We start from the raw sequence: 144,179 nt of genomic DNA on the forward strand, positions 1-144,179 counted from the left end.
TGCCTTTACTAGCACTTGAACGCTGGATCTTTCGACTTCCAAATCAGCTGATTTGGGAAGACGCGTTCACCACAAGACCAACCCGGTGGGTTAACCGAAGTTAAGAAATCTGCCGTTTGCGAATTGGGCACACTAGCCTTATTCATTGATATCTGATGACACAAACAGAAGCACCTGTTTGTGCTCGCTGCGACTGGCAACTGACAGTGCACCACATCCTTGGTATAACAGTCCTTGCCGCATAACAGTACCTGTTATGCGGCATTGCGCCGCAAGTTTAAACTAGGGGCTGACATGCAAACAATTCCAGGGGATAATGCTATATTGTGATCTTATCTTTTACGATTTTTTGGGGTCGGCAATTTATATTCAAATACATAAACTAATGTAATGTATTCCAACTATTCATGCTATTTGCTATAAAGCAGATGTTAATTTTTATTATTTTTAACATGCGTTACAGGCTTTTTACGTTGATGATTTATTTTTGCATTTCTCGGTTTTTAGTTATTAATTGTCCATTTTTTAACATTTACTTATTACAACAGATATATCGTGTCCGGGCGATAACACCAAAGTGTTTTTCGCCCAGAAAAACCAAGAAAATGATGAGATATTTTATGTAATGGATGATAATTTACATGAGATCTTCTTATGGAATATCTTTTCGTGTGTTATTGTATGACCACGGTGTAAATAAAATGACATTAAATAAATTTAAAAAAATGACACCAAGTTGTTATACTTAATTGACGTTTGTAATTTATTAAACTAAAAAAAATTTAAAAATTCAAAAAATCTATATTTTTAAACGTTGATCGTCTCCCCTACCACGAAAATATTGCCCACAATTTTTTTTTTGGGGGGGGCGCACTTGCATTAATATTATACTCAGGAAGAAGTAAAAAACAATTTTGTTAAAAAATAAGCAATAAATAAAAAAGAGGTTAGTTTATCGGTTTTTGTGGACAAGGGAGAATTTGGAGGCAATATTTTTTTGCCTCCAAAAATAAGTAATAGTTTATTTTTACAGAATTTTGAGAAAATTAACTTCAAAGAAACTATCTGCTCCAATCCTTGGAAAGACTGACCCCAAATCTTTACCAGCAAATTGCTCCATATCAACAAGATCTTTGTCAAATTTCAGTCAAAAGTTATTTACCTTCAAACACACCATTAGGCTTAAATAATAGTAGTTTTAAGGTAAATTTCATAGACAAAACTTCTTGAAACTTCAGGAAACTCTTCAGATAGCGAAGAAATCGTAAAGCGTCTGTTTTCTCACTTTTTTGTCAACTTTCTACACCAAATCCTCATTAATGACAGAAGGTCGTCCATTCCGTTCCTCATCATGAACATTCTGGCGTCCATATTTAAAAGCTTTAACCCATTTTCGTACCATTCCATCGCTCATAATGTTTTCTTCATATACTTCACTGATCTGAGGATGAATTTCAGCCGCTTTCATGCCTATAGCACTAAGAAAACGAATCAAAACACGCATTTCACAGTCGGCGAAATTCTCGATCAGCGGAGGCATTTTAAATACTTACAAAGAAACGTAAACACAGTCGCACATTTCTGTATGTGGCTTACCAACAAATGCGGGTACACAGTACGCATGTGTGGAATGCCGACCGTAGCGTAGCACCGGTATAATTTCAAAACTGTACTTACTTTAAAAATATGCCTCGTATATACTTTTCTTTATTTACTTTTATAAACTGATGAAAACTGTTTATGAATCAAAATGCGTATTAGTTTAAGATATGTTTTTTTTTTGTAAGGTTTGTCAACATTTTTTTTCCATTTACCACAATTCAACAGAACATTCTTTGTATTACAAAGCTACATTTCGAAATAATGTAGCTACAAAGCTTTGTATTTTGAGCTACAATTTGTAGCTCGAAAATCTCCAAAACTACTTCATCAATTTCTTTGAAATTTAGATATGCCTTATTCTGAAGTTGTGCATGTGAAAATTTGATGAATATTGGTTACGTCCTTGAGTTACGTTCAATTTAAAATTAAAAAAAAATTGAAGTTACGTTGATTATGTAATGGTGTGTGTATTTTCCATACGTACTTATGCAGTGAATTACATAGGTGAGAGAGTTGAAACTTGATGCTCGTATGTAGTATCTGCTAGTTAATCAAATGTATGTAAGCGTTGTACTCTTAAAATCAGTACGTTCCTTACTTTGAAGTACAGTAGTGAGAGCGTCCGAAACAATAGATCTTGCGCAGAACTGCGCAAGAGGTTAGAACACAGATTAAATTATAATACAAAATAATAAAGAAAATATACATTAAAATTAAAAAGCTCTTCCGCAGGCAAAAAAAAATCCCTCTTTTCATAACTATTTTTTATTTTGAAAACGTAATTTATATAACAGTACACATGAAATAGCTTTTTTTAAGTGGTTAAAAAAAATAATATTTCATAAAACATTGTTTTGTTGTTTCTTTATTATAAAAAAAAACACGGAAGAGTTTGGTTATTTCATACGTATTAAATAAAAAAAAAAATTATAGGTCATACATGAGTATTGTTTACGAATATTTATACATTGTAATCGTATTTACATAAACATCGTCTATCGATGTTTCGATACAATATGAAAATAATCTCTAGATAGAAAAAAAGTAGCAAAAATAATAAAAAAATCTGAGTGAACATAATATTAGAATTATTTACGTGGGTAATTAGTTAGCAGTGAAATATTATCCGTATTCTGTATTGAAAATAACATTGTTTTCAATCCAAAACTCATGTACGGTTGCATATTCATACATCTGCGTTTGTATCTATGACTGGTAATGATATAATATGTGTTGTCCTGTATGTTTGTGTATAAAATTTTGTTAAAATTATTGTTAGAGAGAGGAAAAAATCATTAATTTAGGTGAGATTATTCTGAAATGAAAGATTGCGGTAAATTATACAATAATATATTAAACCAGACTGTACTTATATATAGCTCCGAGTCTACTCTTAATACAGATGTACTAATAATTTTGTATTATTTTTTTTTAAAAAATAGAAATAAAAATGGAATACTTCTGCTGTAGTTCATCTTTAAAGGCATTTCTGTTTTTTTTTTTATAAAGTTAAAATAAATTATAAAACGCAACATTCAATCTTAATATTGATATTGGATTGTTTAGATAGTAATAAAAGTAATCTTCCTGTATTGGCAATATTAAATCTGTACTGGCAGGAATTAATCTACCACAAAAGATTTTAAAGCTGGCAAATGGAAATAGGAAAATGGCAATATTGTAGCATATGAAAAATGCACACTAGACCAAGATTTGAACCCCCTGAATCAAATTATGAGATGCTACCACACCACGGAGATTAGAATTTCTTTTTATATACTTTTTGTACATCTGTATTAATCAATCTTTTTTTTTTTTTTTTATTAATATATTACGCTAAGGTAAAATGTTAAGAAGACGAGGTAGTAAGTAACTTGAATTTCCATGATCGATGGTAGTATCATTCTTTTAGGATGAGGGTCCAGTTTTAACTTACTTGAAAATAAAGAGTGGAATAGAAAGAGATAAATGTTTTGGATAATCGATTCGAATATGTTACTCATGGATGAAAGACCTAGACGCTACCATTTTACCAAGAAAATCGGAAAATTTATTAGATCCCCATCGCGGCTTGTCTCGCGGTATGGTTACTTGCGTTTCACATTGCGGTCAGGGGATATTTAGCTGGTCATGGCTTGCTTTACCTGCCTTTCCAGATGGTTTTACCCCTTGGACAGCGCTGTGTTCATTACACTCATGTTTTTAAGAATAATAGTGATAAATAAAAATTAAACCTTGTTCAATTAATATAAAAATATCAGTGTATTGTATTGTATAATGTGTATTATATATATAAGTACAGGGTTATCATAAAAGAATGATGCGGTTTCAGTAATTCATAGGAAGACTGTAGGGAAATTTCTAGATGTTATATTGGTATCCCTGAAAGCCTCCAACCCAAAAGTTTGTTTATCAGCAGTTGTAACCACAACGTCAGTTCTTGTATTGTTGTTGCGGTGAGTTTAGTGAGTTACTATGTTCTCGGATAAATTTCTCGTAATTTTAGTTCAACAATTCGGAAGAGATCCACCACACAAAAATAACATAACACATCGGTTGAAACGAATTGAAGAAACAAAATCGGTTAAGAAACAGAAATCAACCGGCAGACCAAGTGTACCAGACGATACGGTTGAACTAATTAGACGATCGGCAATTAGAAGTCTTGGGAAGTCCATCCCCCATCGAAGCGTCGAATAAGGTATTCCAAAATCAACAGTTCACTAAGTATTACATAGAAAACTGAAATTACACGCTTATAAAATCCAGATACTGCAGGAATTGAAACACGATGATGGTGTAAAACGTTACAATTTCACTGTTGAAATGTTGGACAGAATAAGTGAAAACAAATCATTTTTAGACGATATAATTTTTAATTTTAATAATTTTTAGAGTTTAGTGAGTTACTATGTTCTCGGATAAAGACAAAGCAAAGTGTGTTTTATTGATGGCCGAATTAAAATCCGTAATTTTAGTTCAACGTGCTTTTCGACGTGAATTCGGAAGAGATCCGCCACACAAAAATAACATAACACGTTGGTTCAAACGATTCGAAGAAACCGGATCGGTTAAGAAACAGAAATCAACCGGCAGACCAAGTGTACCAGACGAAACGGTTGAACTAATTAGACGATCGGCAATTAGAAGTCCTGAGAAGTCCATCCCCCGTCGAAGCATCGAATTAGGTATTCCAAAATCAACAGTTCACAAAGTTTTACGTAAAAGACTGAAATTACACCCTTATAATATCCGGATACTGCAGGAATTGAAACCCGATGATGGTGTAAAACGTTACAATTTCGCTGTTGAAATGTCGGACAGAATAAGTTAAAACAAATCATTTTTAGACGATATAATTTTTACAGACGAAGCTACATTCCATGTGAATGGATGTGTTAACAGACACAATTCACGAATACGAGGCTCTGAAAACCCACACGCAATTATTGAGAAACAACGCGATCCGTCTAAAGTTAAGGTTTGGTGTGGTGCGATGAAAAATCGTGTAATAGGGCCTTTCTTCTATGCTGAAAAAACAATTAATGGAGTTGTTTATCTTGACATGTTAACCGATTATTGCTTTCCTCAGCCGGATGAACTCGAAAACATTCATCGACTTCATTTCCAACAAGATGGTGCTCTCCCGCACTTCAATGCATCCGTCACGGACACGTTGAACGAAAAATTTGGAAATCGATGGATAGGCCGGCAAGAACCCGTACTTTGGCCTCCAAGGTGTCCAGACCTGACACCTTGCGATTTTTTCTTGTGGGGGTACATCAAAAGCGTTGTTTATACACAAAAAATTAGCGACCTAAACCGCTTAAAAAACAGGATTAATAAAGCAATGACAACCATTAACGAAGAAATGTTAACTAATGTCAGGAGGGAAGTTGAGTATCGTTTGGACATTTGTCGAGCGACTAAGGGCGCACATATTGAAATTTATTAATTATGTTAAAAAATGTTTGAGACGACAAATTTAAAAAATAAAAAACATAAACTGTAAGTAATTCTGTTTTAATTTAAACCATGTTCAAAATCGCATCATTCTTTTATGATAACTCTGTATTGTACACTTACTATAACAATGTATATCAATGTATAATATCTTCAGAGCAACAGTTTGGCAGCACAGAACCCGAAACATTGAGTGATCTAAGAATGAAATCAGTCGGCCTCCATCTTAAAAATATCAGTTATAACTGATTACCCGTACGGATAAAAATGTATTTTTCCTTTTGTTAGTTTAGCCGCCACGCCGCACCCCTTAAAAAATCTTTTTTTTTAAAAAAAAGACGAAAATGGTTTTTATATATTTATCTGAAGCCCAAATCGTGTGAATATCTCGTTTAGTATAGTCCGAAACGGGGAAAATTTGCAATCATTGTTAAAATTTTTTTTTAATTTTCTTCATCCCTTTCAAGACCGAATTTTGTAAACTTCAGAAATTACTTTTTAGATTTTTACTTTATAGTTACACACCCACACACCAAAAATCAGGTTTATATCATAATTTGTTACCGATAAATTAAAGAAATAGATAGGTTTCAACAAAAAAAAATTAAAATCCATTTTAACCCATTAAACTCAGAAATTCAAAATATCGTTTCTTAGTGTGTACTTACACCATAAGACGAACACGTATACAAATTTTCATCAATTTATCTTTTGTAGTTTTTGATCGGCACTGATGAATCAGTTAGTCAGGATAATTTGCATTATAGGTACATAAAAAAATAGTAATGAAATCAATTCTATGTTAAGATATTTGTTTAAGGTATAAAATTAATCAAACAATATAAAATTAGTTTAAAAATAACAGATTATACTAAAATGATCATTTTTTTTGTTACATTTTAATTCTAAGTCTAAGCAGCCACAATTTAAGTTTAAGGAAGAAAAATTTAAGTACAATTAAGTAAAAAAAAGAAGATAAATAATGTTTCTTGACCATAGATATCTAAAATAAAAGTAACCTCCCAAAAAGGGCCAAACTCAGGCATTTTTACACCTTACCGGTATGTAATCATTAAAGAAGTTAGAATGAAAAACACTGAGAACAATTCTAGGCCCAAAGAAAACAATAGAAGGTACAAATTAAAATCCAACCAAGAACTGTATGATGAAATAGGAAATATCGAAAACGCGATAAGAAAGAACTGAGATTCCTTGGTCATGCGTACAAATACAAATATCCATTAAACTCTGGGAACAAAAATACTTACAACAAATGAAGAAAGAATTACAGAACCTAGGTATCCAAGTATAGGAAATAAAAGATAGAAAGCTATTCAAGATAAAAAATACAGGAAGTTAAATTTGAAACGGTGAAGAAGAAAAGAATCACACCAAAGAAAAATGGTCGGAAATGAGAATGACCAAACATTTAAGTATTTTTTCAAAAAAATACTGGGAGAAAAGAAAACGAAAACAAAAGAAATAAAATTTGTTTTGCCCATACTTGGCCTAACAGTAAATAAATAAATAAATGCAGAGTAACGATGTAGTCAAAATTAAGAAAAAAAATCATTTTTTGACTAATCGTATGACCTCTTAAAATAAAATATTTTAACATAGAATTGGTTTCATGGTTATTTTTACTTTTCCGTCTAGCGCTATGGTGATACTTTCCCGTCTATGAAAAGTAAGGTGATCGATCCAAATTGAGCATTTGCGGTTTTGACCGGATCTTTACGTTTTGACACCTAAGGAACCCAAAATACCAGATGGAAATTTTCCGGATATTCGTATGTATGTGTATATTCAGTTTTCAGTGTTGGCCTATAAATTACCTTATATCTCCAGAACTACTGGACCGATTTTGACAGAATTTGGTCAGATTACTTCTATATATGGGGCATTGATACCATTTAATTTTCAACTTAAATGGTCAAGGGGATGGGGCTGTATAGCAAGGTCATTTTCAGTATCTCGAGTTACGCTTAATTAAGGTCATATTTTTTTTAGGTACATTTGTTAACAATTAAAAAAGATATTTCAAAAAAAAAAATTGAAAAATTGCCTCTTCACCCCAAAAAATGCTCTAAATAAAGTAGTGGCTAAACGGGTGCAATGTATTATTAGTACCTTCTCTTACCATAAGGAGGTTAGTATAGCACTGACGTACAGTTGCTGTAGTCATCGTGGCCGTCGACTACAGCAACCTGCATTACCGGAGGCTAAACAGCCTCCGGTAATAGCCTGCATTTCCGGAGGCTAAACAGTTTTCTGTTTAGCCTCCGGTAATCACCGTCAAGTATTAGTTAAGGTTGATATGTATGAATATAAATGAAGTGTAGTCTTGTACAGTCTCAGGTCGACAATTTCTGGATGTGTAGTTAATTGAAACCCAACCACCAAAGAACACCGGTATTTACAATCTAGTATTCAAATCCGTAATTGCCTTTACTAAGAATTTTCCTGTTTAGCCTCCGGCAGCAGTTTTGTAATAATCACAGGTGAGCGGTAGAATTAAATAAATGAATAATATTTAAAGTAGCCGCTGGTACCTCCACACCTGCGTGAATGAAATACGGTGTGCACGAACTCTGTAGTTAGGATCAGTGAATTAAACAAAAAATATTTTATTTAAATAAAATTATAAATATAAGTTACGTGTAAGCGTACATCAGAAAAAAGCCGCGTGACGGAAAAATCCTGTAACTGCGTTGTTATAAGTTTATATATATTACGATATCTTTGGTAGAATGGTAGCTTCACATCTATCATCAGGGAGTATCGAGTTCGAATCCTCCGGATCAGTATGGCATTTTTCATACTCTATAAAAATTCCCTTTCCATATTCCCCCGTACGAACTTCTCTCTAAGTTTCTGTTGTAAATTAATTCATTAAGCAAAAAACCGTTTTAAAACATTTATTATATATATTTTTTTATTTACATAGAAAAAAAAATTCCATAAACAAAATAAGTGTACTCGCGAGATTATTAACTCTTATTTTCAGTGGAGAATGAATTGTTAAATTTTATATTCAACATATTGTTAACGTTTAAAAATATGGGGATGAGATACTTTTGAAAAATGAATTTAAAAAGATTATATATATTATAACCCTTACTTTAATTTATTACCATTTATATATAAGATGGATAATTTTTATTATCAGTTTAAAAAAAAAGAAAGAAAACTACTATAAAGGAATTATATCCTTTATATTTGGTGGCTTTTTAGGAAATTGGAAATGAAACCGAGTACTTGGTAGTAGTTTATCCAGCTGTACGTCTGTCTTTACTTTACATCCCATCCGACAGAGAAATATAACTCCCAATCAATAACCATAAAAAAAATACAATGACACATTCAAAAACAGAGACAGATTTGTGTGTGTGTGTGTGTTGTGTGTTGTATTTGAAAGTGAGAGATGGATTGATAATTTTTTTTTATAAAAGTTGATGTTTATCATGGTGTACCCATCCTCTTCCATCTGACAGCTTCATACTACCACACCGTACTATAAAAAGAATTGCTTTGCTTTTTTATATCTAATATTAAATTTCACTACCTGTATGCTCGTCTGTACGTATGTTTCTGTGTATATATGTTTGTAAACCCGTGTGCATCCACACTGACTTCCGTAATAAATATATATATGTATATATATATATATATGTATTTGTGCCAACTACTATGTTTAGTGTTACATAAAAGTTTACTGTAACATTAATATGAGTGTGCGCGCGTGTGTGTTTAGTATTTTGTCAGCGGAATGGTGCGACGTAAGAGCCAATTCCTTCCTATTGCAGTGTCGGTATATACTTTTCAATTTCCTTTTCGACAAATATTTTTCATTTGTCAAACTGCTATATTACCGTTTGTGAATTATTACTTTTTTACTATTATTATTACTACTACAAAAAAAATTGCATTTTATTACTACGAGTACAATCAACTTCTTTATTTCACTGTTCGTTCATAAATCACAACAATTTGTCAATCTATAATAAGCCTGGTTGTTTTATCGCCGAAGTTTATTTTAATTTTGATTTGTTGATTACTTCATGTAAGGAAAACAATCTGTCAATAATGTCACTAAAAGTTTATTGCATTTATATCGAGTTTTTTTTCTCTACAGATTTGTTAAAGTAATTATTTGTCCAAAAAATGCTCTAAATTACTGCTATGTTGTGACGTCACAGGTGAGCGGTAGCTTTAAATAAATTGATAATATTTAAAGTGTAAAAAGGTAACTCGGTCTGGCCGGGTCTCAAACTCGTTCGTCCAGTTGACTCGGTTCATGGTGCGTTAAGCCTCGCGGCTACACCAGTTTCTGACTGTACAAGCGTAATTTGTTATATGTAAGTTGTGAAATTACATTAGTTTATTTAGTGACCGTCGACGCCGCTAGTACCGCCACATCCGTGCGAATTAAATACGGTATGCGCGCGCGCTTTAATTACAATCATTTAATTAAATAAACGAATAAATATTGTATTGTAATAAAATAATAAATAACTTAAATTAAGTTGTGTGTGTTAGCCGTGCATCAAAAACAACCCACAGTATTAGAGAGTATTCGAAGGCGTGTATAGTTCATCGGTCCCCAAATGATGACACTTCAACTTCAATTTCAACTTAGAGAAAAGGTAGAAATCGCACGGAAGGTAACAGTAGATTTGGGCTGTAGTGAGGCTGTGGAAGTAAGGGAATGTTTTTTTTCTTCGCCAAAGATTCTCGAAAGCGAAGTGTGAACTGGCGCGTTGTCGTGGTGCAGCACCCAATCATGTGTAATGTCCGTTTGGACTCGCTGGACCCGTTTTCGAAGTCTTTACAAGACATCTTTGTAAAAGGCGCTATTAACAGTTTGTGCTGGTGGTACAAATTCTTTGTGTACAAACCATAGCTCGTACCGCTTCCACATTTTCATATTTTGTTAACAATTTTGGTGTTCCAGAACGATGGTCGTTTTCGACATTTTCTCGGCCCTCTTTGAAAGCTTTGTGGTACTTAAAAAAACCATAGTTCTCGATAGAGTGGCATCTCCATAAGCTTTGGTTAAAGCAGAGGTTCCCAAACTTATTTTTCTCATAGACCACTTTCAAAATTTTGCTGGTTCCGGTGGACCCCCTGCAGCTAGTGTACTAGCTCCGGTGGACCCCCTGCAGTTAAGTACTTACTACTTTTTCCGACACTGGCAAACGCTAACATCTATTCACTTTACTTTTCTTTTCGAAATTCCGAAACAAATGAGTAACGTTTATCCTTGGCAATCGTATTTATATTAGTGAAGAATCAAACAAGTTCATGCAAGATTGCTAGCACACACACCACAAGTCGTATTTCGTCCCTTTGCACGTCTGAACAAGCGTTGCGGACGGCGGCAGCGGCAGCGGCGGCGCTTTGCAAGTTTCTACACGTTCGTTGTACCGAATATGGAATATGCAAGTTTTTACAAGTAACAGTCGCTGAGCTTCTCAAAACATTATCTGCCTAGATTGATACGCAAAGTCAAGCCAACATTTTAGTTCTTCACTATCGAAACCAGATGAATTTTCGTGGACCCCGCTTACGAATTGTGAACCCCCATTTTTTTGTCACGCCAACGTAGACCCCCATCGAGTCTCCCGTGGACCCCTGGGGGTCCACCTGGACCACTTTGGGAATAAATGGGTTAAAGAATCAAATGTTTCTGTTGCAGACTTGTTCACACAAAATTTGGTAGCGTAACGTTGTTCAATATTTTCCTCCATCGTAGACGTAATGAGGATAACCTCATTACGTCTTGTTCGTATTTTATAAAAAAAGTCTTGTTCCTGTTTTATAAACAGGAACGTGTTACATAAAACACACGAACAGCAGCAGAGCAGCAGAACTCAACCTTTTGAAACAAGTACGCACGTACAGCCTAGGTTATTAGGTGACGTTTTACATTACATGTTTGTCCGTAGGAAAATCAGTTCACTTACTTCTGGGAAAAACCTGGTATATCAACAATGATTTCAAAATTGCAAGTATGACATACAGTAAATGTCTCTAGTTTCATATTCAGAAGGAAAGTACAAGATTATCAAGTGATCCAGAAAGGAAATTGAATAACAAGAAATGGTCAGAAGAGAGAAAAGCAACAGAACTTGAAAATAAAGGAAAATTGGAAGCTTGGCAGACCAATCATAAAATGACGATTAAAAAAAAAACATAACAAATGAAAAGTATTCAACCGGTTAAAAATATGATCTCCCCGAATTTTTATATTTTTCATCATCCAAGAACAAAAATGTTATTAATATTCGCAGATGTTAAAATCAATTTGGTATTCTAACTTAAGGACTGTTTAACTTGTAATCATGAAATGTAGGACAATAACGTATAAAAAATCGTTTGTATTAAAGTTTTTAAAAAATCCGGTGGAAACAGAGATGTCAGCGAGAGGAGGGTCAATTTGTTGGTATTAAATCTTTGCGCATAAAATTATAGGATTAACCTCTCCAGTAATTTATTTATAACGTTTTCAATTAATTAATTTTCTTTAAAAATATGTCTCGTTGGTCATAATATTTTACGCAGGAAATTTCATAATGTATTCTTCTCTCTGTCAAAATATTAGTACTTAAAAATTTTATTATTACTGTTAAAATCACACTTCAATTAAACATACGTCACGCATAATAATAAATGTATATGTTAAACTTTATGACACACACCTACCGAATCTGTATGATCAATTCACTTTAGTATGTAAAATAGATTATATTTAAAGTGCTGCAGTTAACATAGAATGACACTGATGCGAGTGGTCAAATAACAGCAGACGTTGCTGTATTTGGAAACTTCAAGTGGTACAACAGACTATAATATACTGTATTTGCCGTTAAAAGTGGTGAGCTGGATGACGGGTGATAAAGAGGAATAAAAGGGGTGTCGGATGGACAGGAATGATAAAAGGGGAATGGACAACAGGGAATGGTAAATGAAATAGAATTTGTATGTTTTGTGTATTCAAGGGAAGAGAGTAAGGCGCGAAACATCGAATAGTAACTGAATTTCAGTGAACATTTTCAACATAGATGCACACTATTGGAACAAATGGTGAATCTCTCATGTATCATTCATTACATTTATCATTCTTTCTCGTACTGTTTTTCCCTTTCATAGTGTTTCTCTCTACACTTCACAGCTTTCTTTTATTCTCGTTTTTTTTTTATCCTATATCAGTTAGTCGTTCTTATAAAAAAAAAGATATACCATGCTCGTTTTTTGTAATCTTATTTCTACTTAGATATTTGACTTCAATTTCCTTTAGAGAAATTAAAATTAATTACAATCGCAGTATTGTATAAATGTAATAAGCTATTTATTCTATTGATTTCTACTTTCTTGAAATCATATATCCAGAGCTATGCTGCAAGAAGAAAAATATGGTAAACCAGTAAAAAATGGGATATGGGTTTTATCATTTCTCAACGTTTCATGTCTCAGGAACACAAAAAAAAAACAGGGGTAATGTATGTACTTGTTTAATGCTGTTTATTGTTTAGTGCCTGAATTATTAAGTAATCAGTCCATTTTTGCCTTTATATATATATATATAGAACTCGACGGGTTAGTCTAGTGGTTAAACTCATCATCGTAAAATCAGTGGATTTTCGAATTCCAGAGTCCTAATTCCAGAGTGGATTTTCGAGTTGGCCATATTTACAAAGACAGTTTATTTTATATGGATTTGAATACTAGACTGTGGATACCGGTTTTCTTTAGTGGTTAGGTTTCAATTAACCACATTGGGAAAACAATGGCAAACCAACCCGTCAAACTTGCCAGAAAAATTCCACGGAATTAGTACAGTCAATTTGTATTTTTATTTTAAAATCCTTACCTACCGATTGATGTTTTTTCCATATGTTAGGGGTGATGAGGGAAGCTTAACTCCAGATTTTTAACATCCCCCGTCCCCGTAAATTTTTGAAAAACTCAAAATACTCAAAAAGTTTTTGAAATGCGTTTTTCTCTGAATCTATGCATTTTAGAGAAACGTTTTTCAAACAAAAAATGTAGAGGATATTCTCCTCTACAATTAAGGTCTTTAGAGTTATGCCGTATAATTTGAAATTGAGTTACTAGGTGGCGCGGAAGTTGTAAAAAACGTGTTTTTTCGTGTTTTTTTTTCACCGGAATAAATTGTTTTTCGTCTGTATTGCATTTGGAAAAGTTGTTAATCTCAACAAAAAAAACAGGCAACTTTTATTTAAACAATTTTCTTGTATGACTTACAGTTTTAGAGCTCTAGCTTGTGAAAGTGTGAAAATGTTGTGAATGGGCACGTGTTCGAAACCGGTCTAGTCGTTTACAACGTTTTTTATAACTTCAGCGCCACCTAATATTTCAATTTGAAATTATACGGCATAACTTTAAAGACATTAATTATAGAGGAGAATGTCCTCTACATTTTTTGTTTGAAAAACTTTTTCCTAAAGATTCAGAGAAAAACGCATTTCAAAAACTTTTGAGTATTTCGAGTTTTTCAAAAATTTATGGGAGGGGATGTTAAAAATCTGGTGTTAAGCTTCCCTCATCACCCCTAACGCATACACAAAAGATCAATCGTTAGGTAAGAACTTTCAAATACAGCCTATTTTGATGACAAATTGCCTGTACTAAATTGGAATCGCCAAGTGTCGAACACAACTGTAGCAAACGTTTATGTGTATATATATCTGGAAGAACGACTGTTTTATAGTGCCGAATATCTAAGCGTCGAATTAGGTATTCCATAATCAACAGTTCACAAAGTTTTCTATAAAAAACTGAAATTACACGCTTATAAAATCCAGATACTGCAGGAATTGAAACCGGATGATAGTGTAAAACGTTACAATTTCGCTGTTGAAATATTGGACAGAATAAGTGAAAACGAATCATTTTTAGACGATATAATTTTTACAGACGAAGCTACATTCCATGTGAATGGATGTGTTAACTGACAAAATTCAGGAATATGAGGCTCTGAAAACCCACACGCAATTATTGAGAAACAACGCGATTCGCCTAAAGTTAATGTTTGGTGTGGTGTGATGAAAAATCTTGTTAATAGGGCTTTTCTTCTTTGCTGAAAAAAACAATTAATGGAGTTGTGTATCTTGACGTGTTAAACGAAAATATTCATCGATTTCATTTCCAACAAGATGGTGCTCCCCCGCACTTCAATGCATTGGGTCACTGACGCTTTGAACGAAAAATTTGGAGATCTATGGATAGGCCGGCAAGGACCCGTACTTTAGCCTCCAAGGAGTTCAGACCTGACACCTTGCGATTTTTTCTTGTGGGGATATATCAAAAGCGGTGTTTATACACAAAAAATTTGCCACCTAAACCGCTTAAAAACAGAATTAATGAAGCAATGACAACCGTTAACGAAGAAATGTTAACTAATGTTTGGAGAGAAGTTGAGTATCGTTTGGACATTTGTCGAGCGACTAAAGGCGCACATATTGGAATTTATTAAATTTGCAATTCTGTTTTAATTTAAACCATGTTCAAAATCGCACCATTCTTTTATGATAACCCTGTATAATATTAGTTTATAAAAATATTATTTCATAACATAATAAGAAAATAAAATTTCATCATAAATTCACCCCCCTCCCAAAAAAAAACTAACAAAAAGAAGTGTCAGGTAATTATTTATTGGTTGTGTATTTTTTAATATTTTTTTTTTTTTTTAGTTTCTTCTATTTAACATAGTAAACGTTGAAAAATCAAAAATATTTCTTGGAAGATGGTTTTGAACGGTGAGGGGCAGAAAAGAATTTAAAAAAACGACTTTAACAAATTTTTGTTGGTATATTTAAACATTTAATGATAATTTTCCTAATAGAACTACAGTATGAATAATCTCCTACTCCAAAAAATAAAACTTTGTAAACTTTTTCATACATACTCGTAATTAATTTTTCTTTAAATAAGAATAAATAACCAGGAATTATTACAACTTTGTTCACCTTTTTTTTGTAATTTTTATAGTTTCATATCTTTTTCTTTTATTTCGGAAAGTACAAACTGTTGAACCGATTTTAAGAAAATTAATGAGTTCCTAACATTTAAAATAGGTAAGGTCGAGTTCCTTTTTTATTTACTAATTCCTTTTAAGCAAATATTTGTATCTGAAAACTGAACTCTTTCTTCTGTTATAATTTTTATAATCCTTACACGTATAACAATTAAGCTTGCGATTTACCGACTGAGTCGATCTACATTTACCTACACATGATCACATGTTTAAATGAAGTTTGTCGGATCATGTTCATTTCCATTTCTTCTAATCCTAGTTTAATTTTTTGAGTATGTTAGGGGTTCTCATTTCCTTTAAATGTCTCTGTTTTCCTATTTTTTTTTTTTTTTTTTTAATGTTCAATATTTCTTTTTTTTGCAAAGTTATTTTTTAGCTGATATTTATCCATTGTTTAATGAACAAAATATGTAATATCTCTATTACAGTAAATTTGCACGAAGCTGTTTTTTTTTTTTGTTTGTTTTTATCATGAAAATACATGTTCATATTCATTTAAAGTATATTGTATTCATAAATATATAATTATTTTACTTAATACATAATTATGCAAAAGAAAGTCAATAAATTGTAATAAAGAGAATATAAATAGAAAAGTTCCGTTATTTACAATTATATTGAAAAATATTCTTGGTTATAGTTTCGAATTAAACTTAGTATTTTTCTCATTAATCACAATGAATGAAGGAAAAAATTTCAATTTATTATAAAGCAATAATATTCAGAAATGTGTATTTTTTATTAACAACCTTTATTTATTAATGTGAACCTCTTTTCTCATATCTAACTAATCCTCCAATGCTTTTTGCTTATACACATAATAATATGGAATAAAATATATATTAAAACAATAATAATAACAACACCAAACAATTCTGTATAGAATAGAAGTGATAATTATTATAAAAAGTAAAGTGGAAATTTTATCTTGCAATGAATTATAAATGTTAGATGTATCTCCTATTTTTTTATTTATTTTTTATTCGTACGTATATATATATATATATATAAATACAAAGGAAAAATAATAAATATAAATTTATGTGAAAAGCTGTTAAAACATTCATAAATAAGTGTATAAAAAAAAGTTACAAATACGTAAAATTGCGAAGAATATTTGTACAAACACATATGAAAGTATTATTTATTTTCATGTCATTCTATTTTTTCCTTGTTTCATAAAATATGGCATTTTATTGATAAAAATATCTCATTTTTAAATAGAAACAACTTATGTATAAAATAAGAAAAAAAAGTCTCAAGCGTTTTACAGGTCTGACACTAACATTACTTTTATATATATATATATATATATATATATATATATATATATATATATATATGAGTGTGTGTGTGTGTGTGTGTGTGTGTTTTGTGATGGTTGTTTACATATTTTTATTTTTGAATAAAACATAAATTTGTATGTGTTTGTTTGGAAAAAATATCCATTTGTAAAGTGCCTTGTAAATTTCAGTAATGAAATATAACAATGATATATTGTTTGAACAAATATATATATAAAACTTTAGTACATGCAATCTGAAAATGGTTTTATATATAATAATTTCCTTCCATATTATTACTAAGTAGAAGAAATTAATAAAAAAAAGTGTGTGTGTGTACATTTGTATCATCGCCCCCCCTAATACACACATATATATATACACACACACACACACACACACACACACACACACACACACACACACACACGTTTTAGGTATTATCTAAATCACAGTACTTCATAATCTTTAAAAAGAAATTAAACGAAATTAAAATAAATCGCACTGTAATTTTTTCAAATTTTTATAATTTCCTCATTGTAACAATTTTTAATTATTATTCTCCTTCCATTAAAACATTTGAATTCCCGCCAATTTTTTTCCGCATTTACGGAGAAATTTGTATAATTATTATTATCAATAATCTAATTGTAGATTATTATTCATTAAGTTTGATGTTCTTGTAACGATTTATTTAGTGGCTAACGTACTAGTCCAAATTCGAGTATAATAATTACACAATTATAATTTTATGGAAGAGACTGGACAAAATAATTACGTGAGAACAGAAAGTAATTTTTTAAAATATTTTTCCAGTATTAATTTGGTATACCGTTTTAAAGATCTTATTGATTAGTAAGATGTTATGGTTTGATGTAAGATGTTTTTTTAGATGTTATCAAAGCGTCAACTGCATTCTCATTAGATGAAAAAAAAGACTTTATTTTAATTTCAGATGATTTTAAAGCTTTACTCGATATTTAGTTAGTTCAGCCGTTATAACCATCTTGTAGAAGATGTAGTTCCCTGATCAAACCTCTCAAACAGCCCCTTCTCTCAGATATCTCCTAGAATGCGCTGGTTCTAGACATCTCCGTACTCTGAGCAAAAAGGTTTTCAGCAAAATTATTACCTAAATTATTAACAATATTGGTGAAGAAGGAATCAAATATAAAGAAAACGGGAGGATGATGGAAAAAGAAGAATCTGCCTGCCTTCAGAAGAACTGCGATAAGAGATAAACAACCTCACCTAAAAAAATGCTTTACAATATTACATTGACCAATTAAAAAAGCTGAAATCACAGTTCCCGGCCACACGACTATTTCTGATGTATGGCTTACAAACATAACTTAATTTAAATGAATTATCATTTTATTTAAATACAATTATTTTTTGTTTGTTTAATTCAATGATTCTAACTAAAGCGCCCGCGCATGCTGTATTTCATTCGCGCGGGTGTAGTGGTAGTAGTGGCCACTTTAAATATTATTCATTTATTTAATTTTGTCGCTCACCTGTGACGTTACAACGTAGCAGACAATTACAACACACATTTCAGGAATGGTCGATCTGAGACTATACAAGGCTGCATTTCATTTACATTCATACATATCATCCTCACTCACCCGCTGAAGTAATACCTTACGGTAGTTCCGGAGGCTAAACAGAAAAAGAGAGAGAAAGACGACTACAACAGCTGTACGTCAGTGCTACCCTAGCGCTCCTTATGGTGGGAGGAGATACTAATGATGCAGTATGCCCACTTAGCTACTAGTTTATTTAGAGCATTTTTGGCGGTGGGGGTGCGATTTTGCAAAAATGTTTTTGTAGAAATATTTTTTAATTATTAACAAGTGTTCCTAAGCAAAATAAAACCTTACTTACGCGAAATCTCAAGATACTGAGGGTGACCTTGCTTTACAGCCTCATCACCATTGACCTTGTAAGTTGAAAATTTAATGGCATCCATGCCACTTATGTAGAAATAATCTGACAAAGTTTGATCAAAATCGGTCTAGTAATTCTGGAGATAAAGGTTGAAATACCAAACACACACACACACACACACACACACACACACACACACACACACCCGCACACACACACACACACACACACACACACACACACACACACACACACACACACACACATATGTACATGTGGACATTTCCATCTGGTTTTTGTGTTTTTGGGGTTCCTTAACGTAACGATCCAGTGAAAAGAGGATATGCGAAATTAGACCGAATACAATACTTTCCCTTCTAAAGCTGCACAGCTCTGCTCCAGTGCTAGGCGAAAAAGTAATATAAGCTGCAACAATATTTGACAGATTTTGAAATGAAAATGATACTTTAAAATGCTGAAGTAATTAAGGTAAGTGACAATAACCCCCCGGCTTCCGTGGCGCGAATAGTAGCGTCTTGGCTTTTCATTGGGAGGTTCCAGGTTCGAATTCCGGTCAGGCATGGCATTTTCACACACGCTACAAATCATTCATCTTATTCTCTGAAGTAATAGATAACGGGGTCCCCGAGATTAAAAATAAAAATAAATAAAAAACTGACAACCCAATTACTGTCCGTATAAAAGGAAAGTTAATTATATATGTACTTAAAGACGTATAAATTTAAAATAGAAAAAAATTAGTAGCAAATTTGTTGTACTTTCTTGCATTGGTTATTTTTTATATATAGTGAAAACAAATAAGTGGAAAAATTTTTTTAAATTCATAAAATGTAAACGTTCTTAACTTTTTCTGCTCTCCCACCCCCAAAATCATCTCCCAAGAAAGCGTTATAATTTTTCTGCGAATATTACGTTAAATGGAAGAAACTAAAAAAATTCACTGAAAAATATACAATCATCGTAAAATGTTACCTAAGATTTTTTTTGCGGGAATGGGGGTGAATTATCTTTAAATTTTACAGTACTATTGTTATTAAAAGTATAATAAATCAAAAAAGTTTTATAAAATTATAAAAATCTATATTATTAAATTTGGTCGCCTTCCGTACCTTCAATGTTGCCCCTAAAATGTTTTTTTTGGGTCATTTGCAATACCAAGGAAGGCATAAAAATAGTTCGTTTAAAACAAAATTCAATAAATAAAAAAGAAACTTTCCTAATTTTGGGGTAGGAAGAATTTGGGGGCAAATCTTTTTTACAAAATAGTAAGATAAGCATGTATGGATGTACTGAGCTTGATATAAAGTTGAAATATTTTTATGAAATTTTAAGAAAATTGATCCCCAAAAAAGCTGTCTATCCCAACCCCTGGAGATATTGACCCAACTGGAGATTTGACCCATATACACGAGTATATGGGTCAAATTTCATCAAAATCGGTTTATCCAGTTAAAAGTTATTCAGTTTCAAACACGTCAACTTACGGGCATTAACTCTCTCACCTTTTTTGTTTTTTGGGATCCCTAGGTCATGAAAGGTTGAGAAATGCAAAAAACCATATCCCATTTTTTGACCGATTACCATTTTATCTTGCAGCATAGCTCTAGAGCTTTGATAACAGGGGAAAGTAACAATTAAAACGAAATAAAGGTAAGAATAGACTTCAGCAAAATGAAAAAACTGATTAGAACAGTCAATTTGTATTTTTATTTGCGTATATTGAAATGCGCTTTTCTCTGAATCTATGCATTTTAGAGAAAAGCTTTTCAAACAAAAAATGTAGAGGACATTCTTCTCTACAATTAATGTCTTTTAAGTTATGTCGTATAATTTTAAATTGAAATACTAGGTAGCGCTGAATTTGTAAAAAAAACGTGTTTTTTTCGGTTTTTTTCACCGGAAAAAATTGTTTTTCGTCTGTATTGCATTTGGAAAAGTTGTTAATCTCAAAAAAAAACAGACAACTTTTATTTTTTACAATTTTCTTGTACGACTTACCGTTTTGGAGCTGTAGCTTGTGAAAGTGTGAAAATGTTGTGAATTGGGCACGTGTTCGAAACCGGTCTAGTCGTTTACAACGTCCAGAGACCCATCTCTAATCTAGTCCACCTCTCTTGCCAGCGCTCTATCGTCTCCTTCTTGGCCATGCTCTTTGTCACCCCTTCTCTTAAATTCCCTGACACCGGTTTTACGTAAACTCTTTGGCCTAGCGATTAAATACTGTTAATGAGATATACGATATAGGATGGTTATTGAATTTTATCGTCCTTTTTTAAAAATAAAACGAATAATTAAAACTGAAAAAAAATAAATTTATAAGACATTAACAAATGCCAAAAGCGTTTCTATATCAAAGAATATTTATCCAGTACTATGAAACTAATTCTGCAGTTTAAAAGTAATTCTCTTAAAAAGTGTTTCTAAACAGAAAAAAAGAATGATTACAGTAAACTTCATTCTAAAACTTTCTTTTGAAAGCGATTGATCCAATCAGAGAATGGATTTTCCCTTTTCTGTTGCATTTTAACCATTCCATTTGATATTTTCTCGTATTACTTAAGATCTTAAATAAAATTCCTGCGCTAAACATTCAACGTTCTGAAACAAAGATTATTACGGCTGCATGTTCATCAAACATTTATCTTTTTTTTGTAGTTATTGATATTTTTGGGGTTCCCTAAATAGTATTGCTGCAATGGAATTATTCGTAAAAAATTTTAATAATTTAGTTGGTAATCTCTATTATTAATTTTCAATGAAATATTGAACAGTTGAGCTGTGTTAGCCTGAACAAAAAATTACTAATGAAACACCAGATTCAAAGGAAAGTCTGACTGTACTAATGGATTTCGTAACACAAATAGTGACCGCTACTCAGTGCCTCCTATCATAAATGGAGCTTCCTAATTTGTTTGTTTGTGTGTGAATTATTTTTCGGTGTAATTGCGACCTTTTATTTGAAATTATTGACTTTAAATTTATCGTCATTAAATGTAAGAATATATTATTATTTTATACATTTATTCGGTCAGATTTTATTTAGTTAACACAGAATTCCTTTTAAAATTGACCTAATTTTTAAATGAAACATAAATACTGAACTAAAAATTTGTAGAAACATAGGGAAATATATAATTTTAAAATAAATTGCTTTTTTCCTTGTCTTCTAATGTGGTAATGAATTCCATAAAAAAAAAAGAGTAGTTAGATATAAACTAATGAGAATAATTGCCAGTAGACGTAAGAATTAAGGATATAAAGAAATATAAGTTATTTATTCTTTGTAAATAATTTCTATAATTTTTTTTAATTATAAAATTTCTTATTAAGAAGGGTATTGTTTTAAAAAAAGTAAAATGCAATTAAAAAAAAGATTCTAATGAAACTTTTAGACCCGTAAAACCTTCAAATTTAACCAGGAAAGTTCATAGTAAGAACTCTAAAATTTTCAAAAAGCTCTCAGATGCTTTATTGGGGAGGGATTTAAGAACTCACTTAGAAGCAAATGTTTGAAAAAATAACTCCTCTGTAGAGTTTCAATCCACAGTATCTCGTGATTGAATTGTCCGATTGTAATAGAATTTGATTTTTTCTATAAATTTCATTTGATTACACTATGTATCGTTCTGTGACAGATTTCGATATGAATCGATGTGAAAAATTTAAATTCCCAAAACATCGGAATATAAATTCCGATTGATATTTGATTTAAAATTCATTGGTTCATAGTGTTCTGCCATTAGCGCAGGTCCTGTCACGGTTACTGCTCTCCACCTCGTTCTATCCTTTGCTAATCTCTTTTTTCAGCATATTTTCCCTTTCCTGTAATCCCACCTATCATTTGAAATCTCTACCTTTCCTTCAATTCACCAAGTCTTCTATCGCAACCACTAATAAATACCTACTTGTCATACAATGTTATAGCCAGTTCCTTTTCTTATATTTAATCACATTTAGCATTTTCTTGTTCTCTTTGAATCTTCTTAAAATTCATTTTTTGCACGGTCTTACAATCTAACTTTTATCATTCTGCGCCACACCCGCATCTCGTAAGCCTCAATTCGTTCTCTGCCTTTCTCATCCCCCATGTTTCAGCTCCGTACAGCATCATTCTCCAAATAAAACATTTCTCTTCCTTAACGCTAAGTTTAACTTTCCATAGCAGTCTTCTCTTCATATTAAATGCCTGCTTACTTCTTCGTATTCTTATTTTAATTTCAATTGTGCAGGTCAGGTCATCGGTTATAAAGATCCGTAAGTACTGAAATTTCTTCACCAGCTCTAAAACTTCTTTTTCTATCTTAACATCAGTTCTCTCCTCTTTTTCATTTAATACCATAAATTTTGTTTACGCTCGTACAACTTAAGCTTCATTTAATTTACTTGAACTCTCCGCCATTACCGCTACGTAAAAAAAGACGTATACATGATATTCTTCTTCCCCCGATCTTTATTCCTCTTTTTCTCATTCAGACAGTTAATTATTTCTTCCAGATATATACTAAACAGTGTTGGTGACATGCACATGAGCATCCCTGCCTCACTTCCCTTACAATCCCTATTCTTCTCTTTTATTAGGTGCCTCTCTTTCCAGTCAATTCCCTTCTTTTCCAAAATTAGCAGTAATTTATCCCGTCTAACTCTGTCAAACGTTTTTTCTACTTCGATATATGCAACATAGATTCTCCAATTTCTTTCCTTGTATTTCTCATTTAAAATTACAGTGTAAATAAAAAGACTGGACTAAAATTGTGAAAAAGTTATTACTTAATTTGATACTAATTTACAATACTAGTATTAACAATAAATAAAAACAATCGAATTAAACGTAAAGTGGAGGACATGAAAACAGACACAAAATTGCAACATCTATTTTCTGTCATAATTCGACTATTTGTTAACCGATTTAAAAAAATAATATGTCATTTTGCTCAAAATAAAAGACTTAATATTTAGAAAATAACATACATTTTGATAAAACTAATATTTACGGAGATATAACCGATTGAAAAATAAACATGACCGCCAATTTGTAATTTGGAAAGGTATTTAATTTCTGATTTTTTGCTAATTTTCAAACTTTATTACTAAGATGCTTACCAAATATTAATATGATTCCTCTATCCAAACATGAGATATAAATTTTTATAAAAAAATAACAAAATGGCGGACAAGGAAAGAACAAAGAAGAAATTGGCATTTTTCCAAAGGATATTTTTTGTTTAGTTTTACAAGTAGAATCCGAAAAAAATATAACCAGCCTACTAGCTGTGGAAAAATAATGATACAAAAAAAATTTTTTTAATTCAAAAAATAATTTATTTTTTACTTTGTTCTGCACCTCTATTTCCAAAATCACCATTTATCTAAGTTTTTGTTATGTTAAATGAAAGAGACTAAAAACACTTCCACTGAAAAACTTACAACTAATAAAATGTTACTTAAGATTTCTTTTTCTTGGGTAGGGCGTGAATTTGATGAAATTTTATGGTAATATTATTATACAAATATTTAAATAAACTAAAAAGAGTTTTAAAAAATTCAGAAATGGATATTTTTAAGCTTTAATGGGCTCTTCCGCCCCTCTAATATTGTCCCCAAAGTATTTTATTTTTAAACCACATGCACTGTTACTATGCTTAGGAAGACGTAAAAAAAGCCAATTAAAAATATGAAATAAATAAAAAGATAACTTTTCGATTTTTGGTGAAGGGGGAAATTTTGAGGGAAGATTTTTAAAAAATTAAGATAAGCTTGCTCGTTTATGTAAATAAGGGTCATGTTTGAAAAATTTTGTGGAAATTTACCTCAAAATACAAGGTTATCATTAAAAAATGGTGCGGTTTTGAACATGGTTTAAATTAAAACAGAATTACTTACAGTCTATGTTTTTTATTTTTCAAATTTGTCATCTCAAACATTTTTTTTACATAATTAATAAATTTCAATATATGCGCCCTTAGTCGCTCGACAAATATCCAAACTATACTCAGCTTCTCTCCAAAACATTAGTTAACATTTCTTCGTTAACGGTTGTCATTGCTTCATTAATCCTGTTTTTTAAGCGGTTTTTTTGCGTATAAACAACGCTTTTGATGTACCCCCACAAGAAAAAATCGCAAGGTGTCAGGTCTGGACTCCTTGGAGGTCAAAGTACGGGTCCTTGCCGGCCTATCCATCGATCTCCAAATTTTTCGTTCAAAGCGTCCGTGACCGATGCATTGAAACGCGGGGGAGCACCATCTTGTTGGAAATGAAGTCGATGAATACTTTCGAGTTCATCCGGCTGAGGAAAGCAATAATCGGTTAACATGTCAAGATACACGACTCCATTAATTGTTTTTTCAGCAAAACGAAAGGCCCTATTACACGATTTTTCATCGCACCACACCAAACATTAACTTCAGGCGAATCGCGTTGTTTCTCAATAATTGTGTATGGGTTTTCAGAGCCCCATATTCCAGAATTGTGTCTGTTAACGCATCCAGTCACATGGAATGTAGCTTTGTCTGTAAAAAATATATCGTCTAAAAATGATTCGTTTTCACTTATTCTGTCCGACATTTCAACAGCGAAATTGTAACGTTTACGCCATCATCGGGTTTCAATTCCTGCAGTATCTGGATTTTATAAGCGTGTAATTTCAGTTTTTTATAGAAAACTTTGTGAACTGTTGATTTTGAAATACCTAATTCGACGCTTCGTCGGGGGATGGACTTCCCAGGACTTGTAATTGCCGACTGCCTAATTAGTTCAACGGTTTCGTCTGGTACACTTGGTCTGCCGATTGTTTCTGTTTCTTAACCGATCCGGTTTCTTTGAATCGTTTGAACCGACGTGTTATGCTATTTTTGTGTGGTGGATCTCTTCCGAATTCACGTCGAAACGCATATTGAACTAAAATTACGTATTTTAATTCGGCCATCAATAAAACACACTTTGCTTTGTCTTTATCCGAGAATATAGTAACTCACTAATCTCACCGCAACAACAATATAAGAACTGACGTTGTGGTTACAACTGCTGATAAACAAACTATTGAGTTGGAGGCTTTCAGGGATACGAATATAACATCTAGAAATTTCCCTACAATCTTGCTATGAATTACTGAAACAGCACCATTCTTTTATGATAATCCTGTATATATCCCCCACTTCCTGGAGATATTGATTGCAAAATTTTACCAAAGAATTTCTCCATATATATTTCTCTTTGTACAAAATGTCATCAAAATCGGTTTATCAAGTCGAAATTTATTCAAACACCCCCAATACACGTACATACGAACATTATCCCACGATTTATTTTTTTGTGGGGGGTCCCACGGTCATGAAACGTCGAGAAATGAAAATAAAATCTATATTCCATATTTTGATTGATTATCTTACTTTCCATCTTGCAACATAGCTGTAGAGTTACGGTACCAGGAATATAAAAATTAGTAAATTGGCTTTAAGTAAACATCAAAATAAAAAATACACGCATACCAACATTCTGATTTATATACAAAAATAATATAAAATAATTTTAAATAAAAGAAAAAAGATAAAAAAATCCCCACAGTTAAAAATACATACGCATTTTATTTTATCACAGTTTAAATACGAGTGATGAGTATGATTAAAAAAATATTTGAGAAAGGAACGCTGGCGAATAATTTTTTCCCTTTTTTCAGCTTACAGAGATATGATATATGTTTGTAATCTTAGTTAAATATGTTGCCTTTTATCTTTGTATAATAACATTTATATACCAAATTTATTTAGATTTATGTTTTAATTTCCTACCTCTATCAGATTTTGTTATTTAAAAAAATTCTTGTTATTTATTACGCTTTTAAAAAGTAATTAAAAATAAATATTGGGAGGGTTTTCTCATAAACATTTTTTTAACCAAAAGCTAATCTTGTTTTACATATATATAATTTATTTATTTATTTAAGGATTGGTTAAATGAGATATTAAATTTTGCATTTTATTTTACAATTCCTTTATACAGTCGTATTATACTTTATTTTTAAAATATTTGTACAGGATTACCACAAAATTTTAAGATTCGTTTTTCCTGACCAATTTAGAAAAACTTTCCTAACACTCATAATGTCGTGCTATTGCCGTTTACTTCGCAAAATATAAAGATGGCTTATTTTTTTGCAGCCTCTACCATCCTCATAGCTGCCTTTTTACTTCCTTGTACGAAGTAAAGGAAGTATCGTGAATGTGAAAAATTTCGGTTTTCATATTTCAACGAAAATATCCATTTTGATCATCCCTGAATCCATTTTAACTAGTTTCGGCGTGACATCTGTACGTACATATGTATATATATCTCGCGTAACTCAAAAATTATTAGCCGTAAGATGTTGAAATCTTGGATTTAGGACTGTTGTTACATCTAGTTGTGCACCTTCCCTTTTGATTGCAATCGACTGGACCAAATATGTCCAAAAAAGCCCAAAATTAAAAAAAAATTGGATTTTGGACTTTTTCTTAATTGCAGTACTAAACCCTCATTGACAGCCTTTCAACGATATATCATAAATAGTACTTATTTTCATTGGTTCTAGAGTTATAGCCAAATAAAATTTTAATTAATAAAACATTTGGATCTTACAAGGGTAAGGCACATCGGTTAAAATCCGACTTCATCTCCATTTGTTTTAACTTTTTTTTATTTTTTTTTTTTAATATATTAATTAAAAATTGATTTAATCAATTAAAAAATTGATTCAATATGGTGGATCCAAGATGGCGGACAAAAATTAAAAAAAACACTATAATACAGATTTTTTTTTAACTATATAGAACCGAATTTCTTTCTGCCTCCAAATACCTCCCAAACATGCAGTGTAAAGCCGTTTTCACACTTAAATATCACCCGGTATACATTTACTCTAAATATACAACGTAGAAATTTTTTTTTTCAAACTGTATGTATGCCTGACCGGGTTCGAATCCCGGACAGGCATGGCATTTTCACACGCTACAAATCATTCATCTCATCCTCTAAAGCAATGCAATACCTAACGGCGGTCCCGGAGGTTAAAAAAAAACTGTATTTATAAATTATATAATAAATCAATAAATAAACTTTGTTAACTGTAATATGATGAAATAATAATGAAGATAAAATGTATTATGTGGGAAGAGAAGGTATTTTTTTGACAGTTTATTACTAAATAAACTATTTCGTATTGTACAATAAACAAAGCATTTTTCCAAACAGTTTGGAAATTTAATTTGTTAATCTTTTGAAAGTATAACGAGAAATATGAGTATTATTAAAAAAGTAACATTGATAATAGAATTTATGTAATTAAATAATAGTAATCTAATATAGATTTAAGCTCTCATTGTGTTTCAGGATATATAAAAATTTAATTCATTTTGTTCTTTATCAATATACTCGTACGTTGTTTATTGCTAAAGAAGGAATACCTCTGTCTGCGTTGTATTTCTAATAAAATTTAATTATGTATGTATTTAAGTAAAACAAATTGATGTTTTTAGTTTTAATACTGTGTTAAAACTTTCACACTTTATCTCTCTCAGTAAATAAAAATAATTATTTGTTATGCGCAATTTAAAAAAAATTTATTCCATCAAATCATAGGCATTCCAATATACAAACCGATAGCTCGGTAATAAAAATATTATATATTTAAAAAGATTTTATTACTAGCGTATATTTTATAAGAATGGACGAATTTAGCGACTGGAAATTTTTTTTTTTAAATATTCAAGCAAAATCTCTCGTTATTATTCTGTTTTTTTTTTAAAGTTTATTTTATTATCATACAATTTAATTTTATATTTTACTTCATAAAATCTTGCTTTTATGCTGTATAATATAGTAAATAATAGATTCATATAATATAAGTAAGAAGAGTTGAAAACAAAAAACAAGAAAATATATTTTTTTTTAGAGGTGGGGAATACATTTTAAGAAAAACCTTTCTAAAAATATTCATACGTATATAATAGATAAACTTATATATATATACGAGGTGGGACAATAAAGTAATGAGACTGATTTTTCATTGCAAGATGTGGTAACCCTGCAGCTTGCGTAGGCACACCATCTTTTTACCTTGGTCTATAAGGTACTTCTAGTCCAAGCGGCACATCGATGCAACTGCTCAGTCGTGAGTTGTGCTGTAATAAATGAACACGTGTTTGTGTCTCTCGTCACAGAAATGAAACCGCAAAATATTGCGCAACAGTATGCCATTTCTTTTTGCGTTAAATCGGATGAAAACGCGACGACAAGTTTTGGAGAGGAGGTTATGTCAAGAACTCAAGTTTTTCGGTGCCATAAAATTTTTTGTGAAAGCAGAACAAATGTTGAAGATGAAGACCGCAGTGAAGGACCATCAGTCTCACGGACAGATGTCAACTTGACCAGGGCAAGTGAAATCGTACGATCTGATCGAAGATTATCCGTGAAAATGATTACAGAAGAACTCAACATCAATCGAGAAACGGTTCGTCTAATATTAACTGAAGATCTCGGTATGAGAAAGATTTGTGCAAAAATGCTCCACTAAAATCTCACACAGCAACAGCAAGAAACACGGAAAAATGTGGCAGCCGATCTGTTAGAGCAAACGAAAATCAATCCAGATTTGTTGAGGCGTGTTCTCACTGGTGATAAAGGTTAGTTTTTTCAATAATATCCAGAGACAAAATGCCAAAGTTCGCAACGGTGCTCAAAGAGATCACCCAGACCAAAAAAAGCTCGCATGTCAAAGTCAAAAGTGAAATGCATGCTTGTGTGCTTGTTCGATTCCAAGGAAATTGTTCATAAAGAGCGGATGCCTCCTGGATAAACAGTTAACCGATATTTCTACAAAGAAATTTTAGAAAGACTTCGTAAACGAGTTCTTCGTCTTGCTGATAATTGGATTCTGCATCACGATAATGCGCCATCCCATACTGCTCTATCAATACAGCAATTTTTAACCTCAAAACAAATTTTAGTACTACCACAGCCACCTTATTCACCAGATATCGCTCCGTGCGACTTTTTTCTATTTCCAAGAGTCAAAATGGCGGTCAAGGGACACCATTTTCAAACAACACAAGATGTTCAAAAAGCTGTGACGAGGGTCTTGGAGGATATTACAGAAGATGAGTTCCAGAAATGTTACCATCAATGGCAGAAGCGCTGGAATAAGTGTGTTCAATCAGAGGGGAACTACTTTGAAGGAGACAACACTAAACATGACTAAAACGGTAAGCTACATTTTTTCACATCAGTATCATTACTTTATTGTCGCACCTCGTATATATATATATACAGAGTGTTTCTAAAATGGTGGGCTGGCTATACTTTTTCGGATTCTACTTGTAAAACTAAACAAAGAGTATCCGTAGGAAAAATGCCAATTTCTCCTTTGTTTTCCCACTTTCCGCTTTTAATTATTATTTTTTTTTTAATACGTAAAATCAATTGTTAATAACATAACAAAAATTAAAATAAACTAAACTTATATTTTTTATTTATCTTACTCAATTGAATAATCAGTTTTCATCTACTCACCAGTTGAAGCCCTCACGTAATTTCTGAAGTATATACAAAAATATGATGCCTGAAAAATAGAAAGCATTATAATATTATTTTATAGCATTATTATATTTTATAGATTTTTTTTAACCGTTAAGATTCATATTTTCTTAAATTTAGAATTTTTACCTTTATTGCAATTTCTCTTTTATTTTAAAGTACTCTATTTAACGATAATTTATATTTTTTTGAAAAAAATAATATTATTGATATACAAATAAATCTGAATTGCAAAATTATTAAGCAAAAACTGTTCGAGCGATTTTGTTGAAATTTAGCGTGTTGTTTTATCGTATTAAAAGGTTTTTTAAGGCATAATCTGTAGGTCCTACGTATAAGTACTCGAAAAAAAATGCAAAAAACCTTTTTCGTTTTGTAAGGATTATTTAAAAATTAATGAAACCTACGTCCGAACACACACTAAGAAAGAAGTTTTTGAAATTCCGAGTTTAAAAATTTTAAATGTAGTATAAATGAAATTTACTTTTTTTTTAATTTCTGGGTAAAAATTTAAGATATCAACTCGATTTCTGGTATGTGTAACCTTCATGAGAATATCTAAAAACTAATTTTTTGATTTTTTTTTTTTTTAAATTACAAGTTTAAAGATGGACGAAGCAGGAGCGATATAGAATGCCTAATAGCACAAGCTAAACGAGCCTTCAGTAAGAAATATAATTTGTTTACATCAAAAATTAATTTAAATGTCAGGAAAAGATTTTTGAAAGTATATGTTTGGAGTGTCGCTTTACATGGAAGTGAAACTTGGACAATCGGAGTATCTGAGAAGAAAAGATTAGAAGCTTTTGAAATGCGGTGCTATATGCGGAGAATGTTAAAAATCAGATGGGTGGATAAAGTGACAAATGAAGAGGTATTGCGGCAAATAGATGAAGAAAGAAGCATTTGGAAAAATATAGTTAAAAGAAGAGACAGACTTATAGGCCACATACTAAGGCATCCTGGAATAGTCGCTTTAATATTGGAAGGACAGGTAGAAGGAAAAAATTGTGTAGGCAGGCCACGTTTGGAATATGTAAAACAAATTGTTAGGGATGTAGGATGTAGAGGGTATACTGAAATGAAACGACTAGCACTAGATAGGGAATCTTGGAGAGCTGCATCAAACCAGTCAAGTGACTGAAGACAAAAAAAAAAAAAATTTAAAGAGTTAAAATGGATTTTGAATTTTTTTTGAAACCGGTTATTTATTTGAATTTCTCTGTAACCAGTGAATATACCAACTTAATTATTGGTGTGTATAATCTTCATGCGAATATCTAAATAAAACCGTTTAATTTTTTTTTTAATTGAACCCTTGAAAGGGATAAGGAAAGAATTTTTCCCCATTTTCGACTATACCAAACGAAATATTCACTAGATTTAGGCTTGAAAATACTGTTCAAATAAATATCTAAAAACTATTCATTGTTTTTTTTTTTTGTTTTTTTTACCGTCTGTGCTACCGTTATTGAATCGATTTTTATAAGATTTTGTAATATCGTCATGGTAACTTATGTTTGTAATTCTGATTATGTATTTCGCGAGCGAAGCCGTGAAGGAAGACCTAAAAACCAGGGGTTAAATATCCCCTGAACGCAATAGAAAACGAAGGATGACAATATAACGCGGACAAATCTGCGAAGGGGATGCACATACATACATACAAATGAGTAATGCGTAGAAGTAAAACGTTGTGGCTCAAAAATCTCCAAAACTACTTAATCAATTTCATTGAAAGTTAGATATGTTGTAGTAGTTTAGATGTAATTGTGCATGTAACAATTTGATGGATATTAGTTGATTTGTTCTTGAGTTAAGGTCAATTTAAGAATGAAAAATTTTTGAGCGCGGTAAGTGAGAAGCGTGGTTCGTTATGATGCTGCAAATTGGAACATTAAAGTTTCTTTATCTGCAGTATCGATTTTTAGTATTATCAAATCAAATTTTAAAAAAATATTGAAACTTTAAAACCAAATTAAATTAACAAATAATCGGTCTTCTTACACATAACTGCGGCAGATTTTTTTTTTTTACTGTTTTATCAATTATCTGTGATATTATATTAATTATGAAAACTTCCTGCTTCATTCCCCGGATAATCGAAAAAATAACATTTTAAATAAATAAAATTAAATATTTTTCAACAAATTACGAAATAAATACTCCTGGCGTACTTAAATATAATTTAAATTTCACATCTTTCATTAAAATTTTGTGAATTTTAGTCAGGTTAGATTCTGTGTATGTTTTAGTTAAGGTTTCAAAAACGTGACTTGGTAGAAAATTCGGTCACACAAACAGAATTTCAGATTTAGTGTTGCACTACAATCTTCTACAATTATAGATTAAAAGGAAAAAATTACGATTCAACAAAACGTTGCAGTTATATTAAGTATTCCGTTTAATTGTTTTACCTTTTGATTAATTTTTTTTTTTTAAGAAATACAATTTTAATACTGCTGTATTATTTCTACTTCATCTACAATGCTTTATATCTTACTTTTCCTTTCTAATGTTTCTATTAATTCTCAGAATACCTGTAACAGCACGTAAACTAAGGGAAAGATTTTATTAATTTTCCCAAAATTAATCGTATTTACTCCGAGAGTATATCTACAAAAATAATTTCACTTTTAAGTAAAATTCATTCAGTAAAAACAACGATATTATAATTTTTTTACAAACTGAAAATCGATTGTATTTGTGGGGTTTTCATAATAAATGTTCACTTGTTATCACTGAATCAATCTATATAAATAAAAATGTAAATATCGGTTTGTTCAAAATCATCAATCTCCGAAATTTCTTTACCGATTACTTTAAAATTTTGACACAACGTTGCATTCGAATATGCACACATGTTTGTATATGCCTACTATTATATAGATGTCATACTAGTGGCAGGTAAAAACATGCTTTTTTTTTAAATCTGTCTGACGAAAAAGTTATATTAACAAACGTTATATTAAATATTTTACGATTCTATTTCTGTTTCCAATTTGTCCACTATAGACTAAAAAACTACTGAACCGATTTACGCGGGGGGGGAAAGGGAAAAATCGGAAAAGGGAAATAGGGAAAAATTGAAAAAGGTAAAAGAGGAGAAGGGGGAATGGGAAACAGGGGAAAACTAGGAAAAGGAAACGGAAAGAGGAAATGAGAAAAAAGAAAACGGGAACGAGAAAGGGGAAAGGGAACTAATGGAAAAATAAAGGAGGAAGGAAAGGAAAGGGGGGAGGAAAGTAAAAGGGGGAAAATGGGCGAAAGGGACAGGAAATACGGTAAAAATAAAATGGTGTGACGGAAAAGGGGAAAGGGGTAGGGGAAAAAGGGAATGGATAAATTTAAATTCCGTAATGTTTATTTTGTTAATGTTTTATCAAACATTCAGTTGGATTCATATAATCTATATACAGGTTATCATAAAAGAATGGTGCGGATTCAGTAATTCATAGGAAGATTGTAGGGAAATTTCTAGATGTTATACTGGTATCCCTGAAAGCCTCCAACCCAAAAGTTTGTTTATCAGCAGTTGTAACCACAACGTCAGTACTTGTATTGTTGTTGCGGTGAGTTTAGCGAGTTACTATGTTCTCGGATAAAGACAAAGCAAAGTGTGTTTTATTGATGGCCGAATTAAAATCCGTAATTTTAGTTCAACGTGCGTTTCGACGTTAATTCGGAAGAGATCCACCACACAAAAATAAGATAACACGTTGATTCAAATGATTCGAAGAAACCGGATCGGTTAAGAAACAGAAATCAACCGGCAGACCAAGTGTACCGGACGAAGGGGTTGAACTAATTAGACGATCGGCAATTAGAAATCCTGGGAAGTCCATCGCCCGTCGAAGCGTCGAATTAGGTATTCCAAAATCACCAGTTCACAAAGTTTTACATAAAAAACTGAAATTACACGCTAATAAAATCCAGATACTGCAGGAATTGATACCCGATGATGGTGTAAAACGTTATAATTTCGCTGTTGAAATGTCGGACAGAATAAGTGAAAACGAATCATTTTTAGACGATATAATTTTTACAGACGAAGCTAAATTCCATGTGAATGGATGTGTTAACAGACACAATTCAGGAATATGAAGCTCTGAAAACCCACACGCAATTATTGAGAAACAACGCGATTCGCCTACAGTTAATGTTTGGTGTGGTGTGATGAAAAATCGTGTAATAGGGACTTTCTTCTTTGTTGAAAAAATAATTAATGGAGTTGTGTATCTTGACGTGTTAACCGATTATTGCTTTCCTCAGCCGGATGAACTCGAAAACATTCATCGACTTCATTTCCAACAAGATGGTGCTACCCCTCACTTCAATGCGTCGGTCACGGACGCTTTGAACGAAAAATTTGGAGATCGATGGATAGGCCGGCAAGGACCCGTACTTTGCCCTCCAAGGAGTCCAAACTTGACATCTTACGGTTTTTTCTTGTGGGGGTACATCAAAAGCGTTGTTGATACACAAAATTTTCGCGACCTAAACCGCTTAAAAAACAGGATTAATGAAGCGATGACAACCATTAACGAAGAAATGTTAACTAATGTTTGGAGCGAAGTTGAGTATCGTTTGGACATTTGTCGAGCGACTAAGGGTGCACATATTGAAATTGATTAATTATGTAATAACATGTTTGAGACGACAAATTTGAAAAATAAAAAAAACATAAACTGTAAGTAATTCTGTTTTAATTTAAACCATGTTCAAACCCCACCATTTTTTTATGATAATCCTGTATTTATATATATACTCAAATATAGCAATAAAGAAGCATTGCTGAGTCTGCTAGTAAAAAATAAAAACGTAAAACTTCGAACTCCTTGTTGGAATGGTAGCGTCTCGGCCTTTCATTCGGAAGCCCCGCGTTCGAACCCCGGTCAGGTATGGCATATTTCATATCGTAAAAAATTCCATTTCCATATCACATACAAGCTTCATTCAACCTTATGTGTTGAATTAATCGTTAATAAAATATCTCCACTTCTCAATTTCAATTCTCCTATATTTAAATTTAAATTAGTTAATAGATATTTTATATAAAAATAGAATAATTTTAATTATACTAATAAAATGTCATTTTTTTTAAAAATAATTATTAAATAAACTTTTTAAAGGAAATAATAAAACAGAGTTTAAAATATACTAACTAAAAATTAGTAATTTTTCTATTCCTCTTTAAATTTCGACTTTTAAATTTTGCTATCAATTGAAAGCAATCACCTAACAGCCTGCCTGCTAATTCTTAATATGCCAATGAATCCAAAATACAAATTTAAAGAAGGATTAAAAAATATATTATTTTTATTAATATTTAGTAAGTCATGTCTTTTATTTAGTAAGGCTTTTATTTTACTTTTACTTTAAATATGAATAGGTCTTCAAAAATGCTGTTTGTATAAAAAATATTCTTGCGCAGAGATTTGCGCCATCGAAAAAAAATTTGTGTTATTGATTTTTTCTTAATTGCAGTAATAAGTCCTCAAGAGCTTTTCAACAATATATAATAAGTTGTACTTATTGTCAGTTATAGCTAAATGAAATTTTAATTAATGAAATATTTGGATCTTAGAAGGAGAAGAAACATCGGTTCGAATCAGATTTCATTTCTTTTTTTTTATAACTTTTTTTTTTAATTTAAATATATTGATTTATTAATAATTATTAATCTCTAATTATAAAAAAAAATTACGATGAATTATAATTCAACAATAACATTTTAAAAAATTAAAAAATATCAGAAGTTAATAATGAAATAAAATTTTTACTACTTTTCATCTAAAAAAAATGTGTATATGTAATTTAATAGGTGTACAAAGAAGTAATGTTTGTGTTCACATCTGATTTTTTTTTAGATATCACTTTTTTACAAATTTATAAATTTTTCCTTTATTTCTCTAAAGAGTATGTCTCATCATAATTAATTAAAAAAGCATCTTTTTACCTGGGCATATTTTTAAAAATTCGGAAGTTTTTTTTTAGTTTCTTTCGATCGCAACGTTTATAAAACTAATTTTGGTGAATATTAACGTTATTAAAAGAGTCACTGTTGTTCTGTATAAGCCTGTATGCGAAGCTGTAATGCTGTATGATGCACCTATCTGAGCTCATCGAATGAGGTACAAATGTTATAGAAATATTTTGTTGAAAGCCCAGCGTCTCCTGTTGTTATCTGTGATTGGTGCCTATAGGACTGTCTCTCGAGAGGCGGACCTTGTTATTTCAGGTGTTAAGCCCTTTGATATCCTTGCAATTGAGTGCCAATTACATTATGACGCCAAGAAGGTAGGCAAACTTACTTATGGACGCATAAAATAAATAGTCGACCATGATTTCCATTTACGACAGTTGAAGTAATCTGAATGGTCCGATGGCCGTTATACGTATGGAAGTTTTCCTCATGTGGAGAAGTATGCAGTTACGTGGATTTACTCCGATCGGAATATTAAACAGTTTCTTTCTGGACAGGTGCTTTTCGAGATAGGTTGGCCAGATTTGGTTTGATTAATTAAGGCTTGTGTCCGGAGTGTAGGGCCATTGATGATGTACATCTTGTCTTATGTGTCTGCCCCAGACACTTAGGTGAACGTACCAAAGTAGTTAAAGAGCTTGCGATGATCAATTGTGGTTTTGATTTCCAAGTTAACTGGAGGGAATAGAACGTAGTTGCTGGCTTCCTTAGATTCATAACCCTGCGGTGGATGGCTGAGAAGGTCTGATACTGTTATAGATGTATAGATAGAATAGCAACCTAGGTGGCTACGGGCCTGCCTGGGTGGTTACTTCTCCAAGATAGGCGTTTTGGCATCTAGCACCGGTTTATCTGAGATATTCGCTGTTAGGATGAGATGGATATGTAGAGAATTCTGTGATGGAGCTGCAGAGTGGGATTGGATGGGGTCTGAGTGTAGGCATTGACTTCGTTCCCGAAAGCGGACCAGAGCAGAAAGGGATAGGGTATTATTTCATTAGAGGCTTAATAAATTTGTGAATCTGTTTCTTGATTTTTAAGTAAATCAAGAGAACTTTGAATAAATCGAATTAAAGGACAAGATTATCGTTGTTTTTTCTGAGGCATTCACAGTTACGAACGGTATTGTGAAATTTGGACTAGGCGCGGGATCCCCACTTCAACGGTCTCGGTTAGTTAGTTTGAGGGAATCATGTTAGGTCCGTTAAGATGGCAAAATTTGATTTGTATTTTACTGATCCAAATATCTGCCGAGGAATTTACATCGGTGGTATCCGGACCGAAGCTTGGCTGATGACTAAAATGTAATCAGTTAGAGGATCTAAAGACGGTCTCCAGTAAAGCCCCTCAGGTCTCTGAATGGAAGGGGTAGTGTGGTGACCTGTAACGTCACAAGGTAGGTGTCTTCCCCTTACGTGGTTGGGATGTTGCGATTAACACGTAGGGGGTGGTGTGGCGATCACACACGTCATGAGGCGGGTGTTCTTCTCCCCCGGGAGAGAATTGAGATGTTGCGATCAACACTTCTTTTATTGGTGGGAAAATTGTATTTTAGGTATTTAAAGACTCGGTCAAGTAAATGATCTGAGTGAATAATTTAATTAAACTTAGACATAGGAAGAGTTTTTGTGTAATACCTTCGGTGTTTGAAAAAGATGTAGGGATCGCGCTTCAGCGAATGAGAAACTGTGTAAAATCAGTGATAGAAATGTCTGCCGAGGATTTGCATCGGTGGCATTCTGGCAGAGGCAAAACTGATGACTTTGTTTTGTTATCAAAATTAGAGGGTCTAAAAGACGACCTCCGTCCGGTAAAGTCCATCATAGCTATGAGGAGATGGTGTGGCTACCGCGATCGTCACAAGACGGGGATCTTCCTCTACGGAGGCCAGGATATTATTAAAAGCACTATTGTGACTTGTATTTTTTTGTTATTTATTAATACACTAAGTCTGGTAATGATAATGGTATCGATGTGATTGACTTTTGTTAAATGTAATTCTTTCTTTTTTTAAGTTTAATATTTTAATCATTTTAAATTAAATTTTTTCTTAGGTATAAAAATTAAAGGTGATACATTTACACGTAATTTTTATTCAAATTTTGTATATTTTTTTGGAGTATTGAGGTCCTCTGAATAAATATTTAAAGAAATCTTGGAAAAAACAAAAATCTGCAAAAAGATGTGATTTTCTTACGAAAGGAGTAATAAATTTTCTCTATTTTATTGAATAAAAGTTGGGGAAGTATACCTAAAATATAATAATAGAATTATTTTAATTACGGATTATAATTGTAAAAGTTAAGAAATCTATCTTTTCCTTTAATTTAACTTTTACAAAATTACCATAATATAAATTTTGCTTCCTTTCACGCACTAAAATACATTACAGTAGACTAATTCATAATATAACTTATTAATTACGCTGTTACTACTACTACTACCATAGTTTAACTTAATCTAAACTTCAATTCGAGAAGTGGTCAAAAGTTCACTTAGTTATCCTCACCTACGTGTATTAAATTTCAAAACTTGAATAGGATGCGGTAATCGAATATCTAAACCTATTTCCTTTATTATGTTATATGTATTATTTATTGTATGATAGACGTTTACTTCAAATATACATTAGCTGTTAACATTAATTTTCCCTAAGTGTAAATGACATATTCATTTTCGAAGGACTTTTGTGGATGGGGGGAAGTAAGCGTCCTACATTGTATGTATTTATATAATGTACAATTCTGATGTTAGATGCATTTTATATTTCAGTCATGTGAGATTTATTTTACATTACAATATACACAAGTATATATATATATATACACTCGTATATTAAGTACTATGTAGAATTTCCGGGCTTTTATATATGTTGAATACTGGATCGATTTATTACCACTGAATCGTGTAGTTTTATTATATTACACATGGAAAATATTGATATTAATTAAATAATTAATTTTACCCCTTTAAACATAAAAACAGTTAGCTTTCAGTTAACTGATTTACAATATATTATATTTAAAATAAATAATTAGGTAGTTTTTTTTTTTTAAATATGATGTGACTTCCTTGTACGCCTATTAAATTACATACACAGATTTTTTTTTAAAATGAAAAATACATAAAATGTTATTACATTAATAACTTATGATAATTTTTTTATCCTTTTTTTTATTAGTGAAATATTATTCACCGCAATTTTTTTTATACCATCAAAGGTTAATAAATCAATATATTTAAATTTAAAAAAAAAAGAAAATGAAGACGGATTCGAACCGATGTACCTTTCCCTTGTAAGATCCAAATATTTCATTAATTAAAACTTTATTTGGCTATAACTCCGGAACGAATGAAAATAAGAAATACCACTTATGATATATCGTTGAAAACATCTCAATGAGAGCTTATTACTGCAGTTAAAAAAAGTTCAAGATCCAAATTTTTTTTATTTTGGGCTTTTTTTGACACTTTTGGTCCAGTCGATTACAATCAAAAGAGGAGGTAAATCCAAAATTTCAACATCCTACGGGTAATCGTTTTTGAGTTATTTGAGATACATAATTACGTACAAACGTCATACCAAAACTAGTCAAAATGGATTCAGGGATAGTCAAAATGGATATTTCCGTTGAAGTTTGAAAACTGAAATTTTCGCGATCCCAATACTTTCTTTCCTTTGCACAAGGAAATAAAAAATAACATCGATAATATGAGGAACCTAAATATTTTTTAAACATTATTATTTTTCTTATAATCTACCACAAGATTTTCCGAGTATTTCATTTTAACAAATGGATTAAAACATTTGAAAAATCTATAAAAAGATTCACTTGATCATAATTCTATAGTACGAGGATTGTTCAGAAAGTTCCCGGCTTGACAATCAAATGCATGATTTCTCAGAATTTTATTCTTTTTATTTTTTCAGTCATCTTGCAATTCTATACTATTAAACCGACAATCCAACTTTTTAATATGCTCAGTATAATGTGATTTGTTAAAATATTCGCAAAATAAGCGTTAAATAGATTATTTGAAGTGAATTTTTTTTGCAACTTATTTCTTCAGAATAGGGAAAAGAAAGTAATACATAAATACGGAGCATATGAACGTTCTTTGAAGCGTACGGCATAGAGTTTTGCAGCAAAAACCGGAAGTTTGTATGCAAGCGCATTATTGTAACGAAAGGGTACTTTCTTTTTGATCAGATGTGGAAGTTTAGCCTTGGTATGGGGATGATCCTGCCTTTTTTCATATAGCCTAAGAGCACCCCATTAAAAGAATCTCAAAAGCTCCTATTGGGAGCTTATTACTTCAGAAGAAGAAACCCAACCTATTGGTTTCATTTAACCACATATCTCAGGAATGGTCGAACTGAGACTGTACAAAACTACACTTCATTTACACTCATACATACGATCCTCTGAAGTATTATCTGAACGGTAATTTCCGGAAGCTAAACAGGAAAAAGAAAGAAAGAAGTTACTATTATTCTTTCTTTTATAATTTACTTATTTTTCAGGTTTCTATAAATCCTTAATTCTTATTTATCAGTCTTATTCTCGTAGTGAACACTGCGAGGTTCCTGGATAGGTGGGAATCACGAGAGAATTGAGCCTTGCGGGAGTCCTTGGTTGGTTGGTGATAACGAGTTAATCGAGCTTTGTTGATCCAAAATTTCTCTCCAGTAGCCTCCGCCCCTGGACAGAAGGGAATGGTGAGCGAAGTGAGCTCTGTGACTCTTGGATCGACCCCGGAACTCGCATGTGTGCCGACCTGAGCCCCATGGTCCTAGACGGTGGGGCGGCTGAAGCAAGCCCTAATCGTTAGTATATACATATATATGAAATATGAAATAACTTATATGATATAATTATATCCACTCCAGTGGTAAAACGCTTTGTCATTAATCAATTGATTTCGTAATCGAGAGTTCTCAGGTTCTAATCCTAATAAAAGTATTTTCTTTTTATTCGGGTTAATGGTATGTAACTTCAGTTACTGCCAATTCTCGGAAAGTGCAGGCCAAAGAAGAATGAAGAGGTCATCGGAAGAAGAAGATGAAGAAGAAGGAAGACCCCCGCTAATTTGGAGGGAAAACTCCCGCTAACTTTGCATTCCATTCCATTTTTATTCGGATTTGAATGCTATATCGTAGATACCGATATTTTTTGGTGGTTGGGGTTCAATTAACTACTCGTCTCATGTTGGTTGGCTTAAATCTGTACAAGATTACATCTCATTCACATGTCATGAACGAGGGACCCGTCTGTCTACGGGTTCTCGAATGCAAAAAGCTGCATGGGATATCTGGAGACTTCCAGAATTGTTCGTAAAAAATATATTATATTTAATATAATTTTATATCATATTTTATACTGAACAATATTTCGTGAATTATTTTATTTAAATATGAAACGACTTTAAAAAATTATTATTTTTTACATGCTTAACGCTTTCGATTTTAAGCTATCATCTCAGATGACTTTTTTAAATGAAATTTAAAATATAAAAACTTTAAAAGAAAAATATATTGTTTCGATCTCTGTGTCAGAGAGCTTTACCTTTCATTGAATATTCTTTCTTCGATGTTTGGTCAGGAATGACAATTTTTCACTCGCTTCAAAAATTTAATTTCAATATTAACCATCGGTTGTTATATGGTGCCAGTCAGAATAAACAGAATGTAATAGAAATTAATTTCTGTTTGGTTTACTCTCCTTTAAATCTGTTATAGATATTAAACATATGTATTCATCGTTCTGAGGGAACAAATTGTAGTTATTTAACTATATTAAAAAAATATATATGTTTAATGTTATAACCACATTGGTGCTTTGTCTTTCGTAATAAAACCTTTTATTACGAAGAGAGTATAAAAAGGACGTATGTAAAATGAAACGTATATAAAATGTATAAAAGTATGTAAATAAAATTACACATCTCTCTACCTAAATAATATTTTTAAATTGACTTTAAATTGCTTTAGTTAATTTATTATTTGGATAATACTGTAATGTAAATAAATTTCCATTTAGATCATTCTTCTTCTTTTATCAGCTTATTTCACGTTATTTCCTATCGAACAATGCAGGAAAATTATGATTCTTTTTTATTATTATTTTGAGTTTCTAGTCACAGTACAATTATACACATACTTTTTAAAACCATTTTTGTGTTATTTATAATGAAAATTTTGTTTACGATAAATAAAGTGTTCTACAAGTTATTTTAATACTTACTAAAATTAACGTTTCACTTATTATTTTACGTAAGGCGTATATATTACTTTGTTTTTATTTTTTACTTAGGGATATTTTATTTGTTTTAAAACATATAAATGAAAAATAAACCTCTCTTCAATGTAAAAGCATTTACACTGAAGAAAGACACCTGTTCATCATTGTTTAAGTAAACGCGTACTTAAACAAGGCGTTCTGGTTAACTCGACAATCATCTATATGGAAAAACAAATATATATACGTATGCAAATAAGCGCGCGTGTGTGTGTGACACAAAAAAGTAAAAAAATTGATTTAAAATTTAATTCTATAAGATTAGTTGGCGTAAATTTTCACTAACATTAAATAATAATATTTTACTATACATTTCAGTTTTCAACTTCCATTAAAAATAGTTATGGTATTCTGTTGGTTGACTTTCTAATTCATCTAATTTTAATGTTTTCTTATTGGTTAAACAAATTACATGATTGTGATTGGTTAAAATAATGAAGCATTGTGTTGTATTTAGAGCTACCAAATATGTTAATTAGTGGAAAATAATTCCAGATCGAGAATTGGTCTAAATTTTGCGATATTTTATTGGTTTAAAATGTTTTACTTCCTTGTACGAAGTAAAGGAAGTATTGTGATCACAAAAAATTTCGGTTTTCAGATTTCAACGGAAATATTTATTTTTACCACCCCTGAATCCTTTTTGCTTAGTTTCGACGTGACGTCTGTACGTACGTATTGTATCTCGCTTAACTCAAAAACGATTAGCCGTAGGATATTAAAATTTTGAATTTAGGACTGTTATAACATCTAGTTGTGCGCCTTCCCTTTTAATTACAATTGATTGGACCAGAAGTGTCCAAAAAAAAGCCCAAAATTCAAAACATTTGGATTTTGAACGTTTTCTTAGCTGCAGTAATAAGCCCTCATTGAGAGCTTTTTAATATGTCATATGTGGTACTTCTTTTCATTGGTCCCTGAGTTATTTTGATGTACGAACAGATGAAGTTCGGCGCTGATTCTTAAATAATTAAAGTCATTAGTTGATGTTATTATCAATTCTTTTTTATATTTTCATATACTTTGTTATGTTTAATATACTTGAAATATTAAATGAATTATTTATATATTATTAAATGTTTATTATAATTGAATTATGAACTGGAACTGTTACTGAATGCGATTGCACAAGAATAATACGATTGCCATTTGTAGGTAACTGGCTGTAAACTAGAGTGACGACTGAAGAATGAATAATGAATCACTACAAGAGAAATGGAATGCAAAGTTGGCGGGAGTTTGTTTCTCCCTACAAATCGCAGAACCTGGACAGAGTCCCTTGCTGCTGGATGATTCTAATCGGTCGTGTTTTTTAAAAGGTTTATTTTTAAATGGCGGGTCTAATTTTTCAAGTTTTGTTTTGTTTATTTAGTAATTTAAGAACGGATTTAATTGCATTCCAATCCGTTGTTTAACCAGCGTTATCGAACCCATTTTATGGGCCACCGCGGAAGGCTAGGCTTATGAAACCTGTCCTCCCGACGTAATTCCCCTTCAGACCGTCCACTGAAGTCCTTTCGGTGCTAACGCTTATAGGCTAGCAGGAATACGCCACAACGGGGCACTAACTATATGGAGGGAGCAATGCGTCCCCTTTTCCGGAGGAGTCGCAATTGCTGATTTGTGTTAATTTTTATTGTGTGTTATTTGTTTAGAGGAAGGGGTATGTAAAAGCTCTTCATCCGCTTCTGCTATGGCTGCCCTTCAGGACGCTCACTACAAGAATGACGATGGGCTTGCTTAAATAATGTTGCTGAGGCCGCTGCTTCGTCAGGAGCCGAGTGTATCCGAAAGAAGCCGAGTGATGTTGTCAACAGCCGAATGCATACGAAAGGAGCCGAGTGTACTGTAAATATCTGAATGAATCCGACCGAAGTTGAAGTAAGTTAAATTTAAGAGTTCTATTAAATACATTAAAGTTCCAGCATTTAAATGATAATAACAAAATATAAATATGTAAAGAGTATTTAAAAATTAAACAAACCTAAGTCTGAAGAGTAATAAAATAACATTTTAATTAATTAAATATCTGGATCTTATAAGAGGAAGGGACATCGGTTCAAATTCGACTTCATCTCCCTTTTTTAACTTTGTTTTATTAATTTAAATATATTGATTTATTAATAATTATTAACCTCTGATTGTAAAAAAAAAATTACAATAAATAATAATTTATAACAATAAAAAATAAATAAATAAAATAAAAACATTTGAATTAAAATTTTATGTAATTTTCATTTTAAAAAAAATTTGTGTAATTTAATAGGCGTACAAGGATGTCATATGGTGTCCACATCAGATTTTTTTTTATTTATATAATCTTGTGATTTATGAAAACATTGCGGTATTCTGATCGGTTGAAATATTATTGATATCAGATCGTTGAGAAATATTTATTTTTAAGATTCCTCAAAAGAATTCAATATTTTTTACCAATAATAATTCAATGGATTCTAATTAGTTGAATTCTTTAAACTATATCAGTTTGCTAGAAAAAAATATTTATGAGTGGTTAAAATTAAATAATTTTATTACCTATCAGAATTGCTCATCATAATTGGTTAATATTTCATTCTGATTTCTCAGTTGAATTTATTGTTTATAAATTAATCAAAAGTTTAGAATTTCTTCAGAAGTTTAGAAAATGGAGAAAATTAAGATTTAAAAAATTTTGCTCTTTAAATAAAAGAAATAAAAGATTTCTTTTGATCAAACCTATAAAAACAATTTAACAACAATAGTTTTACAGCTGATTCGTGTATAGTTTGGTTAAATAAAAAGTAATTAGCAGGATGTATTGAAACGTATGGGTAACTTATGAAGAAATAATTCAATTTTTTTATGGTTGCTAAACAAAATATCATGGTTTTTTTTCAACTTTTTCCCCGGGCCCGATCCTATTAAAAAATAAAAACAGCGCAAAAAGAGAATAATCTAAAAAAAAAATAATTAGTAATGTTGTGTTTTTTTTTTGAAACAAAAAAATCCGTTAATAGAAGGGTAATTCTATGACGCCTAGTTTAAAAAATGTTACTCAATAATCACTTGAAAAGTATTGAAAAATTAAACTTCGGTAACAAATTACGTAATCGAAAACTAGCTGTGAATTTTAATGGAATCATTAACACAGATTGTGTTACTCCATCCAGGAATTACCTTACACATGGATGGTTTGTCAGATTAATAAAAAATAAATTAAAAGAGTTAAACCCAAAAAACCAAAACAAAAATTAGAATGTATAATTTTTATTTGGGGAGAATACATTTTAAGAATTTCTAAATAAATATATATATATATTTACACAGAGTGTCCCATATAAAACGCAACCCATCAATCACTCATCCATGAAATTTCAAAAGTCAAGCTTACTCAAGTACTCGTTACTGAAATGGACTCTTCCAACATTTGAACATCGCGGCGACGCAGTAGAACACTACCGATAGTAACAACAATGCAATCATAACGTTCAGTGTATTGCTAGAGACAAGATGATGTTTTCCCTAGATGATCGTGTTTTCATTGTCGAGTCGTACTTCAGTACGAAATCAGTGGTTGCAGTGCAAGATTTGTTTCGCCATACGTACCCAGATAAACCGGCTCCTAACAAAACATCATTATTAAGGTTAGTCGCAAAATTTAGAGAGACCGGTTCTGTTAATAACAAGGAACACAAAAGATCTGGGTCAGTGTTGAATACAGATACAGCCACTGAAACCAAAGACCGATTAATCAAATAAATTGATCAGACGTTTGTCTAAATCAAATTAATTTGTCTAAATCAACTGTTCATCGGGCGACCAAACGATTTCAATTACGACCTTATCGCATTCAAACGGTTCATCGACTTCTTGAGCCCGACAAAGAAAAACGGCTACAATATTGTCAACGGTTCCGTCGATTTCTGCGTGAGGGAATTAATGTTATGGATTCGTTATTTTTCACAGATGTTGCACGGTTTCATTTGGATGACTACGTAAACAGCCAAATCAGTAGAATATGGAGCGCTGAAAATCCCCACGTTTATCACGAAAAACAATTACACCCGCAGAAGTTGGGCGTGTGGTACGCGATATCGCGGAAGAAAATAATCGGTCCTATTTTTTCCGAGTACATCATTAATGCAGAACGATATCAGGGTATTTTATTTCAGTTCATCGCACTCTTGGAAGAGGAAGACAGACACTGCTGGCTACAAAATGACGGTGCGACATCGCACTACGATGGTTCAACTTCTGATTTCGTTGAGGAATTCTTTGGTAATCGTGTTATCGGTCGAGGTTTGTGGCCACCAAGATCTCCAGATTTGACTGCGGCGGATTTTTTTCTACGGGGTTACCTCAAAGGAAAAGCCTACAGCAACAAACCACGAACACTTGAACGATTGAAAGTCAATATTAAACAAGCTGTATTAAATATCCAGCCACAAACTTTGAAAAAGGTTGCAAGAAACGCTGTAAAAAGAATTGAAGCTTGTATTCAAGAAGATGGCGGCCACTTCCAACATTTACTCTAAATGTAAGGTAATGGATGGTAATAATAAAAATTACATTTACATTTACAAATGCCTTTTTATTATTTCCATACCGACCAATATAAGGTTGGGTTGCGTTTTATATGGGACACCCTGTATATATATAGCTTATAATAATATAATATATACATCTATATAATTATTACTTACCTATAATATATATAGGTAAATTTACATAAGTAATATTTTCTCTAAATCTAAAAACTTACCTTCAGTAAAAGCTAAAATAAGAAAAAGAATATTTTCAAAAGCTTTTCTGTATTTTAGGTCCCGGGGGTATAATTTAAAAAAATAATTATAGACATTCCTTGATAGCTATATATATAAAGTATAAACATTTTTAAACAGGTTTTTAAAAGCATTTAAACTAAAGGAAAATAGAGCAAACGAATAAAAAATATATTTCAATTTTAAAAGAGGGGGTTTGATTCTAAAAAATTGCTTGAATTATATATATATATATATATATATATATAAGTGCATTGTAGGTAAGAAATTTTGTTTAATAAATTTTTCTCTAAAATTCCTGTGAAGAAATCCGAAATTGGTTTTTTTGCGAAATCTCCTCCCTCTTCATTCGTTCATAGTTGTCTGCCATTAGGGCAGGTCTCGTCACGGCTGCTGCTCTTCATCATGTTCTATCCTTTGCTAACCTCTTTGTTTCCGCATATTTTCCTATTTCCATAATCCCGTCTATTATTTGAAATCTCTTCTTTTCCTTCCATTCACCAAGCGTTCTATCGCACCTATTAATAAATACCTTTGTCTCATACAATATTCTAGCCGGTTCAATCGCATTTAGCATTTTCCTGTTCTCTCCGATTCTCCTTAATACTTCTTCATTTGATATATGGCCTTATCATCTGACATTTATCAGTCTACTCCACACCCACATCTCAAAAATCTCAATTCGTTTTCTGTCTGTCTTTCTTGTCGTCTATGTTTCAACTCTATAGAGCATCTCTCTCCAAATAAAACTTTTATTAATCTCTTCCTTAACGCTAAGTTTAACTTTCCACACAGCAGTCATTCCTTCTAATTAAGTGCCTGCTTACTTGTTGATATTTTTGTTTTTATTTCTTCTGTGCAGGTCAGTTATCGGTTATAAAGATCTTAAATACTGAAATTTCTTTACCAGCTCTAATTTCATTACCTTGCTTTAGTGGTGAAAGTTCGGGCGGCCATGTGGAAATAGCGAAGAGGCAGGGAGGCCGACGTATTTGGGATGCGGTTTTGAGCCGGGTCTGTACCGGAACGGAACGGTGATCTCATTGCACCGGTTCTAAATTTCGAACAGTTGCCCATCTCTCGCCTTCGGAGGAGGCTTTACAGCCTAGTGATGGAAGCATGGCAGCCAGAATGGCACGGCACGAGTAAGGGAAGGTTCTTGTATAGATTTATACAGGATCTGGGAGGATGGTATGCCTCTCCTTCGTTTTTAAGGGCAACGGGAGCCCAAGTGCTCCCATGTAAATTTAAACCAATATTTGTTTCGGTTTCGATTGCCCAGCTCTTGGAGGGGGGCTAGGACTCAGGCCATCATGGAACTTAGAAGTCAAGGGGCAAATTGGCCACTCATAAGCGGCGAGTCAATGTGGTGGGAGCCGCATTGTCGGACCGTGTGGGAGTTTCTTGATGAGGTTGCTTTGTTCAACCGACATCAGTAGTTTACCTAAGGGAAAAGACTCCTGTAGGAAGCTAACCGAGAGATATGACTGCTTACCAGCCAGATTAAGGCTCCAAGCGCTTTAATGGTGGACAGGTACTTGCTGGCATTCAGCGGCCTAGGCGTGGCAGCGAATTGCTGTCTTTGACAAAATAAATTTAATTATCTATAGTCATATATGTTTTAGTAGTTGACGGGGTGCGCCTACCCATTTTAGTGATACATGACAAGTAGGCGGTGGACACACAAGCGAGTGGTGTATGGTACCACGCTTATTCCGCTCACGCTTTTAGGTTAGCTCTAGGAGCTAATTAGGACACAGATCGCTAAACTGTTTCGTGGCTCAGTAGCCGTTTGTGGCACATACATTCGGTATTGTGCTTTAGGGCGATCGAATGGGGTGGTGGCGGGAGAAATGCCAAGCAAACCAATCATCTGCTCTAAAACTTCATTTCGTATCTTAATCTTAATCCTCTCCTTCCCTCTGTAAACAAGTTTGAAAAAACCATTAATATGATCAATCCTTTATATATAGAAACTATTGAGCCAAATTTGAAGAAAATCGGTTAAAGCAATCCTGAGATATAAGACCAAAAGCGCCGCGACTCACATACGTACATATGTATGTCTTTTTTGTGATAGATGAATTAATTGGACTCTTAATACGTAAAGATTTGCAAAAATTCTCGATACCCTATTTATGACATTATCCCCGTACTTTTCCTTTAATATAATATTCTATCTTCGACGGGAAAGTAAAATTGCTAGTAACTTAATATAAAAATTCTTTCATAAAGCTAGCTTCTGTACGGAAATTGATTGTAATTCATATGAAACAAATGCATTAAGTGAGATTGGAATTTTGTAATATAAAACAGGGAATTCAACTGTCAATATTGAAGAATACGTGACGGTAATGAATGAATTCTTTGTAGAAGCCCTTTCTATTGATGAAATAAGTCAGTCGGAAGAATTATGAAAATAGTAAAGAAGTAAAATAAAATAAAACAGCAGAAAAAATTAACAATTTCGTAATGGCATTTGAAAAGAGTAACAGAATTATAAAAAGTCGTTATTTTTGTTTACGTAGTTGAATTACGAAATAATATATTAAATATTAAATAAATAAATAAAATTTTAACGGGTAAAAGTAACAAATTAAAGAAAAAATAAAAAAGTAGTTTAATTTAACCTTTTTTTTTTCTTCTTTTTTTTTATGAGCGTAAACGCCTGGGCGTTATCATCGCCCGGAATTTTATTAATAAAAGGGTAAAATAACTCCAAAATAATAAAGTTTATAAGGTGTACATGTATTATTAATCATATAATTAAAAATTTATTAAAATAAGCCAAGAAGGAAAAATAAACTCAAAACTAATACCACAGACGAAGTCGATAAAATATAAAAGTTAAAATAATCGAATAAAGAAACTATATAAAACTTACCTAATTCCGATGGGTTGTGCAAAAGTCCCTTCCCCGGATAGTTAAATTAAATACATAGAACCAAAAAAATCAAAATTGAAAGTAAAGGTTAAAATTATTAAAAAAACTCTTCTAACGGAAAAACATATATGATAATATTAAACTTTTTGCAGTAACCTGGTACTATGCAAAAAGAGAAACATCCGGTCCAAAATTCCGTTATTATTGCACAATATATCACGGATGTTTCTGGGTAGTTTAAACTGACGACGCAACGCCGCATAACATATGCAGTTCACGAGAATGTGGTGCACAGTCATGCGGCAGTTGCATCGTGTGCATAGTGGTGGGGCTTCCCCTGACATTAGGTATTCGTGTGTGATCCTCGTATGTCCTAACCGTAACCGGCAGAGGACCACTTCCTCACGACGAGATTTTCTGCAAGAGGAGCCCCACGGCAACACTGAATCTTTAATCCATCGGAGTATATTATCGACGGCAGTCGCCCAGTCACTTTCCCCCCTTGCTCACAGTGGTTGTTTTATACGATTGATAAAATCAAAGGTAGTAACTCGGCTGGTGAAAGGAGGTTGAATACACGCTTCTTTAGTAGCAAAATCTGCTATTTCATTACCTAGAATCCCTACGTGGCAAGGGATCCAGCAAAACCTTACCTCTCTGTTGCGTTTATCTAACTCAGCGATTGTATCATAAATGTCAATGACGACAGGATGTTTGGAATAAAAGTTTTCTAACGCCTGGAAAGCACTGTAAGAGTCGCTGCAAATAAGAATGCTCCTATAGTTAGGGCTAACGATATTTAGAGCCTTATTTATAGCGAGTAGTTCTGCGGTGAACACACTCGTAATACCGGGTAGGCCAAACGTATAACTCTTTACATTGATAACAAAAGCACAACCAACGGTACCGTCTAGTTTCGAACCATCAGTGTATATCACCGCGTCTGGGTTCGACTTGGTGAGAATAAACTGAAACATCTGCCGGAAAACAGTAGGTGGTGTTGATTTTTATTTGTTGTAGCGTTCTTAATAAAATTCACTTTTAGAGAAGCGTATCACACAGTACACGACAATGTACATGCCGTAAACGTATTAATGGAAAATAGACAGAACAAAATTCATTAATAAATTTTTAATACTCTTCTAGAATATTTATGGTTTGTTCACTCCTTTAATTATGTGTCTGGCAGTTTATACAGACTTAACTATTATTATAAGTGATAAACTATTTTATTAATATTTAGCATAACCATCAAAAAGCTTTTGTATAATTCAAAACCTTATATCATTAAAATCAAAGGCTTAACCTTCAAAATCTTAAGTTCGTTTAGAATTGATTGGCTTCATTCGATATTTCTTGAGGAAATGAAAATGCCGATCCCTGCAGAGAAAGACAACCCGTGTGTGACGATCCCGGTTGCCACAGACCCCCTACGATTCCTATCCCTGTTGGGCCTTACCGAATGCCATCTTTTAGACCCTCTAAAGTTGATAACACAACACAGTTATCAATTTGCCCTCTGTCAGGATGCCACCGATGCAAAAAAATGCCTCGGCAGTTATTTCCATCTGTCGAGATTGGTATTTCTATCTGTAAGTTGTGTATTTACACACATGACCTCCTGCCATAACTTACTAACCTAAAGTATCAAATTAACCGATTCGCAAAAGCGATCTCCAAATCTTCCTCTAACACCGAAGGTTTCACACAAAACATCTTCCCGTATGTAACTTCAATTAGACTATGCGCTCATTCATGTCTTTAAACCCCAAAAATACTATTTTAATACCAATAAAACAAGTATTGATCACAATAACGACAATTTTATCCCGTAATTCAATATTCTCAAAGTACTTTTGATTTACTTAAAATGAAACAAATTCAAAATTTATTAAAGCCTCTAATGAAATACATGACAAGATCTTATTAGATAATAGATAATAAACAATGTTTAAGCATTCCGTATAATAAGAAAAAAATAAGAAAATTTGTTACAAAACTCTTACCGACCCGATTTCATTTATTAAACAACGAATAATCATTAGAATTGTATTATTTCTGTAAATGTGATATGTTTTTTTTTTTTTAAATAAAATTCTAAATTAATAAAAGATTTTGATAATAGAAATGTAGTGTCTTACCTTTTTTGATATTAGTATCATTTTGTTAAAAAACAGTTTTATTTATATTACACAAATTTGTTGTTTTTTGAGCGGAAGAAATGATATCTGCGAGACTCTTACCGTACGGTTTACAATTTCATTGTAATTTTTTTGGATATCACTGCGTTTTGTTAGATTATTCTTTTATTTTTTTTGTATGAATTACTGATTGTTATCTTATAGATTTATTATTAATATTTATTGCTTTTTTAGAACTAACAAATATACTTTCTTTTTTTTTTTTGCCAATTTATTTTTTGTTAAAATTCATATTATTCACTTCATACCATATTTTTCCTTTTATAATAAAAGTAGTACAATGATCTTAACGAATTGAAAACCCGTGATGTAATATCACTTATTACTTTGTAAGTGTAACCTTCGAGTTTTACCGTATCCGTGGAGACACTTTTTATATTATTACTAGCAGACCCGGCAATGCTTCGCTATTGCTAGATTTGAATATATATATATAGATTAAATTAATACAATTGAAAGTTTGATAAAACAAAAAACAAGAGCATTACGGAACTTCACAAAGTTAAACATTTCCCTTATACCCTTTCTCCCTTTATCCTTTCCCCATTTTCATTTTTATTATATTCCATTTCCCTTTCCCCAATTTCCCTTTCTGTTTACCAATTTTTCCCTTTATCCCCATTTCCCTTTCCTTCCATAATTTCTCTCTCCCTTACTCCCTTTTCCCCTTCCTGTTTCCCTCTTTCAGTATTTATTTTTTCTCCGTTCCCCTTTCCGTTTCCTTTTCCCGTTTTTCGTTTTCCCCTCTTTTCTTTTTTCCATTTTCCCCTTATTCCCTTTTACAATTTCCCTTTTCCGATTTTTCCCTTTCCCCCTTTTTCCCCGCGCATAAATGGGTCCAGTAGTTTTTTTTAGTCTATAATGGACATACACATATCGGAAACATTGAAATGGGATTGTAAAAATTTAGTATAGCGTGTGTTGCTTTTACATCCAACAGATATCGCTGTTGTTAAAAAAAGTATGTTTTTACCTGTCACAGGTGTGACATCTATATAATAGTAGGTATATAAAAACACGCGCGTATTCGAATGCATCGTTGTGTCAAAATTTCAAAGTAATCGATGAAATTTTTCGGTGATTTAAGATTTTGAACAAACGAACATTTACATTTTTATTTATATAGATTCAACGATTTTTTTTTTACTTCATCATTTAGTTCAAGTAGTTCTAATTGTAGAATAAAAATTTTATCAATCGAATTTTTTTTTATGTAACAAATCTTTGTTGCCACATTTGCAATACTTTCCTACTGTTCATGGTGTTTGTGTTTTATTAGCATAATGTAATAAACTAATACCCTTTATTTTAATGAAGTGATAGGAATTTTAAAAAATTGTTTCATCGTCAGTAGTTTCATTTACATAAGAGAACTTATTATTAAAACAAGCTGTAGTTTATTTTTCTTTTAAATCTTATTATTTCAAGTTCATTATCAAGTTTTTCTACGCTACCTAGTACTATCAAGTACTGCTACCTAGCGGCGCAATTCGGTAACCCACCTTTATGACGAAAAGTGACATATTCGAGTCCTGAGGTTCATTAAATGGAAGAAAAAAGTTTTCTAACAAAATTCGAGATATTTTTGGAAGAATTCTTTATTAACAATCCAATTGGATTGAAATGTAATGTTTTCATGCTTATTTTTTTTCTCATTTTCATTTCACTTTTAGGTTAGATCATGTTTAGAACTGTAAATATAGTTTGTTGACTTCACCGTGCCGTCCTGTTCTGCGGAATCTTACCGGCGAAGTTCTAACGATATTTGTGATTTTTCTGTAGTCATTTATATTTTTAATTATTATTGAATAATTCTCGTAGAAGATACGAGGGTAATAGTTTATAAATTTTATAAATACACGTAAAATAAAATTATTGATTACCTCTGTTGATGATGACCTTTTGGCAGTATAAATTAAAAAAAAAAAAAACTTTTATAAAAATATTCTACAATGTAGAGATTGAAATAAACAATACATTTTTAAATAGTGGCGTTGAATATGATAAAACTAGGTATATCTAAAATCAGTTCTACCTGTTACCACAATTAATCATAGACCAAAACACTCATACCACCAAATATATCGACATAATATATAAGTATGATAAATAGAGATTAAATTATATAGAAGAGTTAAATAAAAATTTAATAAATTATTTAACGATTGAAAATGTGTATAGTATAAAGGACATTAATAAATGTCAATTTAAACTTAGTAATATATGTATAATAAATTATACCCTCATGGTATGGGTGTTTCTCTTAAAAGGCGGCTGAAAGTAATATATTCTGGCACACGCTTTCGAATTACATTTTCTTCTTTTCAGAATAATCATAAATTATTATTAGATAATTAGTCATGTAGTTTACGACGCATACAGTTTTGATTACTTGAGGGTTATCATGGCAATGGCCGTAGAAGTCGTTTTTATTAACCCAAATAAAAGCTTAATAAAATTAATTACGTTTTTAAAATGTAATTCAACATAAAATTTATGATGAAGCAGAGATTTTTCTATGAATAAACTTATAAAAAAAAAAAAAATAGTAATTAAGAAAGTTGTATAATAAATTCTTTTTTTTGGATTAACATCAGTTATAATACAACTTTTTTTCTTTCGTTATGGCTGCTTAAGGATCACGTAACAATTTAATTTCCTTCTCCTTTGTTATTTAGTTATCTTCCAATTCTCTTTAATGTTGTCGATATGGGTTTTTTCTTTTTCTCGGACCATTTCGTTTTAGTTCTCTTACCTTTCCTACCTTGGAAACCTTCTATTTTTCGCACTTACCTTGGTAACACATCTTTTTCTGTTGTTTCTTTATAGATCTTTTTTTGAAATCACAACTTTTACTTACGTAAAACGTTTTTATTTAAATAATGCTGCTGTGATAAAGGTTTTTACCCAATATTTCCTTATTATAATTCTTCCAAGTAAGAAATTATTTTCGTTTTTATCACTGGAGTAGAAAAATATACTGATCATGCCGTCAACGTTTTTTTTTTTTTTTTTTTTTTTGTCTTCAGTCATTTCACTGGTTTGATGCAGCTCTCCAAGATTCCCTATCTAGTGCTAGTCGTTTCATTTCATCCCTAACATCTCTACATCCTACATCCTCTACACCCTACATCCCTAACAATTTGTTTTACATATTCCAAACGTGGCCTGCCTACACAATTTTTTCCTTCTAACTGTCCTTCCAAAATTAAAGCGACTATTCCAGGATGCCTTAGTATGTGGCCTATAAGTCTGTCTCTTCTTTTAACTATATTTTTCCAAATGCTTCTTTCTTCATCTACTTGCCGCAATACCTCTTCATTTATCACTTTATCCACCCATCTGATTTTTAACGTTCTCCTATAGCACCACATTTCAAAAGCTTCTAATCTTTTCTTCTCAGATACTCCGATCGTCCAAGTTTCACTTCCATATAAAGCGACACTCCAAACATATACTTTCAAAAATCTTTTCCTGACATTGAAATTAATTTTTGATGTAAAAAAATTATATTTCTTACTGAAGGCTCGTTTCGCTTGTGCTATTCGGCATTTTATATCGCTCCTGCTTCGTACATCTTTAGTAATTCTACTTCCCAAATAACAAAATTCTTCTACCTCCATAATCTTTTCTCCTCCTATTTTCACATTCAGTGGTCCATGTTTGTTATTTCTACTACATTTCATTACTTTTGTTTTGTTCTTGTTTATTTCCATGCGATAGTTCTTGCATAGGACTTCATCTATGCCGTTCATTGTTTCTTCTAAATCCTTTTTACTCTCGGCTAGAATTACTATATCATCAGCCAATCGTAGCATCTTTATCTTTTCTCCTTGTACTGTTACTCCGAATCTAAATTGTTCTTTAACATCATTAACTGCTAGTTCCGTGTAAAGATTAAAAAGTAACGGAGATAGGGAACATCCTTGTCGGACTCCCTTTCTTATTACGGCTTCTTTCTTATGTTCTTCAATTATTACTGTTGCTGTTTGGTTCCTGTACATGTTAGCAATTGTTCTTCTATATCTGTATTTGAACCCTAATTTTTTTAAAATGCTGAACATTTTATTCCAGTCTACGTTATCTATATCTACGGTCTATAAACGCCAAGTATGTTGGTTTGTTTTTCTTTAATCTTCCTTCTACTATTAATCTGAGGCCTAAAATTGCTTCCCTTGTCCCTATGCTTTTCCTGAAACCAAATTGATCTTCTCCTAACACTTCTTCCACTCTCCTCTCAATTGTTCTGTATAGAATTCTAGTTAAGATTTTTGATGCATGACTAGTTAAACTAATTGTTCTGTATTCTTCACATTTATCTGCCCCTGCTTTCTTTGGTATCATGACTATAACACTTTTTTTGATGGAAATTCCCCTTTTTCATAAATATTACACACCAGTTTGTATAATGTATCAATCGCTGCCTCACCTGCACTTGCCGTCAACGTAACAACGTAATTCTTAATATGTTTTGTTTTTGTATTAAGTATTTATTTGTATAATATGTTCAGAGTGATTCACGAAGAATGTAAAAGATTCTCAAGATATGATCTCTACTGATGAAAGTAGAGAAGAAAGTTCATATAAACATAGGTTCAGAAATGCTTCGTTAGCGAGGTCAGCTGGTGAATTATTTCTGTGCCTTCAACAACATTAAACCAGATTGTAAATTCTTAGCCCACCGGACTGGTCTAGTGGTTAACTTGTCATCACAAATCAGCTGATTTTGAAATTAAGAGTTCTAACGTGCAAATCCTAGTAAAGGCATTTACTTTTGTACGGATTTGAATAACAGATCTTGGATAGCGGTGTTCTTTGGTGGTTGGGTTTCAATTAATCACACTTCTCAGGAATGGTCGAACTGAGACTGTAAAAGACTACAGTTCATTTACATTCATACATATCATCCTTATTTATCTTCTGAAGTAATACCTTACGGTGGTTCCGGATGCTAAAGAGTAAAAGAGAGAGAGATTGTAAATTCTTGACGATTGAATTAAGGTATAAATTTAATGGTTTTATAGGAAATCTGACTTGAAAAAGGTTTTAAGTGCAGGTTTAGAACTAACTGCATTTTTAGTAGTTTTTGAGAAATCTGGTGAAAAAGATTGAGATGGAAAAACACCAAATTTTATGTTTGAAGTAATAGTACATTTTACCATGAGCTTTTAATGACAGTCATTAATGCACGAATACGAAGTATGACTCGTGTCGTAAACTTCGCAAGAGTGCATTAATGACAGCTAAAGAGATTCGCATACCGTATTTTTTCTACAGCTGAGAAAATGGTATTATCGATTTAAATCAATGATAATGTCGCACAATAAGTTGACACATTTGAATTTTTGATTCGTACAACATATCATACCGAATCCAAACATATCATACCGTGTTTGTGGAGAGTTCTTTTACTGCATGACATGTACAATATGACCGCCGTTACGCTTAACTATCTCTTCCAGGCGAACGTGTACATTTCTGATGACTCTGCGACACAAGTTCTCTTGAATCTGTTCACACAAATGAACTATCCGCGCACGCATTTCCATAAGATTTGCAGATCTTAACGGAAAAATTTCTCTTTTAAACATTCCTATAAAAAAGTCACAAGGATTTAAATCCGGGCATAAACGTGGCCAAAAGAACCTCCATTGTAGCAGCCCGGATAGCGATTTGAAGTCATGCGATTAACAAAAACTGTATTTAAAAAATCCGACACTACATTAGCGATGAGGAGTTGCACCATCTTGCATACATCATTGAGTATCTACAGAAAACTTAGTCACAAGCAGTTTGGGTAATCATTCCTTAACATATATAAATAGTGTTGGGAATTATCTGTTTCGTCGAAAAACACTGGCCCTATAATCCGTGATTGTGTACACCTGCCCAAATGATTAAGTTAGGCCAATGTTATTTTTTATGTACGATTTGTATGCTGCTATCGCCCAAAATCGGACATTTTGTTTGTTAACAGTGCCATCAATATGAAATTAGGCTTCGTCCAAAAACCAAGTGTTGAACAGAAAGTAATCTTTTTTCTTCCGACCACTGTGCAACTCTTAATCTTTTTTGTTTGTTAGGTTTTGTTAACTTATGCAGGACATCACAACCCCGTAGTGGAAGACACCCGCCTTGTGACGTTTCCGGTCGCCACACCACCCCCCATTTCTAGCCCTGATGGGCTTTAACGGGAGTCGTCTTTCGCCCTTTAAACTTATTGAGGCCAGTCAATTTTTATGGAAATAACGTGAAGTCACGCCTTAAAATTCTTCGTACTGTACGAAGAGATATTCCCATTACTCGTGAAGCTCGCCGCGTTGAATTAGGGCCGGACTGTGTTATACGGAAACGAAGTGCTTTGATGTTATCCGTAGAACGAACGGGAGCTTTTTTAGGTAGTTTCTCTTCTTTTACGCTGTCTTCTTCTCAAATTTACGGTATAAAGGGAGAATTGTGTTTTTTTCTGGAGTCCATCCACTGTTAAATGAGCTCATAATTGTCGTGCGAGAATTTCACTGTAACACTTTTTGATTCAGCATGAAGTACAACTTTAGCGCGCGTGAATTAGACAAACGTCCTTGATCGACCAGTTCAAAATAACTGATGCCTTATGAAATCAGAAGCAAATACAGAAACTAGGAAAAATCTAGCTGTATTTTCAAGAAATAGCAATTACGCATGTACAGTGTAAAAGACTAGGTAAAAACATTTCTTTATAATCAACTGTAGATCTCAACTTATCGTGCGCCACCCAGTACAATACATTGTTTACAGAATATTTATTTTTTCTAAAATACATTAAACAGTACATTTCTGTAGCAATAGTTTATTAGTAATAAGTTCTGCCTTTTCATTACCATCGATCGGTATCAAAGACATTTTTTCGTTAGAATCTGACGTAATTAACAAAAGGATAAACAATAAAATATAGAAACTTAACAAATAAAAAAACTGCTGATACATAAAAACAATACTCGCTTCTGATTGATAAGCGGTTGAAAAGAGTAGGCTTTTGTTTGTTTGTTTGAACATCTGTATCGTAAGGAAAATCTGTTTCAAAATGACTCTCATTATGTTACAGGTTCCAGCCGCGTAATTCAAACGTTATTACTATACAACTGTAGAAAAAATAATTTTATTAAATTGGTAAAAAATTTTTTTTTTTCTAATATTGTAGAGAATTTGATTCTTACCAAAATGGTACGAATAAAATTCTCATAACTATATAAAAACGTGAGAATTGCGAAGTTTATTAAAAACATAGTGGATGGGATAACATTCCACTTTTTTTCCGTATACAGAGTGATTCAAAGAAACGGGAAATTTTGAAAGTTGTCTTGGTAGCCGTGGACGATTGGTACCACTTGATAAGTGGCGCCAGTCTCTCTAACCTAACCTGCCATTTAGTTGTCATGGATTCTTGGAGCGGTGCGCAACGTACATTTGCTGTCAAAGCGTTTTACAAAAACAATGACAGTTGTGGAGGGAGCGCGTAGAGAATTTCGCCGTCATTTTAATCTGGGACGGCACGACCGTGTTCCATCAGCACATGCAATTAAAACATGGATATCTAATTTCGAGGAAACCGGTTCGGCAATGAAAAAGAAACCTCCAGGCCGTGAGCAACCCGTCCGTACACCACAGAATGTTTAAGCTTTACAAGATGCTGTCACACGAAGTCCACATCGGTCAATCCGTCCTCTCTCAGCATCTTTACAATTGCATAGTTCAAGTGTTCGAAGAATGTTAGTGAAGGACTTGCAATTCCATCCGTACAAGTTGCACGTCGTCCAGAAATTGATACCGAACGATGCAGTTGTGCGAGCACAATTCTATAATGTAATGCTTCAGAAGATCAATGATAACGAAGAATTTGTTCACGAACTGTGGTCAGACGAAGCGCAATTTCCACCTCAGTGGATTTGTTAACAAGCAAAATTTCAGATACTGGGCACAAGAAACTCCTACGCAGCTACACCAGCGTCCGTTGCACAGCCAGAAAGTGACCGTGTGGTGTGCTATGTCATCTAACGGTGTTATAGGCCCTTATTTTTTTGAGGATGACAACGGTCTTGCGATTACAGCGACGTCGGCTCGTTACGTAGCCGTGCTTGAAGCCTTTGTTGTGGAACAACAAAAGAGATTTCCACCGATTCTTAACACAGCCTGGTTTCAACAAGACGGTGCAACGTCACATACTGCACGAATATCGATGGCAGCTGTACGCCGATTGTTTGGAAAACGTGTCATTTCACGAAACGGTGACATTAGATGGCCTCCTAGATCGCCTGATTTCTCAGCTTGCGATTACTTTTTGTGGGGTCACCTTAAAAGCAAAGTGTTCCACAGTAGACCTGCTACAACGGAAGAACTGAAGGCAAAGATCCGAGAAGCAATTGCGGAAATTCCAGTCGAGATGTTACGTCAAACCATGAACAATTTAACGAAGAGACTTCGTGAGTGTTTACGTAGAAGAGGAGGTCACCTGGAAGATGTCATCTTTAGAAAATAAACTAAAATGTATATATCCTAGAATGGCAACATTTGTTCAATTACATGAAATAAAATTCATATTCTAAAATTTTTCATTAACGTTATTTAATTTTTTAAATTTCCCGTTTCTTTGAATCATCTTGTATTTAAACTCTTATTTAGTTTGTTGTCTCCCAAAAACCGTGATATGATCTAGTGGAGGAGAAATTCCTTTTCAATCATGGATTATAAAAGTTTTGGTAGCTCTAAATATTTTTAATCGCAGAAATAATAATCTGGTGTAAAATTGAGGCACCATATAATTTTTAAAATAAAAATAATAAACCTCGATGTAATATTCTACTATGATGATTAGGTGAGAGGAAAAAGAGAAATCGAGCTTTATTTCAAAAAAAAAATCACATCTTTCGTTTGAGTTCAAAAGAACTCAAAAAAGCAAGATCTGACAGAATGAAGAAGTATTGGGAAATAATCAAGAAAAAAAAAAGAAAAGAAAAGACGAGCCAGAGTTGACTAAAGTGGTCCACTGTGACATTTAAATTCCTCAAAAATAAAAATGTAAATGTTCGTTTGTTCAAAATCTCCGAAAGTTCTTCACCGATTGCTTTGAAATTTTGACACAACGTTGCATTCGAATACGTGCGTGTTTTTATCTACCTACTATTTATATAAATAAGATGTCACACTTGTGACAGGTAAAAATATGTTTTTTTAAAAAAACCAGGGCTATCTGTTAAACGTAAAAGCTGTACTAAATATTTTACGATTCCATTTCAGTGTTACCGATATGTGTGTCCACTATAGACTAAAACACTACTGGACCGATTTACGCTCAGGATAAAAGGGAAAAATCGCAAAAGGTAAACGGGAAAAGGGGAAAATTTAAAAAGGAAATGGAAAGGGGTAGGAGAAAAAAGAAAAAAGGGAAAAGAGGAAGGGGGAAATGGGAAAGGAAAAGGGAATATGGTAAAATGGAGATGGGAAAAGGAAATAGAGAAAGGGGGAAAAAGGAAAATGGAAAAGATAAAGGGAGGAAAGGAAAAAGGGAAAAGTTTTAACTTTGTGAAGTTCCGTAATGTTCATTTTGTTTTTTTTTCAAACTTTCAATTGTGTTCATCTAATTTATATATATATTCAAATCTAGCAATAGCGAAGCATTGCCCGGCAATGCTTCGCTAGTAGTTAATATAAAGAAAGTAATAGTAACTAAGATTTCTCATTTTGAATAATAATAATAAAATTCTTGTAGGTTGTAAATTTCATTATAATAATAATAATATATTATTATTATTATTATTATTATTATTATTATTATTATTATTGTTATTATTATTAACCTTGGTATTAATTTTATACCGTTAGAATGGTGAGCAGAACTGAGACGGATTAGTATTGGTGTAAGGAACATAAGCACTGTTGGAATGCATTTATAGTAGTCACGTGATCCACATCTTCTGCACCACTTACCTAACTATCCCACCACCACACGGCAACCCATTTCCTAATAACAGTTCCTTACATACTTACTGGCTTTATTCTTAACCCACATACTTTATATTTTAACTGACCTATTTACTGGACTTTGTCTGCATTGCATTTTCTTTATTATAATTATTGCTCTTATTTTATATAACTCCTGATTCTTCTAATAGAATAAAACTTCTCCTTGTGCTGTTTTAAGATAATGTAATATTGTCATAGTTCTTGTATATTATTTTATTCTCATTTTTATTATTTTTGGTAAATTACGTTTTTCTTATTATTTTTATTTATGTGTATGAATATATAAACAAATAGATCTTTTTCTTTAATTATTAGTCAGTTTGCATTATTAATAAAAATTAAATAACATTGCATAACCTGTCTTATAATATTTCATTTATTTTTTTAAATCGCTAATTAAAATTGCAAATTTAAAAAAAATATTACTGAGACTACACTTAAAATATTAATTTGTCCTAGGTTGTAATTTATTCTTTATTATAATGATTATTTCTTCATATTCCCTACTTAATTCGGCATAATTTTGTGGTACTAAACTGGTTTCTTCTGTAGAAATATTTAAATCAAAGGAATCGTTTAATTTACTAGTAACTGATCTCGACTATTTTTATAACTAGTTTTTAAAAGTGGTTCCTTTGCTCTGCTCGATAGTTTTTTAACCTTAACGGGGAAATGCCAAGTGCTGAACAAGCTTTATTCAACGACTCGACTATAATACATAGAGGCTCAAATAAATCTTGACATATCGGTTTGCTTTCTGTATCATCTTCTAATTTTGTTTAAGCATTTTGTCTCCGAAATTGAGACGTTTTCAAAATCTTACGATTTGGCGGCCATTATTTTTAAGGAAGGACAGTCAGTAACAGTCAATTTTTTTTATAAGTACTATTAATCCCGAACAGTTAAAAGGTAAAAAACAGGTCTGTTATCCTAAGCCTTTAATTATTTATTTCGGGCTCAAAATTTAAAAAAAAAAGAAACAATTTGTAAACGTAATTTCAGTAAACATTATAAGATTTGATTACGTAACAAAATTAATTTTGAGTACACTACAATGACTTTCCATCTTTACTCTTTCCAAAAAGACTCATTTTTGACCTTTCTATGATGTAAAATAAGAATTCTACAGCTCATGGAAAAAAGTGACGAAACGGCTATTTTTACCCGTTGACAAGTAGGAAAATAGTCTATAATTAAAAAAATTTTTTTTTTTTTTTAATAATAAAAATATTTTTTTTTGCCACTACAAGGTGGGATCATATAACAAAATCATCATCACTATCATATAACAAATATGAAAATAAAAAATAGTGATACAATAAATTTTTTTATGTTTTATAATGGCTAAGATTCGCCTTGAAAGTTAATGAAATTGATTTGTAAAAAAAAAAGAATTTTCAAAACCTAGATTCTCTACTTTACTAAAAAGATAATATATGTACAAAATAAGGATTAATTAAATAAATAATAAGACGACGATACTTGGAGAAGTGGATAAATACGAACGTATAAAAGAAAAGTACAATTAAGAAAGAACAGATAAATAGTCCTTGGACACGTATGAACCCTTCAGCACAAGTTTAAATTACACCACATCATTTAAATATAAACTCTTATTTTTACATATACATATACTCTTTAGATAGATTGATATGAAAAGCAGTACCATTTACACTTATTTAATTACTTCGAAGAAAAGCATGGTATTATTTTCGATCCCATGCTGGGAGTGAAGAGGTGAAAATGAATTTTCTTTACGTTTTGAGGTCTTTTTTTTTTTCTTTTATCTTGTTAAGTACCCCAAGACAACCAGCCTCCGCCTGTTAAGACATAGCATGGTCGCCTTGCAGTGCCGTGGCAGCAGTCTCTGCCCACCCTATCTGCCTCCTGACGGAGGATCTCCCGCCGGGGTCCCCAAAGCCTCTTCAGGGTGAGCCAACCGCCTCAACCGGGCAGCCAACTCCCCCCTCTTCAATGGGGCTACCCTCCCCGTCCCTAGCCTACATGTAGCCGGCACGCCTTCCGCGTACCGCTACCCCCACGCGTTCCCCTCATACCTGAGGGTCCTTAATGCCATCATCGGGGAGCTCCGACTCCATCATATGGGGCCAGAACACCCTAGGCAATAAGGCTACCTCCCTGGTCCCTAATCGTCGCCACGATTCATCCCTTGCCTCTAGAATTTTTTGAGGCAAATTTTTTTTTTTTTTTTTTTTTTTTTTGAGGTCTGAAGAATATAAATAACACGCGCTTAAATTGGAATTTCCTTATTTAATTTTAAAATTCTGTGACTCAAAAATTTCTAAAATTACTTGATCAATTTCATTTATACGAAATTTAGTTAGCTTATAGAGTTGAAGTAAACAAATTGCGCGTACGATTGTTCAGGCGGCCGATTCATAAGCATCTCCTGTAAATCCAGATGTATATAAAAGAAACTATGCGCTAATATATTTTACAAAAGTTATACATATATTTTCAGTGGCGGCTTGTAGCTAAAATTAGTGGGGTTGCTGCTCCAGAAAATTTCTTTCTGGGACTTTTCAAACCCATGAATAAAGTTTTCTGTAAAATAAAAGAACCGAAAAAAATTAATCAAATAGAATAACTGGAAACAGGATAAATAATCTAATTCTACACTTTATCACATTCAGGAATATGGTACACGGTTTAACCGAATAAATAATAAAGTGTGATTACAGATAATATTTTTTAGTATTATTAGATAATAACTTCATAAAATGTCCGCTTAAAAACACTGTAGTCTAAGTGCTTAATTTAAATTTCTATGTACACAGAAACAAATACAGTTTTTACTATTTTACTTCTCTTTCGCCCTTCCAGTGTATTTATGGACAGATTTGGTAATCAAAGAGCCCATGCTTTCTACCATCTTCTGATCACTATTAAAAAAAAGAACTAAACCGCTTTTATATTCCTTCTACCGACTAAACTAGAAAAGGGAACGAACAAGGAACATTTCATACACACGCGGAGTGAAAAAACTACCTTCCACCAGGATCGGCACTGCTGGAGGAGTGACAGTGCTCTCTCTCGCGCTCTCTCTCTCTCGCGCTCTCTCTCTCTCTCTCCCTCTCTCTCTCTCCCTCTCCCTTGCAGCCTCACGTGCAGCTTCCTATGTGCGCATGCGTACAACAACGAAACACCGCGCCGCTTGAACTGCGAAACGCACAGTTCAATAAAAAGATTTTTGTATCTTTATATAAACTGAGGGATGGCTACTGACGTTAAGCTTAAGGATTATATAGTGTACAAGTATAAATAAATAATTAAAGAAAAAAGGACTCATTATATTAAATGTTATCGGTAATATCAAGTGAAAATAGGGGGTGCTGCAATTCCATAGTGCCTATACGCGAACCGCCACTGCAACTGAATGTAGTATAAATTTAGATATGCTCTAATAGTGTATCTGAAGTTGTGCAGGTGAAAATATTTGGTTGAATCGTTCTTGATTTACGCTCAATATAAAGTAGTAAAAATTAGAGTGGGGCTAGTTAGAAGCGTGATTGATTCGTTATGATGCTACAAGTTGAGACATTAACGTTTCTTTATTTGCTATATTTATTGTTAAAAATATTTTTCAGCGTATTTAGAAAGCGATATCAAATATTTTGAAAACTAAGTCTTCTTGCCGCAAGAGATTTCTCTTACTTAACGTTAACGTTCTGCTAGAGTATTAAAAATGAAATTTACATTTGAAAAACTAACACTAATATAATTGCACCTATTTATACACGGTGTCTCATATAAAACGCAACCCAATCTTATATTGGTAGATATTGAAATAATAAAAAGGCATGTGTAATTGTAAATGTAATTTTTATTATTACCATCCATTACCTTACATTTAGAGTAAATGTTGGAAGTGGCCACCATCTTCTTGAATACAAGCTTCAATTCTTTTTACAGCGTTTCTTGCAATTTTTTTCAAAGTTTGTGGCTGGATATTTAATACAGCTTGTTCATTATTGACTTTCAATTGTTCAAGTGTTCGTGGTTTGTTGCTGTAGGCTTTTTCTTTGAGGTAACCCCGTAGAAAAACATCCGCCGCAATCAAATCTGGAAATCTTGGTGGCCACAAGCCTCGACCGATAACACGATTACCAAAGAATTCCTCGACGAAATCAGAAGTTCAACCTTCGTAGTACGATGTCGCACCGTCATGTTGTAGCCGGCAGTGTCTGTCTTCCTCTTCCAAGAGTGTGATAAACTGAAATAAAATATCCTGATATCGTTCTGCATTAATGGTGTACTCGAAAAAAATAGGACCGATTATTTTCTTCCGCGATATCGCGCACCACACGCCCGACTTCTGCGGGTGTAATTGTTTTTCGTGATAAACGTGAGGATTTTCAGCGCTCCAAATTCTACTGTTTTGGCTGTTTACGTAACCATCGTGAAATGAAATCGTGCTTCATCTGTGAAAAATAACGAATCCATAACGTTAATTCCCTCATGCAGAAATCGACGGAACCGTTGACAATATTGTAGCCGTTTTTCTTTGTCGGGCTCAAGAAGTCGATGAACCGTTTGAATGCGATAAAGTCGTAATTGTAATCGTTTGGTCGCCCGATGAACAGTTGATTTAGACAAATTAATTTCAGCAGACAAACGTCTGATCGATTTATTTGGCGAGGCGAGTAATCGGTCTTTGATTTCAGTGACTGTATCTGTATTCAACACTGACACAGATCTTTTGTGTTCCTTGTTATTAACAGAACCGGTCCCTCTAAATTTTGCGACTAATCTTAATACTGATGTTTTGTTAGGAGCTAGTTTATCTGGGTACTTATGGCGAAACAAATCTTGCACTCGCAACCGCTGTTTTCGTACTGAAGTACGACTTGACAATGAAAACACGTCCATCTAGCGAAAACACCATCTTGTCTCTAGCAATACACTGAACATTATGATTGCATTGTTGTTACTATCGGTAGTGTTCTACTGTGTCGCCGCAATGTTCAGATGTTGGAAGAGTCCATTTCAGTAACTAGTAGGGGAGTAAGCTTGAATTTTGAAATTTCATGGATGAGTGATTGATGGGTTTGGTTTTATATGGGACATCCTGTATTTATTTCTCGTCTTTGTTAGCATCAGTTAATGTTGGATTGTTGTAGCTTATTCGTTTACAGATGTTTCTGAATGAAACGTGGAAATAATTTCGGAACATGTTCTACAAATAAAAATAAACAGGGTCCGGAAGCGCTATGTTTTTAATAACAGTTTGCGAAAAATTTCCCCCAGATTTTCTTTTTTTTTTGCTTGATAATATCAACACATAAGCTTGAAGCTTGTGCGTGAAATATGGAAATGGAATTACGTAGCGAATGATACATCTCGGATATCGAGTCTAAAGATAAAATTAAGCCGTACTGAAATTCTTTGAACTTAAATTACAAGATAAATTTTACGGTTTCTGTGGTTTTTGATCTGTAAAATTTAATAAATTGGTTCCAGAATTGCATCTGTCAATTCCCAGAATTGACAGAAATACTGCCAATTCCAGAATTGACAGTATTTCTGAAAAAAATATTACAAAAACAAAATGACAACAGATAAATATTAAAAACTAAAAAAACACGATTGGCAAAATAAATATTGCTCTTCAATATAGAATGATTACTAAATAGGATAATTAAGCAGCGTGCGAATGATAATTTAGCCTTGCATGAGGTGCTCGCCTCACCTCACCACTCTAGCCTCACACACAGTCCCTATGGGAAGCCCGTTATTATTAATAAACAGAAATTTTTTAATTTATTTGATATTAAGTTATTTTATTTAACGTAAATTTAATTCTATTATTTTTTTAATATTATTCATTCGACTGATTCCAATCATTCAGTTCAAACTCAGCTCACACAGTGGTAGAGACCCACAGTTCATTAATTCAATTCATTAAATTTCTGCTTCAACCAGTAAATCTCCACTACTATATATATATATAGTAGTGGAGATATATAGTAGATATATAGTAGTGGATATTCTCACACACACACATATTCTGTGTGTGTGTGTGTGTACGAGGTGCGACAATAAAGTAATGAGACTGATTTTTCTTTGTAAGATGTGGCAACCCTCCAGCTTACGCAGGCACACCATCTTTGACCTTGGTCTATAAGCTACTTCTAGTCCAAGCGGCACATTGATGCAACTGCTCAGTCGTGAGTTCCCTTATTACAGCACAAATAAGTGAACACGTGTTTGTCTCTCGTCACAGAAATGAAACCGCAAAATATTGCGCAACAGTATGCCATTTCTTTTTGCGTTAAATCGGGTGAAAACGCAACGACAAATTATAAGCTTCAGAAGGCTTTTGGAGAGTAGGTTATGTCAAGAGGTCAAGTTTTTCGGTGGCATAAAATTTTTAGTGAAGGCAGAACGAATGTTGAAGATGAAGACCGCAGTGGACGACCATCAACCTTACGGACAGATGTCAACTTGACCAGGGTGCGTGAAATCGTACGATCTGATCGAAGATTATCCGTGAAAATGATTGCAGAAGAACTCAACATCAATCGAGAAACGGTTCGTCTAATATTAACTGAAGGTCTTGATACGAGAAAGATTTGTGCAAAAATGGTCCCAAAAATCTCACACAACAACAGCGAGAAACACGGAAAAATGTGGATACTGCATCACGATAATGCGTCATCCTATACTGCTCTGTCAGTACAGCAATTTTTAACCTCAAAACAAATTTCAGTACTACCACAGCCACCTTATTCATCAGATATCGCTCCGTGCTACTTTTTTCTATTTCCAAGAGTCAAAATGGCGGTCAAGGGACACCATTTTCAAACAACACAAGATGTCCAAAAAGCTGTGACGAGGGTCTTGGAGGATATTATAGAAGATGAGTTCCAGAAATGTTACCATCAATGGCAATGGTTTAGTGTTGTCTCCTTCTTTGAAGGAGACAACACTAAACATGACTAAAACGGTAAGCAACATTTTTTTTCACATCAGTCTCATTACTTTATTGTCGCACTTCGTATATATATATATACAGAGTGTTTCTAAAATGGTGGGCTGGCTATACCTTTTCGGATTCTACTTGTAAAACTAAACAAAGAGTATCCGTAGGAAAAATGCCAATTTCTCCTTTGTTTTCCCACTTTCCGCCATTTTTTTTATGGCGGCCAGCCATATGGCAAACCTTTGTTCGTTGTTAAAACGATTAGCCGTAAGATGTTTAAACTTTGTATTTAAGAGTGTTGTAACATCGAGTTGTACACCTTCCCTCTTGATTGCAATCGACTGGACCAAATGCGTCCAAAAAACCCCAAAATATAAAAACTTTGGATTTTGGACTTTTTCGTAACTGCAGTAATAAGTCCTCATTTAGAACTTTTCAACGATATATCATAAGTGTTAATTATTTTCTTTGGTTCCAGAATTATAGCCAAATAAAGTTTTAATTAATGAAATATTTGGATCTTACAAGGGGAAGGCATATCGGTTCTAATCCGACTTCATCTCCTTTTTTTTTAACTTTTTTTAATTTATATATATTGATTTATTAACCCCTGATTGTAAAAAAAGTTTTACAATAAATAATAATTCAATAATAGCAATAAAAAAATATGAAAAAATATCAGAAGTTATTAATGAAAAAAAAATCTATTTACTTTTTATTTTAAAAAAATGTGTTAAATGTAATAAATAAATATGTAAATATGTAATTTAATAGGCAAACAAGGAACTCCTCTGCTGTCTACTTCAGATATTTTATTATTTATATTTGTGTATAAAAAATATTTTATTTTAATTCGCGTCTTGATTGTTTACTCATTTATCTGTCGTATTTATTTTTTAATTTGTTTTCTTTGTAAAATTTTACATTATAAAAGTTGATACCTTTTCAAAAGGAAAGAAATTAAAATAACAAAAAATCTATCTTCTTCTCAGAACTGCGCAAGCAGTTTCTCTTCATGTAACAGTCTTATTTTTACGGTGAATTTTTTTTTCCATTGACTGCAACTATTTCGTGGTTAATAGTTAAGTATTCAAAGTAAATTAAATCAAGCTGTACTGTTGTTGTTTCTTATTCTCCAGTCATTATATTTAATTTATAATTATACGATCATGGAGATATTAAGTAAAATAGATATGAAAATACATATAAATATATATATATATATTCATAAAGAATTGAATTTTTTTTTTTTTTTTAATAGTCAAACGATCTTAAAACTTCAATCTTATCCATAATTTTAACCCATTAATCATTTTACCTTATTTATTCTATGGTGTAATAGCCGCGAAACGTTTACTTCGTATTTCTAACCCAAACATTAACCAACCTTATTACGTATCTATAAATATGACATAAATTTTAGAAATCCTACATTGATCATTTTAAATAATTCATAAATAAATGTAAACTATGATATTTTCATTAACAGTTTTACTTATAAAAAAATGATTGAAATATATGATGAGTTCGTTGTTTAAAAATTTTATAAATAAAATTTGCCGCAAGGTATCAAATGTTTTAGATCGACCAAAATGAAACTAGTTAAAAAATTGTTTCATTCAACTTGAGTATACATACATATTTTCTCATACTTTTTTTTAATAATGCAGTTACGAGTACGTGTACTTGTGTGTTTGTGTGTGTGTGTGAGCGGGCGCGCGTGCGTGTGTTTGTGATAGATGACTATTGTAAACAAGGAGAGTAAACCTTTTTATAGGAAGTACTTTCGTTTACCTATCGTAAAAATTTGAGTAATATTTGATATTAAACCTTTTATAACCTAAACATCCATAAAACTGTAGAATATCACAATTTTTTTTTTTTTTTAACTCATATAGTATATTATATTCTCTTGTATTTAAAAAAATGTAAAAAATATTACATGACGTTTAGTATAGAATGTTGCTTGACCTTGTTAATATTGTATGATATTATTTTATAGAACTCTCATAATTGTCCATTACAAATATGTTTTTTTTTGTCTTCAGTCATTTGACTTGTTTTGACAGAGATAGAAGAACAATTGCTAACATTTACAGGAACCAAACAGCAACAGTAATAATTAAAGAACATAAGAAAGAAGCCGTAATAAGAAAGGGAGTCTTACAAGGATGTTTTGAAAGTATATGTTTGGAGTGTCGCTTTATATGGAAGTGAAACTTGGACGATCGGAGTACCTGAGAAGAAAAGGTTAGAAGCTTTTGAATTGTGATGCTATAGGAGAATGTTAAAAACCAGATGGGTGGATAAAGTGACAAATGAAGAGATGTTGCGGCAAATAAATGATGAAAGAAGCATTTGGAAAAATATAGCTAAAAGAAGGGACAGACTTATAGGCCACATATTAAGGCATCCTGGAATAGTCGCTTTAATATTGGGGGGACAGGTAAAAGGAAAAAATTGTGTAGGCAGGCCACGTTTGGAATATGTAAAACAAATTGTTAGGGATGTAGGATGTAGGGAGTATACCGAAATGAAACGACTAGCACTAGATAGGGAATCTTGGAGAGCTGCATCAAACCAGTCAAATGACTGAAGACAACAAAAAAAATAAATAACCATGATCGTTAGAAACAACGCAACTGAGCATGAAGCTGAGCATTCACAACTGAAAACAAGCCTCTTTTGCCTGAAATTCCAATATCGCTGAGGATTCAGCAGTATCTTACTGTTGTATCACGTCTAATCATTTACGAAATAACACACTGAATTTCACAAACAACAGGGTGTCTGGAGTATATATCTGAAAAGCGAAAGGGTATGGAACAATTTTGGTGGCTTTCTTAGATTCTTATCCCTACGGATGATGCCTGATGGGATCTGATGCTGTTATAAGACGTATAGGTAGAATAGCAACCCGGATGGCTAGGGACCCGCCTGTGATTGCTTACTTTGCATGATAGGCATTTTGGCGTCGACCCCCCCGGTTAGCAGAGACATTTACTGTTAGGATGAGAATGGATGTGTGAAGAACTCTGAGATGAAGCTGCGGTGTGGAAAGGTGTAGGCATTGACCTCGCTCTCAAAGCAGATCATAGCAGAGATAGATAGGGTATGTTTTTAATAGAGGCTTATTCAATTTTTGAACCAGTTTCTCGATTTTTAATTAAATCAAGAAGACTTTTAGTAAATTGAATTGTAGGACAAAATTCTCATTGTTGCGTTCAACACTTGTTTTCTTGGTATGAGGATAGTACTTTTGGTATATGATCTGAGTACACAGTCTTATTGAAGTTAGGTATGACAAAAAATTTTGTGTAAAACCTTCGGTGTTAGAGGAAGTTGCGGGGATCGCACTTCCTCAATTCAGTTAATTTGATAGTTGAGGATTGTAAGTGGTAGTGGTTGGAAGAGGCCATACGACTGCGATAGTAGATTCCATAAATACAGAGTTATCATAAAAGAATGGTGCGGTTTCAGTAATTCATAGGAAAATTGTAGGGAAATTTCTAGATGTTATATTGGTATCCCTGAAAGCCTCCAACCCAAAAGTTTGCTTATCAGCAGTTGTAGCCACAACGTCAGTTCTTGTACTGTTGTTACGATGAGTTTAGTGAGTTACTATGTTCTCGGATAAAGACAAAGCAAAGTGTGTTTTATTGATGGCCGAATTAAAATCCGTAATTTTAGTTCAACGTGCGTTTCGACGTGAATTCGGAAGAGATCCGCCACACAAAAATAACATAACACGTTGGTTCACACGATTCGAAGAAACCGGATCGGTTAAGAAACAGAAATCAACTGACAGACCAAGTGTACCGGACGAAACGGTTGAACTAATTAAAAAATCGACAATTAGAAGTCCTGGGAAGTTCATCCCCCGTCGAAGCGTCGAATTAGGTATTCCAAAATCAACAGTTCACAAAGTTTTACGTAAAAAACTGAAATTACACCCTTATAAAATCCGGATACTGCAGGAATTGAAACCCGATGATGGTGTAAAACGTTACAATTTCGCTGTTGAAATGTCGGACAGAATAAGTTAAAACGAATCATTTTTAGACGATATAATTTTTACAGACGAAGCTACATTCCATGTGATTGGATGTGTTAACATACACAGTTCACGAATATGGGGCTCTGAAAACCCACACCCAATAATTGAGAAACAACGCGATTCGCCTAAAGTTAATGCTTGGTGTGGTGTGATGAAAAATCGTGTAATAGGGCCTTTTTTCTTTGCTGAAAAAACAATTAATGGAGTTGTGTATCTTGACATGTTAACCGATTATTGCTTTCCTCAGCTGGATGAACTCGAAAACATTCAAATTCATTTCCAACAAGATGGTGCTCTCCCGCACTTCAATGCATTGGTCACGGACGCTTTGAACGAAAAATTTGGAGATCGATGGATAGGCCGGCAGGATCCATACTTTGGCCTTCCAAGGAATCCAGACCTGACACCTTGCGATTTTTTCTGTTGGGGGTACATCAAAAGTTGTTTATACACAAAAAATTCGCGACCTAAACCGCTTAAAAAACAGGATTAATGAAGCAACGACAATCATTAACGAAGAAATGTTAACTAATGTTTGGAGAGAAGTTGAGTATCGTTTGAACATTTGTCGAGTGACTAAGGGCGTACATATTGAAATTTATTAATTATGTAAAAAAATGTTTGAGACGACAAATTTGAAAAATAAAAAACATAAACTGTAAGTAATTCTGTTTTAATTTAAACCATGTTCAAAACCGCACCGTTCTTTTATGATAACCACTGTACATTGATGGAATTGTCTGCCGAGGCATTTGTATCGGTGACATTGTGTTAGTGGCCAAACGGATGATTGAGTTGTGTTATCAAGGTTAAAAGGTCTAAAAGACGACCTCCGGTGAAGCCCATCAGGACTAGGAACGGAAGGAGTGTTGTGTCGACCCGGATCGTCACAAGGCGGGTGTTTTCCTATACGGGGTCAGGATATTGTATCCTAAAAATACCTGTAGAAAAGAAAGACATTTTTTAACAATTTTTTGTTAGTTTTTCATAATTAATCTTCCTATATATGTACAATTAGTAATCGGGATTTTTTTGTTTTAATAATTATTTCGTTATTAAAATGTATTTGTTTAGCATAAAATAAACAGAATCTTACTACTCCCTCAATGAGGTAAACGGTTAGATTTTTCAAGTATTACTTACTAATTTATCAAATATTCTCATAAAATATTAATCTGGAATAATTTTTTTTTTTAATTTTTCATTAAAGGTAAAATTAAATTTGAAATTTATCTCTGGAAATCGAGAATAAATTTATAAGGTCTTATAAAAATATTAATATAATTTAGTAATATTATGGCCAATTTTTTTATATAGATCTTTACCTATGTTAATAAAAAATAAATTGTTATTTTAAATTGATATTTATGTTAAAAAAATAATAATTGTTATCTTTAATTTTTAAAACTTTTATTGTGTTAAGAGAGGTTTTCGGTATATTTTTTAATTTTTAAAATATCAAATTACAGAAAACATAAAAGCGGAACAGTTGAAACATTAAATATTTGATGCTGTTTACTAAAGGTATAACGAACAAAAGGTCTCTGGCAAATAATATCAATATTAAATCTCTTTAATCAAAACTTTTGTTATTACATACATTTACTATAGATTTTTATAACTGTAATTCATGTCGAAAAACATTATTTTTCTTTTATACATTTAAATATATATTATAAATTAATAGTTTAAGTTAAGCATAATCTGTTCCAAACAAAATAAAAATAAATTAAAATATTAAATTTTATTTCGGTTAAAAATTTTTATCTCATCTTTTTTGGGAAACCTTATAAATTTGTTAACTAAGACAAATATGTATTATTAAACAAATATATTCTCACTAAATTTTATTTTAAAATATAATGTTTCTTTATATTATTATTCGGTATTTGTTTTTTTATTTACCTAAACAGTAGCGGCTCGCGTATAGGCTATATTCGATGTAGTACTTGCTGTGACATCTGTTGACGAATTCAAAGACTATAAATTCGTAAGATAAAAGATAAATCTGTAGTAAAATCCATTTTGTATTAAATTATTTTTCTACAAAATGTAATTTTTTTTTAATTTTTGAAATCTTATTCTAGGTACAAATCCGAAATCCACGCGAGCAAAGCCAGGAACAATAGCTAGTACTATAAAAATAGCATGTATGAATGATTACTTTTAAATACTATATTTTTTACTATAGTATTGAGTAAATTAAATGTTAGATCTTCTATATGTTTAAAATAATTTGCAAAAAACCTAGACAGAATCCCCCAGCCGTAACCACTGGACAGATTTCGCAAATTTTTTTTTAAATGAAAATTTGTGACCCTTAGATTAATGGTCGCCTGCCTCTTTAGCCTGCAGTGGATATTGCAGCGCTAGCATATGTAAAATAAATATATTATTAAATTACATTACATTAAATATTTATAAATTGTATCTAAAAGTACAAGGTGTCCCATATAAAACGCAACTCATCAATCACTCATCCATGAAATTTCAAAAGTCAAGCTTACTCCCCTACACGTTACTGAAATGGACTCGTCCAACATCTGAACATCGCGGCAACACAGTAGAACACTACCGATAGTAACAACAATGCAATCATAACGTTCAGTGTAATGCTAGAGACAAGATGGTGTTTTCGCTAGATGATCGTGTTTTCATTGTCGAGTCGTACTTCAGTACGAAATCAGCGGTTGCGAGTGCAAGATTTGTTTCGCCATACGTACCCAGATAAACTAGCTCCTAACAAAACATCAGTATTAAGATTAGTCGCAAAATGTAGAGAGACCGGTTCTGTTAATAACAACGAACACAAAACATCTGCATCAGTGTTGGATACAGATACAGTCGCTGAAATCAAAGTCAGATTACTCGCCTCGCCAAATAAATCGATCAGACGTTTGTCTGCTGAAATTAATTTGTCTAAATCAACTGTTCATCGGGCGACCAAACGATTACAATTACAACCTTATCCCATTCAAACGGTTCATCGACTTCTTGAGCCCGACAAAGAAAAACGGCTACAATATTGTCAACGGTTCCATCGATTTCTGCGTGAGGGAATTAATGTTATGGACTCGTTATTTTTCACAGATGAAGCACGATTTCATTTGGATGGCTACGTAAACAGCCAAAACAGTAGAATTTGGAGCGCTGAAAATCCCCACTTTTATCACGAAAAACAATTACACCCGCAGAAGTCGGGCGTGTGGTGCGCGATATCGCGGAAAGAAAATAATCGGTCCTATTTTTTTCGAGTAGACCATTAATGCAGAACCATATTAGGATATTTTATTTCAGTTCATCGCACTCTTGGAAGAGTAAGACAGACAATGCCGGCTACAACATGACGGTGCGACATCGCACTACGCAGGATCAACTTCTGATTTCGTCGAGGAATTCTTTGGTAATCGTGTTATAGGTCGAGGCTTGTGGCCACTAAGATCTCCAGATTTGACTGCGACGAATTTTTTTCTACGGGGTTACCAAAGGAAAAGCCTACAGCAACAAACCACGAACACTTGAACGATTGAAAGTCTATATTGAACAAGCTGTATTAAATATCCAGCTACAAACTTTGAAAAAAGTTGCAAGAAACGCTGTAAAAAGAATTGAAGCTTGTATTCAAGAAGATGGCGGCCACTTCCAACATTTACTCTAAATGTAAGGTAATGGATGGTAATAATAAAAATTACATTTACAATTACACATGCCTTTTTATTATTTCAATACCTACCAATATAAGGTTGGATTGCGTTTTATATGGGACACTCTGTATAAAGTGTTTCACATCATTTAATTTTATAAATACTACCTTAGTCGATCTTCATTCTCTGCTTCTAAAATGTATGGATATATAAAATTTTTTCACAGCTATTCTATTCACTTCGTCGTATTGGAAAAATTGAGTTTTAAAATGACAGGTTTATATATACAAGTCACAGTTCGGGAAAATGTTGTTACCTACATATTGTCATGACTATCGAACAGTAACGTATGATTACACGGATTTTGTTGATTGACATTTGAATCTATTTATACTGAAATGATATACATTTTTTTAAATATTTATATTAAAATTTGTTTTTTGTTTTTTTTTTTTGTTGGAACAGCAATATTTGAATATTCTGACATACGGAGTGAAGTTAAATAAAAACTGCATACTGTTGGATGTATATATAAATAAAAATGTAAATGTTCGTTTGTTCTAAATCTTAAATGTCCGAAAGTTCTTCACCGATTGCTTTGATATTTTTACATAACGTTGCATTTGAATACGCGTGTGTTTTTATATACCTATCATTTATATACCGATGATGTCACACATGTGACAGGTAAAAACATGTTTTTTTTTTAAAACAGCATTATCTGTTGGACGTAAACGCAACACACGCTATACTAAATATTTTACGATTCCATATTAATGTTTCCGATATGTGTGACCGCTATAGACTAAAAAAACTACTAGATTTACGAGCGGGGAAAAAGGGAGAAAGGGAAAAATTGGAAAAAGGAAATAAATAAAAAAAGGTAAAACGGGAAAATGTAAAAAAGGAAAGATTGGAAATGAAATGGAAAGGGGAAATCAGAAAAGGGGGAAGGAGGAACGTGTAAGGGAAATAAAAGTGGAAATGGAAAGGGAAATGGGGAAGGGCAAATGCAGAAAATGGATAAGTGAAAATAGGTGAAAGGGACAGGGACTATGGTAGATATAAAAATGGGGAAAAGGAAAATGGAAAAAAAGAGGGGGAAAGGGAAAGGGGAGAAGGATAAAAGGGAAATATTAAATTTTGTGAAGTTCCATAATATTCATTATTTTAATGTTTTATTAAACTTTCAATTGTGATCATTTAATCTATAAATATATATATATATATACTCAAATATAGCAATAGCAAAGTATTGCCGGGTCTGCTAGTAAAAAATAAAAACGAAAAATTTCGATCTCCTTGTTGGAATGGTAGCGTCTCGGCCTTTCATTCGGAAGTCCCGCGTTCGAACCCCGGTCAAGCATGGCATTTTTCATATCTTAAAAAATTCCATTTCGATATCATATACAAGCTTCAACCTTATGTGGTGAATTAATCGTTAATAAAATATCTACACTCCTTAATTTCACTTCTCCTATATTTAAGTTAAAATTAGTTGTTAATAGTTATTTTACATAAAATGAAATAATTTAAATTATAGTAATAAAGTATTTTTTTTTAATAATTATTAAATAAACTTTTTAAAGAAAATAGTAAAACAGAGTTTAAAATATAATAACTAAAAATTAGTAATTTTTCTATTTCTCTTTAAATTTTCACTTTTAAATTTTGCTATCAATAATAATATAATAAGTTTATCTATAACATGTGATATTGTAAGGTGTTACATATTAAGTTGTACTTATATTTATTAGTTCTATAGTTATAAAATGGAAAAAATTAAAAAGAGAAGAAGGGGAAAAGATAATGGAAAGGAAAAAGGAGAAAAAAGTAAAGGGGAAACGTGGAAAAGAACGGGGAAAGGGAAATAAAGGAAAGATAAATGGAGGAAGGAAAGCATTTCCGGGTCTGCTAGTTACATAATTATATATATATATACATAAATTAATAAATTGATTATTTTTATTATTATAAACAATGAAATATTTTTAAGGGTATTAATGAAGAAAAAAACTGAAAAATTTTTTATAAATATCTTATTAAATACAGAAATGGAATCTTATTAAAGGTGTAAGGATTAATCTAGGATTTTAAGGAAATGATGTTCATCCTGTTTCATCTTTCTAAGATTTAAAAAAAGGAATTTTTTTTCAGAATTGAATAAGTTATTAAGATTTGGAGATGATATTTTTTTATAAATATGGAAAAAAAGAGAATTTGGTGGAGTTGAAAGAATGATATTCATAGTTGCTTGAAAAAAAATTCAGTTTGAAAACTTCAAAAAAGTTAGACTTTAAAAATTTATTTTAATAATTATTAATATTGAATAATGACGTTCTGGTTAATTACACGAAATATTTTAAATGGTTCCATATTTCAAGGTCACATACTCCGCATATCACGGACAAGCGTAAAGATACATTAAACCAATAATAAATTATTAAAAAATACGGATTTTTTATAAAAATGTATTTATTACTTCCTTGACGAAGTAAAGAAAGTATTGTAATCGCGAAAAATTTCGGTTTTCAGATTTCAACGGAAATATCCATTTTGACCATCCCTGAATCCGTTCAGACTAATTTCGGCGTGACGTCTGTACGTACGTATTTATCTCACGTAAATCAAAAACGATTAGCCGTAGGATGTTGAAATTTTGGATTTAGGACTGCCGTAACATCTAGTTTTCCACCTTCCTATTGATTGCAATCGACTGGACCAAAAGTGTCCAAAAAAGCCCAAAATCTGGATTTTGGATTTTTTCTAACTGCCGTAATAAGCCCACATTGACAACTTTTCAACGATATTTCATAAGTTAACTTATTTTCATTGGTTCCAGATTTATAGACAATAAAACTTTAATTAATGAAATATCTGGATCTTACAAGGGGAAGGCACTTCGGTTCGAATCAGACTTCATCTCTATTTTTTTAACTATTTTTTTTTTTTAATTTTTTTAATGTAAATATATTGATTTATTAATATAATAATAAATCAATAAATTATTAACCTCTGATTGTAATTTTTTTTACAATAAATAATTACTCAATAATAACAATAAAAAAAATATATGAAAAAAATGAGACGGAGTATTACTAAAATGAAGTTTTATGTACTTCATATTTTTTTTAAATGTGTATATGCAATGTAATAGGCCTACAAAGAAATCATGTGAAATCAGATTTTTTATATTTTGTTTTAATTCTTTTTTCCAGGGATACTGCTACGATTTCGATTTGCTTTAAGACTAGTTGTAAGGAAGAGATCGATTATATTTTTATCTCGATTGAAAATACAAAAGTATCAGTAATGGAAATTTCATTAAAAAAATTAAATTTTTTATAATTACTATAAATTCCGATGTATAAGACCAGGTTTTACAATCAAAAATGTAATAATAACCATCGATTTACATACTGGTACTTAAATCGATTTTTTTTTTTTTTTTTTACTTTTCTAGCTTATTTTATTATAAAATAAACAGAAATATACGTTCTTCATACGGGCGAATAATAGACTTTTTAAGTAAAAGATTCAAAGTTGTTTTTAATTCGTTATTCCAAAGATTCCTAAAGATTTACGAACAACTACTCCAGATTTCAACTTTTAGATTCAATAAATTAATGAGTTAATGAAGATTTCCTTTAAATAGGTGCAGATAGAATTACAAACTAATGTCACTCCAAAGTTTACATATTCTTCAGGATATAAACTCGTAATAGAAAATCCTTTTATCCAGTTTCATCCTTTTAAAACGATTTAAAGGAAAATTACAAAATATAACCTCTTAATAAACTTTTTAATTAAAATTATTTAATAGCGTTATTTTAAATAGTTATTAAACGTGTAAGGAATATTTTAGGATTTTAAGGAATTGATTTTCTTCCTGTTTCATGTTTCTTTTTTTTTTGTTTTCAGTCATTTGACTGGTTTGATCCAGCTCTCCAAGATTCCCTATCTAGTGCTAGTCGTTTCATTTCAGTATACCCTCTACATCCAACATCCCTAACAATTTGTTTTACATATTCCAAACGTGGCCTGCCTACACAATTTTTTCCTTCTAATATTAAAGCGACTATTCCAGGATGCCTTAGTATGTGGTCTATAAGTCTGTCTTTCCTTTTAACTATATTTTTCCAAATGCTTCTTTCTTCATCTATTTGCCGCAATACCTCTTCATTAGTATTTTCTACAGACAGTGACAGTGATTAATTTTAAAAAAAATCCCATATTAAAAAGATCCTGATCCTTTTAAACATGATACTTTCTTTCCGTTTTACTGGCCTTGCTTTTTCCTTTTTAGCCTCCGGTAACTACCGTTCAGATAATACTTCAGAGGATGAATGAGGATGATATGTATGAGGGTAAATGAAGTGTAGTCTTGTACATTCTCAGTTCGACCATTCCTGAGATGTGTGGTTAATTGAAACCCAACCACCAAAGAACACCGGTATCCACGATCTAGCATTCAAATCCGTGTAAAAATAACTGGCTTTACTAGGACTTGAACGCTGGAACTCTCGACTTTCCAAATCAGCTGATTTGGGAAGACGCGTTCACCACTAGACCAACCCGGTGGGTTTCGTTTTACTGGCCTACTGATTCTGAACTAAACTAGTACTTACGGTAATTAATTATTAATGTAATATTAATATTGTAATTTAAATGAACGAATTAAACGCTTTACTTTCTGAATATTTACGTATTTACATATTTTTTTTTATCATATCTGTTGCACTTTAAAATACCGGTATATACTCGGATTTTTTTTAATAGATTTTCGGTCCGGAAAATCGAGGTGCGGGGCTTATTCGGTGGCGGGGGGTACTCGAATATATGCGGTAACTAACTGCCAACCTCTTCATCCGAAATTATTGTATTAAAAAGCATTTGGAACCGTTTGTACCAATACAATTGTATAAAATAAAGTTGCAGTTACCAACAATTTTAAAAGTATATATCCGACTACTTTCGGAGCCGTTACTTCGTCATCAGGGATTTTCCAAAAGATGTTAATAACATCTTACGAACATGACGTTACGGTCTTATTGACGTACAATTAAATTTTATTTCTTGACGACCGACTATTATGAACGTAACAATTTTAATTTAAATACAATTATACACTTGAATTAACATCTTTTGGGAAACCCCTGATGATCGGGTAACGGCTCCGAAAGTACTCAGATATATACTTTTAAAATTGTTGGTAAGTGGAACTTTATTTTATACAAAAAGTATTTTGCTTGGGTTACGTTTTAAAACAAATACCTAGTATTTATAAGTTTTCAGGCAGTTCCACTCTTGTATAAAAAAGAAACGTCTGGAAATCAATATAAAAATTCAAAAGATTTTAAAAATTACGGAGAATAAACTTTTTTTTACTGCTATTATATATATATATGTTGCAGATCGCTTTACGGTCATTGCTTCGTTTTAAATTTTATGCTTTTTTTCTTGTACTATTTATCATTGTATCTTATTTATTTTCAGATTTAAATGTAAATAAGGGTACTTTACACGTTCATTCATGTTGTTGTTAAGTTTTAAGTTCTCTTTTGTCGTCATTTTATAGTTACTGGGTCGAGGTTAGTCGTCTGTCGGTAATTGTTTAATTTTAACTTTGTGAATGAGGACTCTTTATACCCTTATTCGCTGTTATTTAGTTTTTTTTTTTGTTTTTTTTTTAACTTGTTTACCGTTTTTTATTCCAATGTGAATTTCTTTATTTAACATTTTTGTATTCAATTATTAATAACCCTCGAGTTATTTACGATAGAAAAATGAAATACAAAAGATTATATCGATAATAATTGTGTATATTTGAAGATGAATTTTATAATTACCCAGCAATTTTAATAAGGATATAAAAATTTTCATAGAGCAATATTTTGTATTATAATTAGCATTTAAGTATTAAAAAAACAGATAGAAAATTAAGTCTATTAAAGAAGAAGAAAAACGAAAAAAGTTAGATACGCTTTTATACCTCACTTTACATTTTATATAACGAATAAAAAAAACCGTGGGGTGTCCTTCATTGTAATACATAGCAATTTATAATTGAAATTACTATTATAACTATTATAAAATATAATAGTACAATGAAGGGCGCTCTACCCTTTTATTATTCGTGATATAAAATTTAAAGGAATTTTGTTAATAAATTTATTCAATATGCATTATTATAATTAAATGTAACTGAGATATGTAATAAATAAATGTTCACATAAAAGTACATTCAGTACCACCGTGAATAGAATACAGATTTATAGATCACCACTACCAATATAAAATGCTATTTGAATTTAATCCAACAGTTTTATTATAAACATTTATTCTTGATTTAATATGAAATTATTTTTCTTTTTTTTGTACATCTTTTAATATATTTGTATTTGAAAATTTTTCGATACAACTCTTTAATTCAATAATTTCGAAATAGTAAAATCTCGGTGCTTTTGTTTTGTAATTTTTTTTTTCATTAGTTAGATAAAAGCGTATTTAATTTAGATACTTTTATTAGGATTTGAATACTAGATCGTGGATACCGGTGTTCTTTGGTGGCTGGGTTTCATTTAACCACAGATCTCAGGAATGGTCGGCCTGATTCTGTTTAAGATTACGCGTTTGTAAAACAGGTTAAGTTGATGATTGCGGTTGCGTTTTTCTTGCTCCGAGTATTCGTGGTTATTATTGCGGTTTTCGTTAAGAGTTCTGTTTACTTTAAAACTGATAGTTATAGTCCTTTCTTTTTTTGTTTTGTTGCGACACGTTTAGATTAAACTGAATTTTGTACTACTTTTATTTATTTATACGTTTTGTCCTGTTATTTTGCATTACTTTGCGTGTTTTTGATGTTAATTTTCAGTTTTAGTCGTGTTATTTTATAATATTAAGTGTTTTGAAATTTATTTTTAATAGACTAGCCTACAGTATTTGAATACTAGACCGTGGATTGACACCTGAGATGTGTCAATTAACCACACATCTCAGGTATGGTCGAACTGAGACTGTACAAGAGTACACTTCATTTACTCTCACACTCGACGTTTTCTGAAGTATTATCTGAAAGGTAATTACCGGAGGCTAAACAGGAAAAAAGAAAGAAAGAAGCCTACAGTAATTAAGGCTTATTTACCTAGTTACCCAGCTGTTTGATTTCTTTACTCGTTTGCATCGATAAGTGTTGAATTAATTACTTTTTTCAATTAATTACTGTTGATTCTCGTTTTTATTTTTGGTACTTTTTATTTGCTTTGAACTATGACCGACCCAGAATGGTCAGAGGGTGCGATTCGATGAGGAGGGATTTTCTCCGGTAGTGGGACAATGGTCCCCCAGGAGGGAACCTTCTCGTGTCCAGTTGCGAGAAGTTCTCTCCGATAGTAGTGGCTGTGAAAGTCTAGCAAAGATGGTGAAACAACTGTCTCAGTTAGACAGTGTATTACTATCAAATATCTCCCAGACATTCTTTGGGATATGTGTTAATTTATAATCCATCTTCAAATTATAGGCTATTCATTTTCTTATATAGCATAAAGCACAGATGACTGGTACTATGCGTCAAAGTCTTTCGTGCGCTAGCGCAGTTGTTTGGTTTTCCATTATTTGCAAACAACAAATTTTCTGTGAAATAGATATTTTTATGGAATTATTTGTTATCACAGTGTATTGTCATCGATAACAAGGATGAATGCAAAATTTTAGTCTTCTGTCTCATCTTTTCTTTTTTCCTGTTTAGCCTCCGGTAACTACCGTTTAGATAATTCTTCAGAGGATGAATGAGGATGATATGTATGAGTGTAAATGAAGTATAGTCTTGTATAATCTCAGTTCGACCGTTCCTGAAATGTGTGGTTAATTGAAACCCAACCACCAAAGAACACCGGTGTCCACATCTAGTATTCAAATCCATGTAAAAATACTAGATCGTGTCTCATCTGGAAATAAATTCTGACCATCACACCGTACGTCACACTGCACAGAGTAAGTTAAATTAAAACATATAAAAAATAAAATTTTTTTCACTTGAATATCGTTTATATAAAGTTTTTCTTTTCTTACAAATAATTATTAATATTATCGGATATTCGCAGTTCGACAAGAATATTGAGATATCATTCAGAAGAATTCTCAAAAATGCAATTTATTACTCATAATTAATTTATAATATACAAAATAGTAATTCAAATTAAAAAAAAAATTTAACAGTAATCAAATTTATAAATACCAAAATACAATTTCTATTAATTAAAATACTTTATAATAACTTATAAAAAATGAATGAATTAACTGTAAAATAACCAACGAAATATTGACAACTCACTTAATGCCAAAGTTATTCTTTATTAATGCTTACAAAAAAAAAAACTACTACTCTACGCGGTATTAATGAATAGAATAATGAAAAACAGATTTGTCTCCGAATTTATTTCCAAAATTAGTGATCATTCTTTTTTTTACAATAACGGTTATTTAGGTGCAAGTATTATTTTATAATCTACATGGACAATTCTATCTTCAACTCTACGCAAAAAATGAAATCAAAACACATTTTGTCAAGCTTAATCTTTCATTCGATCGTTTTCCTACCACATAAAGTGGTAGGTTATATATATATATAATGCTTCAGCTTAATGTCAGTAGCCATCCCCCAGTTTATGAAAAAGATACAAAAGTCTTGTATGAAACTGTGCGCTTTACAGTTCCAGTGATGTTTGGTTGTTGTGCGCATGCGCACATAGGAATCAACACGCGAGGCTGCGAGGGAGAGGGCACTGTCGCTCCCGCAGTGCCGACCCTGGAGTGCTGGTGGAAGGTAGTTTTTTTTACTCCCTGTGAGTATGGAACGTTCCTTGTTCGTTCTCTTTTCTCTCTTTTGTGCGCATGCGCACATATAAAGTTTCACGCGAGACTGCGAGGGATAAATAGAGCAATGTCGTTCCCGCAGTGCTGAGCTTTGCGTGCTTGTGAAAGGTAGTTTTTTCACTCCGCGTCTGTACAGAACGTTCCTTGTTCGTCCCCTTTTCTAGTTTAGTCAGTGGAAGAAATATGAAAGCGGTTTAGTTGTTTTTTCAGTAGCGATCAGAAGATAGCGAAAGCCAAGGGTTTTTTGATTGCCAGATCTGTCAGAAATCACGCTGGAAGAGCAGAAGAGAAGGTGATTAGTAAAACTAATTATGTATTTGTTTCTGTGTACACACAGAAATTAAGCACCATTGGACTATATAGTGTTTTTAAGCGGACATTTTATTAAGTTATCTAATAATACTAAAAAATATTATCTTGACATTTTATTTATTTGGTTTAACCGAATACGGTTTTTAAACACAATGCGCTTAAAACTGTGTACCATATTTTTGAATGTGATAAAAGTGTAGAATTAGATTATTATCCTGCTTCCAGCTATCTATTTCATTCAATTTTATTGTTGGTTCTTTTATTTTACAGAAAACTTTAACATGGCCTTGAAAAGGTCCAAAAAAATTTTCTGAAGCAGCACCCCCACTAATTTTAACTACGAGCCGCTACTATTTTTCGCACCTTCTTCTATGCTTTTCTATAAATCATTTTCTAAAAATAATTTTTTTCGTTTCTTCCAGATTTTACCCTTATTTGCTCACTTCCTTCTTTCTAAAAGTTTCTCTAACCTTACAATAATGTTTGTCACTTAGGCCACTTATTTTACGATTTCGTAGAGTTCTTTTACGATTTTATTTTTTACTTCTTGGTTTTGCTTTATTAGGAAAAAAGACAAATAAAAAAAGATTTTTTACTTATAAAATAATCTATTATTTTATTTAAATGTATCTTAGTTTACTAAAAACAAGCTTTTATTTATTTTTTTATACACACATTATAATTTATCTTTCTTTTTTATTGTAAATTTAATTGTATTAGTGTACGATGTTTGTTTTTTTGTTTTTTATAAAATAATATAATTGAAGTATTTAAGTAAATCTCGCTTATTTGATATTTTATTTATTTATTTTGTGGATTATTTATTTGAATGGATGGACGACGGTGAAAAAAAATGTGTTTTCATGAAAAAGGTTTTTAATGTTGTTTACAGTCTATAATTTTTGTATAGTTAAATAATCACTCTGTTTTATATAATATAATCGTTTCAGCAGAACTGCTGAAACGATTTTACTAAAAATATAGAATAGTTTTGTTTTAATTGTAATATTTAATTTTAAAGTTTACTTATTAAAAATTTGTTTTAAGAAAAAATGTACGGTAGAGTAAAAAAATTAGCCGTAATAATTTTCATACACTTTTAAAGTTGATTCCTTTCCAAGGAAACTTTTATTTTCTCCTCGCATCATAGTTCTAGAGCTTTGCTACAAGAAGGAGAGGATGGTAATCAGTCAAAAAAGAGGGTATGGGTTTTTTTTTCATTTCTCAACATATCATGACCGTAGGACCCCAAAAAATAAAAACAAGTTGGGGATAATGTTCGTAAGTATGTACATATGTACGTGTGTTGGCGTATTTCTCTTTTCTTTGGTTTAACCTCCGGGTCCACCGTTAGGTATACTTCAAAGGATGAGATGAATGATTTGTAGCGTGTTTGAAAATGCCATACCTGACCGGGATTCGAACTCGAGACCTCCGGATGAGAGGCCGAGACGCTACCACTCGCGCCATGGAGGCCGGCGTGTTTGAAGATTAATAACTTTTGACTGGATAAACCAATTTGATGAAATTATGTAAAGAGACACGTATATATCGGGTAATTTATTGGTAAAATTTTAGGATGAATATCTTTAAGGGGTGGGATCGATAGTTTTTAGAGTTAATTTTTTCAAAATTTTGCAAGCATAACCCAACTTTATAACTAAGTACATCTATACATACTTATATTAGCATTATTAAAAAAAAATCGTCCCAAAATTCGCCCTTTCCCAAATATCTGTAGTGAATTAATTAATTAATTAAAAAAAACACAATTTGAAATTTCTTTCCTTCATCTACAAACCGATTAGATAACCTAATAATAAAATAACATATGATTGGGTTCGAATTCCGGTCAGGCATGGCATTTTCACACGCTACAAATAATTCATCTCATCCTCTAAAGCAATGCCTAACAGTGGTACCGAAGGTTAAAAAAAAAAATATCATAATAATTTTCGTGCAAAAAATTATGCTAAAAACTGTTTTTTCTCGATAATTTAATTTTTTTTTTGGTAAAAATTGCAAAATTATAACAAAAAATCGAGGAAGAAATAAAATGAGTTAAACAATGAACTCCATTCATTATTCTCATAAAAGCGACTCTTGACTAGTTCCACTTTATTTCAGATGTTTTACATGGTACTACAACCGTAAGAAAGACTTGGAAAATTAATGTAAAGGAACAAATTAATTTACCTCTTTGTAAGGGAAACAATAGCACTATATATTGTCTCCGTATGTTATACAATCTATTCCTGTAGTAAATAGAAGGAAAAAGTAGTTTGTAAAAGAATAAATATCTACACTAAATAATTTGTATAAGAATTGAATTTTCATGAATTTAACTTGCTGATGTGAAGCAAATGTATTCGGTTTAGAAGTGAAGTTGAAAATGAACAAACACTTCATTCCTCATTTTTTTAATACTCTTAGAAATATCTTTGCCATTTTCAATAGACATTTGTGAGATATTTTACTTAAAAAAAAAAGAAAAAAATTTTAAAATCTACGATAAGCTATTTTTTTTATATAATTTATTTATTTTATTTTTTTTTGCTTGATTAATATCTTAATATTACTTATTAAACGTAAAAATTGAATAGAAACTAATATGAAGATGTTAAAAATATAATTTAATATTACTAAATATAAATATATCTTCTTACTAGTGAAAATAAAGAAGAAAGTTTATATAAACTTCGATTCGAAAACGCATTATTAGCGTTAATAATGCGTCTAATTTAATAACCCTAATTTCTGCGTCTACGGTAAAATTAAGCCATACTGTAATTCTTAAGACCATAATTAAGGGATAAATTGAATTGTTTTATATGACATCCAACCTGAAAAACTGAAAAAAAAAATAGGTGACAAACCTGTATTTTTTAATAATTTGTAGAAAACTGGAGATTAAAGATTGTGGTTTAAAAATACACTATTTTTATGTTCGGTTAAAATAACTCTGTTAAATGGATAACAACTACAGAAAAGTTTCAAACAAAACTTGTAGAGAACTTTATTGTGAGTAAATGATATGAATAAAGTTCACGGAAATTATGTACAAAAGTAAGAATTTCCAAGTTTATTAAAAATAAAACATATCAAATTTTAATTAGAGGATATTAAACAAAACAAAATTTTTAATATTACTTACAAGCCAAAAGAATGAAATATTTTTTGAAAAATAACAAATACAAACAAAAGCAATAAAACTGACTTATGTTTGTTTTTTCCAACCAGTTTTCCAGCTACTGCGGAGTTTCTATATTTGTCTCGCTATATATATATACATACGTAGAATAAATGAACATAATTAAAACTTTGATAAAATATTAACATACATTACGGAACTTCACAAAATTTAGCCTTTCTCTTTTTTCTTTTCCACCATTTTTCCCTTTCCCCATTTTCATTTTTACCGTATTCCCTTTCCGTCTCCTCCCATTTCTCTTTTCCTTTTCTCCCATTTTCCACCCATTTATGTTTCCCTTATATCATTTTCCCCTTTCGGTTTCCTTTTTTTACATTTTCTCCTTCTTCTTTTTTCCCTATTTCCCTTTTCCGTTTTTTCCCTATTTCCCTTTTCCAATTTTCCCCTTCTTTCCGCAGGTAAGTCGGTCCAGAAGTTTATTAGTATAGCGGACACATATCGGAAACATTGAAATGGAATCGTAAAATATTTAGTATAGCGTATGTTGCTTTTACGTCCAACAGGTAGCGCTGTTTCAAAAAAAGCATGTTTTACCTGTCACAGGTGTGACAAACAGGCGCGTATTCGAATGCAACTTTGTGTCAAAATTTCAAAGCAATCGGTGGGAGATTTAAGATTTTGAACAAACGAACGTTTACGTATGTGTGTGTGTGTCTCTCTCTCTTTCTCACTCTCTCTCTCTCTCTCTCTCTCTCTCTCTCTCTCTCTCTCTCTCTCTCTCTCTGTGTGTGTATATATATATATGTGTGTGTGTGTGTGTGTGTGTGTGTGTGTGTGTGTGTGTGTGTGTGTGTGTGTGTGTGTGTGTGTGTGTGTGTGTGTGTGCGTGTGTAATAACTGCTACCAACTTGCCAGATCTGAAATATCTTTAAATGTAGTGCAGTGTAAGTATAAACGTTCGTCTGGAATAGACTCAGGTCGATCACTCCTGACACGTGTGGTTAATTGAAACCACCATAGAATAACGGTATTACCGGTCATTCAAAGCATACTTATAAACAATAAAATAAATTTCTGAAGATGTGCTATGCTACATTGAAACAGCAGTTTGCCGGATGAACAATGTTTTCTTTAACGATATTAGATGTCTGATAAATTGTTTTATTGATCTGTTGCATTATTTGATTTTTTTTAAATATTTATTGTTAATATTCTGGAATATTTAATTCTTTTTTGTACCGCTTGCGCCACAGAGGCCGGCAAGAATTACAGCCTGCTTTAATTCTACCGAAGGCGCAGAAATCTTTCGCCAGCCGACACCGCTAACGAAACATTTGTAAACCTATATTTATATTAACTTCTTTATTTTCACCAGTAGAACATATCTTGAATATTTTTTTTTACAATCTTCGTGAATCACTCTGTATATAATTCCAAACATGGTGATACTTTTTTCCTCACAGAATATATTTGATAAAAAAGTAAGGCATTTATAATTTGAAAAGATATTTGTTAAAAATATCTTGTATGAATTTAATGCGAGTTATAGAAAACTTATTACTGAAATAACCCCTAGTAATTCAGCTGACAGTTTTCTAACAGAAATATTTTACCAGCTGATTGATGATGTAATTAGTATCAAAGTAGGTCAAATGAATCTTACAAAAGTTTCGATTCAAACTTATTATAAAGTTTCGTTATTATTCGATTTGTTAGTTATCAGTGATACAAAGTCGTTTACTACATTAAAAAGCTTGACCTTGAAAGTTGAATTATTCTTTGTTTAATAGTAAGAAAATGTGTAACTCATACACTCGATTTTTTTAAATATTTCACTTTTTTTAGATTGCATGTTAACAGTTAAGAAACATTCATAAATTCCTTAATTATTTTCGTATTTATCTTCTGTGTAAATTAATATTAACTATTACTATCTGTCTTAGCGAAGCTTCTTTCTACATCAAATGACGTGAATTACATTAGATTATATATATAAAATTTTTTGTAAAAAAAAATAAAAAATTGGTAATTTTTTTTAATAATTAATTAAAAATCAATAAATCGATCGTGATATATTTATACGGTTGGTTTGTTTTAAAATGAAGTTTCCCATTTTATTACATAAAATTACAATATACGGGATTATAGATTATAAATTTAATGTTATAATCTTTTTAATACTAAACATCTTTATTACATTTATTTTTTTTTCCTAATATGTACGTTGCAATCTGTTCTACTACAATAAATTTGAAATCATCTTACGGATGAAGGTCACGCGACTTTTTGCCACCCTATAAGTCGTATTCTGCAGCAGCACGGAGTGTGTACAGCCAGTACATCACCACATCCATCATTAACTACGCATCAGAAATCTAATTAGTCTACATAAAAATAGTAAAATTAAAATAAATTCTTTTAGTAACCAAGCTTAAGGTTTTTTAAACACACATTAAGATTATCTCATTCTAAAAAATTGTAAATGTTTTCCCGTATATTTCGAGATCGAATTACTTCATTTTTTTTTTTTTTGTATTATTATTGAGTAACAGTCAAATACATAGCTCTTTATGGCGCGAGTGGTTGCATCTCGGCCTTTCATCCGGAGGTTCCGGGTTCGAATCCAGGTCAGGCATGGCATTTTCACATACGCTACAAATCATTCATCTCATCCTCTGAAATATTCCCGAAGTTAAACAAAAAAGAAAAAGAAATACATAGAAAAATGTTTTGTTAAATTAAAAACTGGCATAATTATAATTTCAATTTTTCAATTTAATTGTTATTATAAACGGTCTATGTTTACTATTTCAAGATTTTGTTATATCATGTTTTTACAACTGTTTTTAATACAATTTCGACTAGTTCAGTTTAGGATTTTATATCAATCAGACGTAAAGTTTCTTTTGGCTGCTCTTTAATCGGGAAAATTACATTATTTTAATTGTGTAAGCGTGTAAGTTAAATGGTAGCAAACAAATCTTCGGAAACAATCTAAAATAATGATTTATAGTTATATTTATTTAAAAGAAATTGTGGGTAACAAACCTAATTCTACTATAAAGGAGGTTTTTAATGCAACGCAGAAAGTGACCGCAACCATGTGTGCTGCATCAGTGCGTACTGACAAATTTAAAATGCATCAGCCCAAGGCGAATTATGGGAATATTCATTTGTATCGCCTCCGGAAAAAATCCCTCATACAAACTGGGTATGGGTAACCTATCTGTACAAGTTTAATAAATATACAGTTCGTCGTTACATTTAAGAATTTTACGATAGAGGAAAATATTAGACGTGTAGTAAAATAAGGCATTTTGAAAAAAAAAGATTTTGCCGAGAATTGTGTTCCACGTAGAAAATTGTAAAAACTTAGTTATAGACTGTTAGGTTATTATATATTCCGGGTCTACATTCTGAATTGTAATTGTTCAAATTATTATATATATATATATATATATATATATTTTGTTTTATGTTTGATGTATTTGTTTGTGACTTCAAAAAATGAAGGAAGTCGGAACGAAACGTGGGGACGTCTAGGGTCAGGTAAGCAGCCTCCTTGTCTAGGACACCTTGGCTCGTCCGTACACAAGAGCGGGAAAGTTGGGGTCCGATGATGGCATGGAAGACCTTGATGGTATGAGAGGTCGTGTTGAGGGAAAGGGCATGGAAATGCATGCCTGGAACCTAGGTTTGGGCCGGGAAGGGCAGCTCTCCTGAGGAGGGGCATCTCGGCTATTCAAAAGCGGAAGTTGGGCTGTTTCTATGATCCATGGGAGACCCTGATGGAGGCCTCTAGATGGTGGCCAAGTCAGGGTGGGTCAATCTGCTGCCACGACACTTCGGAGCGATTGAGGTAATGCTTTAGGGCTCTGGGAATGACCAAAAAAAAAAACACGAAACGGATTAGTCTAGTAGTGAACGCGTCTTCGCAAATCAGCTTCTTTGGAAGTCGAGAGTTCCAACGTTCAAATCCTAGTAAAGGCAGTTATACTTTTATACGGATTTGAATACTAGATCGTGAATACCGGTGTTCTTTGGTAGTTGGGTTTCAATTACCCATACATCTCAGAAATGGTTGACCTGAGACTGTACAAAACTACAGTTCACTTACACTCATACATATCATCCTCTTGTGTAATAAGTGACGGCGATTCCCGGAGGCTAAATAGGAAAAAAGTTATTATATATTAATTAATAAATACTTTTATTGTATAGATTGTTAGGTTTCCGCTTTCTCAAGTGTAATTACGGCAGAAGATTTACGATGGAGAAGTCGATTTACGATTTTACCCGACTTCTTGGTCGGGTAAAATTCTTTAAGGAAAATGCATAAAATTAAATAAAATAATTCTCGACCTATAATCATTTACCCAGATAAAACGTAGGTAAACTACAACCATTCCAGGAAATAAATCTGGCAGAATTCAACATATAGTCGTGGCCTTAATATTCCGGTTGGGAAAGGATCCCGTTTAATTATATGCCACGCTGGCTGCTATTAACATGGTTTTATAAAAGACTGTTCTCTCGTTTTTCAATCGACCAAGAAATGAACGGTGATGTATTCCGAGAATCGTTCTTAAATTTCTTGCGATCTTTGGAAGATCGCTTTGTTATCTTGATGGATAACGCCAGCTATCATTCTGCCCTTAAAGAGAAAATGCCAATTACCAACACAAAAAAGACAGAAATTGTTTCATGGTTAGAAGAGAAGAAAATACCATATAATCCTTTGCACACAATTCCCGAATTACTATCTATCGTTGAACACAGAAAAAATTACAGACGGTAATTTTTAACGTTGTAACAAAAATTGGACGTTCAGCTATCGCCGTATCTCTGTCAGTATAACCAAATCGAGCTAATTTGGGCGCAGATAAGAGGTGAAGTGACAGCCAAAAATAGTATATTTCAAATACAAAATTACGTAAAAAAGGTTATTGGAAGTTACCATAAACCGTATAACAATAAATGACTGGCAAAAATGCGTTACATACGCAGAAAACTTTCCAGTAGAAGATTTTCATAAAGGATTGTGGGACGACCACTTACAAAGCGTTGTAATGATCTTAACAAGTATCGATAGTATCGAAAATACGATAGATTTATCAGGTGAGATAACATACAATTTATTTCAAATGATATTGACTTTCAGATTATTATTTATATAGCTTTTGTGTAAAGTTTTACGAATTTTTCGATTTTAAAGTTCATTTTTAAATTTAGCGATAAAATTTCCAAATCTTTGAAAATTTGGGAAAATTAGAGAAACACTTTACGTAAAATAAAAAGTTTCAGATGTCCTTTTTATGCGCATCAGAGTAACGCAATAAATATTTTGTTAATAAATACATAACATGAGTTGTCGAAACGTTGGCCTGTACAAAATGGAACAATTCAGTATTCCACGTATTATTATCGTGATGTAGGTGGAATGAGGAGAAAGCTTCGCCCCCAAGATGATCTCAAATGTATAATAGTAAACAATAAGCAACTCATCCCTACCACGGCCCAATGAGATGAAGATTATATGTATAACATGTTAATTTAAAGGCCGACCATTCCTGAAATGTGTAGTTAATTGAACCCCAACCACCAAAATACACCGGTATCCACTGTCTAGTATTCAAACTAGTATAAAATCAACCAAATTTTACTATGATTTGAAGTTGAGAACCTTCATCAACTGTTAAGCAAGTGTTTCGTGATCACGAGTTTTACTACTAGACCAGCCCGGTAGGCTACATTTATATTAAAAAAATTTTTCATATATTTGGATATATATTTTTTTAAATTAATTTCTCGAAATATCTGGAAAAAATCCATGCAATTTTGCTTTTTAATTCATTGGAATTTTTAAATAAGTGACAAATATTAATATTATAAAGAAAATAATATTATTCTGTTTTTTTGTTCGGCGGCATAATTAAGTCTGTTCTTGGAAGGTTCTGGGATGGAATACTAATCAGATTTTTCACGCAGTACAAATCATATTTTCATGCGCTCGAGATTTAATGCTTCCGGTTTTAGGTTATTTGTTAACTAAAATATATTTAAGTAAGATATATATATTAAGAAGAAAAAAAACTGTGATAATGTTTCTGCATCCTACAAAACATTAATTAGTCTACGAGGTCATGCTTTATTTATTAAAATACTCATATTTTAAAAACACTGATATAAAGAAAAACTTTGGAATAATTTATTGTTTAAAAATTGTACAATATACCCAAATCCTTTACCTAATTTGTTTTAAATACTTAAGTTAATTCGTATTAAATATTTTATTTTAAAAAAATAATACTTTATTTTACAAATTAATATTAAAAATTTAGGAAATTTGTAGTCTTCAATGTTTTTCTTTAATATTAATATTGTATGCACACAAATAGTATTGCATGCTCTTTGTTTCATGGCCAAACAATCATTTTACATTACAAAAAAATCCCTTTCGGAACGCCGAAAGACGGAGGTAGATTTCACCGGTGGTAAGTAGAGGATAAAAAATACTTCAATCTTAAAGTTAAGAAAAACTTCAAATTTACTCACTATGACAATGGTTGCATGTGAAAAAGTGCTTCACATGTTTCGCATACGACCAGCCCAACCGTACAATTCCAGCAACATTTTGGTCATCCCTTACCGTAAGAGTTGGTCATATCAAAAATTGTTTCAGACAAAAGTTTTAGGTAATGTTTAGAGTACTAACGAATACTTTAAACCGATTCGATGCTGTGCTTATTAAAGAAGTTATGATTTTTTTTTTGTCTTCAAAACTCCATTATTTCAAACCCCTGGGCCAATGGCTGGTGATATCAAACAACTTTACTTCTATACGTTTTAGGCCCTTATTCAAAATAGTAGCAACTTTAAACGAATTTTATATTTTACTTAACAAGAAAGTTATAGCGATGTTTCGTTTTTTCGAAAAAAACCATTTTCAAAAACCCCCATTTCCAACCCTATGATCCGATTTTGGCCGTTAACGAACTCGACCGAGATTTTGGGACGAGTTATTTTTAAGGAACAATTTTAAAGTGATTGGCGCAAAATTACGGCAGTTATCGTGTCCACAAGAAAGTGAAATATATAAACGTATATATAAACTTTTGTCCTGACGGTGATTTTGGGGTATGGGAATATGAAACGCGAAAATATGTCGAAATTTTCCGGAAATAGAATCATGTTAACCATTACAATAGGTAGCTTTCTTATTAAATCTACTTAAAAAAGATATTATGTAAAGAAAAAAATATGTACATTGATGTAAGTATGAGTTTCTTTCTATAAAATATTTTTTAGCCAGTTATTTTAAAAGATGGAACCACGTGGTTTGCTTTTTCGTAACAAAATAGATTTTATTTTCGTTGAATTCGTTATTTATTTGTGATCATTGTAAATTATTCATTTTATTTATTAAAAAAAAATATATATATTTATATGTACATATTTTATACAGAATAATAATGTAATATTAATATACACCTATTCTGTTGTTATTTTAATAAACGTGAAAATAGTTTTCAATTTTTTTAATTATATTAAAAAATTTTACTCATATTTTTTTTTTATTCTTTCTTTAAAGTTTTATTTTGAATTTTTAATCATAATAAAAAAATATTAACAAAAATTATTGCATTTGGTATATGTGTATATACTCAACTATAAAAAATTGGAAATAAATACAAAAAATGAAAAAAAAATTAAAAATTAAAAAAAATAAAATAAATAACTGTAATTTTGAACATTAATTAATATTTATTGCCAATAATTTACAATACTATAATAATTCTAAGCCGATGTTAGAGGATCTACTAAATAAAAGGTAAAATAAAATAAAAAAAGTTCTCATTTTAGTGAGGTTTTAATTTTTTTTAAATTTACAATAATAGTTTTATACTTTTATGAAAACGGTGTCCATATGAAATAAAGCCGTTTTTAAGGAATTGTAAAATAGAAATTATTGGTATTAATAAAAATAAACAGACTTTTTATTGAGAAATAAAATTAATAAAAATAAACAGACTTTTTATTGAGAAATAAAATAAATAAATGTTACTAAATATAATATGCTAAGGTTTTTAAATGTTTATTACAGATTTTATCTTTTTTTTTTTTATCTTTATTTCGAATTAGAAAATGGTGTTATAGAGGAAGAAGAGGAAGTTGAGGAGGATGAAATGGGAGAAACAATACTGAGATCTGAATTTAAGAGAGCATTAAAAGATTTGAATGGCAGAAAGGCTACTGGAATAAACGGAATACCTGTAGAATTACTGCGCAGTGCAGGTGAGGAAGAGATTGATAGATTATACAAACTGGTGTGTAATATTTATGAAAAAGGGGAATTTCCGTCAGACATCAAAAAAATTGTTATAGTCATGATACCAAAGAAAGCAGGGGCAGATAAATGTGAAGAATACAGAACAATTAGTTTATGTAGTTATGCATCAAAAATCTTAACTAGAATTCTATACAGAAGAGTTGAGAGGAGAGTGGAAGAAGTGTTAGGAGAAGACCAATTTGGTTTCAGGAAAAGTATAGGGACAAGGGAAGCAATTTTAGGCCTCAGATTAATAGTAGAAGGAAGATTAAAGAAAAAAAACCAACATACTTGGCGTTTATAGACCGTAGATGTAGATAACGTAGACTGGAATAAAATGTTCAGTATTTTAAAAAAATTAGGGTTCAAATACAGAGATTGAAGAACGATTGCTAACATGTACAGGAACCAGACAGCAACAGTAACAATTGAAAAACATAAGAAAGAAGCCGTAATAAGAAAGGGAGTCCGACAAGGATGTTCCCTATCTCCGTTACTTTTTAATTTTTACATGGAATTAGCAGTTAATGATGTTAAAGAACAATTTAGATTCGGAGTAACAGTACAAGGTGAAAACATAAAGATGCTACGATTTGCTGATGATATAGTAATTCTAGCCGAGAGTAAAAAGGATTTAGGAGAAACAACGAACGGCATAGATGAAGTCCTATGCGAGAACTATCGCATGAAAATAAACAAGAACAAAACGAAAGTAATGAAATGTAGTAGAAATAACAAAGATGGACCACTGAATGTGAAAATAGGAGGAGAAAAGATTATGGAGGTAAAAGAATTTTGTTATTTGGGAAGTAGAATTACTAAAAATGGACGAAGCAGGAGCGATATAAAATGCCGAATAGCACAAGCTAAACGAGCCTTCAGTAAGAAATATAATTTGTTTACATCAAAAATTAATTAAAATTCAGGAAAAAATTTTGAAAGTATATGTCTGGAGTGTCGCTTTGTATGGAAATGAAACTTGGACAATCGGAGTATCTGAGAAGAAAAGATTAGAAGCTTTTGAAATGCGGTGCTATAGGAGAATGTTAAAAATCAGATGGGTGGATAAAGTGACAAATGAAAAGGTATTGCGGCAAATAGATGAAGAAGGAAGCATTTGGAAAAATATAGTTAAAAGAAGAGACAGAATTATAGGCCACATACTAAGGCATCCTGGAATAGTCGCTTTAATATTGGAAGGACAGGTAGAAGGAAAAAATTGTGTAGGCAGGCCACGTTTGGAATATGTAAAAAAAATTGTTAGGGATGTAGGATTTAGAGGGTATACTGAAATGAAACGACTAGCATTAGATAGGGAATCTTGGAGAGCTGCATCAAACCAGTCAAATGACTGAAGACAAAAAAAAAATCTTTATTTCATACCTTTCCTGAATATTTGTTTTATTTTCACGAAAACTTTATTTGTATGTTAGAATAATTTAAGGATTTATATCATTACTTTATAATAATTTAATACTAAGCAAAAATAATGGCTTAAAAATATTGTGTAATCATTTAATTTTTAATTTAAAATAGATTTTACTAATGTAATCGAAAGAAGTTACAAAGAAGTCTCTAAAATAATTCCTGGAAGAATTATAAAAGGTATCTTCAAAATTGGTACCTTTGATGAAGGATAATAATACTTAAGGATACATGACAAAAACAATTCTGTCCAAATTCCAAATAATATAAATAATCCTTATTTTTATTTTCTATGTCTTTTCTTTGGTGTACAAATTTATTGTTTATCGTTATTAGAAGATATTTTATTTTAATAAAAGTAATTTATATCCGAGTTCCGGGTTAGGTATACAATTTTTTATTATTGAAATAAAGTTTAATAAAATTATACTATATTTTTGAAAACTAGAATACATTTTCAAAAAAACCATTAATTTTATATAAAAAATAAATAAATAAATAATAGATGGTTGATAATGAATATAAATAAAAAATGTATCAATAATTATTTTTACTATATCTTTAGTATCTATGAAAATAATTGTACCACAATAGAAAAGATTTTCTTATTTCACACACATATATATATATATATATATATATTTTAAATGCATTTGAACGGTTTTTATTCGAAATTTGCGTATCTATTTTAATAATATTGTATTTAAATTAAAAAAAAATAATAAAAAATACATTTTTTATTTAATTATAGAATATTTATTTATATTTACAAGGAATTTAATTAAAATATATTTTCTAAACGATGTAAGAAACGAAAAAATTATAATAAAAAAAAATTTTTTTAAAAAACTAATACTTCTGACATATATTTTAGTTAATTCGATTTTTTTAAATTACTTCAGCGTACATATTTCATATCCTTTTATTTTAACACATTATTTATTCAACATTAATTCTTTTTTTATAAATATGAAAAATATTATATCTATTGAAAAATGCAATATTTATATGGTTTTATTTATCTAATTTTTATAACGTACATTAATAAATATATGATATTAATTATAATAGTAATAATTATTATATACGTTATAATATATTTTAAATAGTTTCCTAGAAAAAAATAATAAATATAGTAGTTGTAAAATAGATTATTTATTGATGTGAATATATTTTTATATTAGTTCATTAAAATTATGTTTAAAAATTTTTTTTATTTTATAAAATTCGTTAAATCATAATTTATTAATTATAAACAATATTATCAGTTTTTCCCATTATTTATTCATAATTTAAATAATAAATATATCATATTTAATTAGGTTATAATATAATTATAATAAAATAAATTAATTAACATGTTTACTTACAATTAATTTCGTATAATTATGACGTGATAATTATAATGGATATAATTATAATAAATTGATCTTGAATTTAAAATAATTATAACTATAAAGTTCGCGTGCGAATTTTTTAATAAATTAATTTATAATTTCTCGATCAAATATTTATTTATTTTTTAAATAAATATATATATAAAAATATATATATTATTCTTAATTAACCATTTAATTAAAATAACGTTTATAAAACATTCGAATCGAAGTTTTTTGTGTATAAATTTTAAACCGAAATACGTTGATTCTATCCGCGTACCAGCACGGTATGTTGAAGGCGACTGATCTGTTAACAACGTTCGCGCCCTCATTTCGATACTACAACGACTCTAGCGGTCACACAATGAACTAATATCCGCCCATCCCTCTAGCTATGTAATGACGCGCAAGCGTACACGAGAAATAGACTATGGTGTATGATTATACGAGTTAATAAAATAATTTATATTTTTTTAAATTATAAATTGTTTTAATTAAATAATTAAAAAAGTGATTAGAATTAAATTATTATTTTTATTTAATTAATAATATAGTTTATTAAAATTTGATTTAAACTTTTCACTTTTAGTGTTTAATATTTTAATGTTTTGTTAAAATGTACATTCATATATTGTTTTTTTGTTGTTTTTTTTTTAATGCTTTTATTTACAGTCGCATCAACAATTATCGTTATTAGCGATTACAGTAACACTGTCATGTAGTATTGTACAGAGTTATCATAAAAGAATGGTGCGGGTTTGAACATGGTTTAAATTAAAATAGAATTACTTACAGTTTATGTTTTTTATTTTTCAAATTTGTCGTCTCAAACATTTTTTCACATAATTAATCAATTTCAATATGTGCGCCCATAGTCGTTCGACAAATGTCCAAACGATACTCAACTTCTCTCCAAACATTAGTTAACATTTCTTCGTTAATGGTTGTCATTGCTTCATTAACTCTATTATAAATTTTTGTGTATAAACAACACTTTTGATGTACCCCCAAAAGAAAAAATTGCAAGGTGTCAGGTCTGGACTCCTTGGAAGCCAAAATACGGGTCCTTGCCGGCCTATCCATCGATCTCCAAATTTTTCGTTCAAAGCGTCCGTGACCGATGCATTGAAGTGCGGGGGAGCACCATCTTGTTGGAAATGAAGTCGATGAATGTTTTCGAGTTCATCCGGCTGAGGAAAGCAATAATCGGTTAACATGTCAAGATACACAACTACATTAATTGTTTTTTCAGCAAAGAAGAAAGGCCCTATTACACGATTTTTCATCACACCACACCAAACATTAACTTTAGGCGAATCGCGTTGTTTCTCGATAATTGCATGTGGGTGTTCAGAGCCCCCCATTCGTGAATTGTGTCTGTTAACACATCCATTCACATGAAATGTAGCTTCGTCTGTAAAAATTATATCATCTAGAAATGATTCGTTTTCACTTATTCTGTCCGACATTTCAACAGCGGAATTGTAACGTTTTACACTATCATCGGGTATCAATTCCTGCAGTATCTGGATTTTATAAGCGTGTAATTTCAGTTTTTTACGTAAAACTTTGTGAACTGTTGATTTTGGAATACCTAATTCGACGCTTCGACGGGGATGGACTTCTAATTGCCGATTGTCTAATTAGTTCAACCGTTTCGTCTGGTACACTTGGTCTGCCGATTGATTTCTGTTTCTTAACCGATCCGGTTTCTTCGAATCGTTTGAACCGACGCGTTATGTTATTTTTGTGCGGTGGATCTCTTCCGAATTCACGTCGAAACGCACGTTGAACTAAAATTACTTTTTTTAATTCAGGTATCAATAAAACACACTTTCTTTTGTCTTTATCCGAGAACATAGTAACTCACTAAACTCACCGCAACAACCATACAAGAACTGACGTTGTGGCTACAACTGCTGATAAACAAACTTTTGGGTTGGAGGCTTTCAGGGATACCAATATAACACCTAGAAATTTCCCTACAATCTTCCTATGAATTACTGAAAACGCACCATTCTTTTATGATAACTCTGTATAAAACAACAAAAATCATAAAGAAAAAAGTAAACAGTAAATAAACAGGAACAATAAAGAATAAACATAGACAAGTAACAACAATAAATACAAAATAAAATACATAAATCAAACAAAAACTACTAAGTCGTATTCTTCATTCCACTGCAGAAGAGGAACCGCAACATACGATTTATACCTTCGTTCTGATTTAATAGAAATTTCATATCTGAACAAAGGTCTAAGTTTTGTCGGATGGTTCCTAAGATTGGGCAGGTGGTACATGGACCTTGCAAGCCTCACAGATCTTCTGAGGAGAGCCAAGCAGGTGAGCGTGGGTAAGCCTGGTGTGTCCAATCCTTAGTCGAGTTAAGATAACTTGGTCTCTTCTTTTGTCCGGGAAAAGAGGTTTCTCGAGCACATTCTCCCGGATGTTATGTAATGCCGTGGGTGGACTCAGCAGCCAGAATCTGTTTTTATGTTCCACATTCATATGTTTTAATTCAGGTTAATTTGTATGTAACAGTTAATATTTTGAATTTTAAGTAAAATTACGGTTTTCTAAAATTTTAATACTATTTTTTTTACAAAAAAATAAAAGCAAAATAAATAAAAGCAAATAAGATTTTTTTATTTTTTTAATAAAACTTTTTAAATAATAAGTACTAAGATCAGATTATACATTATATATATATATTTCTATGAACAGTGCAAAATATATAGATTAATTCCAATTCCACGGCAATCTCTCAGGAGATGATTCTATAGCCAAAAGAAAGAAAAATGTGCATATATACATAAGTCAGAGGAACCGTTCTCTGACTTATATTTAAATGAACTATTTTCTTTTTTTATACTAGCGAGTTTAAGCTCGCGAAAAATTTAGCTCTGCTTTCTGCTCTCTCTATGAAATTAAACCTTACTAAAGCTCTTAGGGTACAAATTGAGGGGTAAATTTGATGATCTTTATAGTTTTTTATCTAAGAAATTGAATAAAAGCGATCCCAGACTTCTAAAAGTTTTGTCAGAAAGTACACTTTTTTAGGTTTGAAACAAAATAACTTTGTTAATTTTATGAATAAACAAATAAAAATTTCTACATAATTTAGTGGAAAATTTAATTTACATCAGTTAAGAAAATTGATGTAAATAACGTCTTCTTTACAAGTGTCCTTACCAATTACGCGCTTTACAGTACACGAGATCTCTGCAGTCATTAACAATGAAATACATCCAGCAAAGGCCCCGGGGTATGATTTGATCACCGGTCGGGTTTTCCAGGCACTATCTCGGCATGCGATTTTTCCACTTGATTATTTTGATTTTTAACACTATTTCACAGATAATTGCGATAGAAAAACCGGGTAAAGATGCGACAAATGTAACGACTTGTAGGCGTATATTTTGCATGGATCATAAATATATATATATGAGGAATAATTTATAATCTGACCTAAGTACTTATAATTTAAAAAGTTTTATTAAAAAAAGAAAAGATCTTATTTGATATTTGTTTAGCTTTATTTTTTGTAAAAAAAAAATCAGCTGCTTTCTGTGCTCTCTAAGGCGTTTGAGAAGCTCTTTATGAAAATACTGAAGTAGTGTGTTGACGATTAAATTCCGGTTCACCAATTTGGTTTTTAATTTTTTTTAAAATGATTTACATTAATTAGCTTAATATAAAATGGGATTATGTTTGTAAAAGTTGAGAAAATTGCCTCAGAAATATAGTTCTAGAGCTATAATGCCAAGAAACTAAAAGTGTTAATGATTATATAGTTAAAGAAAGTAATAACTTTATCAAATAATTGAGAGGAATTTGTTATCTAACATTTGTAGACTGTATATATCTGTAAGAGATAATCCAAATTAATGGTTTCGATAAAGTCGGTTTTTATTTTTATTTTTTATAAATTATTTTATAAAACCTCCTCCTTTTGTACTGTGCGGGCGATCAGCGGATAAGGGTGTAGAGTCGTTCGATCTTTTGGTATTTTTTCTAAGCTTATCAACATCAGATCTAGTTAAATTTATAAAAGTACAATTTCTAAAGTATATTCTATCGATTAAAAAAAAAATTATCAAAATCGGTTTACTAACGACCGAGATATTGCGTAACAAACATTAAAAAAAAAAGCCGAATTGATTACCACCTTTTTTGAAGTCGGTTATAAAAGACCTAAAATTATTGAAAATATCTAAAGAGTAAAACAAAATAAAATAAATAGTTTTGTGAATAAATTGTTAAGGATTTCTAGAGTTTCAAACAGAACGAGAAAAACGAAACCCAACAACGTCAGGTCAGACAAGAGAAGACAAAAACAAAACAAAAGAATGAAAAACTGTTGGAAGATCAGGAAAGAAATGTCCAGAAGAAAATAAAATGATTGCAGATGTTACTTCACATGATCCTCAGTCTGCTAAATTAAAAAAAAATCTGATGTGGACTCCACATGACTTCCTTGTACACCTTCTTTCTTTTTCCTGTTTAGCCTCCGGTAACTACCGTTTAGATAATTCTTTAGAGGATGAATGAGGATGATATGTATGAGTGTAAATGAAGTGTAGTCTTGTACATTCTCAGTTTGACCATTCCTGAGATGTGTGGTTAATTGAACGCAACCACCAAAGAACACCGGTATCCACGATCTAACACCTATTAAATTATATATACACATTTTTAAACGTACATAACATTTTATTTCACTAATAACTTATGATTTCTTGGCATTTTTTTTTTTTTTTTTTTTTTTACTTTTAAGACCATAATAGATCACTTTAGTTCATTTTTTTTTTTACAAGTTCTTTCTTTTCTTGCTGATTTGTTGTTTTTCATTTTATTCTTTTTTGCCAGTAATTTCTAAGGGTTTCAGATGTTCTTGCCGTTTCTTGTTCAGAGTACACCCGGCTTATTGTTTTCTTGGGTTTTGATAGGATTTTAGGTTTTCATGGGTTATGTCTAATTCCTCCATGTCTTATTTATGAATTATTATTTATTGTAAAACATTTTTACAATCACAGGTTAATAAATATTAATAAATCAATATATTTAAATTAAAAAAAAAAGGTTAAAAAAATTGACGTGGACACCAGATGTCTTCTTTGTACGCCTATTAAATTACATATACAATTTTTTTTTTTAAATGAAAAGTGCATAAAATTTGATTTAATTAATAACTTATGATATTTGTTAATTATTTTTATTGTTATTGAATTATTGTTTATCGTAAAAATGTTTTTACAGTCATAGGTTAATAATTAATAAATCAATGATTTAAAATTAAAAGAAAAAAGTTAAAAAAAGGAGATGAAATCGGATTTCAACTAATGTTCCTTTCCCTTGTAAGATCCAAATATTTCAATAATTAAAATTTTATTTGGCTATAACTGTACAACCAACGAAAATAGGTACCACGTATGAAATATCGTTGAAAGCACTCAATCAGGACTTATTACTGCAGTTAAGAAAAAGTCCAAAATCCATATTTTTGGGGATTTTGGGCTTTTTTTAGACACCTTTTGTCAAATAGATAGCAATAAAAAGGGGAGATGTACAACTAAATGTTACAACAGTCATACACCCAAAATTTCAACATCCTACGGCTAATCTAAGTTTTTGAGTTATGCGAAATATATACGCATTAACATCTACGCTCCAAAATCTATGTGTGTAGTGTATTATCATTAAATGTGAAATTTTATATTATTTTTGTTGCACTTAAACCAAACAAATTATTGCAGATACAATAATAAAGAATGTTTAAACACCAAATAGAAAAGCTTCTGTTATGGTTGGAAATATCCAGAAAAAGTTTAATATATTTTTTTCTAGACGTTTTAAAAATTTAATTTGTTACCACACATATGCCTAATTTAATATCGGCGGACGACATCGGTAGCAGCTCAGATGTGAGCGGGAGCACAGTATACGTACGCGCTGGAACGCGTCACTTCCGCCGCGCAGATGACCGCGCAGTTCTCTCACCATAGCGGCGCTGCGGCCCCACCGCTCTCAGGTCCAATAAAAGAGCGTGCACGAGAGTGAATTTTTAATTGATCATCGACCACCACCTGGAGAAGACTAAGAAGAAGAAGATGGAAGAAGACAGAAGAAGTTTCCTGGCCGCCTCAACGTGGGACCTCCTGGCGGATGCGAACATTCCCGCCGGAGCAGCAGGCCTAGCCGGCCCACCGAGTGAGTCGCTGTACGCGGACGATACCTTCCCGCTCCAGCTCGCCGAGACTCAGTAGCAGGAGCCGGCCCAGCGTGGGATCGCTCAAGAAGAACCGCGCCGGCGAAAGACGACCGACACTGCAGGGCTCTGGGAGCCACCACTACCACGCTGTAGTAGGAACCCAACTGCCGCTGAGGGGAAGCCCGATCTGATTTCAGTGGACGAGCCCAAAATCCCTGAATTCGTCGGAGACCAACTTCCAGACCCAACAGCTCTTCTTAGAGCTAACGCAAAAAACGGACCTTTTCAGGGCTACCCTCCCAACCAGCGTAGGGGAAGACGCCCACCGTGTGACGTTACCGGTAGCCACACCCACCTTTTCCTTACCCTGATGACCTTTAACGGGAGTCGCCTTATAGACCATCAACTGATTACATCTCACAGTAATAAGCCTGGCCTCGGTTGGGATGCCACCGAAGTAAATGCCTCGGTAGACATTTACATCGGTGATTTTTTAACTCGGCTTTTTTGCCTTCGCTCCAGGACTCATATGGACATTTCAGGGCTACCATAAGGTTATAAATTATGAGCCGTCGAAGACATTCGACGATAACAACAGCCCTTCTCAGGGCTATTACAAGGTTATTAAATGCCACGTGCCGTTGAAACCATTTGACGACGAATTATATAAAAAAAAAAGAAGTTTTTTGTTTTCCTTTTCTTACTAGTAATTGGGAGAACTGGCTTTTATCCAGTACATACAATAAAATGTTCTTAATTGTTATTATTGAAGGGATTTTACTGGGTGGATTTCTTCATTTAAAGGTTTTGTATAAATTTTTTTATTAGTTACGTTTATTGTTGTATTATTATACACTATATTAAACAAGGAATAAAAAAAAGAAAGAAAATTGATTTATTTTATAATAAACATTATTTTAAAAAGAAAAGGTAGATCATTGATGATTTATAACGGAGATTAAAACTTAATTGATTTTAAAGAATATAAAAAAATGAACAGAATATGTTATTTAAAATGATTTTGCATGGGTTTACCTCATTCCATTTACTACGATAGAATCCATTTGTAATCTAAACGGGTAATAAGCTTATACATTCATCTTAAAATATTATCTATTTTATTAATACACTCATACATTACCTTTATATACCTGATATGTGGGTGTATTTTACATCGGTATTAGCTTTAATAGTTATAAATTGCATGTTACATAAAACCTTATGTACGTCTACCCATACTCTTATAACATATATAAAATTATTACCATAATATTGTAAATTATTACCTTATAATATTTCGTCCAGTTCTACTTCTAATATGATAATAAAATAGTAATAATATGTTATACAAGTATCGATCACGTAGAAAAGGTTAAAAAATTTAAATATCTATGAGAGACAATCGAAAAAATTGGATTATAGAAATCCGCCGTTTTAATCCTCATATTAAGATTATCTCAAATCGTTTAAGAAATAATATCACGTAATTTTATAATTATTTTTGTTGGGCTGAAATTTAAAAAAGTACCATGTCAAATGGGTTTTCGCACCTACCGAGCGAAGGGGTGGCGGATTTTAGTTTTCACCAAAATTCATTATTTTTTTCGGTTTGTCAATTAATGTAATTAAATGTTACAATTGACATTTAAGATTTTTGAGTTGTGGTAGGTGTAACGGAGAGAGTGGGTTCCAACCCTTTGAAAATAATTTTAAAAAGGTTCCCCCCCCCCCCCGAGAATGGTATACATGCCTGCAAACAGAAATAGACCGCTGGACGCTACATTCCCGTTCCTGCTCCAGCTCCAGTTCGCCGGACTCAGCAGCAAGAGCCGGCCCAATGTGGGATCGCTCGGGGAGAACCGCCTCGGCCGCGCCGGCGAAAGACGACCGACGCCGATTCGACACTGCGGGGCTCTGGGAGCCACCACTGCCACGCTATAGTGGGGACCCAACTGCCGCTGAGGGAAAGCCCGGTCGGTCTTGAATGGACGAGCCGCAACTCCCCGACTTCGCCGGAGTCCATGTTTCGGACCCAACAGATCTTCTCAGAGCTAACGCTAAAAAACGGCCCTTTTCAGGACTACCGCAAGGTTATGAATTACATGCCGTCGAAGCCATTCGGCGACAATTAATATAAAACATAACGTACACATTGCCTTACTCCCACTCACGTGTAACATTGCCGTTCAGTTGGCAGATAGAAAATCCCACCAAAATGGCCTCGTCCTTTAAAAATATTTTTTGTTGGTATAAATATTATTCTTTCTAAACTTTAGCATGCCTCAAATATATTTTTAGATATTTATGAAATACAATTTTCAAACGGCCGGGTAAAATTTTAAACCCGACTAAATAATCTGGCTTTTTTATTTCATTAAATATTAAATTTGAAGGTATTAGTACTTCAAAATACCTCAAGCATTTTTACTTGCAAATAAAATTTCGCGAAGTGAAAAAATTAAATGGTTGGCTAGGCCCCATTAGCCTTCAGCCAGGTCTTCAGTGTTGTATTCTGACACTACAAAAGAAGTGTTACACAAATTTTCACTGTTCCTCAAATGCCTGTCCTAAAATGTTTAACAACTCTCCTACTAAGAGCACTGATACAAAAGCTCGCTCGTTTAATGTGAGGGATTACAATTTTTAATTTCTATTTTGTTAATTTTTTTTTATACTCTCACCGCGTAGAAAATAGGGGCAGCAACGCGAGTAACATTATTTTAGATATTACCTGTTATAACAAAAATACAATTATAATTAGAAATATTTTTTTATAAATTAAACTTTTTTTTCTGTTTAGCCTCCGGGAATCACCATAAGGTATTATTTCAGAGAATGATATACAACAGTGTAAGTGAACGGTAGTCTTGTACAGTCTCAGGTCGACCATTTCTGAGATGTGTGGTTAATTGAAATCCAACCACCAAAGAACAGGACGACATAGCTGGGTCTAGTGGATCCTACTGCGGGGGTTTGAGGCGAGCACAAAGTGAGATCTGAGAGGTGGAGGCCCGTTAGAGTAAAGAAAACTACCTTGGGCTATGTAATACTTAACTACAGGATCCGGTCCGGGGGAGAAGAAGAAAAAGAGAGAAAAAAACCACCAAAGAACACCGGTATTCCGCGATCTAGTATTCAAATCCGTAACTACTTTTATAGGATCTGCACGTTGAAACTCTCAATTTCGAAATCATCTGATTTGTGATGATGCATTCACCACTAGACCAACCCGGTAGGTTTAAATTAAACTTTAAAAAATTAAAACAGCACGTAATTTTATCACATTTTTTTAAGTGTATCCAAGTTTTGTGAAATGGATACCACATTTTCCATTTATATTAATACGAAAAAAATCATCCATTATAAAATGAAATAGATTTATTAATAATAAATAAAATTAATTATTGATCTATTAAAATATAAAATCAAACGGTTAATGTTTATTGAGATATTAAAATAAGTAATTATTGCACAATGTTAAAAATCGTATAAAAGATAAAACTACGGATAAATAATAATTAAGCTATAAAAAATGGATGTGTTTTGTATATATATATTTATATTTTATTATTTTTTTTTTTTTTTTTTTTTTTTTAATAAAGCATACTAATATTACAAATTTATGATTAGGATTTTATGTATTATTTTCTAAACTAGTTTTAAGACAATATATAAAATCTTTCTTGCATGAAAGCATTCCTTACTTGTGTTAGTTTCCTTTTGATCTCTTTTTGTCTATACAAAGGATAAACTAAGTAAATCCATCCTTTGTAATTTTACTATATAAATAACAAAATTCTTCAACTTATATATATATATATATAATGTTCTCTCCTATCTTAATATAGAATTCATAACATTACCTTTCTATCTATTACAATTTATTTTATTCTTGAGTCCTTTTATAATGAATTTTTCACTTAAAAGTAATTTCCTGTCGATCGTTTTTCTTGTCTTTCCTTAAAATTACGTAAAAAAAAATATAAAATACTAGCAACCCTGTCGCAGCTTCGCTCGTGCTACATAATTATTTGTTATTTGCGTTTTTCTGTCGTGTTTAGGGGATGTTAAGCCAGTCAAGGTTCGCTTCGCTTGCTCTTCCAGTTTAGCCAGAATGCTTTGTTCCCTGGACCCTCCTGTGTTCATTAAATTCATGTATGTGAGAATTTCAAAATTAAAAAATCAAAATCAAAATTAAAATTTTGATATCAAAATTAAAGTCTGTTCAATTGACAAAAACTATCAATGTATTGTAATTTCTTCATAGCAACAATTAGGTCTGTACAGGACCAACTAATTGATTTTTAGATATTCAACTTCATACCAACCCCGTAGGGGGAAGACACCCACTCACCTTGTGACATTACCGGTTGCCACACCACCTCCTCCGTTCCGAGCCCTGAGGGGCTTTACCAGAGGCCGTCTTTAGACTCTCTAACTGATTACATCTCACAGTCATCAGCCAGGCCTCGGTCGGGATGCCACCGATGTAAATGCTTCGGCAGACATCTGCATCAGTAAAATACATATCAAATTTCGCCTTCACGTAGGCCTCAAACGGACATCTTCACATCCAACCTAACATAACCCCCTCAAATTAACTAACCAAGACCAAGCGTGGACCTCGCGTCTAGTCTGAATATGAAAACACCGTTCGTAACTGTGAATGCCTCAGAAAATGAACAAGTTGGAAGTCAAATCAGTGCTACACTCATGCCAATCAAAATTATGTTTTACGTAACATAGAAATTCAAACCTACACCCAAATAAGTCGACCAAATTAGGTCACCTAACAAGGAGAACGTAACCTCATTCCGGTCCGTGCAGGAGTCGGGGACAAACCCTAAACTCCCACCCGGTCCAATCATGGATTCTCGCGCAGCATTACCAAGTCACAATCAGGGACCGCCACCGGCGGAACGAATTTTCAGTCCCAGCTTCGCTCGTGAAATACATAATCAGAATAACAAACATAAATTACCATCACAGTGTTACAAAATTTTATAACGACTAATTCACTTAACGTAAATACATACGCAGAAACATCCGTCTGACAAAAATAGATTTTTTTTGCAAATGGAATCATAGCAGTAAAAGATTTTTTGCAAATTATTTACAATTTTATTAAATAAACTTGTTTTTATTTATTACTTCCTTGTACGAAGTAAAGGAAATATTGTAATCTTGAAAAATTTTGGTTTTCAGATTTCAACGGAAATTTTGACCATCCCTGAATCCATTTTGACGATTTTCGGCGTGATGTCTGTACGTACGTATCTATCTCTCATAACACAAAAATGATTAGTCGTAGTATGTTGAAATTTTGAATTTAGAAATGTTGTAACATCTAGTTGTGCACCTCCCCTTTTGATTGCAATCGACTGAACCAGAAATGTCAAAAAAAAGCCCAAAATCCAGACAATATGAATTTGAAACTTTTTTTAAACTGCATCAATAAGCCTTTATTGAGAGTTTTTCAACAGTTCATCATAAGTGGTAATTATTTTCATTGGTTCGAGACTTATAGCCAAATAAAACTTTAATTAATGAAATACTTGGATTTTATAAGGGGAAGACACATCGGTTCGAATCCGATTTCATTTCCTTTTTTCTTTTTTATTTAAATATATTGATTCATTAGTAATTATTAACCTCTGATTGTAAAAAAAGTTTTACAATAAATAATAATTCAATAATTGCGATAAAAATATTTTAAAAATGAAAAAATCAGAAGTTATTAGTGAAATAAAATGTTATATACTTTTCATTTTAAAACAAATGTGTATTTGTAATTTAGTAGGCGTACAAGGAAGTCATGAGGTGTTCACAGATTTTTGTTTTCCTTAAAATTTAGTTTTACTCTCTTAAAAGAAAGAACAATTTAAAAAAAAAAATTGACCTATCTATATATTTTCCCGTTTAGATAGAAGCCATACCTTACAGTCTTAAGTGATAAAAATTAAACTATCCGGTTTTGAAAAGGATATGAAAAAAGGTATCATATCGAAATAAAAGAAAGGAATGTTAACGTACACAATATGTAATCTGCATAAAAAGATTTTTATATTCGGAAAGATTGTTTATACCAGTTTTATGAAAACAGCCTTTCTAGAGATTTAAGAACACATATATGAACAAATATATGATCCATTAGTATAATCATGTAAAATTAAAATAGAAACTTTTTATATGATTACGATCCGAATTGCAAAAAACAGGATAAAAAAGATAAAATGAAATGAAACGAAAGTTATCTAAAATAGATAATTTCATAAAAAGAAAGTTTATATATACCATTTACCTCTTCTTTTTGTGAATTATATTGAATATAAACGTTATCGGTTATTGACCAATATAACATCTAACAGACACCTTATAATAGCTCTTGAAAAAAGTTTTTTATAAAAAAAATATTCGAACTCATGATGTGCGTTTTAGCTATAGTGAATTTAAAAGTTTTTCCTTCACTCCTCCTTATATGTAAGAGCATTTAAGTTTACTGCTCTGTCGTTACTCAACTCAAGCGGTCGTTATATCTTTCAAATGATAATAAAAACACTTTTTCCTCGATAATGAATAGAAAAAACACTTTTCCTTTTATCAATAATTTCTTTTTATTTCAGAATTACTCATTTTTAAAATGCAATGTGTCCTAATGTAATTTAATTTCAAATTGTAATATAATTATACACAAGCGTAAAATATATATTTGCATATATATATATTTTTTCTTCAAATTTCCTCAAATGGAGTTACTTATAACAAGTAACGAACTCAAAAAAATTGGGATCTTTTTGTTTCTCCTCCCCCCCCACAAAAAAAAACGTTTGCAAGTTTTTCGCCTGGTGATATTAACAATAACCAGGTTGGAGAAATAACCCAATAACCAGATATAACCATTTATATTACTATTCTTGTAACAATTTATATTTATTTATTTTATAAATAAAATCTTTTTGTGTTTTTTTCTCTCCTGCTCCCCTGGGCTGGATCAACAATCAATTTTTACTCATCCCAGAGGAGTGTCCTTACGACTGTAATGACCTTCCCCACCTACCCACAGTACGTCCGACATAGCAGGTCGACTCAACGGTTCCGGATATTTTCCTTATTTTCATCTTGTCTCTGCCTCTAACCGCTAAGGCCAGGGACACCGGGCCTGGATATACCGTTCCCGGGCCCTGCCCCAGCAGCCAGGTCTCGATCGTTTCTTTTTTTTCCTAAAGTAACTCCTTCCACTTTCTTTGCTTATATAATATCAGCCACGAATCTCTCTATTGTCAGCCATTCCTCTTTACCTCTTAACATATACTTTGTTGTAGTTTCCGGGGTAATCTGGATTTTAGATCCTCCCAACATGTACAACAATTTGGGAGCTTCCTTCTTTTAAACCTGTGTATGTATACACCAAATTCTCCCTGACCGGAAAGGGATTGTGACAGATAGTACCCCACATTGCCGTGTTTCCTCCCCAACCACGGTCCTATCTCAGGAATAAACTTCTTTGTCCACGCCCCAGTCGTAGCAGCGTTCCACTTCTCTTGCCATTCTTGTAGTAAGAGATTAGTGTCATCTTCCCTGTCCACGTCCTCATAGATCCGTTTCATTTAGTTAGCCCGTGACTGGATCGGCAGTACTCCGGCCAGGACTCCGCATCCGCCGATACTGTTCGGTACGCCGCTACGATCATTAAATTCATTCATCTCTGCAGTGATGTCATCATCTTCACATTCCTCTTAGAGCTTAGTGCCGAAAACCAGGCAACACTGCATACAATACTATAGAAGTCGCTGCTATCATCAATAGCTTTCTTTTAGCTGCTCTGGGTCCCCGCTTGGTGCCCATCAGTCTACTCAGAGCGTTGACGATCCCCTACGCTTTACTGCATATTTCATTGAGGTGACGGTTGTATACATCATTTTGATCGAACCATACTCCGAGATATTTCACAAAGGGCGTTGTTTCTAGTCTAACCCCGTTGACCGTAAGTCGAGTTTTTCTTATCTTACGTCGGCCTGCCACAACTACAAGTTGTGTTTTTTTTTTGTGGAGCGAGTCGTAGCCCCGTTGTCGCCAACCACATGCTTATCTGTCTTATGGCCTATAACAATATAGGCTTTTCTGTTGTGCCGATATTATTTCACTGGTCGATAAAATATCAATACCAAACACAAATAAACTATAAAAAGACAATGGTACTTTCTCCGTCTGGTTCAATTTGTTTGCTTCACCATTAACACCTATAATTTACATTTTTAGGATACTTTGCTACAAATTAATTTATTTTCATCCATTTTTTCTTTTTTAGCCTCCGGGAATCATCGTCAGGTATTTTTTCAGAGGATGATTTTTATGAGAAGTGAAGTGTAAGTGTAAGTGTAAGTGAAGTGTAGTCTTGTACAGTCTCAGGTCGACCGTTACTCTGGCGCTCTATCGCTCTGGTGGCGCTCTATCGCCATCAGGCGCAACAAAGAGAGACTGGCGAGGACGCACAGGTGTGTGCTCCTAGGTGTTGTGTCCGCATACAGGACAGTGTCCTATACCGCCCTGTGCGTGTTATCGGGTACACCTCCTATTGACCTAATCGCAAAAAAGAGGGTGGAGAGGGCACAAGGCAAGCCAGAACAAGAGGTCAGGGATGCCGTTTATAATATCTGGCAGGAAAGATGGTCGCAGGAAGCTGTGGGTCTATGGACGAGAACCCTCATCCCCAACATCAAGCCATGGTTGTCGAGAAGATTTGGTGAGGTTGATCATCACCTATCGCAGTTTTTTACAGGACATGGTTCCTTTAATAACTACCTGCACAAAATAAGCAAGAGAGAAGAGCCAATTTGCAACTACTGCAACGAGATAGATGATGCTGAGCACACCTTTTTTGAGTGCAATAGGTGGGACACACTTAGACATAGTAAGGCACTCACAGGTATAACTCCAGACACAACAATAGACTACATGCTAAGAAGCGAGTCAAACTGGAATAATTTTGCTAGTTTTGTTAGGCAAGTTGTTCTACAGAAATACTCCGATGAGAGAAGACAAGGTGTTGGCTAAAATAGGACTGGGTGGACAGCCTTGCTGGTGAGGTCCAGCATGCTGCGGTGTGTTGGCACTGATGAGCCACCAAGGACTCCACGGGTAACAGTCAGGCAAGAGCACACTGAATACTGAAGGGACCCGGTACCGCGTCGCGGCGAACTGGGTCTGGCGTGGTGTATTAGTATTGCCCTTTTGGGTCTCCAAGGGGCCAATATTGATAAAGAACTCTCAAAAAGAGCTAACCGGTAGGCCGACCTGCCTTGCCGGTATATAGCCGGTAGGTGGGGAGGCCTATTTGAGCTTAAAGACACTCCCCTGGGCGGCGTAATACCAACAAGTCGGTCCGGCCCAGGGGAGCTGAGAGAAAAAAAAAAAAAAGGTCGACCGTTACTGAGCTGTGTGGTTAATTGAAACCCAACCACCAAAGAACACCGTTATTCACGATGTAGCATTCAAATCCGCATAAAAGTAACTGTCTTTACTATGATTTGAACGTTTGAACTCTCGAATTCGAAATCAGCTGTTTGCGAAGACGCGTTTACCATTAGACCAACCAGATGGGTTTTCATCCATTTACTGACACGATGTTCTCGTACGATCTGAATCGTAACTTGAACAAAAAAGAGTTTTTTGCAGTGTACTTTCTCTTTAATAACAATCCAAAAGAAGAAATCCACAGAGGTAAGGTCTCAGTGGGCTTTCAACTTATTATTTACCTCATCATCTGATGTCCACCTGATGACAGATCCCTTACAGTTACCGCTGCCTCCATCCATTTCTCTCCTAGGCTTCTCCTACGTCCACTTCTATTTTCCAATCTTCACCTCATCTATTAACTTCATTCTTCTCTTCCCCACTTTTTTCACGTAAATCTAGTATTCCAATTTGCATTGGTATTCCGTAAAATGTTTCGTTGGATCTATCCCTTTCAGTGCAACTGTGGACAAATCTTAACATGTTTTTACGGCTAGAATACGTTAAGGAAGAGTTCTATTTTCAGGACCACGGCGCTCCTGCACTCTGCTCGACGTGATCAAGAATCTCCAAAGAGATGAATAGGTCGATGAAATTAAAAAAACTTGGTAGCAATGTGTGCTGATGTAAAATTTAGGCTACAGGAAATTTTGAAAGCAAATCGTTTGAATTCTCAAGAGATTGTATTTAATTTCAGTTTTTACTTGATCAATGTACTGTGTTACAATTTATTTTTTACTTGTACGCTCCACATCCGTATACCTACTTTTGCATCCGCTGTATATATAATTAGAAATTTCAATAATTTTCAGTTGTTTTTTGTTTTGTTTTTTTTTTTTTTTTTTATTTATTTTGATAAAATAAATAAAACAAAATAAATGTTTTATTTATTTTGCTACGTTGTTTTAATTGTGATATTTTGTTTAATTTTAAAACTTTATTATCAATATTACTCAAAAATTAATTATAAATGTTATATTTTAATGAATGCAGCATTTTAATAATGTTGCATGAAATTTTTAAAAGGTTTTCTAAATGTAACATTTTACGAGTCATTTGGGATTAATATTATTGAAATTCCCAAATTGCACACGGCAGTAAAACAAATTAAGGTGGTGGAAGTACATGTTATTCTGTAATATTTTAGAGGTAGGTATGTATATATATTTTTATTCGCTTGTATTTTTTATTCTCTAATATAGTAATTCTTTAGAACAGTTTTTGAATTATTTTTTTATAATGTATTGTTTTCTTAAAAATCCGCCATTATACCTAAAATCTATAATTACAGCCAATAATAATAATAGAAGGTAGTTTTACATGTAAAAAAGTGTTTGTTCTTTTTACAGTGAATACTGTATATTAAATTGCCGGCTGAGTAGGTAGCGTCTCGGCATTTCTTGCGCAGTTCCCGGGTTCGAATACTGTTAATGCCCCCCACTCTTCCATAAAAAAAAATACTCCAATATTTTTTTATTAGCTTTAAAATAAGCTGACAGAGTATTGCACGACTTTCTCAGCTTCGCCGGAAAGGTTTATAGAGAACAGAAACACGCACCGAAAGGTTTCAGAGTAGAATTTAGAATTCTGATATCAAAATTATATTTTATTTTAATAATAAACCGATAAAATTAAGTAAAAAAAAATTTTTTTGGTGTCTCCATATCCATGGAACTTTTTTATGATTACCTAAGTACGTTTTAAGCATGACGAAAATTTATAAATTTCAAATAAAATAATTTTTGTTTTTGGGACTCCCTTACTCTATGGAATGATGATTTAGCAAAACGTTTTATACTTTCTCGGTGGTTGTAAATATAGAATAGTTAAATTAAAGGGGTAAGTATGGTGATCATGTCAAAAATAGGGTTCAGGATTTTTATAAGCGATTCTTTAAAAAAATAAATATAAAAGAAATTGTTCAAATTGAATTTAAACAATTAAATTTTCTCTAACAATTTTTTCTCTAAACAAATTTAAATTTAAATTAAATTTTCTCTAAACGATTTTAATTTAAAAATTATTATTTTATATTTATTTTTTTATTTTATACTAGCTGTACCCTGCCACGCCTCGCTGTGGCAGGGTACAGCTAGACGATTATATCTCCGGACATGTTCTCCATCGGCCGTTTTGTCTGGTGAATGACAATCTTGTGGGTATCTGATGGCATCATATCAATTGCCGTTTTGAACAAACGCACCAAATTGTTCCTTTCGTGAAGGAGCTTCTGTAGCTGCGAAATAATGGATCTTCTTAGCGAGGTAGTATTCCACAACGTGCATCGACTTCATCTCTATCATCACCGATGAAGTACATTTGAAGGAATTTATGGTCACTATCTGGGAACGGGAGCAGGGGGCCAGCTTTGTGATATATTTGCCCTTTGATTTTAAAAGTTGGCATGAATTGAGTCGTCACGATTTCCGAACCAAATGACGTCATTTGGAAGCAAGAGTTATATTTCCTGATGTTCGATAGAAAATGCTTCGATTCAGCGGTAGATCTAGCAAGTAGAGTTTTCAATGGCTCTGGTGATACATCAAGTTGAGGCAATTTGATTTTTCCGCCAGTGGAACACATCCCTATCGTTTCATTATTAAACTTTAGAGCCTGGCAGTAGGTACAGACATGACTCATCTGCCCAATGACAACATGCCGACTTGAACTATAATCAACAGCTAGATTGTACCGGAACGCAAGACGATTGTATTGCAGATTCAGATCAGCTGTTCTGTGGGTTCGTGTTTCAGCTATCCTCACCCTGTCGCGTTCATTCCGTTGAGAACGAACCAAATCTGTTGCTGCAGAACGCAACTGACGTGCTCGCAATCGTGCATCCTCAAGCCTGGCTGCTCGTCTTTCTGCCGGTTCCACGTTACGTATCTGGATAATGCTTAGTCTGTTCCTCTCTCGTACGGATGCCCGCTCTTCCTCGGTCGTATTCGAAAGCCGTCTTCTTGATCCTTCTGTGTAGCGAGTGCGACGGCCCAAATTCGATTTTCTGCGAGGTATTATTTCGGTTTTCACTGGAATAGAAGGAAGGGATAAGATTATAACCTCTTCTGGCTCTCACACCTCTAGGTTGAAAACCATTACAGAAAGGACAAAAAGTCTAACGAAAAATTTTCATTTTGAAAAGGCCAAAAAAAATTATTTAAACTTTTTTCACCTATCTCTCATGGTTCTCATAGTTGCAGCTCGACAACAATGAGACACAGGACAGACAGTATTGAAAAGTGGCTAAAAATTAATAATATTAACTAAATACATGAATTTAAATAAATAAGTAAATTATTAGTTAAATGAAATAGTTAAATAATAATTATAAAAATTAATATTTTTTCTGACCGTCTCTCATATCAAACATAACCTCTACTTACGATTTGGTGAAAGGCGCAGGTGGATACGTTTTTTTTTTTTTTTTTTTTTTGTTAATAAACAATGTAATTGGAAACAGGTCTTGTTTCACTGCGGTTGTCGTTAGCTAATATGGCCAGTGTTCCCCTCGCTTCCGGCAGATAGCGCGGTCACTGGTACACAGCTGACCGTTAAAAAACTGTATTCTCGCGGTCGCGGGTATGTGACTGATGCGAAAAATAGATAAAAACAATCTTTGATGCGGGTTATATGTAGTGCTAAAATTTGATCTCAATCGGTGCAGAACATTTTGAGTTTTTGAAGGGAACACAAACGAACTTAACATTTTTATATATATAAAGATATAAATATTTTTTTATTTTAAAATAAATTTAAATTTTCTCTAAACAATTTTTTTTCTCTAAGTGTAATTTGGTTGAAAAATAACACTTAGAGAAAAAAAATTGTCACCTGAACTTTTGAAGTGGAAATTGTAAAGGAGTCTATAATAAACGTAAAAAAAATAAATGCGTGAACAAAGATGGTGGTGAAGTGATTTTGGGGGGTTGGGGTTGAAAAATATTTTCCAGAACAAAAGTTGTGTAAAATCATGCAAAAATCTACAATTTTTCTAAGAGTCACTTTTTAACATAACCTCAAAATTTCAGAGAAAAATGCTAAATATCTTTTCTTTTTTTTCGGTTTTTTATTTTTCCTTTTCCCAAAAATAATTTAATTTTGACGAAACTTGGTGCAATTATACCTTTCTGTGTCTTAAGTAACCACAAATTTTTTTGACGGTCAACTTTCGCCGGAAATCACAATAATACCATTTTTCCCCCTTTTCAACCTCCCAAATCAACCCTCCACCACACCCGCTCGCGCATTTAATTTCTTTACGTTTATTATAAGCCCCTTTACCATTTCCACTTATAAAAGTCTAGGTATCAGTTTTTTTTCTCCTTCTAAATGAGTTATTTCGATCGACCTAAATTGAAAAATGGAGTATAATTTTATGAAAGTAATGAATAGTTTCTTCTTATTTTGGGTCTAGGATATATTATAGAGGCTAAAACTACTTAAATTTTAATTTCCCTTAAAGTATCAAACAAAGAGTTGTAAAATATTCTTTTTAATAATAAAAATTAAAAGCGTTATTCAAAAAACAACAAAAACAGTATATTATATGTTTTAGAGGTAGCCAATAAATTTTTCTAAAAATTTGTATAGTTTTATTTAAATATCTGTTATTTTTCTCTCTAAATTTAACACCTCCTTCTCTGATAAAAACTATCGTAAAGAACGTATAAAAACGTAAAAACTTACAAAAACCTTTTCTGTGGGTTATATAATTATATCAGGGTTTATAATTTTGGAAAATAATAGATTTTTTCTGAAAGTAATGTATATGATTCATAAAAGAATCAAAGAATCGACGGTTCCGTCGATTCTGCGTGAGGGGATTAACGTTATGGATTCGTTATTTTTCACAGATGAAGCACGGTTTCATTTCGATGGCTATGTAAACAGCCAAAACAGTAGAATTTGGAGTGCTGAAAATCCCCACGTTTATCACGAAAAACAATTACACCTGCAGAAGTCGGGCGTGTGGTGCGCGATATCGCGGAAAGAAAATAATCGGTCCTATTTTTTTCGAGTACACCATTAATGCAGAACGATATCAGGATATTTTATTTCAGTTCATCGCACTCTTGGAAGAGAAAGACAGACACTGCCGGCTACAACATGACGGTGCGACATCGCACTACGCAGGTTCAACTTCAGATTTCGTAAAGGAATTCTTTGGTAATCGTGTTATAGGTCGAGGCTTGTGGCTACTAAGATCTCCAGATTTGACTGCGGCGGATTTTTTTCTACGGGGTTACCTCAAAGAAAAAGCCAACAGCAACAAACTTGAACACTTGAACGATTGAAAGTCAATATTGAACAAGTTGTATTAAATATCCAGCCACAAACTTTGAAAAAATTTGCAAGAAACGCTGTAAAAAGAATTGAAGCTTGTATTCAAGAAGATGGCGGCCACTTTTTAACATTTACTCTAAATGTAAGGTAATAGATGGTAATGATAAATATTACATTTACATTTACACATGCCTTTTTATTATTTCAATACTTACCAATATAAGGTTGGTTGCGTTTTATATGGGACACCTGTTGACATATTATAGAGCCATATAAATACATTTGAGCCAAATTTGAAGAAAATCGGTTCGGTCAACCCTGAAATGTAATCCCTAAAGAAGTATGATACACATATATTTATTACTTCCTTGAACGAAGTAAAGGAAGTATTGTGATCGCGAAAAGTTTCAGTTTTTAGATTTCAACGGAAATATTCATTTTGATAATCCCTGAATCCATTTTGAGTAGGATCGACGTGACGTCTGTACTTACGTATGTATCTCGCATAACTAAAAAACGATTAGCGGTAGGATGTTGAAAATTTGGTTTTAGGACTGTTGTAACATCTAGTTGTGCACCTCCCGTTTTAACAGGCGTAGTCATGTCGTGTCCACATCAGATTTGTCTAGATTTGGACTAGTTGGACACTAAAACGTAAAGATTTGCAAAAAATCCCGTACTCTATTTCTAACTATATTCGCCGGGAAAGTAAAATATGTTTATTATTAAAACCACAATATTCCTTTGGCTTGGTTTTTGAAAATTGTATCCTGTATTTTATTAACTAAATATGTGAATTTTTGTCTCTAAGATTAGTGAAAATTGATTGAATAGTTAAATAAATTTACATATATACAGAGTGTTACTAAAATGGTGGGCTAGCTTAACTTTTTGGATTCTAATTTTAAAACTAAACGTAAAATAATCTTAGGAAAAATGGCAGTTTCTTCTTCGTTGTTCTCCTGTCCGCCATTTTGTTATTTTTATATCTCAAATTCGGATAGATGAATTACATTAATATCTGGTTAGCGTCTTGGTAATAAAGTTTTAAAATTAGCACAAAATCAGGAACTAAATACCTTCGCAAATTACAAAATGGCGGCCATGTTTATTTTTCAACCCGTTATATCTCCGTAAATATTAGTTTTATCAAAATAAAAACAATTAATATTTAATCGAATTGAACGTAAAGTGGAGGACATGAAAACAGACACAAAATTACAAGATTAATTTTCTGCCATAATTCGACTATTTGTTAATCGATTTTAAAAAATAAAATGTTATTTTATTCAAAATAAAAGGCTTAATAGATTTAATAACAATATCAATTTTGATAAAACTAATATTTACGGAGATATAACGGATTGAAAAATAAACATTGCCGCCATTTTGTAATTTGCAAAGGTATTTAGTTCCTAATTTTTTTGCTAATTTTAAACTTTGTTACCAAGACTTATTAATGTAATTCGTCTATCTGAACTTGAGAATAAATTTTTGTATAAAAATAACAAAATAATGTCGGACAGGTGGGAAAACGCAGGATAAATCGCCATTTTTCCTAAGGATATTTTTTGTTTAGTTTTACAAGTAGAATCCGAAAAAGTATGGCGAGCCCACCATTTTAGAAGTACTCTGTATATAGCAGTCAAGAAATATCAACAATTTTTTTTTTTTTTTTTTTTTTAAATTATAGTCCCCGGACCTAAAATGTAGAAAGGTTTTTTGAGAATTTTGTTTTTCTTATTTTATCCTCTATTGAAAGGGATTTTAGATTTTAGAAGGGAAAATTTTAGGCAGCTTACCTTCGGCGAACATGTAAATTATGTGACCCGGAGGGCTAAGGGCGTCAGAGCCTCACTATACCCAGTGCTGAACAGTGCCAGCCCGTACCCACTGGAAACTAAGTTACTTATTTTTCGGCTGTATGTACTGCCGATTCTGACATATGCTTACCCGGCATGGGGGGCAGTGTTGATCTCCTCGCTTCAAAAGAAGATTGAGGCCGTCCAAAACATTGCGTTGCGGACGGTATTTGGAGCTCCGTGGTTCGTCAGGAACGCCACTCTCCGATCCGATGCGAGATTGCAATCCGTGTCCGAGGTGGGGGTGGCGCAGGCGCGCAGACTGTTCAGGAGAGCGGCTGTGTCCGAACACAGTCATCTCCGGGACATCTGCCGAGAGGACCCAACCCCGACAGTTGTAAGGAAGCGACCTCACGCTGCACTGGACGAACCACCGTGAGGATGCGGTGCGGGAGCCAAGAATCGACAAACCAGGCTTAAGGACCTCCATATCGCATGAGCCATAAAACGGATAAAACGCGTTATAAACGTTTCCGGGGTTGCGAGTGAATAAGTTTTAAGTATTAATTGTAAAACAAGGCAACAAGTTATACTGTCTCACTAAAAGACAACAGAATGCGGTAAGTTTTTTTTCTCGCGTGTGTACTGTTTTTTTTGTTACAAATACGTGAGAGACGTGTGTGTAGAGCGATTCGTGCCCACTTGGTCTTGGTCATTTTGGATCACCGAAATAGAGAGGGAAACGCCTTTCCTTCTAATCCCGCCATCCCAAATTAAAAAGAAAATATAAATTCCTTTTTTTTTCGTGTGTGTGTTCTGTTTCTTTTGTTACAGATACTCACAACAGCCACCACAACAAACATAAATGGTTTCTTCACTGCGGCCACGCGGTCCCCCCAAACCCTTCCCGGACACACGCGTGTCTGGAGATTAATATTATGATGTGTAATATTATGAACCTGCTTCTTGCTTCTTCTACAAAGGCGATTGCCGCCCCATAACCGCGATCACGAATAGGTATCATCAAAAACTGTAAGTTCCCTATTCCCTTTCCTTTCAAGAAAGGAGAAGAGGGAACGAGCCCAGCAGCCATCAGCCCAGCAGACACCTGCCCAGCGGCCACTGACAGCATGGAAGAAAGAAGAAACCTGCACTTTCCCCTGTTCAGCCCTTCGGGGCCACGGGAATACCAAGTTTAATGGTATGTAACTTCGGTTACTGCCAATTCTCGGAAAGTGCAGGCCAAAGAAGAATGAAGAGGTCATCGGAAGAAGAAGATGAAGAAGAAGGAAGACCCTCTACTCGTCCCAACATCACGGACTGGAGTCCGGAAAAGAGCCCAGCAGAGATGCGTCCTGAAAGGCAGCCATCACAGAAGTGGATGAAGAGCTTCTACTTAACCTTTCCTTTAAAACTTACAATTAAATTAAATTAAATCGGCAACTGCGACCCCTCCGGAGAAGGGGGCGCATTGCTCCCTCCATACAGTTAGTGCCCCGTTGTGTCGTATTCCTGCTAGCCTATGAAGCGTTAGCACCGAAAGGACTTCAGTGGACGGTCTGAAGGGGAATTACGTCGGGAGGACAGGTTTCAAAAGCCTAGCCTTCCGCGGTCGGCCCATAAAATGGGTTTGATAACGCTGGTTTAACAACGGATTGGAATGCAATTAAATCCGTCCTTAAAAATACAAAATATAAAATAAGACAAAATTGGAAAATTAGACACGTCATATAAAATAAACCTTTAAAAATACACCCGATAGAATCATCCAGCAGCAAGGGACACTGTCCAGGTTCTCCGATCCGTAGGGAGAATCTATAAACTCCCGCCAACTTTGCATTCCACGGAAAATTTTACTTAAGAAGATTTATAAAGCTTAATGTATATATGAATATTTTTAGAAACTGTTCCTTAATATTTAATCCCAACCCCTAAAAAATATATATATTATTTTTTTGTTTCGGCTGTATATATTTTTTTTAGTTTTTATTATTAATTGCCGGGAAATTCATGTAATATTTTACCCTCTGTTTTCACAAGGCGGGTATCTTCCCCTACGGGTGGGTCAGGATTAAAAAATAAATAATTTTGTTTCTTTTAAGGACCCATAATACTCATACATATTTCCTATATTTTTGATTTTATATTATTTTATATGTGAATCTAAATTTATGTAAAAATACATAAGAAACATTATATATATTCTTTTATTCCTTATTTAAATATTTACATCTTTCTTTGAATATATATTTTACAAACATATACTTTCCTTTTTAGAATTATTCGAACTTACGAATTTCTGATATCCTGTAGTGCAATCAGGAAATAAATTTCTGAAGTATGATGTGTAAAAGATAAAGGAGGATCTTTTCTTTTTAAGTGACTAAGAATAACAAAGAATATTTATTAATTCGTAATCCTCTCAACTGTAAATCCTCTCTGTTCTGATCTCTGCGTAACCTTCTTAGTTTATAATGCAATTCGCGTTTTGTTATTCAAATTGTGTAACTGTTGCATAACACAGGTTCTCTGTAAGTTAATATACATGTCAGTTTCTTTAGAGTTTTATTTTATTTTTAATAAAATAGAAATTTAATATGCATATCTCGTGTAGAATACTAAATTTTTTATACATGTTTTAACATACGAAAGCAATTTTTACAAAATTGATGATCAAAATAAAAAATTTTCCGTATAAAATTTTAAACGGTTAAATTTTTTCAGATGCCATTCTTTGAATACTGATCAATGAAATTTAATTATTCGTGCATTATTTTTCAATAAAATAATTTTTTTTTTACTTAACAAATAATTTTTTAAATATTTATGAAAATTCGTCTATAAAAACTTTCACGCAAGTGAAATGCCAAAAAAGTTCCATCATTTAAATAATTTTTAAAGAGATAAAAATTAAAATTACCAAAATTACGAAATTCTTTTAGTTGTTAAATATTTCATTTATTCATCTTAATATTTAGTACAATCATTATTACCTTTTTTCCTTTACGTCGTATGTCATTTCACCTTTATATTAGTATTTCTTCCATTTTATTATTTTTTTAAATCTAATTTCTTTATGAATGAATCCGTAATATTGATTCCTGACTTCAGCCAAAATTAATTAATATATTATATAAGAATCTAAAAATGTTTATTTTTCTTTCCTAAATATTAATTCAAGAATTTCTATACAGAGTGTCCCATATAAAACGCAACCCATCAATCACTCATCCATGAAATTTCAAAAGTCAAGCTTACTCCCCTACTCGTTACTGAAATGGACTCGTCCAACATCTGAACATCGCGGCGACGCAGTAGAACACTACCGATAGTAACAACAATGCAAGCATAACGTTCAGTGTATTGCTAGAGACAAGATGGTTTTTTCGCTAGATGAACGTGTTTTCATTATCGAGTCGTACTTCAGTACAAAATCAGCGGTTGCAGTGCAAGATTTGTTTCGCCATAAGTACCCAGATAAACCAGCTCCTAACAAAACATCAGTATTAAGGTTAGTCGCAAAATTTAGAGAGACCGGTTCTGTTAATAACAAAGAACACAAAAGATCTGCGTCAGTGTTGAATACAGATACAGTAACTGAAATCAATGACCGATTACTCGCCTCGTCAAATAAATCGCTCAGACGTTTGTCTGCTGAAATTAATTTGTCTAAATCAACTGTTCATCGGGCGACCAAACAATTACAATTACGACCTTATCACATTCAAACGATTCATCAACAAGAAAAACGGCTACAATATTGTCAACGGTTCCGTCGATTTCTGCGTGAAGAAATTAATGTTATGGATACGTTATTTTTCGCAGACGAAGCACGGTTTCATTTGGATGGCTACGTAAACAGCCAAAAATGTAGAATTTGGAGTGCTGAAAATCCCCACGTTTATCACGAAAAACAATTACACCCGCAGAAGTCGGGCATGTGGTGCGCGATATCGCGGAAGAAAATAATCGGCCCTATTTTTTTCGAGTACACCATTAATGCAGAACGATATCAGGATATTTTATTTCAGTTCATTGCACTCTTAGAAGAGGAAGACGGACACTGCTGGCTACAAAATGACGGTGCGACATCGCACTACGCAGGTTCAACTTCTGATTTCGTCGAAGAATTCTTTGGTAATTGTGTTATAGGTCGAGGTTTGTGGCCACCAAGATCTCCAGATTTGACTCCGGCGGATTTTTTTCTACGGGGTTACCTCAAAGAAAAAGCCTACAGCAACAAACCACGAACACTTGAACGATTGAAAGTCAATATTGAACAAGCTGTATTAAATATCCAGCCACAAACTTTGAAAAAAGTTGCAAGAAACGCTGTACAAAGAATTGAAGCTTGTATTCAAGAAGATGGCGGCCACTTCCAGCATTTACTCTAAATGTAAGGTAATGGATGGTAATAATAAAAATTACATTTACTTTTACACATGCTTTTTTATTATTTCAATACCTACCAAGGTTGGGTTGCGTTTTATATGGGACACCCTGGTATTTATTTTTTAAATTTATTTATAAAATCTGTTTTGTTTTTCTGTTATTTCGTGTTATCCCAGGGAAGGTTTTAAGCCATTGACGAAGACCTAATCCCTCGGGGGTGGAAGATATTAAACGTATTCATCAAAGAAGAAAAAAAATGTATAATTAGACATTAAACTAGTAACATTGGCAACAGAAAGCTGAAAGTTTCAGCTTTCAAAAGTCAGCTGAAAGTTCTCCTTATCAGAGGTCTCTGTACTTTAGTTACCATAATTATTACTATTCTACCCACCAGGTTGGTCTAGTGGTGAATGCATCTTCGCAAATCTGCTGATTTGGAAGTCGAGAAGAGTTCCAGAGTGCAAATCTTTGTAAAGGCCAAAGTCATATAAAGTTACCTTTATACGGATTTGAATATTAGATCGTGGATACCGGTGTTCTTTGGTGGTTGGGTTTTAATTAACCAGGCATCACAAAAATGGTTGACGGAGACTGTACAAGACTAAACTTCATATCCACTCATACACATCATCCTCTAAAATAATACCTGACGGTAATTCTCGGAGGCTAAACAGAAAAAAGGAAGGGAAGACTCAGTTATAAAAGACTATTCTGTCTTTTATAACTGAGTTTCTTTTTCAGTTTTCTATAAAACCTGATTACATTAACTGTTATTTATCAGTATTATTCTCGTAACTACAACAAACAGTGCGGGTGTCCTAGTTAGACGGGAATGGTGAACGAAGCGAGCTCGATGGCTCTGGTGTTGACCCCTTGGTCCTCGAGAGAAATCTGGGAGCCCCGGAGCTCACCTGCGTGTTGGCTTGATCCCACGGGGGTCGATGGGGCGGAGCCTCCGGCTAAAAGGTTAGACAAGCGAAGCGAGCCCCGATCGGCTATTTAATACATATATACATTGTATACAAGTTGATAAATGATGATTAAATTATGGAAACGGGTTGATATTTCAATTCTGAGGGATACTAGCCGGTAGAAATAAATGGGAATCTATACAATTACTACTTCATGGTGCGTTTAAAAGTTTCTTCCGCCATCTTGGATGCGCCACATTAATGGGTTTTTTTCTTATAGGATAGATGATTTTACTAAACATGATTTTTCTTAACATTTTACGCGAAAAATTACGGTGAAAACCGTTTCTCGATATACTGTTTTTTCGTTTTTAAGTTATAAGTAAAATTGAAAGAAAAAAACCCAAAAAAATCGCGGTAGTAATAAAACGAAGTAAAACGTCCTGTAGTAACTTTTTTTATTACGTAATACCTTCATATTCAGTAAAAAAAACTTTCAACTGCTAATGTTGGAATTAATGGCCCAAACACTAATAATAAAACAACCTTCAGAATATTAAATAACACTAATTTTATAATTCAGCAACATTACTACAAATGGCTAGGTCGATTGATATTATTTACTTTAATTATTACAATATTTAATTTTACAATTTTGTTAAAGGTTTTCGATGCTAAATTCATTGGATAGAACGTAGAAAATCCTTCCAGGTCTGTAGATCTGCCTCCTTTAAGTTATTATTGTTGAGGTTACTTATAATATAATAAATGGAAAAAACCTCTAAACATTGACGAATTGAAAAAAAAGTATGTTTGATATCAAAAATGATGATTGATTTTCTTTTCCTTTTTTCCTTTTCACCGTTTTCCCCTTTTTTCTTTATTCCATTTTTCCCTTTTACGTTTTTCGATTTTCCCTTTCTCACTTTTCCCCGCGCGTAAATCGGTCCAGTAGTTTTTCAATCTATAGCGGACACACATCGAAAACATTGAAATGGAATCGTAAAATATTTAGTATAGCGTATTGCTTTTACGATCAACATATAACGCGTTTAATAAAAAAAACATGTTTTTACCTGTCACAGGTGTTACATTTTAGATATGTAAATAGCAGGTATATAAAAACACGCGCGTATTCGAATTCAACGTTGTGTCAAAATTTCAAAGCAATTGGTGAAGAACTTTCGGAGATTTGAGATTTTGAACAACCGAACATTTTTTTTTTTTTTTACTTTTAAGACCATAATGGATCACTTTAGTTTTTTTTTTTTTTTGGCAAGTTCTTTCTTTTCTTGCTGATTTGTTGTTTTTCAGCTTTTCTTTTTTGCCAGTAATTCCTAAGGGTTTCAGATCTTCTTGCCTTTTCTTGTTCAGAGTACACCCGGCTTATTGTTTTCTTGGGTTTTGATAGGAATCTTGTTTCTTTTTTTTTCATTTCTCATAGTTTCCGGTTTTCGTTTTTAGGTTTTCACGGATTATGTCTAATTCCTCCATGTCTTTCTGTACCTCGTATAACCAGTTCGGTCTACTTTTCTTGTTCCAGAAAAGTTCGATTATCCGTCTGATAAGTCTGGTCTCTTCCATTCTGAAAATATGTCCTAGAATGGAAATTCTCTTCTTTGTAAATTTATTAGTTATCGGGACGATCTCTTCGTTTGGAATAATTCTCCAAATCCCGTCTTTTTTAATGTTTTTCGCGATGCATCGTTGTAGAATCTGTCTTTCAATCTTTTCCAGTTTGTCGGTAAACCTTGTCTGGTACGGTCTAAATATGGTTTCGCATCTGAAAAGTATTTCTGGTTGGATAACCGAGTTAATGTCTTATTTTTGTATTTATGGACATGCATTTTTTGTTATAGATGTTTTGTGTATTTATTGCGGCTTTGATGAGTTTATTTATTCTTTCATTCCAGTTTGGATTTTGTTGGAGGTTGTGTGTGATGTTTTAACATATTTAAAGTTTTCTACTAGTTCTACGTCATTATAGTTTATTTTTACTTTGCTTATGCATAGTGGGTCTCTCACCATAATTTTGGTTTTTTCGTATGAAATTTTTAGACCATTTTTTCCAGCAATCTCTTCCCGTGTTGACAGTTGGTATCTGGTCTCTTCTATATTTCGGGATAGTAGGGCTAAATCGTCCGCAAAGCCTAGGCAGTTTACTGAGATACCTTTTCCTATTTTAACGTTGTCTTTATTTAATTTTTTTCCAATCCCGTATTATAAATTCAAGGGCACAGTTGAATAAAAGCGGTGACAGTCCATCTCCTTGTCTCAGTCCTGTTTTGATGTCGAATGGATCAGATATTTCTCCCCTAAATTTAACCTTGGATTTGGTATCCGTTAGTGTTAGTCCGATGATTTTGACTGGTTTTGGGTGAAGCCCTAAATTTCTCAGGATTTTTAGCCTGGATTTTCGATGTACACAATCATATGCTTTCTTGAAACCAATAAAAGTCACTACCAGTTGTTTGTTCCTTAGTTTATGATACCTTATAATTAATTTTAAATTAAGAATTTGTTCTGGGCAGCCTCGCCATGGTCTAAATCCCCTTTGGTATTCGCCTAGTTCTTGTTCCAGTTGGTCTTTGATTCTGTTGTAAATTATTCTTGATAGAATTTTGTAAGAGCAATCTAGTAAGGAAATTCCCCTATAGTTGTCAGGGTTGGTTTTATCACCTTTTTTATGTAAAGGGTGGATTATTGCCGTTTTCCATTCTTCCATTATAAAAGCAGTTTTATAATTTGTAAGAATTTTTTTCTACCTACGTTTTTAATAGGATTGAATATATAGATATCAATTAAATTGTCTACTAGTTTTAATAGTTTTGTGTTTATTTATTCTCGGAAGCTTTAATATTTTTTAAGGTTTTGATTGTTTCTTTGATTTTCTTTTTAGACGGAGGTTTGGAATTAAAATTAATAAATAAAAATTTACATTTTTAGTTATATTGATTTTACCAAGGATTCCCAACATGAAGGCTCTTTATGCCTGAACATAGAGTTTTCACAATCAATATGTTATATTGTCTAGAATTTTCCTGAATTTTATTTTAATTTATTTAATGTTACTTTTAATTTTGTGTTTTATGTAAATGTCAAGGGCCAAACGCCCCCTTTACATCTGACGATCCTGTGGTTGAATTTATTCTAATTTTAAACAATGTGATGAGGGGTAATGACCTTAGAAATCGAGAAATCGATGCCCGTGTAACCCCCCAAAAAAAGAAGATAATACTTAAATATTATAGCATTAATTTAATTTTGATTTTAGTCATTCATTTCTCAAAAAATTGTTAAATACGTATTAATTATTATTTTTTTATTAATAATAAAAATAAATATCTAATTCAATTTACTTAATAATTAGTCAGTTACCTTTTTTTTCTAGTAAACATCTCATTAAAACTGCAATAAAATTATTACTCATCGAAATGAAAATTTTGTTAGGATTCATTGATTAATTTCTTTTTTCTTTGTAAAAATATGTAATTAATACGTAAAAAAGATATTTTTGAATGTATATTAAAATCGAGAGATTCTAAAGTTTTTTTTTTTACTCTTCTTCAATGATATTATAGTACAATCAGTAAATATCTATAAAAAAAAAATCTGATCAGAACTGGTATAAATTAAAATAGAGGAATACTTTTATTAGTATTACTATTATTATTATTACAATCTTCTTAAGGTTGGTTACATCTTCCAAAGAGGATAGACGAATTTCTCTTTGCTAATTCAAGCATAATTTTTATTCATCTCTTTTTTTTATATTTAAAAAAAACCATCATTTCTTCATTTTGTTGGAGTGACGAGTTTGATGCACTTTGTAGTCTTTTCTTTTTTTAATCTTTCTTCTCTTTAATCCTTTCTTTTTTAACAATTTTCTTTTTTTTTATGGTAAAATATCGATTTAGAATTATTTTTTTCAATTATTTCCTTTTTTATGTAAAAATAAGAATAAAAATATTTTCATTTTTTTGATTGTTTTTTTTTTTTTGTTTTTAGTTATTATTTTTACTTTCCATACCTATTTCTAATCATTAACTTTCCTTTTTAATTACTTTTATATATAATGGAAACATCTTTTTTTTTCGACACTGTAACACCATAGAATAGTTAATTTCTGGCTAATTTTTAACTCTCCATTCTTTCACTATGCCGCTTCCTTTTTTTTTTTACAACAAATATTTCGTGTCCGAGCGATAATAACGCGAAAGCATTTATCGCCCTGGAAAAAAAATGTTCTAACGACTTTAGGTTAACGAATTCTTTCTTCTTCTTCTGGATTGCTTTAAATTCTAAGATTCTTTGTCTTAAGTACCCTTCTGCCTTTTATTTCATCACGTTTGTGTTTGCTACTCTTAGATCTTCTTTAATTCGTTTGAACAATTTAATTTTAAAATCGTTTCACCATTATATTTGTCAAAAATTCCCTTCGTAAGCTGTTGGAATCTATTCTTATCCGATGTCCATAAAATTCCAGTCTTCGGTTACGTATTGCTTTTGTGATTCTTTCTAACTCACATTAAAGATATTCGTTCTTTCTTAATTTCCAACCATCTGTAGTTTTTCTGGGCCCTAGGATTTTTCTTAGTATTCGGCTTTCAGCAGGTTCCAGTTTATTTATTTCCCCTTGATTCAGTGCTATGCAAGGTATAAAATTCCTAGTCGAATTACCGTTATATGGTGCCTGATCTTGCCCATATTTGAGATTCGTTTCTTATTGTACACGTGCTTCGTTAGGTCATAAGATTTTAGCATCTTATTGATCCTGACGATGTATGCTTCCTTATTCATTTCGTGTGATTAGATAATCTCACCCAAGTACCTAAAGTTGCTCGTCTTCTTAATTCTTCTGAGTTCTGCCTGTAACAATTTTGGTGCGTTCTTAATATTTTTCATATGCTCTGCTTTTTGTATGGAAGAAACATCTTTTTACATGGTTGCCCAAAAAGGAGTATAATGTATTTAGAGTGTATGTATGTGTGTTCGTTTCACCGTAACAGCTCAACAGTTGAACCGATTTAGATGTATAATTCAGCGTAGGAATCCTTACATTATCGGGAATGTCATAGGTTATATAAATGTGTATGTATATGTAGTAGTAGAGATTTTCTGGTTGAAACGCAAATTTTAATGAATTGATTTAATGAACTGTGAGCCTCTGTCACTATGTGAACTGGATTTGATCTGCGTGATTCGAATCAGTCGAATGTTGTGAATAATATTATAAAAATAATAGAGTTAAATGTACGTTAAATAAAATAATATTAAATAAATATAAAACATTTCTGTTTAATGGGCTTCTCGTGGGGACTATATGTGAGGCTACAGTGAGGTGATGCAAGAACCTCGTGCGAAGTTAACCCAATCATCACCATCTACTGCTAAAAAACGGGGTGCCCTTGAGGCGCTGTTTTGGGAGGTGCAACGGGGTGTTCTTATATCTCTGCAAATAATCGTCCGATTTTCAAAATTCAAACGAGGTATTTGTTAGTAGGTTGAACGCTAACTTTTACACGCATCAAGTTCATTCCCGATCTAACAGATCACGGTTATTCGAAAATGTTATATTTTCGAAACAATTCTTCCGATTTTCAATATTCAAACGGGATATTTATTAGTTCAGTACAATATCACGATAAAACCAATCCAGTACAAAAATTAACTGATATACTCGGAAATGTACATTATTTACACGACTGCCCAAAAAGGAGTGTGTTGTACAGAGTTATCATAAAAGAATGGTGCGGTTTCAGTAATTCATAGGAAGATTGTAGGGAAATTTCTAGATGTTATATTGGTATCCCTGAAAGCCTCCAACCCAAACGTTTGTTTATCAGCAGTTGTAACCACAACGTCGGTCCTTGTATTGTTGTTCCAGTGAGTTTAACGAGTTACTATGTTCTCGGATAAAGACAAAGCAAAGTGTGTTTTATTGACGGCTGAATTAAAATCCGTAATTTTAGTTCAACGTGCGTTTCGACATGAATTCGGAAGAGATCCACCGCACAAATATAACATAACACGTTGGTTCAAACAATTCAAAGAAACCGGATCGGTTAAGAAACAGAAATCCACCGGCAGACCAAGTGTACCAGACGAAACGGTTGAACTAATTAGACGATCGGCAATTAGAAGTCCTGGGTAGTCCGTCCCCCGTCGAAGCGTCGAATTAGGTATTCCAAAATGAACAGTTCACAAGGTTTTACGTAAAAAACTAAAATTACACGCTTATAAAATCCAGATACTGCAGGAATTGAAACCCGATGATGGTGTAAAACGTTACAATTTCGCTGTTGAAATGTCGGACAGAAAAAGTGAAAACGAATCATTTCTAGATCATATAATTTTTACAGACGAAGTTACATTCCACGTGAATGTATGTGTTAACAGACACAATTCACGAATATGGGGCTCTGAAAACCCACACGCAATTATTGAGAAACAACGCGATTCGCCTGAAGTTAATGTTTGGTGTGGTGTAACGAAATATCGTGTAATAGGGCCTTTCTTCTTTGCTGAAAAAACAATTAATGGAGTTGTGTATCTTGACGTGTTAACCGATTATTGCTTTCCTCAGTCGGATGAACTCAAAAACATTCATCGACTTCATTTCCAACAAGACGGTGCTCCCCCGCACTTCAATGCATCGGTCACGGACGCTTTGAACGAAAAATTTGGAGATCGATGGATAGGCCGGCAAGGACCCGTACTTTGGCCTCCAAGGAGTCCAGACCTGACACCCTGCGATTTTTTCTTGTGGGGGTACATCAAAGCGTTGTTTATACACAAAAAATTCACGGCCTAAACCGCTTAAAAAACAGGATTAATGAAGCATTGACAACCCTTAACGAAGAAACGTTAACTAATGTTTGGAGAGAAGTTGAGTATCGTTTGGACATTTGTCGAGCGACTAAGGGCGCACATATTGAAATTTATGAATTATGTAAAAAAATGTTTGAGACGACAAATTTGAAAATTAAAAAACATAAATTGTAAATAATTCTGTTTAAATTTAAGCCATTTTCAAAACCGCACCATTCTTTTATGATGACCCTGTATTTAGAGTAATGTATTTATTTACCAATGTAGCAGCTCAATGGCTGAGCCGATTTAGATGTATGACTTCGTGTTGGAATCCTTACTTTACCGGGAGTTTCGTCGGCTATATAAATATTTACATATTTTTATGTTTAAATAAATTTAAAAAATTTTGGAAAAGATTATACTATATACAAAGTCTGTATACAAAATTGTCATCGGTAAGCTCTTTAATTATCCTATATTAAAGAAAAATGTTTGTCAACAACGTAATTTTTTTCGCAGTCGTTTTTTTTTATTTTTAGTGACCACTAAAAATTTCGGTTTTCATATTTCAACGGAATATCTATTTTGACCATCCCTGAATCCATTTGACTAGTGACGTCTGTAAGTATCTCGCATAACTCAAAAACCGTAGATTAGCCGATTAGCCGTAGAATGTTGAAATTTTGGATTTAGGACTGTTATAATATCTATTTGTGCATCTACCCTTTTGATTGCAATCGACTTAACCAAAAGTATCCAAAAAATCCAAAACAATTTGTATTTTGAACTTTTTCTTAACTACAGTAATAAACCCTCATTGAGACCTTTACAACGATATATCATAAGTTGTATTTATCTTCAATGGTTCCAGAGTTATACTCAAGTAAAAGATTAATTAATGAAATATTTGGAGCTTACAAGGGGAAGGCACATCGGTTCAAATCAGACTTTATCTCCTTTTTTTTAGTTTAAATATATTGATTTATTAATAATTATTAATTTCAGATTGTAAACAAATTACGATTAATAATAATTCAATAATAACAATAAAAAAAATATATGAAAAAATATTTGAAGTTATTAATGAAATAAAATTTTACGTACTTTTCTTTCTAATAAGAAATGTGAATCTAATAGGCGTACAAGGAAGTCATATGGTCCCCCACATCAGAGTTTTAATATTTATCTCTTGTTATTAATAAATATATTTTATTTAAGTAATAATCTAACGTTCTTCTGTGTACTTTTCCTAATACTTATTATTAAATCAGGAGATTATTAATTAAGAATATCCTGTTATATTTTTTAAGCAAATTAATTTACTTATTTTTAATGATTAATAAAATTTTAGATAGTTCCAATTCGTGAAGATTTTTAAATCACTTTAATTATTTAATAGTAAAATCTCAACTAGTGTGGCCGACCGTTATCGTGCAACGCACTCCCTTGGTTAGCTGACCTCTTCCTTTGTTTTATATGACCCGACGAGGTTTTTGGAGGGCTCACAGTATAATTTTACGTCATTTATGGATTGATCTGGAATCAGAAAAAGATGCTCTCTTTTCACGAGCGGAGGTTTGCGTTGTATAAAGTCTTTTTCAGTGCTATTTTTGAGCTGGTGATCGAGTGTGTACCTTCCCCAGTTTCACAATCCTGCTGTCTGAGAACTGTTACAACGGTTTTGCGACCTTATTGATGAGACGATTCATACCCTTTTCACGGGGATTTAGAGAATTTGGCGCACGATTTGTTCGAGCTTCCGCCTCACGGCGGCGAAAAGAGTGGCAACAACTTCTGGTCGCAAGTCCCTGTTACGAGCAAAGGGGCCTTTACCCTTAGTCGTGCTCGCGCTCTTTTAAAGCGGGGGCCGTAATCTTAAACTGTGTGTTGATCTTTGATTTCACACATTTGATCCAGTAGCGGTGAAGAGGTGCAAAGAGTGACATGAGAATACAGAAGGTCTCCAGCTGCTCGTGGCTCTTTGCGGGTAGTCGTCACGCTTGTGGGCTTGTTCTCAATATCTCTAAGTAGAAGAAATACAGCGAGAATTTTGTTCGTTTACTGTTAGGTCAGAGCATCTCCGATCATGACAGATGTTAGTGAGGTAGGTAAGAGACCTAGCAGGAGGAGGGGACCGGAGCTTTTTCCTTCGATCTTCTCGAACACTGGTTCTGACAACGATAGTTCAGATGTAGATATAGGGATGACAACCCAGGAGGGTATGAACCCACTTATTGAAGAGTTTTTGCAAGCCGGGAGCAGGCCTGGCAGCTCTGCTCCGTTGACCCTTATGTTTCGGCGGAACTGGGTGGCTGTCTTCCTATTTAGTCAGAAAAAGATAAGGAAAATTCCTTTTCGATTTCAGGCCGCCATGATTTTTTCGCAAACTGTTGCGTTTTGAATTTTTTCCCGATGAAGAGCCAGTATTCCGCCACTGCATAATTCCCTTTTTGACTCCGGTATATATTGAGCCACCTAAGTTTTATTTCTAATCACAATAGAGTCGAGGAATTCTTCACTCTCGAGGTCATAACGGTCGGGAAACTCCCGAAGTACAATGAACTCGATTTGTTTTGTGTTCTTCTGTAAACATTTCCGGTACCCATTGCCCGTACAGTTTACAAAATTTCAAACAGTTGGTTTTCTGTTTCATACAAAAAATTTCGACGGTTCTCTTGGCCGTTCAAATTTACCGATCTTCCTGAATCAGCTGTTTGGGTTGTCAAAACAGCTTGGGTCTGTCACAATCGTTGGTCTTCCGCTCCTCTATTCATCGTGAATGTTTGTTCTACCATCTTTTTAACTCCCTTCATCACTTTGTTCCTTAATCACGTGACATCACATCGCCGTAAATGGAAACAATTCGCGGTGGATATTGACGGCTTTACGTTTTTATGAACCTCATATCGGATGAGAGTTCACACTTCACACTTGGTGGATCAGAAATTGTCAGGTTAATGTTAATGACACAATTCTTATTACTCAATCAAGTTACTGACACCCATCTAGGCTCTTCACTTGGACCTTCTTTACACGCAGGAGTGCCAACTTTGAAACGAAAAATCCCCGTCGGAGCTGAAGTCATGTAATCTTACTTTTCGGACATATCTCGTAAGTAAATACTAAGATGGTATGAGCTGGTTCTATATGTTTAACAGTCTTGATATTCGCCCAGGATTATCAACACAATTTTTTTTTTTAATTCAGGGGTTTTTACTGATATATCTCAGGGTGATATTGTTATATTTAAAATTATTATTTCTTTAAAATTAAGTAGAATATAAAAAAAGAATTTTTGTTATGAAAAAAATAAAAATTGCTGAGAAGAGGTTTTATTTGTGTTCAGTTACATCGTTATTACAAATATATTCTGTTACGTAGCCTTGAAACTATAAAATTTGATTGGTTTCTTCATATCATTATTAAGCATTCAAGAGAAAATGGCTTATTTCTTTTTATATTACATTTAGAGGGTGGTTTTATAGTTTTTTGCTGTAATGTCTGTAACAAAATATTCAGTTTAACTTTTCTAGTACTGAATGTTTAATATTATAATGAAATGTTTTCCCGTGTATCTTTTTTTCTTTTTATAAAATATTTATCATTTCACTTTTAGAAACGACCTTTAAAATAAAACTGCTGTTCTTTAAATACATTTCTTAAGTTTTTCAATCCCGTTAGATGGTATTATGATGTTAAGATTTTTCTTCAAGTTTCTTTCTTTTAAGCTTCTAATAAATTTTTATTAAAGCTAATATTCTTTTAAACTACAATTAATTTTAAATATATCTAAATTTAAAATGAATTAAATTAAAGTAAAATATCAATTAAATCTTGTAACGTACTCAAAGCTACATTGCAAGAAACAAATTACGGTAATCAGTAAAAAAACACAAAAACACAAAGCGGGGTGTAATGTTCGTACGTACGTTTGTTCGCGTGTTTTAAGCTTAATAATCCTTGACTGGATAAACCGATTTTGATGAAATTTTGTGCAGTGGCTCGTTTATATGAGATAATCTATTAGTAACATTTTGGGTTCATATCTTCAAAGAGTGGAATAGATAGATAGTTTTTTAGGGTCAATTTTCTCAAAATTTTGCAAACAACCCCATTTTATATTAATCTTAGTTAATGTGTTCATCCTTATCTTATTATTTTTAACAAAAATCTGCCCCTAAATTTACCTTTCTCCAAAAATTGAAAAAAATCTATCTTTTTATTTATTTCATATTTTTAACCGAATTTTTTTTTTATGTGTTCTTAGGCATAGTAGTAGTAACCCACTGGTTTGGTCTAGTGGTAAACTTGTCATCACAAATCATCTGATTTCAAAGTCGAGAGTTCTAAGGTTCAAATCCTAGTAAAGGTACTTTTAGAGTTACTTTTGTATGAATTTGGATACTAGATCATGGATGCCCGTATTCTTTGTTTGTTAGGTTTCAATTAACCACACATCTCAGAAATGGTCGACCTGAGACTGTACAAGATTACCACTTCATTCATATATATCATCCTCATTCATCCTTTATAGTAATACGGTATGTGGTTCCGGAGGCTAAACAGACAAAGAAAAAGAAAAAAAAACATAGTAGTAGTGAAGGTGATGAAAAAATAAAAAACAAAATACTTTGGGGTCAATAGTGTTATTGAGGAAACCAATAAAAGTTTAAAAATATTTTTTTTTTGAATTTTTGATAATTTCTTTTGGTTTATTTAAACTTTAAAAATAATATTACAATAAAATTTCATCATAATTCACAACCACCTCCATCTAATAAAGAAATATTATGTATTTTTTATCGGCTGTACATTTTCCACTGGAATTTTTTTTCTAGTTTCTTCCATTTAACAAAGTAAACGTAGAAAAATACAAATTTTCTTAAAAGATAATTTTGGAAGTAATGGAGCAAACAAATATGGATTTTTTTAATTTTTATTTAGGTTTATTCAAACATAAAGTGATAATTTTACAATAAACCTTCTCGTAAATTACTTCCACCCCAAAAAAGAAAATTTAGGTAAAGCATTTTTCATGTATAACTATCTTTCCGCTATATAAGAATAAACAACAAATGCCAGGAAAGTATTACAACTTTGTTATCAGCTATTTTATAAATTATTCCTTTATTAAAAGTGGTTGAAAGAGTATTGTATTCTATAAAGAAATTAAAATTTCTATGATAATAAAATAATTCATAAAACTTAAATGTTACAAAAATGATTGCCTTGAATTAAAATTCCATTTATTAGGTAGATTTTAAAGAAAGCTACCTATTGTAATGGGTACCATGATTCTATTTCCGGAAAATTTCTTCGCGACATATCTTCGCGTTTAATATTCCCCGTACCCCAAAACCACCGTCATTTCAAAAGTTTATACAGTGAAACCTCTACAAAACGGAACCTCCAAAAAACGGAAACCTCCTCAAAACGTACGGTTTTTCAAGTCCCGATATTTTTTTATAGAAATTAATATTTTCAAGATCGAAACCTCCGAAAAACGGAAACGGAAAGGAAACATAGATTTTACTTTTAATTTTACATATTAATCTTATCCCGTAAGACGGAAAGGAAATTAAAAAAATGATTGTACATTCCTACGATTTACAAATTATAAATCCAGTAGATTATTATGGCTGTATAGCAGTACAGTACTGTACTGCTGTTTATCTAATATACGCCGTCACATTCTTGGCTCTAAACTTGGGTCAAACTCCAAACAAGGAGAGGATACAGAAAACAAAATTAACAGTTTATGAAAAGCATCGAGTATGGTCGCACCGCTAGAAGAATTCACGATTCGTGTAAAAAGCGATGATTTGCGACAGAATATGAGAAATATTATTGAAAACGAAAATTCCAAGAGTAAATTATTGAAATAGAACACTGTACTAGATTATTTTAGAAAATCATTTTATTTTAGAATTACTGTTGGATCATTTTGTGTCTTCTAATTAAATGTATATATTAAATGAAAAATTACTAACTTGTAAAAATAAAAAACACTTTTAGTGTAAGTGAACAATTTTTTAAAATTGGTGGTTAATGTTCTCTGTATTCAGTAGAATTTCCGGATTATTCCAAACGTTTATAATTGTCTAACTTCATTTTATATTTGTATAATTTATAGCACAGGACCTCACGATAAATTTGCTCGATTTTTAAAAACTCTGCAAAACGGAAACCTCTTCAAAATCGAATTCTTATTCGGTCTCGGCAGACTCCATTTTGGGAAGGTTTTACTATATATATATTTTGTCGTCGAATGGCTTCGACAGCAAGTGGCACTTACTAGCCTTATGGTGACGACCATAAGGCTAGTAATCGACGACAAAGAGCCTTCTTTGTCGTCGATTGGTTTCGACAGCTCGTTGTAATTGCTAACCTTAGTGTAGCCCTAAGAAGGGCTGTTGTCGTCGTTCGACGGTTCGTAATCCATAACTTTGTGGTGGTCCTGAAAAAGGCCGTTTTTTTTCGTTAGCTCTGAGAAGAGCTGTTGGATCCGTAAGCTGGTCTCCGGCGAAGTCGGGGAGTTGCGGCTCGTCCATTGAAGTCCGACCGGGCTTTCCCTCAGCGGCAGTTGAGTTTCCACTACAGTGTGGCAGTGGTGGTCCCCAGAACCTCGCAGTGTTGGGTCGACGTCGGTCGTCCTTCGCCGGCGCGGCCGAGGCGAAGGACGACCTCGGCTTTTCATTTTCCCCGACTAGCAGCAGTACATTAACTGGGCAGTAGTAGCAGCCGGCTACTGCTGCCGAGTCCACAGACTCGGAAAAAATGGAATTTCGAAGACAAAACAAATCATACCTCGCTTAATAAGCACAGTATCGAATCAGTTTAAAGTGGTCGTTAGTCCTTTAAACATTACCTAAAACTATTGTATGAAATAATTTTTGATATGACCAACCCTTACGGCAAAGAATGACGAAAATATTGCTGGAATTGTAAGATGGGACTTGTATGCTAAACATGTGAAACTTTTTTCACATGCAACCATTGTCGTATTGAGTAAATTTGAAGTTTTTCTTAAATTTAAGGTGGAAATATTTTTTATCCCCTACTTAGCATCTGTGAAATCTACCTATCCGCCTTCCGGTGTGCCGAAAGGGATTATTTTATATTTAAAATTTATTTGAAGTAAAATATTTTATTTGATTTGTAAATATTGTTTTTGAATTACATGATTTCAATAAAAAATAATAATTGTTTTACAGATGAAAGATTAAAAATATAATCTGTAATTTAGCTGAAACCTAATTCAAATCAAAATATAAATTATAATTTTCTTTTTTGTTAATGTTCCTGGATTGTGCTTGTCCTAGTTAGGTTTTAATTAACAGGATTGTCTTAAAAGTTAGTCAACCATAATGTTTAGATTAAAAAAACCATTCCATCTCTTGCTCATTTCAAATACATCATTTTTATCTCACAGAGTGTTAAAAATACCTATTATCCTGAATTCTTACATCTCAGAAATATAAAATGAAAAAAATAATGTAATATAAAATCCTCTCGTATTTTTGCTCCAGTAGATAACAACACTGGCCAATTTATCGTTTTGTGTTTTATTTCAACAGCTGTAATAAAATTCGTGGCATTTTCAATTCCTATTTCATTTTGTTTCAGAACCACATTAGTACATATGCACGTACAAAAGGAAATATATGAGGTCAAACATGACATTAAGAATAACTCGATACGTAATGCTGTTCTTTATTTCGCACATTCCGTAACGGTTTTTTTTTATTTTTTAGAAAATTAAATTCACAGAATTTTTTACTTCTTATTATATTATTTGTATATAAAATTTTTATTGCGTTCATTTATTTCCTATTACTTCAATATTTGGAATTATTTATCTTAAAAAAAAAAATGAATAATTTATAATAAAATAGGTGAAGTTATTTTGTGGGAGTTTCTACGGGTTTTTTTTATACTGCAAAGAAAATTGTATAAAAATTGATAAAGTAAGTAATTCTGTTTCGAATTGTATTTCTTTCTTAAAAAAAAAGAAAAGTATAACCCTTTTATTTTTGGATTTATATAGATTTTAAAAATCTAGTTCTTTTTCTCTTGGTCATTAATTTGTAAATTTGTATTATTATCCTTTATTTTTATTTTTTACATAACCAGGAAAAACATTTCCAAATTAAAGAGTTTTTCCTTGATAAATCTAATTTTTCTTAACTCTTCTTGATATCCAAAATGTTCATCTAAATTTTTATTTCTTAGCTACATTGATATATGCTGCTATAGCCTGTAACGTGAATGTCGGTAGAAATAAAATCTTTTTAAAAAAATTTTTAACTTTGTTCCTTAAAGAGACATTTAATTTTTTTTTACAAAAAAAAATTATTTAAATAAATTTTAAATGATCTGTGAAAAAAAATGTATTACCACTCATAATAACTAGCTCTTGGACTACGTGAGATTCATGGTACAGAACCTTTCAGTCGAATTTTGAAGCACTTTCGCTGATCCATTCGCTCTGAAATTTTGGATACAGGTTTGCTCCTGATAACAATATATTTTAGGAACATTTTTCAAGTCGCTAAGATGCCCCTTCAACTTATGCAACCTCGTTTACAAGCATATTTGCTTAGTGAAAGAATTATTCTTGTTT

The 144,179-nt window shown here is 32.4% G+C and overlaps 1 protein-coding gene across 1 annotated transcript; it reads right to left on the bottom strand.

The window, feature by feature from the left end:
• Positions 1-49,336: 49,336 nt before the first annotated feature.
• Positions 49,337-116,657, bottom strand: LOC142331949 (uncharacterized). Its single transcript, XM_075378001.1, has 4 exons — positions 116,598-116,657; positions 51,012-51,188; positions 50,595-50,738; positions 49,337-49,354 (listed from the first exon to the last, which is right to left on the bottom strand). Exons 1-4 carry the CDS (start codon positions 116,655-116,657, stop codon positions 49,337-49,339), a joined length of 399 nt encoding a protein of 132 aa, XP_075234116.1.
• Between the last annotated feature and the right edge of the window lie 27,522 nt (positions 116,658-144,179).

This window comes from Lycorma delicatula, chromosome 11 (assembly GCF_047948215.1).
Source record: "Lycorma delicatula isolate Av1 chromosome 11, ASM4794821v1, whole genome shotgun sequence".
Classification (NCBI taxonomy): Eukaryota; Metazoa; Arthropoda; class Insecta; order Hemiptera; family Fulgoridae; genus Lycorma; species Lycorma delicatula.

What these genes read in the sequence shown, in the direction of transcription:
- LOC142331949 (XM_075378001.1), bottom strand. Translation starts at nt 116,657, where the DNA reads ATGGATGGAGGCAGCGGTAACTGTAAGGGATCTGTCATCAGGTGGACA. An exon ending in GGTGGACATCAGATGATGAG is followed by an intron (nt 51,189 to 116,597) that starts GTAAATAATAAG and finishes ATCAATGTAAAG; the next exon opens with AGTTATACGTTTGGCCTACC. An exon ending in AACATCCTGTCGTCATTGAC is followed by an intron (nt 50,739 to 51,011) that starts ATTTATGATACA and finishes TGGGGCTCCTCT; the next exon opens with TGCAGAAAATCTCGTCGTGA.